Source organism: Cajanus cajan, chromosome 8 (assembly GCF_000230855.2).
Source record: "Cajanus cajan strain Asha chromosome 8, NIPB_CcT2T_4, whole genome shotgun sequence".
Taxonomy (NCBI): domain Eukaryota; kingdom Viridiplantae; phylum Streptophyta; class Magnoliopsida; order Fabales; family Fabaceae; genus Cajanus; species Cajanus cajan.
In genome coordinates, this window is record NC_138524.1 from 55,336,538 (window position 1) to 55,480,716 (window position 144,179).

General features: G+C 33.0%; 5 protein-coding genes and 1 non-coding gene across 8 annotated transcripts; 3 read left to right on the plus strand and 3 right to left on the minus strand.

Moving 5' to 3' along the window:
* Positions 1–2,401: 2,401 nt before the first annotated feature.
* Positions 2,402–3,697, plus strand: LOC145950568 (uncharacterized). Its single transcript, XM_083061668.1, has one exon. The coding sequence runs from the start codon at positions 2,402–2,404 to the stop codon at positions 3,695–3,697; it is 1,296 nt and encodes a 431-aa protein (XP_082917794.1).
* Positions 3,698–28,643: 24,946 nt separating this feature from the next.
* On the plus strand, positions 28,644–35,904 carry LOC109798388 (protein CHROMATIN REMODELING 35). Of its 3 annotated transcripts, XM_020358636.3 has the most exons (8): positions 28,645–28,886; positions 29,016–29,070; positions 29,665–30,320; positions 31,794–31,997; positions 32,635–32,823; positions 33,317–35,046; positions 35,127–35,153; positions 35,341–35,904. In XM_020358636.3, the coding sequence occupies exons 2-7, from the start codon at positions 29,022–29,024 to the stop codon at positions 35,128–35,130; spliced, it is 2,832 nt and encodes a 943-aa protein (XP_020214225.2). In that variant the 5' UTR covers positions 28,645–28,886; positions 29,016–29,021; the 3' UTR covers positions 35,131–35,153; positions 35,341–35,904. The 3 variants fall into 3 exon arrangements, with proteins under 3 accessions (XP_020214226.2, XP_020214225.2, XP_020214224.2); XM_020358637.3 differs by lacking the exon at positions 35,127–35,153 and having other exon boundaries at positions 28,644–28,886; XM_020358635.3 differs by having other exon boundaries at positions 28,647–28,886; positions 35,127–35,897.
* A 3,417-nt stretch (positions 35,905–39,321) lies between these two features.
* On the minus strand, positions 39,322–46,643 carry LOC109799068 (Transducin/WD40 repeat-like superfamily protein). Its single transcript, XM_020359558.3, has 12 exons — positions 46,306–46,643; positions 45,476–45,591; positions 44,771–44,840; positions 43,690–43,837; positions 43,447–43,587; positions 42,859–42,998; positions 41,692–41,739; positions 40,730–40,840; positions 40,459–40,640; positions 40,244–40,365; positions 39,833–39,909; positions 39,322–39,760 (listed from the first exon to the last, which is right to left on the minus strand). Exons 1-12 carry the CDS (start codon positions 46,525–46,527, stop codon positions 39,644–39,646), a joined length of 1,494 nt encoding a protein of 497 aa, XP_020215147.2. The 5' UTR covers positions 46,528–46,643; the 3' UTR covers positions 39,322–39,643.
* A 17,390-nt stretch (positions 46,644–64,033) lies between these two features.
* On the minus strand, positions 64,034–66,250 carry LOC109799092 (uncharacterized). Its single transcript, XR_014428719.1, has 2 exons — positions 66,186–66,250; positions 64,034–64,893 (listed from the first exon to the last, which is right to left on the minus strand). It is a non-coding gene; the product is annotated as an uncharacterized LOC109799092 (transcript).
* Positions 66,251–70,704: 4,454 nt separating this feature from the next.
* LOC109798927 (structural maintenance of chromosomes protein 2-1) lies at positions 70,705–82,295 on the minus strand. Its single transcript, XM_020359363.3, has 20 exons — positions 81,783–82,295; positions 80,459–81,139; positions 80,181–80,324; positions 79,780–80,070; positions 79,502–79,687; positions 79,257–79,421; positions 79,107–79,166; positions 78,870–78,932; positions 78,398–78,489; positions 78,047–78,143; positions 76,322–76,438; positions 75,975–76,193; positions 75,166–75,306; positions 74,923–75,090; positions 74,664–74,848; positions 74,479–74,572; positions 74,317–74,405; positions 73,260–73,485; positions 71,627–71,701; positions 70,705–71,067 (listed from the first exon to the last, which is right to left on the minus strand). Exons 1-20 carry the CDS (start codon positions 82,098–82,100, stop codon positions 70,945–70,947), a joined length of 3,534 nt encoding a protein of 1,177 aa, XP_020214952.2. The 5' UTR covers positions 82,101–82,295; the 3' UTR covers positions 70,705–70,944.
* Positions 82,296–94,530: 12,235 nt separating this feature from the next.
* LOC109798370 (carotenoid 9,10(9',10')-cleavage dioxygenase 1) lies at positions 94,531–106,920 on the plus strand. The gene is made up of 14 exons (XM_083062906.1): positions 94,531–94,823; positions 94,985–95,055; positions 95,279–95,293; positions 100,559–100,670; positions 100,781–100,880; positions 101,275–101,337; positions 101,539–101,649; positions 101,726–101,910; positions 102,110–102,248; positions 105,316–105,433; positions 105,521–105,622; positions 105,760–106,011; positions 106,191–106,302; positions 106,737–106,920. The coding sequence occupies exons 1-14, from the start codon at positions 94,602–94,604 to the stop codon at positions 106,764–106,766; spliced, it is 1,632 nt and encodes a 543-aa protein (XP_082919032.1). The 5' UTR covers positions 94,531–94,601; the 3' UTR covers positions 106,767–106,920.
* Positions 106,921–144,179: the final 37,259 nt, after the last annotated feature.

Sequence of the window (144,179 nt, forward strand, 5' to 3'; positions counted from 1 at the left end):
TTCTCCAAGCTCACGACATGAGATTGACCCAAATAGAGAGAGAAAAGCAAAACAAGATTTTCACAAAACCACCACACCCCTCCCTAAATGTCCACCCTTAAATTATATACTATTATTTCCCCTTGTTCATTTGCAATTTTCACGTTTTGGGCTTTTCACGTGTGTTGCGCCTCAACATGCCAAATTCTGTTATTGCATCCATGTTATCATAGATTCATATGTCGTGTGTCCCTTCTCAATATCATATTTTGTTGTGCTTTTTGATCCTGTATCAATGCCCCCTCCATTAAGATTAACCTTGACCCCAAGGTCAAAAGATGGAAAGTGTTGTTGCTTAAAAGATGCAGACTTCCAAGTGCTGTCAGAACGAGGTAAATGCGCCTAGTGAACCAGAACTTGATCAACCCAATGACCTTATTGCTTAATTCTCCTCGAGTTGATAATGCGACATGGAATTGGTTGGGAATCCTCAACAACTGTGTTTAACGACAGTGGAAAATACTACCAAGAAGAAATACCCATGCATTTCTTAAGCAAGGAAACATGAAAAACAAGATGAATACGAGCAGTAGGTGATAACAACAATCGATAAGCTACTAGACCAGCCCGTTCCACCATCAGAAAAGGACCAAAGTAACGAAGACCCAACTTTTGATGACCATGTGAATGCAAAGTGGATTGCCTATATGGTTGCAGCTTGACAAAAATCATATCCCCGATTTGAAGTTCCACATTTACACGTTTATGATCAACTATTTGTATCATTCGGTTCTAAGCCCTTGCCAGATTGAGCTTGAGAGTAGCTAATACATCATCCTTTTGTGCCAATAACTGAGCAACATCAACAGGTAAATGCTTAGATGGACTCCTGATCAAGTTAGGAGGAGGGCACCCATACATCACTTGATATGGAGTCATAACAGCAATTATTTGATACGATGAATTATACTGATATTCAGCCCAAGGAAGGATCTGAACCAATTGCGAGGATGATGATATACGAAACAACATAGATACATCTCAATACAACAATTTAAAACTTTTGATTGGCCATCGGTTTATGGGTGATAGATAGTGCTCATACCCAATGTAGTACCTTAAGATTTAAACAAATGCTGCCAAAAATTACGGGTAAAAGTCTTGTCCCAATTTGACACAATTGATTTAGGTACACTATGCAGTTTCACTACATGTTGAATAAATTGGTTTGCCACAATAGCACTACTAAAAGCAGTTTTAAGCAGAATTAAATGAGCATATTTAGATAACTTGTCAATAATGACCATAATAACCGTATAACCATGTACCGGAGGGAGGCTTGTTATAAAATCCATAGCAATATCCTCCCAAATTTGTTGAGGAATTGGTAATAGAGTGAGCAGTCCCAAAGGCAAGGATTGCAAAGTTTTAGCTTGCTGACAAATCTGGCAACGGTTAACATAATCTTTAACTTGCAGCTTAATAAGACCATGCCAAAAGAATTGAGACATCAACCTTTTATCTGTCCGTAAGAACCCAGTATGTCCCCCAATCGGAGTATCATGAAACTCCTTCACCAATTGCAAAGTCAGTAGAGAATGAGATGGAATAACCAGACGATCATTCTTACACAGCAAACCATCATGAATACGAAAAGAAGGCATGGAATTGCTCTTGTCACAATTTGCCAAAATGGTACTGTACTCAGGGTTGTCATTCAATTCTTTACGAAGGGTAGGTAAAAAATCACAAGTAAATGTGGATAAGGAGAAACAACTCACCCTTGATAAGGCATCAACACCTATGTTGTGTTTGTCTAGTTTGTATTCAATCACAAAGTCATACCCCATTAGTTTATGCATCCATTGTTGTTGCTCCAGTGTTTGTAGAACCTCATCCACTAAAGGTTGTAAACTCTGATGGTCAATACGGATAATGAAATGATGCCCAAGCAAATAATGATGAAATTTAACTACCGTCTCTGTCACTGCATACATCTCGTGCACATACGCAGATTTGGCCTGCAATCGAGGGGACAATTTCTTTGAAAAGAATGTAATTGGATGGCCTCGTTGGCTTAGTATAGCACCCACTCCAAGATCGGATGCATCTGTTTCCAATTCAAAGGGCATAGTTGTTGGAATATAAATTGATTTTGTATGTTGGGCTTAAAAGATAAAAGTCCAATATTAGCAAAGGCCCAAATAGAATTCTAGAAAATTCTATCTAAAAGATTCTAGAATGATGTACAAAATATCTATAGATGTTTATCCATAAAATGTTTCTAGATAAGTTTAGAAAAGTTTATAATTGTAGGAATGTTTTAGAAAGTTCTAGAGAATGAATTATAGCCCTTAGATGAATGTTGTGGTGGCAAGATCCTAACCATTGGTTAAGGAGGTGCCACTAGTATAAATAGGGGATGGTTGTATCATTTGGATGTAAGCCAAAAAGTTTAGAAGCATTCAATACAACAAGCCTTTCTTTCTCTCAAAATCTTCCAATCTCTCCCAATCTTAAACACTTCCTTCTAGCCTTTAAAGTTTCTTCCCAACAAAGTGGTATCAAGAGCCATAAGATCTTCAGAGAAATGGCAAATACTGGAGTTCCTTTTCAAGTCCCGATGCTCACCAAGAGCAACTATGACAATTGGAGCTTAAGGATGGTAGCTCTCCTTGGTGCACATGATGTCTGGGAGGTGGTCGAGAAGGGCCACACCGAACCAGAGAATGTAGAGAGTCTTTCTCAAGCTCAAAAGGATAGCTTGAGAGACTCAAGGAAGAGAGACAAGAAAGCTCTCTGTCTAATCTATCAAGGATTAGATGAAGATACTTTTGAGAAGATTTCCGGAGTCAAGACAGCCAAGGAAGCATGGGAGAAGCTCAAGATCTCTTACAAGGGAGCAAATAAAGTAAAAAAGGTACGTCTTCAAACTTTGAGAGGAGAGTTTGAAGCTTTACATATGAAGGAAGGTGAACTAGTCTCCGATTACTTTTCGAGAGTTTTAACAGTTACTAATAACCTAAAAAGAAATGGTGAGAAGTTAGATGATGTAAGAATTATGGAGAAAATTCTTAGATCATTGGATCCAAAGTTCGAACATATTGTCACCATTACCGAAGAAACAAAAGACTTGGAGGCCATGTCAATAGAGCAACTTCTTGGTTCGTTGCAAGCTTATGAAGAAAAGAAAAAGAAGAAGGAAGAGATCGTGGAGCAAGTCTTCAAGGCACATGTTGATTCAAGAAAAGAAGAAAATGCACACAACCAATCAAGGCAAAGTTATAGTCAAGAACAAGGACGAGGGCGTGCATATGGACATGGACAAGGACGAAGGCCTAACAATAATAACCAGAGAGGAGAAAGCTCTAACAGAGGTCGTGGGAGAGGAAATCCGAATTCAAGGTATGACAAGTCACGAATCAAGTGTTACAATTGTAATAAGTTTGGACATTATGCTTCTGAATGTAGAGCCCCTAACAAAAATAAAGTCGAAGAGAAAGCCAATTATGCTGAAGAAAGGTGTCAAGAAGATGGTACCTTGCTATTGGCTTACAAGGGCCAAGATAAAGGCGAGGATAATCAGTGGTACCTTGACAGTGGAGCAAGTAACCATATGTGTGGGAAAAGAAGCATGTTCTTAGAGCTTGACGAATCAGTAAAGGGAAACGTGGCTTTTGGAGATGAATCAAAGGTGGCGGTGGAAAGGAAAAGGTAATGTCCTCATCCGACTAAAGAATGGAGAACATCAATTTATTTCCAACGTATATTATGTGCCAAGCATGAAGAGCAACATCTTGAGCTTAGGACAACTCTTAGAGAAAGGTTATGATATTCAACTTAAGAATAATAACCTTTCTATAAGAGATAACACAAGTAGATTCATTGCAAAGGTGCCAATGACGAGAAATAGAATGTTCGTGCTCAACATTCAAAGTGATGGCCCACAATGTCTCAAGATGTGCTACAAAGACCAATCGTGGCTTTGGCATCTTTGATTTGGCCATCTTAATTTTAAAGGATTAGAGTTGCTCTCCAAGAAGGCAATGGTGAGAGGGCTGCCTTGTATTACTCACCCCAACCAAGTCTGTGAAGGATGTCTACTTGGAAAACAATTTCGATTGAGTTTTCCAAAGGAGTCAGACTCAAGAGCTCAAAAGCCATTAGAACTCATACACACAGATGTGTGCGGACCAATCAAGCCAAGATCACTTGGTAAGAGTAATTATTTCCTTTTCTTCATTGATGATTTTTCAAGAAAAACATGGGTATATTTCTTAAAAGAAAAATCAGAAGTATTCGAGAACTTCAAGAAGTTTAAAGCCCATGTTGAGAAGGAAAGTGGCCTTCTGATCAAAGCTTTGAGATCCGATCGTGGAGGAGAGTTCACATCAAAAGAGTTTCAGAAGTATTGTGAAGACAATGGAATTAGACGACAATTGAAAGTGCCAAGATCGCCTCAACAAAACGGAGTGGCTGAAAGGAAGAATAGAACAATCTTGGAGATGGCAAGAAGCATGCTTAAAAGTAAAAAACTTCCAAAGGAGTTTTGGGCTGAAGCTGTTGCATGTGCAATCTATCTAACCAACCGCTCTCCAACAAGAAGCGTTAGTGGAAAAACACCACAAGAAGCATGGAGTGGTAGAAAACCAAGTATTTCTCATCTTAGAGTCTTTGGAAGCATAGCTCATGTGCATGTGCCAGATGAGAAACGAAGTAAACTTGATGACAAAAGTGAAAAATACATCTTCATTGGTTACGATGCCAACTCCAAAGGGTACAAACTCTACAATCCTGATTCAAGGAAAACAATCATCAGTCGGAATGTAGTGTTTGATGAAGAAGGAGAATGGGATTGGTCGACAAATTGTGAGGATCATACCTTCTTCCCGTGCGTTGAAGAAGATGATGTGGAACAACAACAACAACCGCAAGAGACACCTACTACTCCACCCACTTCACCAAATACAACCCTTCAAGATTATGAAAGCTCAAGTGAAAAAATGCCACGTTTTCGAAGTCTCCAAGAAATATATGAGGCAACCGAAAATCTAGACAATGTTACCTTATTCTGTCTATTTGCAGACTGTGAGCCCATGAACTTCCAAGAAGCAATTGGAAAGAAGAGTTGGAGAAATGCAATGGATGAAGAGATCGAGGCAATAAAGAAGAATGATACTTGGGAGCTAGTCTCGCTTCCAAAAGAACACAAAGCAACTGGTGTCAAGTGGGTCTACAAAGCATAGAAGGACTCCAAAGGAGAAGTTCAGAGATACAAAGCAAGATTGGTAGCAAAGGGCTACAGTCAAAGGGCTGGCATCGACTATGACGAGGTATTTGCTCCTGTTGCTCGACTAGAAACTGTTAGACTTATTATATCATTAGCAGCTCAGAATAATTGGAAGATACATCAAATGGATGTCAAATCTGCCTTCTTAAATGGAGTTCTTGAAGAAGAAGTCTACATTGAGCAACCACAAGGATATGAAGTTAAAGGAGAAGAAGATAAAGTCTTGAGATTAAAGAAAGCTCTTTATGGATTGAAACAAGCTCTGAGAGCTTGGAATGTTCGGATTGACAAGTACTTCAAAGAAGCGAATTTCATCAAGTGTCCATATGAGCATGCACTCTATATCAAAGCTCAAGGTAAAGATATTTTGATTGTATGCTTGTATGTCGATGACTTGATCTTTACAGGGGACAATCCAAGCATGTTTGAGGAATTCAAGAAGGATATGACCAAGGAGTTTGAAATGACCGACATGGGGCTTATGGCATATTATCTCGGAATTGAAGTAAAGCAAGGAAACAAAGGAATTTTTATTACTCAAGAAAGCTATGCTAAAGACCTCCTCAAGAAGTTCAAGTTGGATGATGCTAATCCAGTTGGCACTCCTATGGAATGCGGCATCAAGTTGAGTAAGGATGAAGAGGGAGAAAAGGTGGATCCAACCCTCTATAAAAGTCTTGTTGGAAGTTTGCGCTATTTAACTTGTACAAGACCAGACATTCTCTATGCCGTTGGAGTCGTGAGTCGGTACATGGAAGCTCCAACAACTACTCACCTCAAGACTACGAAGAGGATTCTTCGATATATCAAAGGTACGACAAGCTTTGGCCTATACTACTCAAATTCTAACGATTACAAGCTTGTTGGATATAGTGATAGCGATTGGAGTGGAGATATGGATGACCGAAAGAGCACAAGTGGATTTGTGTTCTACATGGGAGACACAGCCTTTACTTGGATGTCCAAGAAGCAGCCTATTGTCACTTTGTCTACATGTGAAGCAGAGTATGTAGCTGCAACTTCATGCGTTTGCCATGCTATTTGGCTACGCAACCTATTGAAGGAGTTAAGCTTTCCACAAGTGGAGCCAACAAAGATTTACGTGGACAACAAGTCGGCAATAGCATTAGCAAAAAACCCAGTCTTCCATGATCGAAGTAAGCACATCCACACCCGTTACCATTACATTAGAGAATGCATCAACAACAAGGATTTACAAATGGAATATGTGAAGACGGATGATCAGGTAGCAGATATCTTCACCAAACCGCTGAAGAAAGAAGTCTTTATGAAGTTGAGAAGTTTGCTTGGAGTACAAAATCAAGTTTAAGAGGGGGTGTTGGAATATAAATTGATTTTGTATGTTGGGCTTAAAAGATAAAAGCCCAATATTAGGAAAGGCCCAAATAGAATTCTAGAAAATCCTATCTAAAAGATTCTAGAATGATGTACAAAATATCTATAGATGTTTATCCATAAGATGTTTCTAGATAAGTTTAGAAAAGTTTAGAATTGTAGGAATGTTTTAGAAAGTTCTAGAGAATGAATTATAGCCCTTAGATGAATGTCGTGGTGGCAAGATCCTAACCATTGGTTAAGGAGGTGCCACTAGTATAAATAGGGGATGGTTGTATCATTTGGATGTAAGCCAAAAAGTTTAGAAGCATTCAATACAACAAGCCTTTCTTTCTCTCAAAATCTTCCAACCTCTCCCAATCTTAAACACTTCCTTCTAGCCTTTAAAGTTTCTTCCCAACAATAGTGAAATTAGGTAAGGATAGAACGAGAGCTTGATTAATGGCCTGTTTGAGCTTCTCGAAAGCCATTTGAGTGGTGGTATTCCAACAAAAAACATCCTTTTGAAGCAAATAATGTAAAAGAGCTTCTAATGATGCATAACCGCGAATAAAACGACGGTAATAGCTAGTTAGGCCTAAGAAACCACAAAGTTGTTTAAGTGTATGAGGTGGGGGCCAATCAATTACAGTAGAAACCTTGTCCGGATCCATGAATACCCCACTAGAAGAAACAACATGGCTTAAATAAGCAATTTGACTGGTACCAAAAGCACATTTAGCCAATTTCACATGTAACTGGTGCTACTACATAAGTTCTAATATGGTCTTCAAGTGCCCAATATGATCAGACCAAGTATTGTTGTAAATGAGAATGTCATAAAAAAATGAGTACAAATTGACGCAAAAATGGCTGAAATATATGATTCATAAGAGCTTGAAAAGATGCAGGGGCATTTGTTAGGACGAAAGGCATGACCAACCACTCATAATGCCCTTGATGTGTACGAAATGTAGTCTTATGACGATCTTCAAGTCAGACCAACAACTGAAGATAACTGGAACGTAAATCCAGTTTAGAGAGGTATTTGGCACCATGTAACTCGTCTAGTAACTCATCAACTGTGGGCATGGGAAAACAATCTTTCACTGTAACTGCATTTAGTGTGCGATAGTTTGTACAAAATCGCCATGCACCATCTTTTTTTTAACCAATATAACCAGAGAAGAGAAAGGGTTGGTACTATGTTGTATCAATCCTTCTTGAAGAAGTTCTTGCACAATCTTTTCAATTTTAGCTTTATAGTTAAAGGGATAACGATACAAATAGACCTTAACTGGCGTTGTGTCTGGAAGCAACGGAATCGAATGATCATGAGTGCGCACCAAAGTTAAGCTGTGTGGTATAGAAAACACTTAATGGAATTGATGTAAAATGGTCATGATATCTGGATAAGGTGAGGGCTCCAAAGTGAGAAATGGATCCACCCTGGATGCCATAAGTTGGTGATGAAGTGTAAAAACCTCTAAAATAGCGTGTGTATGGTGTAAATGAAATAAGTGATGATATTGGGCCTAAGAAGCCGAGGTAGCAGGACGAGACTCACCTCGAAGAATGACAAAAGTGGAGCCATCATAAAACTTAATAGTAAGATTACCATAATCTGCCACATGTGGCCCAAGCGTGGCTAGCCATGATGCTCCTAAAATCACCTCTGCACCAGTAACAAGAAGCAAGAAAGCGGAGAGGTTGATAGTGTGATCCTGGATTTGAAGAGGTATCTATTGTGTCTTCCCTTCTGATGGAAGCTTGGAGGAGTGATTGATGTTCTGTTCCAAGCTCCATCTTCAACATACAGTCTTCTCTTGAGGAATTCCAATGACTTCCACGGATTGAGATTCAAGCTCCAAAAGCTTGAATAGAGAGCAACAATGGCACGATCTTCTTCTTGGAGGATAAGAAGAGATGAAGAACCAAGGCACAAAAGAAGGATTCCTTTGTGAAGGTTCTTAAGGAGAAGGATTTCTCCACGGATTAGGACTCTTGAGAGAGAGATAATTTTCTGAATTCTAATCTCATATATGTCAAAAGTGATTACAAAGGTAGAAGAAAAACTTATATAGAGTAGGGAAACTTGTGGTGCAAGCTAGGCTAACTATGGTTCAAGAGAACCATGGTTAGCCTAACTTGACCGGCCTAGTTGGTTTAGGAGGCTTATGGAGTAAGCTTCTAACTTAGAAGCTTAGGAAGCAAGTTAAGTTAGAAGCTTGTAGCACAAGCTTCCCAAGTGTGCAAGGCAAGGCAAGCAATTCGGCCAAGGGAACAAGGCTAGGTGGCTAAGGCTTGAATTCCATATTTAATCCAATCCAAAAATTTGCAATTGGTTTAGTTAGGTTCACCAAATGGTGGTGAGGCCTAGCTAAATCAATTCCTTGGAAAATATGGAGAAAAACAAGCCTAATATGTAAAATTTGGCCTAGGCTCAATTCTGGCTCAATTACTAGTTGCACCTACACACCTTACTAATTGTCACCCCACTTCTACTACTGAAAAAATGAAAATGAATGACCCTTAATACAAAGTCAAATGGAACAAAAGTCTCCAAGTAACATACCCTAAAATCTAAAAGTAATATCCTATAAGAAAAGAAAGAAAGTGTCTCACAAATACAAAGACAAAATGAATCTATACAAAGAACTATTGTATACAATCATATGAAAAGTCTTCAAAATTAACCTATTTCGCTTGGGTCCTTCAATGTATCAGCTCTTGGTTTTATTGGCCTTGGCATGATTCCATCACCTTCACAAGTTAAAAATTGACCGTTACCTACAACGACCTTGAAATCCGGTGAAAGTTCCACTAGTAGTCCCAAGAACTTGGCAAGGTGAGGCTGAATAAAATTATTTAAGGACCCACTATCCAAAAGAACCTGAACAAAATGCCCCATAATAGATCCTTGAAATCATAGAGTGCCTAGCCTCGACAAACCATGGAATGCATAATGGGAGAGATGATGCAACTCTCTGTTAGTCTCGTCAGAAACAGGAATCTCATAATTAGTGCCTCCAAGACTAGATGAATCTGGGTGAGGGTCGTCATCATATTGTAAGAGTAGGAGTTGACGGTTTGGGCAACGATGAAAAGACGTGAATTTCTCATCGCATGTGTAACAGAGTCCACGTTCACGACAGAGCTACATCTCTGCTGGGGACATGTGTTTGACTTCAGCCTTAGGATGTGAATTAGTTAATTTCAGAGTTGAGGGTGTTGGTAACAATCCCAGAAGGGATGTCTTTGGTTGGTGTTGGGCCGAAGTTTGAAAACGGTTCTTGGAATTATTTTGCATGGTATAGAAAACTTTGCCTCATATAACTTTGCAAGGGCCACTACTCTAACTAAGGACGATGGTGCTTGGACGATCACCTCACGCTTAATGTCAGGTTTAAGCCCTCCAATGAAATAGTCTAAAAGAGTTGCCTTTGAAAGGTCTTCCACGCGATGAGCAAGAATAGAAAAATGATTATAATATTGGTGAAAAGATTCAGTCTGAACTAATTTTAGTAGAACTGCACAAGGTGAATCAAAAGGAGATGGTACAAAGTGAGTTTTGACGGCTTGGGTGAGAGCTTGCTAATCTAGAATAAGATTAGAACGTTGAAGCATTTGAAACCATGGTCCAATGTCTCCTCCCATATGAATGGCCACAATCAATAAACGCTCCGGTTCCAGAGTTTGATATAGAGCAATGAATTTTTTCGCACGAAATAACTAATTCAACGGTTCAGTATCATCAATTTAGGAAAATTCAGTTTCATTGAATGAAGGGCAGAAGCAGTACCCACACCATGCAATGGAGGATCGTGGCGAACAACTCTTTCCAAATTACGAGAAATCGCATCCATCGGACGAGTGAGGGTATCCAGGGCCGACTCCAAACGATCCATATGGTAAGGATCATGCAATTTCATGAAAGTGTCAAGCTATTTTTCTAATTGAGAAATGCATTCTGCTCCTTGAGTTTCTTGGGATGCCACAACATCTTGAAGTTTGCAAAGATCTACAACCAACTCCTTTAAACGGGACTTCTTAGCCATTGAGTCTCTCAATAAAAGCACCAAATGATATGATTCTTTACAAGGTGACAATGACAAGTATTAATTGATTTAAATTTACTTCCTCTGAATATTAATATGATCTGTGACACCCTTACTATCCCAACACATATTGTAACTTTACAAATAAATGTCTTAAATTTCGGTAAAAAGGTTCACATGAAAAACTTTAAAAATCGTTCTTCAATGACCACAATAATAAGGATTTAGAAAATGAAACACAAGAGTTTATAAATTATTTTCAAAATGATATTTACAAATTCCAAATCCATATAAAAATTCTGTCCTAAAAGTCCTCTGCCCCGATGTCACAATATCAGAGCATACCCCTAATTTAACTGTTGGCATTCCAGATGCCACTCGCAGCCGGATCTTCTCACCTAAAACGTCCAAAAATCGCACGGTGAGAAAAGAAAACATCTATATATATAGCACATAAGAAAACACAACATATTATCTCATTATAACTAATATTCATAAATATTTCAACATATCTTATTTCAATCAATCATGCATCGTCATCACGTTATAATTCTCAATGACACCATTCATCACAAATCTTGTACTTCAGACTATGCCAAGGTCACGCTACCCAATTAACAACCCAAGGCCGTGCTCACCCCTGATATAACACTGTGCCAAGGTCACGTTACCCCTAACCTAGGGCCGTGCTCACCCCTGACATGTTAACCAAGGTCACGATACCCACATAACAATCCAGAGCCATGCTCACCCCTGATATAACACTGTGCCAAGGTCACGTTACCCCTAACCTAGGGCCGTCCTCACCCCTGACATGTTAACCAAGGTCACGATACTCATATAACAATCTCGGGTCGTGCTCACCCTTGGTCATAGGTGTGAAGAACCACAATCACATCTCATTCACATCAATCCATCACAATCCACATAAATCTTACAATTAACACTATGTCAAGACCACGCCACAACTGACATAAGTGATACGGGTTAATTGCCTCACTCATCCCACACCATGCCAGGGTCATGCCCTCCCTGTAGCATCACTTACCCAGGGGCCGTGCCATCCCTAGTCATTAATGTGAGGAACCACAATCACATCACAATCCACACAATCTCTTACAATTAACCCTATGCCAGGGCTGCCATATTTGACATTAGTGAGACGTGTTAACTGTCTCACTCATCCCACACCATGTCAGGGTCACGCCCTCCCTGTAGCATCACTTACCGAGGGGCCGTGCCATCCCTGGTCATTGATGTGAGGTACCACAGTCAAAATCATAATCATATCCACACAACATCTCATAGTTCAATTCCATACACATATAAGATAAGTCCAAAATAATGGGTTTACACACCCCTCAAGCAATTCACATCTAGATCATCAATTCATAACAATAAAATTCATAAATTAATAAAATAATCAATAGAATTATCAATTTAATATGAATTCAACATAAACAGCAAAACCCCTAATTGTTCCAAAACCTAGCTCACAGGCACTTTTCTACAATTTCGTTCTCTCTCCCTGATCATCATTCTTATAAATTATTAGCATATTTATAATCTTAAATTCATACAGAATCACATAAGACCAATAATTCTCCAAACAGAAATAATTATAAAATTACTCAAAATCTTAAGAGTTCTTCTCTACCCAATTCCCTCATACAACTCTACATATAAATAATTCCCTTTTTTCCCCGTACCTGGATAAACAGCAGTTGAACTAAAACAGGGATCTCTTGGTCTCCTCCTCTAAATGCCCCTTGGTCTTCAGAGAGAAGAAGAGGGAAAGAAGAGAGAACATAAGATAATAGGAAGAGAGAATGAGAGATGTGTGAAAATGAGAGGTGAGGGCGCTATTTATAGGATTTCAGGCTCACTTACCAGAACGGCCCGTTCCAAAAGTGGAACGGCCGTTCTGGGCCCTTCGAAACTACGCAAAATTCTCACCTGGAACGGCCCGTTCCAAAACCAGAACAGCCCGTTCTCAAAACCAGCAGAACGACCCGTTCTCCTACCAGAACGACCCGTTCTCCAAACCAGAACGGACCGTTCTACTTCTCCAATTTTGGGCATTTTTCTTGTTTCAGAACGGCCCGTTTCACATTTGAAACGGCCCATTCCGGGCAATCAATTGGGCCTCTGGCCCAGCGATTTTGGGCTGTTACAATACTCCCTCCTTTAAGAAATTTTGTCCCCGAAATTTTTGCAATGGTAGACTCCTCGATTCTTACTTTCTAATTCTTATGCAACCTCACTATCTTATTGATGTACAACTCTATCAATTTCACCAAAGGATATCTAAGGGTAAGACAAGTAAACTTGGCGAGTCTATCCACTAAAACTCAAATAGAATCGATCTCTTAAGCGTCTCAGACAAACCTACAATTAAGGTCTATCCACTCACCATTACAGTTCCAAAACGGCCCGTTCCGGGAAATCAATTGGGCCTCTGGCCCAGCGATTTTCGGCTGTTACATGATCGATTATATATATGGATAAAAAGTGTACTCACAAGTAGTAGGAAAATAGAAGGGAAAAAAGGTTCTCCCAGCTCATGATATGACATTGACCCAAATAGAGAGAGAAAAACAAAAGAATATTTTCAGAAAAACTACCACACCCCTCCTTAAATGTCCACCCTCAAATTATATGTTATTATTTCCCCTCAACATTCATTTGCAATTTCCACGTTTTGTGCTTTTCACGTGTGTTGTGACTCAGCTTGCTAAATTCTGTTATTGCATCCATATTATCATATGCCACATGTCCATTCTCAATATCATATATTCTGTTGTGCTTTTTGATCCCATATCACATTCCATGGGAACCATGCATGGAGAATAAGAGTCATGGGGACTGCTTAATAGTCACAAGAAAGAAACCAAAACTGCCCATTGGAAAATAGAAATGGAATGTTGGAAGAAACTACAAAATGGCATCTTCATGATAACCACACAAGGGACCAACTCAGCGAATCCTTAGATGAGGAGATAGACTTTGATATTAAGGTTTTGTTAGTTAATTCTCCCTAAGGCACGTGATGACACTGATCTTGAAGGTTTATCCGCGGGATACGCAAAAGCCCTCCATAGTGTGGTCTCTGAAAATTAAGGGATAAACCTTATCCCATAAATCGGTTGGATAGGCTTTAGAGATTTTTAAGAACCGCATCAACTCTTAATTTGAAACATAAAAAATGGTTATTCTCGGATAAGGTTTTGCCTCAACTAATGACCCATTTTTATGATCTAATACCATTTTAGAATATTGAATTTGAGCCTAATTCAACCTTACAAAACTGACTTGTAAGGTGAAGGTTGTTTTTCACTTATATACTATTTAATTGCCTAATCTCTAGTCGATGCGAGACAAATATTTTTCCCGATAAATATAATAGCTTGGAATATTAGAGTTACTACTAATGCTAAAGGTCACCGACGAGTCAAATGAAATGATTGATTCATGCCAGTTACTTGACTTGGGTAGCAAATGGTACAAATTCACTTGGTTGTGATGCAGTAAAACAAGAATTGCTAAATGCTTAGATAGAGCGCTAGGTGATAGCTTCTAGAAAACTCTATTTCCTGAAGCTTTTGTGGAGAATTTATGTCAAGTTTATTCTGATCATTGCCCCATCCTTATTTATACAGAGTGGTGGTGTTAGAGATAAATTGCATGCTAGATCCTTCAGACTTAAACCTTTGTCTCAAACAGGTAAAGGAGGACTTTATTGTATTTAATAATAACGTGTTTGGTAATATTCTTAGAAAGAGTCATGGCAAGACTACTAAAGGGTTTACAATTGGCTCTTGAGGATAGGGAGTCTGAGAATTTAATTTGTCTTGGAAGAACTCTTCAGTACAATGAGATTCTCCTACAAGAAGAATTCCTATGGTACCAGAAATTGCATGAGAATTGCTTTGCTGCAGATTTTGAACAATACTTTCCCTACAAACAGTAAGAGATATGCTTGTCACATGTCTTCATTTGCAGCCTGCCAACATTGCTTAGTTGCTTCAGAAAGCACGTTGCATGTGCTTAGAGATTGCCCATATTCTAAAGAGTTGTGGAGTAGGATTGGTATCTGTTATGGCCATCACTTAACACCACTGAATCTCATTCACTGTATTAACTTAATACTGGGTCATGTAGAACACTTGAAGGTCATCATGGTCATGTGGTGGACTTGGAGATGGAGGAACAACACAATTTTTGAAACAGAAAGATGGAGTGTTCAACAGGTTAATCATAAGTTTTTTTTTCCTCTAGCACAACTATTCCCCATTTGAGAAAAACCTTGCTACAGGAGACAAACCCCTCTTCTTGGAAACTGCCAGAATGAGGCAACTATTTTTCACCATAAATATAATATTATCCTAAGAGAGATACATGATCTTCTTGGGAGATTCTAGGTCACTTGCATAACCCACATTAGCAGAGAAGCAAATTCGGGGGCAAATAGGCTAATTGGAACATGGAAGATACAGCTTGGAAGATGTATTGGCTTAATCCACCTGAGAAGATTTTGGAGTTGTTAGTTTTAGACAGCATGGCTTAGTCATGGAAGATACAGCTTGGAACATGGAAGATACAGCTTGGAAGATTTTGGCTTAGTCATGTAGTCTGCATGTTGCTTGTCTTTGTTGCTACTTTTTGTTTTCTGTTCCTTTGCTTTTTTAAGTTTACCCCTCTACAAAAAAGAAAATGAATTAGTGCATGAAAAAAATTGGTCAATAGACTATGATAAATTTTTAATCATTAATTTATTATTTTTATAAAAAAAATTGGTCAATGGACTAGTCCTAGTCCAAAAGGCTTTACAAGTTTTTTTTTTAGTTTTGTAATTAATAAGTTGGCCTTTTGGAAATTTTGTACTGAAATATTATTTTTTTAAAAAAAATTTACCCAAAAAGCATCTGTTCTAATTTATTTACACAACTAGCATTCTTTACTGTTCACGCTCAGAATTCGTAAAACTGGATTTAAAACGGGTCATTCTACTATCAGAACGGGTCGTTCTAGATGATAAACTAACACATGACAAATGGATCAGAACGGGCCATTCTCGCCCGTTCTAGATTCAAAATTAACACATGACCAGTGAAACCAGAACGAGCCGTTCTGAATCTGGAACAAGCCGTTCTGAATCTGGAACAAGCCGTTCTGGCCACTTCTGATGTCTATAAATAGCAGACTCAGACATTGTTTTTTGGTTCGATTTTCACTTATCAAATACCAAAACTCATACATTATTTTTTGGTTCCTATTGTCACACCCCTGGTCACACTATGAAGACATGTCCAAATATTGGTCATGAATTTAGTTCTCGCCACCATTGATCTTTATTGTTGTAATGAGTTTTAATAAATTTATTTAGTTATATTTATAATGTTAATATTCAATAAATTTAATTACTTGATGTTAGTCTTTGAGACTATGTTGTGTTTGTGTTGAAAAGGTAGATTGTGTTTGTTGCAATGCTAAGTTTGAAACTAGATTTAAAGGAGACACCTTTGAAGTATGAAGCTACAGTGTCTTAAACTTGAAAGCACGAGATGATAATAATGGGACCTTGTGCATTAAAAGTAAAAATGCATAACATTAATATTCATATTACATTGATAAAGAGACATAGTGCATTAAAAGTAAAAAAATGATAACATTAAGATAGAGTGAATTATATAAGTTTTTTTAATCTCCATAATGGTATCCAGTTCCACAACGAGGGCAACGTCTGTTACGGCCTGGATTACACCGTGGAGGTTGTTGCTCAAAAGGATTTGGTTTATTATCAAGCATTGGTTGTTGAAATGCTGCTAAAGAACTACCAGGTTGATTAGCGAATTCTGGTTGGTAAAGAGATTGCATGTATGATTGTGCTGAAGATGGAGTTCTAAAATCTACTCCAAATAAATTTTTAAAAAAATCCTCTAAAGTTGTTGCAAACGAATGCCTTCTGTCAATTATGTTTTCTTGTGGGTCATGTTGTGTGGAGGATTTGATACATGCTAATGAGTCTCTTTATACGATCGCATGGAAGTTGCACCAGTTTCAAATGTTGTGGAAGTCCTTCATTGTTGATGGGTCCTTAGATCTTGTAGTAGTCGTGGCACAGATAAGAAATAGATGGAATTGGCCATGTACCATTTCATGTATTCTCGTGTGTGAAACAATGGGCCTTGCATTGAATGACCCATCAATGTGTGTTCACGTCTATTGTTCCATATGTTGATCAATTGAGCATGTCTTGTAACCCAATTTTCATCTTGTCTTCCCTTCATGTCAATTTTGTGCAGGTTATCCAAATTATTAGGTGGAGAAGGGACATCCTGGAAAAGGCGAAATTGCAATTTCACTCTATCGGATTGGTTCCATTCAACAATTGCAAAACAAATAATGGGGGTACATGATGTCCATATTTGAGGTATTTGATAAGTGAAAATCGAACCAAAAAGCAATGTCCGAGTCTGTTATTTATAGACATCAGAAGTGGCCAGAACGACTCATTTCGGATTTAGAACGGCCCGTTCTGGTTCCACTGGTCATGTGTTAATTTTGAATCTGAAACGGTCTGTTCTTAACGAGAACGGCCCGTTATGATCCATTTGTCATGTGTTATTTTTATCATCTGGAACGGTTCGTTCTAAATCCAGTTTTACGAATTCTGAGCGTGAACAGTAAAGGGTGTTAGTTGTGTAAATAAATTGGAACAGATGCTTTTTGAGTAAATTTTTTTTTAAAAAAATATTTCAATAAGAAATTCGCCTTGGTCTTGTGGACTTTTTTGAGCCCAATCCATGTTGGTTAAAACTTTGAAGGGTGGGTTAGGTCACATACTTAAATGTATTTTTTTTTTGTTTTCTTTTTCTTTTAAGAGTTTAATTTTATGAATTATTAGTATAAAAATATATTATTAACAAACTTATTATATTATATTAGAATGGTGTATGGTTGATGACAATAAAAACTCTCAACTATTACTAATATATTTTTTTTTTTGTCGAATAAGAAAGTAAATTATCAAGAAATAATTTGAATATAGTATCTTCCTAAATAATATTCAACACTAATAAGTTCTTAACAATTTTTTTAGTAACTATTTCTAATGTGCTAATTTATGTTCTGGGAAACATTATATTAGTTATTGTTTCTAATGTTCTAAATTATCAAGAAATAATTTGAATATAGTATCTTCCTAAATAATATTCAACACTAATAAGTCCTTAACAATTTTTTAGTTACTATTTTTAATGTGCTAATTTATGTTATGGAAAACATTATATTAGTTATTGTTTCTAATGTTCTAAATTATGTGTTTTTTTCTTTACCAAGTTATGTTTTTTTTCTTCTTCTTTTTATTTTAACGTGTGCATGCGTGTGTGTATGTTTATTTGTGTGCAAGTACATATGTATGTGTCTTTTTCTTAATTATTGATATACACATGATTGTTATGCATCACAAATCATCTTACGATCTTGCTACCACTTCATTATTTCTAAAAAGTGTGTGCATGTGTGTGTGCGTGTGTGAGTGTGTGTTTTTGTGTATGTGTGTTTCTTAATTTATTGATATACCCACGGTTGCTATTCATCACAAATCATCTTACGATCTTACTACTACTTCACTATTTCTAGAAAGTATTGTTTTTGATCGACACTATTCAACTTCCCATTCTAGTGTCTCTTTTTTTCTCCACATTAGTTCTAGTAGAAAATCCTTGATTTATAAAATATAATGAAGATTGATGTCAATAGCATGAATATGTGAAACTGATGTTGAATTTTTAAGTAATTATTGGTATAATATAATAGTTTTAGGCTTTAATTGTTGTTTTCATTGATTGGAGTGAGTTAGAAGTATCAATTTTGTGTGATTTTCACACTTGTTATAGGATTTCAATGTCGCATCATGTGCATATGATGGTCCATATTCCCTTTATGTTGAGCACCAAATAGGCCTCGCCAAGTTCTCTTTGATGTTGTTTATGCGTAAGATTCTTGTAGGGCGTGACTAAGCCCATGCGGAGTGTAAAGCTTGAAGAAATTCCTGTTCTCTCTACATTGGGTGCAAAAAATGTCTTGTTGGGCGTGATAAATTTAGAATTTGATTTTGTAATCTCCATAAGAGTTGTAGTCTTAGATGTTAGCTTTTTAATGACATTAGAATCACAATAAAAAAAATGGCCTATAACTCAAGTTATGATCAAGTAAGTTATCAGAGGTCAAGTTGTCAAATTTAGGATTTAGGATTTAGGGTTTAAGGTCTTGTGTGTCGAGCATGTGATGGTTACATGATGAAAAGTCCAAGTCGAGGCTTAGTAGTGATACGTTTGGATGTGATTGCCTAATAGAGATATATATACCAATGATATATAAATGATGTGACTAGTGGTGAATACATGTGATATAAACTATGTATTGGTCTTGTGTGACATGCATCATATGTATAAAGTATTTTATGTGAAGAGTACGACATGAAATACAATGCCAAAGAAGGTCCCTTTTATGTAAGCTTAGGGATTCATAACCTTTAGGACAACTGGGTTTGGGAGCCCCAATTCTACTCATTTATGTGCATGGGGTGAAACTTGATGATATCACTATTTCGACATGCCCTAATGTATCTCCTACTAGTGTAAAGTATTGAGATGGTTAGACTTGACATATTCTCTTAGGCTATTCCATGCATGCCTTTGGGCAAGTATAAAGTGTTTTTGTTGGCGTCACAAACATGTAGACTAGTGAAGTATGTGTCCATAACATTTGTGAATTGTGCATTTATTGACATACATCGAGTTATTTCATGATGTAAATGTTGTTAAGATTATTTAATGATATATGTTATGTTGTTGTTGTGTGGTTATCCAACTACATTTCACACTGGTAATTAGAGTGAGATGTCTCTTACTTTCTTTAATTTGTTTGTTCTTATGTCCTTATGTGTTTTTCAGGTGAGGATCATCATGACAATGATGTTGGAGATGACACTTAGGCTTATGTTATGTTGATGGGATGAACTATGATAGAATGTGACAATGGAACTTTTAGTTAAGATTATGTGTTTTCCTAAACATTGTTGTCTAGAATTTATGTTAGTTTCTTTGACTTGTAATGGATTTGCCAGTCGCTTGTTCTCATATTTTGTTAGTTTTGGTTCATGTTTTACGGATGTGATTTCCTCTATCCAAGAGGCTTTGCGAACTAATTTTTATTTTTTGAAGTTAATTTAGACTTTTTTATTATCTCTCTTATTATATATAAATATGTTATTATGTGGGGTAAAGAGTGTCATACATGTGGTTAGAAATTCATTTACAATTTGTGAAATTTTACAAAATATTTTTATATAACTATTAGATTATTATTTTACATCATCAACCATATGCAACAAGAATATTTTGTGAAATTTCATAAATTGTAAACAAATTTCTAGCTCATGAAACTCAATTTAAAAAATAAAAATATGAAGGACCTAATTATCATTTTTTAGTTTATAGACCTAATTGAAAATTTCTAAAAAGTTTAGGGGACCAAATGATATATTAAACTTTTTAAATGTCCTTAATTAATTAACAGTTTTTCGAAAAAAATTAAATGCTAAAAATTAATGAGATAATCTTTCTTTCTCCCTCTCTTTCTTATTAAGAATAAAGAAGACGCATAAACATACTTTTCAAACATCAATTAATTAGGTAAGAAAAAATTATGTGAAAAGAGAGATAATTAATTTTAAAAAAATGTTAAGGGTAATTTTGATAAAAAAAAAATTCAAACTACTAAAAAAATTAATGCTACTATCTAAATTAACTAACTTTTTATCAATATTGGTTGACACTTGATAAGAAAGTAATAACTTGTGTCCTTAATCAAACTATTCAAAATTCAAATCCTAACCTATGTATAAAATAAACTAAGTTAAAAAGAAATACTCACTTCAGAGAATAAATACTTCCTACCTATACTATGGTATAAAAATAAAAAAACTTACTTAAAAGGTGTAAATTAATTGAAATGATAAAATTAAAAAAATTAATTGAAATGGTCTTTTATATATATATATATATATAACAGAGGTGGTATAATTTTTACGTTTCATATTTTACTTTATTATATAATTTGTATATTTTCATAAAAAAAATAAGTTTCAACGAAAAAAATTATAGAAGAATAAATACATCACTTTATTTAATCTAATTCGTTTAAAAAAATTATAAGAATTGAATCATTTAATATATTTTAAATCATTTTTAACTATTAAATTAATTAAGTTAAACATTATATTCAATTTAAATAAAATTATAATATATTTTTTTTATGATTATATTAAATGATTATGCATTTAAAACTCAATACAAACTAAATGAAAACAATAAATGTCAGTTTTAAACATCACGAAACCACACTAAAGTCACTAGTGGGGAGCGTTTTCGAGTAATCGCAATGTTATAAGTTTTAATATTTTTATTTATGTGTATAAAAAAAATAGTTAATCACCTATAAATTGATAGTGTAAAATTTTTTTACACTGGCAACCAATTATATCTTTTATTTGTGTCATGTCACTGTAAACACATTTATTTTTAACAGTGACATAGTACAATTAAAAGATATAATTGATTGTCAGTGTAAAAAAACTTTACACTGACAGTATATAGGTGATTAACTCATAAAAAAAAATCAAGAAAAGAAGAATTTTAAAATATTAAACTTAATTAAACTTTTATTTTAGATGTTATATTTCGATCCTTAATTTAGAAAATGTAAATTTTGCCTTCATGTATTTAAACTACTACAATTAAGATAATTTTGTAGCAATTATTTCTTTAAACAACAATAATAAAGAATATTTTATAGGACCGATCTAAGGCTAAGATAGCTAAAACTTAAACTTTAAGACCATTAACAAAAATTATTTGTTATTAATTTTTATAAAGTAAAAAGTCGTGTTTGCTTAAAAACAAATCTAACATATACCTTTTTTATTTTTAATTTTTTTTCTTAAAAATTGTTTTAAACTTCACTTATAATTAAGTTAGTTGAGAGCGAAATTTGCATACTGAAGAAAAAAATTGAAAAGTTGTATTTTTTTAATCAAAAAACAAAAATTATGACATCAATAACAATTCAAAATTTAGTACATACTATCTCAACTCTTTTTCCCAACATGGTCAACTTTAACGATACCTTATAAAGATTCGCAAAATTATATAACTTTGAGAATAAAAATGTAATTAAGCTAGTATATTATTGTTAAATCAAAAGATAATCTCTTAATTGAGAGTTTTAATTCTAACAAATAAAATATTTTTTTATATAAAAGAAATATTTGTGAAAACATATTTGAAAGCTTATATGATGAATCGTAAGATCCAGATCGTCTGTAAGATGATTCTTAATCAAATAAAACATACAATTTGTCTTATATACATTAAATATTTATTATTTATTGAGACTAATAACAAAATTTGTTTTGAATGTTTAATTTCATAACAGATTGAATCAAAAGACCGTTATGGAACTTACAAATCTATTAAAGAGAAGAACCGTGCTTTTTTCCAAAACCAAATTCCTAAAATCATGAAGAAAAGTAGATAAAGTCACTACCATGACTATTTTGCTTTGATATTGTTTTTGCAAGCTCCGTTGGTTATAAAAAGTTGATAAGTAGTCTCATTGATAAGATAAGAGATACTATTTGATGAAATGCATTTAATACTTGCATTAAATGTGTCAAACAGTTATCTAGTATCACAAGGGAAGACGATGAAGATAGATGAAGTAAACTTGTAAGTTGGACTCAAAGTATTGCAATGGTCATCTTCTTCGAGATACTCTATAAGAAGATTCAAAACTCAAGAAAGATAGAAGATACAATTTACAAGGAGACAAATTTACAAAAGAGACAATTTTACAAGAGAAACACTAATTGTAGTTGATACATATACATATGTACAAAAACACTCTCTGAAAATCTATTTTTTCTTGTATACATTCATTACTCTATAATTGAATGTATAATGTCTAAGTGAGATGAACACAACATTTGAGTAACCTTTATAACCATTGTTATAAGGTTGAGCCTAGAAAGGCTTGTCAGTAAAGGAATACCTGTTTTGACATTGGAAAGACTTGTTTATGTAAGAATACTTGGCTATTGAGCTTGGAGAGACTTGTCTATATAAGAATACTTGGTTGTAAGCTTAGAGAAACTTGTTGTTAAAAGAATACTTGGGTAATTGCTTGAAAAGACAAGTCAAAGAATACTTAGGGTTGAACTATAAGTGACTTGTTAAAAGAATACTTGTATCTTTGTTAAATGATAGTGAAACTCAATTTGGTTGGATTGAGAATTGGACGTAGTCTTGATGATTGAGAAAAATCAGTATAAAAATACTCAGTGTTCCATCTAACTACTCTTTTTACTTCATCTGACTAGCGTTACTATTTCACTGTAAAAAAAAGTGAGTTTTTGATATACATTATTCAAATCCCCTTCTAATGTTTATATTTTCTCCACAATTACATTCACATCATACTTTTTTTTTAAAATAAAATATCATAAGAATTGAAAAGTAATGAAAATTAAATTGAATTGCCCTTATAGTATAAAATATTTTTATGCATCCTCCAATTATAGTTTGACATATTTAGCAAACTTGTTTACTTTCTTTATAATAACTAGCGTACAAAAGGGAGATAATGATTGCATGTATTATATTTACATAATAATTAAAGTTAAATATAAGAGAATGATTTACAATGTATGTGAGCGGTTTTGGGTAGTTAATTAGATGATATAATAAAAACAATAAAAAAGTACTTTAAAAATTGTAAAGGTAAAATGATCAATAAAAAATGTACACCAAAAAAACATATTACCTTTATTAATAGTATAGATTTTAAAAGTTACATTTAAAATATTTTAATTAATCAATAATGTATTTTTTAAAATAGCAAAGTATAACAATTGAACTTAAATAATGGTTAAAAAGATCAATGTGGCATCCTTCTACCTCTAATCGTTTAAATGTAATAATATTAAGAAAATAATGTTCTTTTCAAAATTAAATAAATCTCTTTTGCATGTAAGGTAAAATGATTCACATGTCTAAATTTTATTGTATAAAACTACATTCACTTTAATAATAGAAAGGTTCTAAAAAGAAGTAAAAGGGTACCACAACCTTTACAAATCTTCAAAGAAAAATGAAACACAGTAAGGTAAACTCTAAGTCTAAAAACATGGTTCTTAGAAAATAATATAAATAAACCATAAATTATCCACTAGCTTTGATGTCTCATTAATCAGAACAAGACCCATAAAAGCAAAATCAAAGCCTAAGTTTCGTCTCCCTTAGCTCGAACTCATCTACCTAATCAACTCCTACATTTGACATTCAACCTAGACAAAACAACACAATAAGCAAGATGAGTGAGAATATATCTCAACATAGACAAGTATAGGAATATGAATAGTACTTAACACACCATATAACTACAACTCAAGTTAATTCAAAGCATTCAAGTCTCAATCCTCATAAAAATTCATCCAACTCATTAATCTCAAAATCATACACCTTCATTTCTCAAAGGCTCTTACAGACTCATACTTTTAATTTTATATGCATGTAGAGCCAATTTCAAATCACAGAAGGCGCTCAAAGTCGAAGGCACTCAAAGTCGAAGTAGCATAAAAGCACATAGACAAAAGTGCAAGGCCACCACACAATGGACACATATTTCAACACAATCCACTTTTATTAGAAGGAAATCCATCATAAGTAAATTGAGGTATCACAGTTGGTCATCGTCACCTCCAACCCAGTGTTAGAGATTCCCCACTATAGCACTCTTGAAGCTAAGGTAGAAAACTATAAAGACCTACTACATAGAAACATATCTGCTTCCAAACAAAGTATGCATGTATTCATGAACTCCCAAATACATCACATCAAACACAAACAAATGGGAATTCATAGTGTCATCTCATCTTCATCACTTTACTAGACTTTTGTGTCTAGACTTCTCAAATGACTAAGCATTGCCTAGATTTTCTCCCCATCAAGTCTTTGCTTGGACTTTCTCATGTCAACATCAATATTATCTCGTAACACGTCAAATATACTAAATGTTGCACATAAGGATCTCTAATCAAAAAACATGTTCTATATGATATGTCTCATAATTGTCAAACACAATATCTCACAATGCATCACAAATAGAGAAATAACATAAATATCGAGGTATGCTCATATAAAAATTTTTAGATAACAAAATAATATTTTCACCATCAAATAAATTACTAACAGCTATTAATAAAATAGGTTTTCAATCAACTTTTAAGACATTTTAAATGAAAGAAGAAGAACAAGATAAGCTTCCCTCACATATTTAAACACATAACATCCAAATCATACAAAACTCGTAATTTATCATACAACTTTAATCCTTAATTAATTATCCAACACATAACAAGGTTCAATTCATCATCTCAAATCCACAAAAATGACGTTAGCTATTATTATACCACAACATCAATCTCATAATATCAGTTAATTCATCAAACACATACCATTACAAATCTTTATCCTAAGAAGACTTAGGGATTGCCTCACTATCCATACTTCTCATACATGCCCACAAGGTAAGACATTTTCACTCTCCCTCTTTCCTTAGATGATGATCTCCAAGGTAATGGGCACGATCTCTGTAGTCTGAAGCTATTCCACGCACTCTTCGTGATTCTTCTCTAAAGTTTTCTTTATAGACATTCTTAAGTTTTTAGAATAATTAATATAACCTAACCCTTCATCCTTCTCTTATTAACAAGATGTTGGGCTAAAAAGTCCAAATCCAAAGGCTATCCACAAACTCATAATATATCTCTATTTTATTTTAATTATTAAAAACATCTTATATCTTTTTTTGGCTTAAATGCGTTTATGATCCCTTAAGTATAACAATTAGAAATTTTAGTTTATCAAGTATCGAATTATGTAAACTTTTACTTATTTAAGTTACATATATTAGTAATTTTAGTAATAATAATCATTTAATATGAATGAAAATTATAATATATGTAACTTAAATAGGTCAAAAATTGTACAATTACAATACTTGAAAGACTAAAATTGTTTAATTCAATTTTAGGAGACCAAAATCACACAATTGCTATATTTTGGTGATTTAAATTTCTCCATTAGAACTTTAGGGACCAAAATCACACAATTATAATACTAGAGGAATCAAAAATGCAATTAAACCTATCTTTTATCATAAAACCAATTAACAAATTAATTAAGTAAAAAATATAGATATTATTTAAATATTTTATCTTATTTAATTAATTTTAAAAAAGAGTATGTTACAAACAACATCAACCCTTATGTATTAAACACAAATCTCTATTTTACACGAGAGTGTTTTTAGGGTCTTTTCTTCGATATAAGAGTTTTTAGAGATTTTTGTAACTTCATATCTTATTTATTACAATTATTTATGAAATAAATTTTAATATTTTGAAATAAATTATCAAAAAATAAAAAAAATGTGATACTATATAAAATTATCTATTTATACAAGTTTTAAATATAATTTATATATTTAAACATAATATTTATTTGTATATATAATTTATTACAAAAATTTTAGTTACATATAATACAATAAATATTTAACTTGTATGATACACATTAAAAATACTAATTTTACTGATTTTAGAATACCAATAAAATATACTCTTATGCTATACAATCTTTTTAACTTGAATTTAATATTCTATAGTTGTTTTTCATGGTATTATTAAATGAATAAAAAAGTATAATTTAGTTGATTTATTAACTCATCGATTCTTATATATTATATATGAATTTCTATTTTACACGAGGATATGTTTAAAAGTTTTTCTTTTACAAAAGGACTTTTAGATTTTTTTTAATTTCTTATTTAATTTGGTTTTATTTATCATGATTGTTTATGAATTATTTAAGATTTTAAAAATAAATTATTAATAAGTAAAAATAATATTGTGTGATATTATTAATTATTTATGATAAATTTTAAATATAATTTATAATTAGTTATAAAAAATATAATTTATATGTTTAAAAATGTTTATAAAAATTTTAAATGACTTATATATTCAAACATAATATTTATTAGTATATGAAGCTTATTATAAATTTTAGTTATATATAATAAATATTTATCCTGTGTATTGCACCAGATAAAATACTAGTGTATATGAAATATGAATCTTTATCTTGTAAGAAAGTGTTTTTAAAGGTTTTTCTTCAATGAGAGGGTTTGCAGGAATTTTTTAACTTCTTATCTAATTTGATTTTTATTTAGCATAATTATTTATGAATTAAATATTAAAATTTTAAAGTATATTATCAATAACTATTTTTTTTGTTACAATACAACTTATTTATCACAAATTTAAAATATAATTTATATGTTTAAAAATATTTATGCATACTAATTTTAGATAAATTTATATATTTAAATATATTATTTGTTTATATAATTAATTATAAATTATAATTATATTATATATAATAAAAATGTATGTGCATTACATAGGCTAAAATATTAGTTAATTATTTAAGTGCCTTAGATAAAATATACTCGTATGTATAGGGGTGAAGTGGGTGAAATTGGGTCGAGTTTGGATGAATTTGTTACTCGGCCCGATCAAAATTCAATAGGTAGGGTTGGGTTGGGTTTGTACACTTTCTTTTGTGAAATCCAACCCAACCCAACCTAATCATGAAGAATTGAATTAGATTGGGTCAATCAGGTCAAACATAATTAAATTTATTTATTTATTGTAAAATTTAAATATTTTATAATAGATGTAAACTATTTGATATCTTATTGCAAATGCAATGTTATCATCTCATAAAGTAAATAATGATACAAATTAAATTCGAAACTAAATTTGTTGATTTGTTACATTGTTATCGGTTCAAGCAACTAGCATTAATACAAAATAAAATTTTAAAAAAATATGTTGTATTTTTATAATACTATCAACTCGAAAACACAAAATTCGTTACTGCCAAGGGGTGATAGAGAGTATTATCTCGAACAAATGATTATCCAAACACTAATTTATTATTATTGTATTATATATATATATATATATATATATATATATATATATATATATATATATATATATATATATATATATGATCGAGTTAGGTTTGATCATGGGTCAAAAAATGCAAAACTCATTATCCATCTTGTACAGTGTTAAATTTTGATTAGATTGGGTTAGGTTTGATCCAAACACTAAAAAAATTCAATTTAAACTCACTAAATTAATTTGAGTGAGTTTAAATTTGTGAGCTACCTATACCCACTTACAACCCTACATATATATAAATGGAAGTGGTTACAATGTAAATGACTTGATATTGAGTTTAATTCACCCTTATATATTAGAAAATGACTATATAAAGAATATTTTTTAGGAGTTTATCTTTAACAAAAGCATTTTCAATTATTTTTATTGAGCGGACGCGTTGTTATTTTTTATTTTTTTATTTCTTATCTATTTTAATTCTTATTTATTATTTTTAATAAATTAAGTTTTACTATTTTTAAAATAAATTATTAATAATTAAAAATAATCTTATATTACAATGTTAAATTTTTTTTTTAATTTATAATATAATTTATATTTTAAATATTTATATATATGAATTTTAAAGATAATTATATATATAAATATAATATTTATTTTTATAAATAATTCATCATAAATTTTAGTTATATTATATATAATAAATATTTATTCTACATTACACAAATTAAAAGTACTAATGTCTTCAAATAATTAAGAAAAATGGAAAATTTTGTTCATCCACAAACACTTTGTGAGTTGAAAATAGACTGAACCCACGTAAATGAAATTGCATGATCTAAATCAAACGGCTCATATTTGTTTGTCAAAGTTAGAAGAAGTACCCTAACAAACACGGTAACTAACAATTACATCACACACACCACACCACACCACGCACTCCAATTGCACCCGCACTGCATGAACGCTACAGCCGCGACACAGGGAATCTCTGCCCCAAATGAAAACTAAAGAGTCACGCACGCACACAGTCACTTTCACTACACATTCTATACTACTCATCCAATTCTTCAATGCTTTCACTCTGCACTCTCAAAGCCATTCCCTCTCTTCACTCGCATAGGTAATAACTCTCACTCTCTTCTTTTCTAAGCACAACTCTTGTTTTCGATCGTTTTATGCAATACGTATAATTTTATTTCTGTTGATATTAATTTTGCCTCAATTTTTCGTTTCTTCATTTCATTGATAGTTATCGATGGAGTTTTCTGTTGACGTGTTAGCAGCTAAACGCCCCCGTCCAGACGGTAAATTTGTTCCTCATTTCCTTATCAAATTTGTTCTTCTGTTTTTTTTATTTATATTTAATTTGTAATAAATGTTGATCACTACGCATGATGTTTGCATTTCCAATATTATTTTCACTTTTATCTTTCACTTTTTAGGTGGATTGTTTGCACTTTTAATTTTAGGATTTAACGCCAATAGCCAGTGTTATATGTTGTTGTTGTTGTTGTGTGTGAGATTGTGTTACTTTATGTGTAGTTTATGAGGTTCTATGCTGAAAAAATAAAATAAAATTGGTGACTCCAAGCGTTTTATTTTATTTTATGAATTTAAATGGTTTGATTTGATTAGTTGCTAGCTGGAGTTGAAACTGCATTTGTTTGTGATTCTGTGTAGCATCGCACTAGAGTCAAGTTGAAGTCTATAAGCCTTTGCTTTTGGCCTGTGACTCTGCATTGGTTTGATTTTTGGTTTAGCTATTGTACTTTTATTATGTTTTCTCAGGATGCATACACCTAGTGGATCATGTTCATGTGGCTTTGCTCAGTATTGAATTTATAATGCTTGATGGAATATCTGGTTTCTCTGAGTGTAGTTTCATTTTCTGTAATCAGGATTTTCCCCTGGCCCTGACAGAGACAAAAGACAGAAGTTATCACATGTTGTTGAGTACGGGAATCCCCGAACAATTACTCATGTTCTGGGTCGTATAGAGCACGAAAAATTTGGAAGTGTCACAAAGGACATAGAGGCCCTTGTTACCCGAAAAATGCAGATATTGGGACGTTACTTTGCGAAATATCCCAGACTTGTTAATCAAATGTTGAAAGTGGAAATGGACCACAATGAAGAAGCTTTTAAGTTTGAAAATAAAAAAGTTGCTGGTTTGATACATCAAAATGTCGAGACTGAAAAGGGTGTTGATGCAGCACCATATCCTATTGTGATTATTGATTCAGATGAGGAAGATGATAGAGATGAAAAATCTATTATTCCATTTCATGAAGTTTTACATGAGAAAGATGATAGAGATAAAAATGCTGTTGTTCCATTTATTGAAGTTTTGGACGAGAAAGATGGTAGAGATGAAAAATCTGTTGTACCATTTATTGAAGTTTTAGATGCGAAAGATGATAGAGATAAAAAATTTATTGTTCCATTTCATGAAGTTTTAGAAGAGGAAGATGATAGAGATAAAAAATCTATTGTTCCATTTCATGAAGTTGTGTTGCCGAGATTAGTTGCATCGTCTCATGCGTTGAAGAGGATTGTAAGTTTTTCCTTATTTTCGTAACTAATTAAATATACAAATTTAATATACGAAATATGAATTTTGAAAGAGTAATGAATGATACATGTATAATATTTTTTATAATACTAATTTTTATGTTTGTCTCTCTGTCATTAAGAGAGATAATCACTAAAATGATGTACATATTTTTACTAGTGTTATTTCCTATTGAAATAATGCATGGTTACTAATATGCATGTGATTTTATTTGAAATGTATTAGTTATATGCTTCGTCTAGGGACGATTTGACAAAATTGTTGCATTTATTTTCAACATTTGAATTGTGGCATAAATTTTTGTAAATATATCTTTGACTCTTATTTGAATTATTCTTTTTTCCTGAATTCTGTTCCTTTCAAGAACAAAGTGCCTTACCTTTCGAATATTTACAAAGCAGATTCTTCTGGAGTGAAGAGGCCATAGCTATAACTTAGTCTGACATACATTTGTGAGATTAGTTTATATTGTTTTAATGTTAATTGTATAATTTATATATTTATCATCCATATATGATCCATTGTATATGTCTTGCGTTTTGGCATATTATGTTCGTGTGTCATACATAATATAACTCATCATTTCACATCTTTTATGTTATTCTGTAGAAAATACAGATATATTAGCTTAAGTGTTGCATTTCTCTTAGCTGTTGGTGAAGATTTTTTTTTTCTCCATTGGACCATCTACATTTTTTAAACTATTTTTCTTAACAGTATTTATAATTATAACAAGTTGATTACTGATATATTGAATTCTCAAAGTTGGCTGCTTTTCTTTTAGCATATTAGTGTTCCTTCTTTGTGCAAAGGCTCAGATGAATTACAACATTAGCATTAATGAATGTATTGAAGACTCTGAAGTGAAATTTTGAAGCATGAAGTATATATTGTGAAAAATTCTCAGTCCCTTACTTTCTTAACACTGCATAATTCTAAACAACAACCACTTAATTTCTAGTACTTTGGCCCAGTTGCACTGAAATCTGACTTTGTTGCCTCGGGGTTTTAGTTATGTAATCGTTGGATTGGTTGTCTTGCTAAACTTGAATGTTCTGATGCAATATGAAATTTCCTGTACTTTTGATCATTTATAGTATGCTTGGCCACTGGACAAGTGACGGGGTTGAAAGTGAAAACAATGGATGTATCTGGAAGTCTGGATTATATTTTCTCTAGATGTCGTGTTGTTTCTATCTATTTTTTTTCTTTACTCCTGCTACGCACACAATAATGTTGAAAGGTGAATAGTGCATTATGGTATGAGTTATACCATTTATTTTTCAGAGCACATTTTGTAAATATAATTCATTTGAATCACTACACTACATTGGGATTAAATTTGTAGCTACTTTTCAGGAGAAGATGCAGGGTCTTCTATTTCTTGGTCATCATTTTAATGCAAGTTGGTTCACTGATGTACTTTACTATTTTGTGTTCGATAATGCATTTTAGGGGTACCACACTCCCATTCCATACCACGGGGAAAGTGAAGATCTAAAAACTGAGCCAAGTATGGCTGGTAAAGGTAACTCTAGGGGCGATAAAGGTGTTTATATTGGTGTACAAGAGCAAGAGGATCATCATGTTGATACTGAAGATGATGATGATCTACAAGATATTTGGAAGGAGATGTCAATGGCAATAGAATGTTCCAAAGTATCATACTTTAATTTGCTTTTACTTTTTTATTATAATAATTGTCTTTGTCACGTAGTTTATCTTCTACTCATTTGGGTGGTTTTGTGCATGTCTTTTAATTTTTAATGCTTCATTAATATCTGTGTTAGGTTAATTGTTCCTTCTTTGAGTGGGGTTGTTGTTGTTAACTAGATTATTCATTGATTTATGTAAACGGCAGTAAATAATTTTGTAGATGTACACCGAAAATGGTCTGCCGATTTCTGTCAGCCAAGCTCAGTATCAGTTATTTATGTGTATTATTGCATATGCTAGAAGTACAGAAGTTCAAAAAGTGCATATTGAATGTAACCTAATGTTTTGAATTGTTTAAACCTCGTGTGTTTTGGCATAAAATGATCCTTATTGGCCTCCAGTAATTTGCTTTCTCATTTCTCATTTATTCTGTGTTACCTGTTGTATGCATATAACATGTAAAGCTCTCGTCACATGTAAATATTACATATGCTTTTATTTTCTGCTCTGAAAAATTACTTATGCCTACGTCATAATAACTTAACTTCTAAGAACATTGTTTATCACTTTGAATTCTACATGCAAATTGCAATTTTCAGAGTTCCTTTGGCTTTGACTTAGTTTAATTGTACTCTACTAGGAAGTTTCCGTGAATCCTCCGCCAGATAAAGAAGTAAAAGAAGATGAGGACCCTCTGCCGGATGAAGAAGTAAATAAATATGAGGACTGTGATCATTCTTATGTTTTAAAAGACGATCTTGGTTATGTTTGTCGCGTTTGTGGCATTATTGACCGAGGAATTGAAACCATATTCGAGTTCCAGTACAAGGTTAGACTCTTGTTTCCGCATTAATGCTTTTTTGGTTACAAGTCTTGATTATAAAAACTTAAAGAATGTGTGAAATTTTTGTTTTTAAGTATGGGGATTGAATATTGATACACTGCATAGATCGAATGTTTGAGCAGGGCAGGGCATAATCATAACAACATGACAAGTGAAATAGTTAGAAACTTAATTGTATAAAAGAAACTCTTCTGATAATTTACTGTTTCTCATACTTCTTGTGAGAAAATGTTTATTTTGTTTGATTCAACACAATTTTATTAAGGACTCAGAAACGTCCGTACTAAACCAAAATAATATAATATCAAGTAGACCATTCATATCATGTGAGCTTAATTACTCCATACAAAGAATGCCTAGTTTTTAATTCTTATGATACGTATTGTGAACTAAGATCTAAGAGTACTTATGGCTGGACGCCTGGAACAGGAATTGTTCAAAACGGATTTTTTTTATTATTATCTCACTTTTATTGAAGGTTAAACGGAGCACAAGAACTTATGCGTCTGATTCACGGAATACTAAAGAAAAAGGAGATGTATTTGGAATAAATGTTGCTGAAGATGAGCTTATAGTAACTGAAATATCAGCGCATCCTAGACACATGAAACAGATGAAACCCCATCAAGTTGAAGGATTCAATTTTCTTGTTAGAAATCTTGCGGGTGACCATCCTGGGGGCTGCATCTTGGCCCATGCTCCAGGATCTGGGAAAACATTTATGATAATCAGTTTCATGCAAAGTTTTCTAGGCAAGTATCCTAACGCAAGACCCTTAGTGGTGCTTCCTAAGGGAATATTGTCAACATGGAAAAAGGAGTTTCAAACATGGCAAGTGGAGGACATACCTCTTTATGACCTTTACTCAGTGAAGGCTGATAGTAGAAGTCAACAACTAGTAGTGTTGAAGAAATGGATGGAGCAGAAGAGTATCCTTTTCTTAGGATACAAACAGTTCTCCTCTATTGTCTGTGATAATGGGACCAACAGTTCATCATCATCTTGCCAAGAGATTTTACTCAAGGTTCCTTCAATTCTTATTTTAGACGAGGGACACAATCCAAGGAATGAAAACACAGATATGGTACAGTCCCTTGCAAAAGTTCAAACGCCCAGAAAAGTTGTACTATCAGGAACCCTTTATCAAAATCATGTCAGGGAGGTGTTTAACATTTTAAATCTTGTTCGGCCAAAATTTTTGAAGATGGAATCATCTAGGCCTATCGTGAGGCGCATTCAAAGTAGAGTTCATGTACAGGGTGTGAGAAGCTTCTATGATTTAGTTGAAAACACTTTGCAGAAGGACACAGATTTTAAAAGGAAAGTAGCTGTTATACAAGATTTGCGCGAGATGACGAGCAAGGTACTTCACTACTATAAAGGAGATTTTCTTGAAGAGCTTCCTGGTCTTGTTGATTTTACTGTGGTGCTCACTCTTAGCCCTAGACAGAAGTCTGAAATTGAGAAATTAAAAAAGTTATGTAGAAAGTTCAAGTTAAGTTCTATAGGCAGTGCTGTCTATCTGCATCCTAAACTGAAATCACTTGCAGAAAAATGTAGTGAAAATTCTATATCTGAAAACATAATTGATGATCTCATTGAGACGTTGGCTTTGAGAGATGGTGTGAAGTCCAAATTCTTTTGGAACATGGTAAATTTGTGTGAATCAGCTGGCGAGAAACTTCTAGTATTTAGTCAATACTTGTTACCTTTGAAATATTTAGAAAGGTTAATCATGAAATGGAAAGGTTGGAGTCTAGGAAGAGAAATATTTGTAATCTCAGGAGAATCAAGCCCTGAGCACCGAGAATGGTCCATGGAAAAATTTAACAATTCTCCTGATGCCAAAGTCTTCTTTGGCTCGATCAAGGCTTGTGGAGAGGGCATATCATTGGTCGGGGCATCCCGCATTATTATTGTGGACGTTCATCTCAATCCTTCGGTTACTCGCCAAGCTATTGGTCGTGCATTCAGACCGGGTCAGAAGAAGAAAGTCTTCGTGTATCGATTGGTATCTGCTGATTCCCCTGAAGAGGAAGATCACACTACTTGTTTCAAGAAGGATTTAATTTCAAAAATGTGGTTTGAATGGAACCAGTACTGTGGTGATCGAGCTTTTGAAGTTGAAGTAGTTGGTGTGAAAGAATGTGGCGATCTCTTTTTTGAAAGTCCATTGTTAGGTGAAGATGTCAAGGCTCTGTATAAAAGGTCAGTGACCATTCGTGCCTTTTTGCATATCATTTGCAAATCACAGTTCTTTCCTAATATTTGTTTTTTGTATATGTCAGGTAGAATTTCTCTTTCAATGGATGTGGGTAAGCTATTAGTTTTCACTTTCATTTGATTGCCCAGTTTTAGCATTGTATCTTGTGATTTAGAACAAACTAGAGAGTTGTCGAATTGAACCAGAGATACAGAGTATATTAAATTTTCTGAATTCTTTTGTGTATCATTCGCCAATCACACAGTTATTTACTAATATGTGTTTTATTTATATGCCAGGTAGAATGTAGCTTTCAGTGGACAATGAGTAGGCAATTATTTTTTTCTTTTATGTGGTTTTCAGTTTTAGCATTGTATCTTGGTTCAGAACAGTGTAGAGTTACTGAACTGAATAAGATTTTAGTCTTTACCCTTTGTGAAGTTAATTGTGATCCATCTCATCTCGCACTCTGTTGTAGGGTGGTGGGAGATGTATAGTATATTAAAATTTCTAAATTTGTTTGAATTGCAGCAATCCTGTTAATCATGTATTTGAGTATTTCCATTGAATCGGCTGATAATAAAAATATTTCAAGTCCTTTATGTTTGGTTATGATGCTAAGCATGCTTTGCCTCGAAAATAGCAGCAGAGCATTAAAGCAAACAAATGATAGTTGTTGGAGTCTAGAAGTCAGAGCCCCCCTTTATTCAAAATCAAATCTTGGGTCACAAAATTGATATTACTGTTTTATCTATTCATTCTATCATTCAAATCTTTTGATTAACTTTAATCATAATGTCACAATTTCCCTATGTAGTGGCAAGTAATTTCTTCAATTATATATCATTTTGTATTTACGGATATAGATCAACGATCTGCTACTGGTACAAGGCCACAAGTTTAAGATCAAAATATATTTTTTTTTTTTACTTTCAATAGTCTCATTCACTTTACTTTTGACTTTTTAATTGTTTAAAACAGATATTTATATTTATCTTTTTTATTTTTTTGTAGTCTCTCTAGATTAAGATTTTTTGTCTTTATATTTAAATTTTTTAATTCTTTTGTCTCTATTTTTAATTTTTTTTTATAAATTTTATCTATTTTATGTTGACGTATTAAAAGTCTTTAATTTTGTGAAAGCAAAAAAAAAAAAAAATGTCTTAACAACGAGTGTTGTATATTAAAGTACAAAAGAGGCATATCAAACGGTTTTAGAGTAATTTTAGTAAAATAAATACAATATCAAATACATAAAGTTAAATTATACTTCTATTATGTCAACATGAAAGAACGTAAAAGAGATAATGCTATAAACAATTAATTATAAGGACTAAAATGATTAAAATACTGTAAATATAAAGACTAAAAAAATTTATCTATAAAAACTAAAATTAATTGAAAATATAAGTACAAAAACTACAAAAGCCAATTTTAAATTATAAGAACTAAAAAATAAAATAAAAAAATATTTTAACCTAATTTTAATTTCAATTCAATACGAACCATATTTTTCCATGATACTACAATGGTTCTCAAGTTGCTCACACTATTGGATCACATTTGTGCTTATAATTTAATAAATAACAGAGGGCTTTCGTTTATACAAAATAAATTATTATGCAAAAATTTGTACTTTTAGCTGAGAAAAGATGTTAAGTATTTTGAGTTACAAAAATATGTCTTAAATATATTTTTAATTTTTAAAATTTAAGATAAATTTATTTTACTCCTTTAAATTTAAAATTGATATTTTTAGTTCTATAATTTTTAAAAGTCTTGTTTTAGTTCTTATACTCAAATTTTGTTTAAACATTTGTTAAATATTGTCACATAAAATTTACCTACAAATATCCATGTTAGTAAAAACATCCAGTTAAATTTAATTGATATTGCATAACTGTTTTAATTTATCACTTTTAGATGTTATCAATAATCTGAAAGACTAAAATAATTTTTTTTAAAAATTATAGAAACTAAAAAAACTTTAAATTTAAGAGATTAGAAAAAATTTATTTTAAATTTGAAGACTAAAAATAGTTATATATTTTTTTTAATTGTTTTACTTCGTGCTATTGGGAACGTTTTAAAAGGTTTAATTTTGGACTTGACCCATTTAGGTTTTTCTATTTTTATTTTTTTCAAGTTTATTAAGTAAGTTTGCTTTTTTTAAACTCTTGACCCATTTTGGGCTCTTTGCACCATGTGGCTTCTATATTTTCATTTTATTTTTCCTTTGTTTTTAGGATTTTGAATGAATGAGTACGCATTGGTGGTAGTGGGGATAATGATGGTAGTAACAGTATGATAATAACTTTAATGATAGAGAAGGGTTCAAACGACACTGGTGTAACTTTTACTAAGTGTTACACCGTTCAATAACTTTATATTAAACGTGAATTTTGAAAATCCAACCGTTAGATTGAAAGTTCATATCTCTTAGATCATATATATCAAATTTTACATTAATCTAAGATGATTTGATACTTCATTCTTATAAAATAAAATTAACGTAATATATACATTTCAAAATATACTAAAATATGAACACTTTGATTACCTTCAAGTTGTTCAATTTTAACAAAATTTGACATATATGATCTAAGAGATATGAATTTTCAATCTAACGGTTGGATTTTCAAAATTTACATTTAATATAAAGTTATTGAGCGGTGTAACACTTAGTAAAAGTTACACCGGTGTCGTTTGAACCCTCCTCTTAATGATAATTATGACAAAAATAATTATGTTGGTGGTGGATGATTATAATCCGAGTTATCTATTTTAAAATCTAATGATTATTAATTATTATCAATAATTCTCATTTTCATTATGTGTTTTGTGTGCCTGTTTTGTTCTAATAATAATTATATCTAAACTTACTTCATTCAATAATTCATATTGTACATCAAATTTAAATGATTCGACCGTTGAATTAAAATTTTTTAATACATATATTATGTTTGCAAATTTCTAAAATAAAATTTATTTGATATTCTGTTTCATTACATCAAATTAACGGATAATTATAAAAATATTTTATACATTAATTTGAATTAATGAAACAAGAATATCAAATAATTTTTAAATTTCTTAATAATTTACAAACTTGATTTATACATTAAATTTTTTTAATTTAACTATTAGATCATTGAAATTTAATGTAAAATATCAATTATTAAGTGAATCCCTTACTTTTTTTCCCATCAAAATCTTAATAATCCCTTACTTTTTTTTTCCATCAAAATCAAGATGTGGTTGAACGGATATTCTTATATGTATTGTACATGGAATAATAGTGATGAAGATGTACAAGAATTCTTGTTCATTCATCTAAAATCTAATTGAGAATATATTTTAATATTTTAGTAAATATTATTGGAATGAATAAATATTTGTTATGTAAAAATATAATTTATGATAAATTATACACATAATTAAATATTATATATTTCAATCTATAAATTATATTAATTAAAAATTTATATACAAAAAATAAATATCTTTAAATGTATAAATTACTTTTATACTTATAAAAAAGAATTTATATTGTGACTCAAAATTATTTTTAATTATTAATTTATTTTAAAATTATTAATTTTAATTTAAAAATGTATGATAAATATAAATTAAAATAGATAAGAAGTTCAAAACTCTCATAAAGATTCTCTCATTAAAAAAATTCTAAAAACATTTTATATAAGAAAAAGTCTTTAAAAATGTTCTCACATAAAATAATTATTCATATCTAATATATAAGAAACATTATAAATTTATTTATTCATAATTGTCCAGTAATACATATGTACTTATACTTTTGTTATTTAAAATTTGTTTGTAAAGTTTATAAAAAAATGCATTTAAAAATGTTTTATTGAAAAAAAATTAAATCAAATGTAATTTCAATATTTTTATTTTTAGAAATAGAAAACAAAAATCAATTCAAACATGTTTTCTAAATCTGGAAAATTAAAAATAAAAAATATTTTCAAAAAATAAAAGTAGAAAACCACACAGTCCCTAAAATTGCTCAAATTTTAAGAACATAGATTGGGATCCCTGTAGAACCATGAAAATTAAGGTGGACTCAGATTAATCGAACCATTATTTGGTGTGCTACTTCTAAGAAATAAATTGGAAGTTCTGTTGCTGGGACTCGGATGAACAGTGAGCACCGAGTTCATGAACAGTTAGCATAATTACTTTGTAAATTCAATCAACAAATGCTAATTCAGACAAAAAATCCTTATTCTGTGATTTTATAAAATTACAGAGTGGAGAATGTCAAAACAGAATATCTATATATTCCTCATAATTCGTATACAAAATCCCTAATCGTGTCTAAAGAACACATTTTCTTCCTCACAAAACAATACACTTTTTGAATATAATTTCTTCCGTTTCCTGTGAGGCTGTGGATGATTAATTGATTGACTTCATGGATACAAAGTACATTGTAACAAAAATTAAAAAATTAAAAAATAATAGCACAAAAAATACAAAAGGAATATGGTAAAAGGGAAAGAGAAAGGAAAACAGTGTAAAGAAAGCTATCTTTACAAGTCCTCAACTATACGCATTAAACCTCTATTGTTATGTATTTTACTTTTGATTTGATCTTTCTCTCTTCCACACAATTACTACGCCATAAAAATCAGATGAAGCCAATAAGTTTTCTCCATGGTTCCATGAAATACCCATCACAGGAAACCGATGACCCTGCATCATATAAATTTTCTTCATTTTGAGCTTCATTATAAAATTAATACCTTCAATGGAAGACAGACTAACCTGAAGCTTGTTCACACATGTATGTTTTGGCCGCGTTAAATCATAGAAATAGACATTTGAGTCCTCATTTCCAGTAACTTTACATGACAACAGAGGATAATGTTAGAAAGTAAGCAACTGCAACGTTGCCTCAGTCAAATATATTTCAGAAAACAGTTACTAGCATATTGGTCTCCACGGCTTTTCAGGTCTTAAAGAAAGCATTATTTAGTAATAAACAAATACTTTTTGTCGACAAATGCAGACAGTACATAATCCTTGACTTATGACTGTATGTGAATTATTTTCCGGTTTGGCACGGCAAGAGTTTAGGTTTTAATTAATAAAAGCAGCATTATTATTTTAAAGCTTCTCGAGAGACGGAGGAGAGAAAAGAAGATAAAGAAGTATGCAAGAATGATATCAACATACCTATGAATTCTCCTTTTTCAAGGGAAAGAAGAGGACAGAAAGAAGCTTGAATTTTGTGTATTCGCGGAGCTAATTTGAGCGAGCATCGAATGGTTAAATAACCTTTTATCTCCAAAGCCACACTATAATACACTAACATTAGTGCTCCAAAGAAAAATAACAGTTCAACGAAGACAACTGAATACACTTGGGATTAAATGCAAATTATTTTGAACCTGAAGAAAGACAGGTTTCCATCCTGAGTACATGTCAACAACACCGGTCCCCGAGCCAGTAGAGAGAAGCTCCGGTACTGCACTGTTGTGACAGGAGATTTGTATCTGCTACTACTTCGATAACGATGAGAGCGAGATAATACACCGGTGTGGGTGTTCATATTTACTGAGTATATACATCCCTGCACATAAAACCCAGTACCTAAAGAAAGTGAGATAAGCATAACAATTGGGATATACATAATATATGTGCATATATAGAGCAGCTCACCTGTGCATCTCCACAAAATATGAGATGTCCTGTATGGTCATGGTCCATAGCGGTAACTTCACTGTCAAATAGTGATTTATTAATTATCCTTCCAGTACTAAAATTGAACACCTGTTACATCATATAATTTTTGAGAAAAATAATAAATCACCATAATGCAAGTAAAAAATGACAACATAATAGCATAGGATTTTATGGAGGAAAGGAATAGAGGTAGTGACATAGTAACTAAGCCAGAAACAGTTAAGAGTGGGACTATTTATCATATCATAAATGGAAATACGTGTTGAATGAATTCAACTGACTGTTATTGTCTTCCTCTTGTTCCCGTGTCTGAACAAACAAACAAACAAACATTCTTCCTATCAATTGACCGAATCATATGATCTACAAGTGTGTTTGAATGTGGAGAGTGGAAAGGAAATGATGGGAAGGGAATAATTCTCCATATTTAGGAGTTTGACATTTCCCATTTAAACTATCTTTTTCCCTCCTAAATGAGGAGTACTGAGATGTTACTTTAATTTTCAAAACTTGGCATTTACAAATTTACCTTCATAAATTGTGTAGCTTAAAATAAAAGGGTTATATTTAACTTTTACAGTGCATCACTTATAAACCACAAAACCTTCCCATTTCCTCCCCCATTATTAATATCTAAACACAGGACGTAACTCTCTTACATTCCCTATTCATTTCACCCATTCTCTCTGAAACTTCTGAGCATATCCATAGGACCAAATAAAAAATAATAATCTGTTCTCATTACTTTGCAAACAAAAGACACAATGCTACTTCAATGACATGTAAGGTCTGAATGATGCTGCATTTTACATTTTTGGCTTACTATTCAAGAAAGGAAATGACTAAGAGCAATACATTCTAATAGAAAGGCTTCAGCTAAGCTGTCAAATGTTACTTCCTTTTCTATAAAACAAAATGAAAACAATTAACATATTTACATTGATTTCTTTGTTTGCATTGCCAACTGAAAGGAAGTTGTTATTTACCTGCACGAAATACAGAAAAAATACTGTTGTCAGTAGCAACCAAGGATGAATGCAAAAGAATAAATTATTTTACCTACATGAAATATCAAAATCCACATATATAATGATAAAACCTATAGGAAAGAAACTATAGCTTTGGAAATATCAAACAAGTTGCAAAAGAATATTTAAGTCATCCTAGATGAGACAGAAAATATGCTGCAAATTGTTGTCATCCCACCCCCACCCCACCTTTCCCAGCTGACAAATTCCCCTCCTCCTGCACTCACTCTATCTGTTAGAGAATAATATTTCAGTTAGATGTGACAAAGAAGGAAAAATTCTACATATTGGTATTTGTTGCAGCCTCAAACACACGCAACCCAAAACTAACCCAATGTGAAGAGAGGAGCCTTATTATTTAACATGGACCACAGTCCACAGTGAAAAGTACCAAGTTTTCCCCATCATTTGCTCTTAAAAGGCAAGTTCAACCAATGATAAAAGAGATGAGTGAGAACTGAGAACAAAATAAATACAAGTAAATCTAAATTCAAGATCATATCGAATGTCTATGTCCTTCTGCATACTATTTATTTTTGTTAACCATAATATTAGTATGAAGTATCCACCATCAAAAGTAGTAATTAATCTCCGCCTGAGATCATGAGCACAACAAGGTGGGTATTTCCCTCCTAGTATAGTATTTTCACTATGTCCTTCTCCATACTATGTGAGAGATTCAACTCTAAATCTAGCCATCTTCCAAGTCTAGGAAAGTAAATTTTATAACTTCTCTAACTTGGTGTAGAGAATGGCTATTAGAAATTTTGGAGAAAGATAGACAGCTTAAGTGAGAATCTAGTAAATTAAAATAAACACAAGGCTAAAGATAAAAGGCAGAATTAACAGAAAATATAAGATGAAATCATAAGATGAAAAATTTATCAAAAACATTTACCAGAATTAACGGAATATATAAATTTTTCAAATCTAAGGCAAGAGGGTATTTTGTCAAACTATGAAAGGAGAGTAGAAGACAATGCTATCCTCTGAAAAGGTGAGAAGGCTAGCATTCCTCATGCATGAAAACACACACCCTTGTACATAAATACACACATGCACACCATTTATACTTACAGGGTGAAAACGGATACACAATTGTGAAGAGACTCCATATATCACCCGTATGCAAACACCTTTCGCTATCTCCCACACTCTCACAGTTTTATCCAATGAAGACGATGCAATGTATTGATTGTTTGATGTAAAATCAAAATCTGGAAGATAAAAAAAGCACACAAATCATGCAATGAATTTAGAGCATTATAATTTAGGAAATCATCGAAAAACATAATCTCAATTTAGGAATAGGTAACAAATTCAGCAAGAATATTTGGTCAACGACTGAACATTTTTTTTCTGAAATCTGGTTAATTTGATCTCCAATTGGAAATATGAAGACCAAGATTTATTGATCCGTAATCCCCCATTAAAAATAATACATTTGATGATATTGCATTAGTGCACTTGACCATATATGTCATGCAGGATTAAATATAGACCACTGAACTAAGGAAGTCTAACTCAACGGTTGAGCAGTGTGCTTTTGTAAACTATCTAATACAAAAGTTCAATTCCTCCCTTTGAGTATATATATACACACACACACACACATAAATTATGTGTGTAGAAAGAGATCAAAGAAACAAAGACAGTCTATCCAACCTGTGACATCTTTGGAATGCCCATCTAATTGTTTGATGACTGAAGATTTCTCATCAGATATACTGCATACAGTCAAGGTTCCATCCGATGCCCCATAAGCAAGTAGATCAGAACTCATGTGCCCAAACTTCAATACCGTAACTACACATGAAAATTTTCAGATTCCACCATGAAAACCAAGTAGAACAGAGTCTAGTACTAAAATAATGGAAAGACGAATCTAGATTGGACTCTAGATACTACCAGAAGCTTTGCACTGATCAAAAATGCAATGCATTCCAACAAAAGAATAGGCAGCCTCAACCCCACGGTGCCTAGGACGATCAGAATCACTTGCACTTGAAGCAAAACTCGTTCTATGATTATATACTGGATTTGCATTTTGTAGATCCTATGATGAAAAAAAAAATACACAATTTAGAAAAATGACACCAAAAAATTAAATGATGATGAAAATTAAACTAATACTTTGCAGCATAGAAGCTAACTGTACAGACCTTCTCCAATTTCAAAACAATTAAACAAAGCTCCAAATTATCATGGCATAACCCACATCCCTTAACAGTATAAACACACTAAGTATACTTGTAACTATCTTATAGTCATTCTATTGCATTAGTGTAGCCTTATGTAATATCTAAACAACTAAGGGAGTTCCATGCAAATTTCCCCCAATCCAGTAAAGTTAGGTGTATTTACTTTGCAATTGTAATTTCAGCAAGAGAAGCATTGAGCATGACTTACATATATTAAAAAAATTGACAGCCAAATCTCCCCAGAAAATATAGGGTTAATTCAAATCTAATAATTAGTGAAGAATATATAGTATCATCGAAAGGCCAATTGCAACACAACAGTTTTAAGTTTAAAACAAATTTATCTAGCATTTTTCCTATGGGTCTATCTAATTTTGTTTCTGAATACTTTGTTAGCTCTTCTTCAAACCTTCACTTCCTAAAAGAAGGGAAAAAAACAAAAAAGTAACTAAATAAGCCTAAGCATCTCACATGTCCAGGTGCCCTGCCAAAGCATAACCAGCACTTCCTTGATGACATCATACTCACACAGAGGCAAAACACTTATAGCTTAGTGTCTAAGTTACTCTCAGTTGAAATGAATGGATGGCCATCCCATTTTATTGTATACTTTGATAGACCTATGTGCTTGAATTAAAAAGTATATATCCCACTAACAGAATATGTCAATCTATTAATAATTTTAATGGATATGATATCTCTCTGTTCATGTTGTTATGAGTCAAATGCAGCAATAGGTATGTGCAATACAAGTATATTACAAAAATTATCTACATGGAATAACTTACTCGCCCAGAACCCCAGCTGTCCACCTCAGACCAACGGGAGTGTGGACCTGGAGATGGAAACCATCGGCCACTGATGCATCAACCAGTAAATTATCCTGATGTCAGAATTGTATGGAAACATAAATTTAAACTAGTACCATGAATGAGAAAGCTGCATTGACATAAAATGTGGTTATAATTACAAACAGAAACTGAAATTGAAAAATTAACCACAAAGAAGTACATGAAATTCACATTGAAATACAAATGATCTTGATATTAGAAGATTTTACCCTAAAAAACAAAGTAGAAATGTTGGAAAATACAACATCCTCCTAAATTAACTTAAAACATAACAGAAAAAACATTAGTGGAGAAAATTACATCAGCTAAAAAGGTCTCTGATCTCAGCAAAAAGGTCAAAGAAAATCACTAGTCATAAATCATATTCATGTTGTAAAATATGTTTGAGATAGAATGGTCATAATTTTCCTACATATGTGAAGGAAAAAATGCATTTAAATGAATATGCACATCTGTCTTCCAAAATTTTCCACATTCCCTACAGATTAATTTACTGTCCACCTAAACATTCAGATCACTTAAAGGCTCCATGTCCGATTATGGGCATCTTTATTTTAATCCCTTTCAACAACCATCACGAAATCATGTGATGCAAAATTAAGCATATCTGTGCTCATCACTTCAAGTAAAAAATTCAGCAACCTGTTTCCTGGAGTACTCTGGAGACTTGGGGCACGTGAACTTTCCCTATCCCAGTTCGTAGGCCTAGATATGTAATTCCGGTATGCCACATAAGTTTTACCATTGCATCTCCAATCCTTCAACACAATCACAGGAATGTCAAAAAGTGTACAACTTCACTCCAAAAGTCAACATGTAGCAACACAGCCACAGCCCACAGGAGACTATACTATCACAAATAATAACAACAAAATAATGGAGGATTGCTGGCAACACACTCTCAAACTTACTGTTTTTAACACACTATCTGTTTTTGCTGGAAGTTATTGGAAATTATAAAATTATAATTTAGAAGTAAGACTTAATAAATAGAATGTAGGACTCGCAGAAATTAATAATGTCCAATGAATTTCGGCCGATAGCAGAAAGTGTTCTGCTAGCATTTTCCATAATATTAGTAATAAATTCAGCGCTCAACATAATTAAATATTGTTTATGACGATTGATCTGCAAAAGACACCACTGAATCAAAAGTAGGAGTACATTTAGGAACAGAATTTAGCTACGAGCATTGTAAGAACACGCGAGTCAACGAGCTTATTATAATCGAAAAGTCAAAATGTAACAACACAGATGCAAAAGTCACAACAATGAAAGGAAAATTAAAAAATAAATTAATTCAAATCCATCACGATTGATCTGGAAAAGAAGAAGAAAAAAAAAGAGCGAGATCGACACGGTAATAAGAAAGAGAATTAAGCTAGAAGCACTATAAGAATCTAAATTTTCAGATTCTGATGATAAAATTCTCAGAGGTATAGATAACAATGAGTGTTGTAGAGGGAGCGTACTCTGCGGCGGAGAACTCCGGCCTCCGCCTTCCGATAAAGGAGGAGGCGGCGAATGCCGACGTACTCGGGATCGCCGTCGGCGATGGCTGGCTGCAGCAAACAGCAGAACAGCTCTGGATCTGAACTCTTCTCGTCGTCGTCGTTGTGGTTGTGGAGATTGTGTTCGTTCTGTTGCGGTTCTGGTTCGCCGTCGTTGACGGCGGTGCTGCTGTGCTCCGCCATGGTGTCCTATCGAGCGGTCATCGGAGAGCGGTGGCCGAGCCCGATTCTCCGGCGAACTTCGCAACGGTTAATGCGTCAAGGTTGGATTCGAATGAGAGAAATAGGCGAAGAGAGAGAGCGTTCGAACATAAATGACGACCTAGCCAACCGGTGATCGGTGGAGAAATTGGGGAAAATTAACAATAAATTTTTTTACAAAGGATAATTATAAATTGGGAAAAAGAAAATTAGTCTGCAATTATATTTATAACAATTAAGTGTAAAAATTATTTTTTTGAAAGAGAGATCACATGTGATGTGACACAATATTTCTTATTTATTGTTTAAGGAGGACTAAGAAGTATAAAAAGAACTCGAAGACATATGAGATTTAATATTTATTTTGTGTTGTTTCATCGATAATATTTGTTAATTTTTTTAATTTTAAAATAAAAATATTTAATCTTTAATATTAAGATAAAAAAAAAACTTATCATATTTTCAATATAATTTTGATCCGTAATCTGTTATCAAATAAGTGATACGTCATTAAATGATGTAATGACTCGTCATGACTGCAAAACAATAACTAAACAATTGATATATATATATATATATATATATATATACTAAAATAATATAATACAAATATATAAACATATATACAACACAAGCATAGGTGACACAACATGCCACAAATATATATATTTACAACTAACTACAAAATATTCTATCTCTAAAGATATTCTACAAAATACAAATATTTCCAACTCCTGCCACTAGGTGGCCTTCATCTTCAACATGCTAGCCTATCTCTGCCCTACTCTCATACAATATATGATTATCGTAATCCAAACCACATTGAAACATGCAAGGGTAAATTAGGTAAAATAAACAACACATAATATATATACAACATAGCAACTTATGGTTTATTATTATCACATTCGACGCAAACAACAAACAACTCTTATATTACTCACATTTTTTACAACTTACAACACATTATCATCACATCAACACATATTCAACTCATCAACACATATGTGTCATCATGCATTACAACTTGGAGATCTCCTACAACATGTGTGCCTCGACCTTGCCCACACACGGGATCAACTAAGTCCTAGAGGAGAACAACACATCATCCACTCGAAGAAACAATTTTCTGACGAGAGTTTTTCAACAAATTGGGCTCTCAAAGCACCACAACTATTTCAATCCATACAATAGGATGAGCAACTTCGAAAACATCTCCCCTAGTCCTAGTGATCAACATCTCATCATCACAACTCAATCAACACATAACTCAACAGTACAGTTCAGCTCAACAACTCAGAATAACAACATAATAGCTCATTATATTTTCAACACAACAACATAGTTATCATCTCATCAGCTCAACTATCATCTCATTTTAACTTTAAACAACACAGTCAACTCAACAGCTCAACAACAAAACTCACAACTTACAACTCAACCATCAGAAAGTAACATCTTTTCAACACATAGTACAACAAACAACTTTATAACAACATACAGCTCTCATCTAACAACTTAGCAACATTATCACCATGTACTTCACAACTCTCAATTAGATCATCTCATCATGTTTCACAATATATACATAGTCAACACACAACATATAACAACTTTAACAACTTAATTTCAGCATGCTTCAACAATATCATTTTTTAACATATAATTGATCAACACGCAACTTGTCAACAACATACAAAATATAAACAACTCCAACAACAAGCAACGTGTTCAACACATAATGTTCCTCATCATACCACATCCCTACAACTTATTCAACATCATTTAACCATAATACAACTCAAACAACAAGCTTTCAACATACACCTCATCCATCATGTAAGCAACCAACTTAATTAGAAAAGAAATTTATTAAATTAAGTCCTCACGCTCAATGCAGAAACTCACGCTCAGTCTTAGCCTTCTAGAGGCACAACTCAGCTCTCACACTAAGTGTAGAATCCTCCCCACAGTTGTAGATTTCACAAATTTACCAACATTACCGTTCAATCCATTTATTAGCCCAACATTTTCAACCCCAAACCCTAAAATCCCAGCTTCCTTTACCTTGAAGGAAGAAGAATTTGGCTCCGAGCTAAAGAGAAGGGAGAAGAAAAAGTGTCCACATGACTCCAGAGTTGAGTAATGACTACGGAACTTCAACCACGACTTTGAGACTTCCTTGCACTCCTAAGGTTCAGAAACTTGCAAATGTGCCCAACAATGTATCAACTTTAGCTAAAGGGTGAAGAGTGAAGGAAAGGGGTCAACAAGGAAGAAGGTTAGAGGTTAGGGAGAAAATAAGAGTGAAGGGGTTCACGGGTCTTACAAGTGAAATAATATTTAGAGATAAAAAATTAAGAAAATAAATAAATAAATCAGATTTAATAAACAAATAAATATCAATCACTTATTAAAATAAAAAAAAAAAAAAGATCTTTTGTATTTTTTTAAAATTTATCTTTAAATATCACGTCATCAAATATTACATCATTTAAGTGGTGGTAAGACATGAATCAATGCTAAAATTTAACTATCAATGGATGTCAAATTAATATTAAATTCTATATTTTTATAAGTAAGTGACTAAACATTTTTATTTTAAAATAAGAGACTAAAATTACAAACTAACAAGAATAAGGAGATTAAAGCCCAAGTTAGCCTTATTATACATATATTATCTTTCTCATAGTTGATTTGTTACTAAAATTACTATAAATGACAAAAAAAAAAACACTTGTACATGTGAGTAAAAATAAGGCGTATTTTCCATTGAATACGAAAATAATTTCTCTTCAGAATTTGACAGGTATCAAATAAGTAGACATTTCCTATTAGCTCGGTTTTCTATATTCGTAAGAGGCGAAATGTGATCTCTAACCACTCAATTAAGCAACGTGAGTTCCTCTTCACTCATGTTAACCCATGTTGGTATATGTATTCTCACTTTGAAAATACTAAAAAATATTTTTAATTATATGTATATAGTAATTTGGTCTAATTTATTTTTGCTACTTCTTTCATTTAAAAAAAAAAATAGTGGATGGTTAATTGATAAGTGTGGCTAAGTTTTAAAAAATGATAAAAGAAAAGATATAATAAAAGTAATTATAAGAATAAAACCAATTATAAAACATGTATATCAAAAAGGTTTATCATCTTTATTAGACTTAATTATGTTTTTTATACTTTTAGTATTATAATTGTGCAATTTTGATTTCTAAGGTTTTAATTGAAAATTTTTAATTTCTCAAGTTTTGTAATTATACGATTCTGGTCTCCCAAATTTTAATTAAGTAATTTTAGTCTCTCAAATATTGTAATTGCATGATTCTAGTTCCTCAAGTATCACATTATACAAATTTTTTTTACCTATTTAAGTTATATATATTATAATTTTTATTCATGTATTAAATGATTATATTTATTATTAGTAAAATTCCTAATTATATAACTTAAATAGGTAAAAAAATTTGTATAATTGCGATACTTGAAAGACTAAAATATATGATTGCAATACTTGAGAAATTAAAATTATTCAATTAAAAATTTAAAAGACAAAAATTATACAATTGCGATACTTAAAAGACTAAAATTGCTCAATTAAAATTTGAGAAACTAAAACCACGTGATTGTTATACTTTAGGAACCAAAAACACATTCAAGTCATTTATAATTGTTATAAATTATAAATATAGGTCATAATTATTTATTTTTAGTAAAAAATATATGCTACAAATTTATTTTTAATATAAATATATATTTCAAACTTATTTATTTTAGTTCTTATCTTTTTATTTAAAATTTTACATTTTAACAAATATCCATAAATACCATTAGTATTCGTGGATATACATAAAATTCATGGATACCTGTTAACTAAATAGAGAGAGTGGTAAGGGCCTACTACATGTACCTACCTAGCTCCACTGTCATTTCTAACTATTAATGTGAAGATATTTTTAGGTAGCAAGGAAATTTTTTGTCATGCTTTTCTTTCAAGAGTTCTACCTCTTCTTAAACTTGGGATTATCAACGCTCATATGCATATTTTTGTTACATTCAAAGTAAATAATATCATTACTTGTATTAGTAGGGGTGTGCATAGTTTGGTTTTTTAAAAAAACCGCACCAAACTACACCATACCATTTTAATAAAATAAACTAGTTTATAAATTATGTAAACCACTTTAACAAATCAGTTTAAAACTGAATTACTTTAATAAACAAGTTTATAATCGGTTTAAAACTAGTTTCATAATAAAACCAGTTTTATTAATAAACCAAACCTTAAATATAGTTTCGTGTCAACTAATTTTTCTTTAGGTAAAAGTATCACAGGGTACAACTTAACTTTCCCATCCTTAGCAACACAAATAGGATCTGCACCTTGTGTGATAAGGGTAATCCTTTCGTGTGTTCCTGATGCCTTTGGCTACTGGGAAATCTTTAAAGCTATTTCCTCGACATTATCAATCTAGTCAATAGGAAAAGAGTCAAAATAGATAACAAATTAAAACTTGAAACCAAAACTGCAACCCTACAGATCTGTTATGCAAAGATTCCCTCCCAGCCATGAACTTTAGAAAATGTTCTTGCTTCAATCTCATTTTCGAAAACGTAGTCCATATGTCTGAATCCTGGAATGGATATCGGTAAGATCAACATGTAAATTTTTCCTTATTTGAATTTAACAGAAAAGGATTCTTACGGCAAAAATTTCTCCTGTTCATACTTGATGAACTCACAAATAAAGGGAGCAGAAAGGTTCATCATGAAAAACTGCATACAGGAATAAAATACTTGATCTCCAAAACTGCTAGTAAAATGGGAATGCCAAGTTCCCCAAATTTGTCCTTTCCTATGCAACCTATGTAACTTGTGGCACCAGGTACTTGAAGCATCCACTGTTATGAGAAAAAATTTTCATTGCATCAAAGTGACTGAGTGTGAGTCCGAGCAACAGAGTGAGTGTGAGAGTGAATGGCTGAATGTGAGTGTCTAGTGAGCATCTGGAAATCCAAACATATTAATAAACCAAACTTTTAAAAAAAATAGGTTTAGTTTTTTTGTTTTATTTTAAAAAATTAAATCTAATTCAATTTTATTATAATTGGTTCTAATTTTTTAAAAATGGTTCGGTCTAGTTTTAAATTCAATTCAGTTTTTTTAATTTTTTTGAACACCCCTATGTATTAGTAACTTATCTTTTCTTGATGAAGAATGCTTGAATCTCCCCTTCTTTTGAAGCGTTTTTTTTTTTACTTCTTAATCATGAGAGAGAATTTATTGTTAGGCAATTTGCTATAGCTATGATTTGAGCTCTCTAATTCATTAAGCTTAACCTTGAGAGTTTTTTTTTTTTTTTTTTCTGATCTTCCCTTCAACCTTCTCAACTTTAATTGGGTTGGATTCTTCATATTTGATAGTTAAAATACCATTACTTTTTATTCTCTCTTTTGAAGATGTGACACCCTCTACCCCGATATAATATACAATAATTGTAAGATAAAATTAGAATGAATAAAAACTTTCTCAATTAGATAAGTCTCAATTAACAAAGAGGTAAATGATTCTCATTCACATATATAATCATAATCCACTTGCAGAAATAAAGTTAAAGGTTTTCCAAAAATAAAAGAAAAAAATTAAAGTCCTAAACTAGTCCTAACTATGCCCAATGTCACATCCTATCAGAGTATGCACAACTGAAGCCTAAGTCTCATCACCAACATCATCATGTTGATGATCACTTACAACACAATTTAAACACATACAAAGAGTAATAAGGGAGTGAGCAAACATCTCACTTAGGTTCAGGTGTAGAAATAAATGTTAAGCAGCACACACACAACAAACATAATACAAGTCACAAGTACAAATCACATATAAACAATACACATACACAATCAATATCACATGCACATTCATTTATCATGCAATGATGTCATGGACTCAACTCATAAATGCATGCATGTGACGTCATTCACATGTCTCATAAACATATATCACTTGGTATGTTGCCGAAGCAACATACCTTGAGTAATCTAAGAGTAGATGCCAGCTCAATCACGCACTCTCAACTAGAAGGATATACTATTAGGGTCTCATCAAGATAGCAAAGTCGCGCAAGATACGTCCCATGCATACAAATGGGCAGAACTGGGCCTTCCAAATCACGTTATCCCCTAGGATTCCTCCAAGATGTTTCACACTTATAGGGTCTTCCCTAACAGTGTACTCCATATCGTATCCCATCACATAAATGCATATGATGCATGTCACACATTCACAAACTCATGGACTCAACATTTCACTTATCATATCACATGAGGTCTCATCTCACTTGTTCACATTTCACATTTCTCATACTCATAGTCACAAGGTCACATATAAGAGATTCCCATCATCATCATGCTCATAGAAACACGTCACTTGCATTAACAAAATAATAAGGCAATTCTCACACCATTAGCACCTTCAAACATGGCTTAAAACTTATCTGTTTTTGAAATTAAACACATATTCACACTCAACAAACATCAAGGAACACAACAGAAAACTCAAACATCAAAACAGAAAACATTCATATTTTGCCTGTTTTTTATAGGGTTTCCCGTAGGAACCCATAGAGCACTCTAATCCCTATCAAAACATATTCATACTCAAAATTAAATATATATTCATGCTCAGTAATCATCAGGGAGCACCACAGAAAAATCATAAGCCAAAATAGAAAACATTCAAAAATTTCTGTTTCTCATAGGGTTTCCTATAAGAACTCATAGAGCACTCTAATTCATATCAAAACATATTCAAACTCAAAATTGAACATACATTCATGCTCAGTAATCATTAGGGAACACAATAGAAAAATCAAAAGCCAAAACAAAAAACATTCAAAATTACAGGTTTCATGTAACCCATATAGCACTTTAATTCATATCAAAACTTATCTATTCTTGAAATTGAACATATATTAACACTCAGAATCACGAGAAATGTAATAGAACAAACAGAAAGAAAAACATAAAAAATTCATAATTTGTCTGTTCCTAAAGCATGCATCAGGTAAGGAATTGGGGGCCAATCCGGCTACCCAATAATTATTCCCACACCCCGAGCAAGATTTCTTACTCCCCCCTTACCTTGATGAACAAAAGATGAAACACGAGCAGAATCGGGTTGGTTCTCTTCTCCAAGGTCTCCTTGTAACTTCTAATAACTTCCTTAACCCCTTTTTTTCCCAATTAATAAAATAAATAATAATAATAATAATAATAATAATAATAATTAATCATTTACAAACACATCCTTCCTTCCCTTTCCCATAAAATAATTAATAATATATATAATATATATATATATGTAGAATTAAACATATTTTTTTTCTTTAATCAAATAACCTGAACATAATAATAAAATACATTTTATAAAATGTCTCTTGCTTCACTAATTAAAAATGATAATAAAAAAATCATGTTTCATAAGAGCTCATATAATTAATTAAATAATATCAAAATTCTAAAATAAATACATTTAAATATCAAAATAATTTCTAAAATACCTTTAATTTATTTTATAAAAATCGGGGTGTTATAGAAGAGATACACTTCATGGATTATTTGAGCTCTAAGAAATTTACCTATAATCAAAGTTTTTATAACTCCAACTTTAATGATGACAATGTCTTTTGGTTCCTACAATTTGGGAAGACTATCCTGGATCTTGAGGTTGTTTTCAGCATTTGTGAATTCAACCTCAAGACTTTGTGATACATTTATGATCATTTGGAATCTTCCAAATAGGTGATAATATACTTTGCTTTAACATTTTGCTGGAGCATGTTCTAGTTTTCTCGGTTGTATATGTGTTTTGGATTTGTGATGATTAAATTACCATGGGTGATTATTTTCTAGATATTATATTTAAATGATTAGATGTACATCTTATCCTATCCTGTCAATAAGCATGATATATTCTCCATTGAAGGATGAAAATCTTGATAAAGAAACTCCTTTTAGAATATGCTATTATTTGAGATTTGCCTTGGGTATTTTCATGTAACACTTGAAAACGGGCACAACCCTTAAAGGCTGAACTCTAATACTAAACTATAAGACATAGGAAAATACAAAAAAGGAAGATTGAATTATGTATTAAAACATTTTTCCAAATCTTTTTTTGAAAGACGAAGTTTCATTTAAATAATAAGACAGTGTATGGTGTTTTGTCAAAACACTTTTAACTTTAGACAATTGATAAAATATCTTTTATATCTTGAGCAACACTTTAAACATATGTCTTTAAAATACAATTATGGTTAGAAGAGATAAGAGATGAAAATTGAAATAACACATAAATTTTATTCTAGTTAATCTCAATATTGAAACTATGTTTAGTTCTTGGCACACCACCAAGTTTTAGTCTAACTTTACCAAATTACAAGAATTCTTTTGACAAATCTCTTTAGACTTAACCTAAGTATTATTTCACTTGTATTTCCAAACAAAAATCCAACTATTATTTTATGTTTCAAACCCAAGTATTTTTTGCAATAAAATATCTTCAAGTTTCAACCAAATTCTATGTAGAAATTGGTAAGGGTAACACTAACAATGATTTATTGTCTTAAACAAATATACGATGAAGTGCAGTCTTAGGAACACACATTTTTGTATACAAAACTTTACAAGATATGAGAATGAAAAAATTTGTATAGAGAATTTATTTTTCTCATAATTACTTGAAATTAATGTGGTATGGTCTCCATTCCATCTTGAAAGTCTTGTTTAATTTATAGTCTTTCTTCAAAAGTAGATGTTGTGACTTGAAGTTTTGTGTTTTTGTATGTCTATCATCTTCCATGTTAAGTTGGGATAAATGATTTTCAATGCATTTTATATTGTATTTATTTTCACCAACTAGTCATTTTTATAAGATAAAACATTATGCTTGTCTTCATTTTTTATACTCAAAATATTCTTATAAGAAGCGTGTTTGCCTTTTCTGTTAGGAAATATAAGTTGATTTCTCTCTTTCCTACATAAGCATGTCTTTTGATGGAGTAGGTAACTAACTTTCCTTTTTGATTAACTTTGTGAATCTCAAAGTTTTTTATGCTTTGATGTTTTCTTCCTATTACATAGACAAACCAAATAACACACACAAGTCCATTGTGACATCCTTTACCCAACATATGTATATAAATTATAATTCAAAACAAAAGATATAAAAATACCAAATCCATGCATAAATAATAAAAATGTAGTCTTCAAAATGTGGCAAAGAGTCTCACATAACAACCTCTAAAAAAAATATCCTTAATAAAGCTGAAATACATATCTAAACATAAGTTTTATCATAAGAATAACAAGAACAATCCTAGTCTAAACTCTGATGTCACATATCCTATTAGAGAACTTCTAGAACAAGTTCTAAGTCTCGTCACCAATATCATCAATATCTTGATGAGTTTCACCTACAACAATATACATAACAACAATATAGAAACAATGAGAGTGAGAAACATCTCATTCTAGCTCATGGCATGAAACAAAAGATGGATAGCCACACACACTCAACATATCCTTCATAACAATACCATCAATATTAAGCACATAATTAAAATTATCAAACCACAATAGCTCATTCACAAAACATCATATCATTAATATTAAGAGACAAATATAGTCATATGAAAATATGAGATGCAATAGACATGAACTTCGATTTGCATACATGTGATACCAATCACAAATATGTGTAGTGCATGTATAATCACAACAATTACACAACATTATCTGATACACCTCAAGATAGGATCATTATGAAGTCATATAATCATATGTTAATATAGCAAGCATAGCCACTAAGCGATCAATGTCACTAGGTATTTAAATTAATAGTTTAATTAATCTAATAACCTTATCAATATCACACATCAAGTCTTTAGACATCGCTATCACTAAAACACCTCAAGTTATTAACAATCAACTTACACCATAACTTATTAACTATTATTTTTTTATCATGATTTCTCCTTTCTCCACATTAATATAGGTACTTCAAACTATTTGCAACATCCAACACTTAAAGGGTAAAGTTATTCATCATTACCATTGACAAACTACATTTCTTTAACTTAATCTTCTAAGATATCATGTAGTTCAAACACTTTATGCAGAGCTATATATGTGATATCAAGTTGATATTAATTTTTTTAGGAAGCTACAACAATTATTTACAACTTCTATGTTGACCTCAAGAGTTAAATTTACCATATACTATTTTTTAAAAATACATAACCACAACGTTTCAACGTAAATCTAATAATTTGACCCTTGATCACTATTTCAATCATAACTTGAGTTCTAGACCTCCTTTTTAGGTGATTCCAATGGAATTTGAAGCTAACATCTAGGGCTACAACTTTCATGAAGATTACAAAACCTAATTCTGCCATTTAAGCCTACTCGAAAAGCTTACAACATACAAATGTTACATTTCACGCACAGAACATGAGGTTCATCTTTTAACTCACATAACTTGACCATTCCTTAACATTTTTATGAGGTTTTGAGTCTAAATTATAGCTCCAAATGTCTACTTTCTAACCCAACATCGAAACTCAATTTCATTAATCATACACAGAGAAATCACATAAATACAAGGTATATTATTACTAGAATTTTCAGAATAAGACAATTCACACCCAAACTCTCTTCTTCCAATCCAATCGGTAAAAACATATATTAAAGTCTAATATTACTCTATTATACTAGTAATTACCCAAATCCAACCTCAAACAAGACAAAGATCAACTTGATAATATATGTGTAACTCACATAACTTGACCATTCCTTAACATTTTTATGAGGTTTTGAGTCTAAATTATAGCTCCAAATGTCTACTTTCTAACCCAACATCGAAACTCAATTTCATTAATCATACACAGAGAAATCACATAAATACAAGGTATATTATTACTAGAATTTTCAGAATAAGACAATTCACACCCAAACTCTCTTCTTCCAATCCAATCGGTAAAAACATATATTAAAGTCTAATATTACTCTATTATACTAGTAATTACCCAAATCCAACCTCAAACAAGACAAAGATCAACTTGATAATATATGTGTAACTCTAGATAATGTGTTTAGACTACACTAAGTTATAGAAGCTTAAAATAAGAAAAAATAGTTTGTGAATTGTACGAGTGAGTTGTTTATCCTTTAAGTGGTTAATCTTAGGGATGGTTTCAAATACTTACATCAATAGTTAAGAAAGATAAAGTGTGGGAGAAATAACCTTTGTGAATGTATTATAAAAAGGTTACAACGAATGTGTGAAATAGTGCTTGTGTGATCTTATGCACGAGACTTTGTGTTGTGAGTTATATGTGTGATGTGAGTAAGTCTAAGCTATGACTTAGCAGGGTAAAATCCAAGATTGTGCTCAATCACATGTGAAGTCTAGACAATGGTCTAGCCGAATGAAAGTCTAGGCTTGTCTAACAGTGCAATATGGGTGATAAGTGTGACATATTGTGTTAGGTATTATGAGGGAGTTCATGCATTCATGCATAATTTTTTTATAGGTGGATGCAAGTCCATATGGGAGGGTCTCTATGGTCTTTCGCCTTGGCCCAAAGGGTGCTATGGTGGGAATTTCCTAGATGAGGGGCAATCATGCGCAACTCTGGTATCTTGACTGACTCTTGATAAATTTCATTCTAGTGAAAGTTTGTGTTGAATACTAATAATGTGAAAATCATTATCTTGTCCATATGGCCTAGAGTACTTCATATATGTGCACTTTATGCAAAGTGAAATGGTACCGCATGCATTTAGAAATAAGAGCATACGAGTCCATGAGTTTTACATTCTAAATTATGAATGGGATTGCATTTGATATGAGATATGAGTATTGTTTAGATATTGCCTTCTTTTCTTTATATGTGTTTTATACATGCATGAGATATATTATCACTCTTTTGTGTTATGTTTTGTTTTCTTGGTTGGATTGAATGTCACTTTCATGAATTGAACTAAATTTTAATTTATCTTTATAATTTATTTTTGAACTTGTAAAAGGTTATTTTGATGTGTAACATCATTTTTATTTTATAACTTATTTCGGTATTTAATGATGGAGTTTTATACAGGAAAATATTTAATGTGAATCCATATCCATAAGATTGAACTTTACTAATTATTATTTATCTTATTTCATTATTAAGTTGTATAAAAATATTTAGAGGTAGAAGGATATGACACTAAACATACAAATGTTTATGTTACATTATATAGACTAGGAATGTCTCAACTAGTATTACATAATGGCCAAATTCAACTGATGAGTGATGCCCCAAATCCAGTATTGAACCTCTGCTCCATGTTATAAAATCTTCTTCAAGAAACTAAGATGGTTATGGTGAACACAACGATTACTCCAACAAATCCAAGCAAAGAAAGAAACATAGGTAAACTTCCCATATAAGGAAAGGTATATGGACACAAAAATAGGGCATCTATGTAAGTAAGCATAAGAAATGGGAGAGTAACACCTATGTCTATTGATAAGATCCCAATGGTGACTTCGTTCTTTAAAGCGACACCACTCACAAGTAAGAGAGTAACATTAAGCGATGCAATGAAAACAATAGTGTCGTACATTATGAAACTCGTAGTTATTTCTGGAAAAGGTGTCATAAAAAATGTTGGTGGGCTCATATGACCACCTGGTGGGTTCATCACAACATTAAAGGTCATGCTTAAAATCATTGTAGCTACCAAACTCAGCATGCCTCTCATTTCTTCCAACCTACCACTCTTATGTTGTAAAAACTTATTCATACCCTTTAAAAACTTTCTCCAACACTTTGCATTTGGATCAGCTACTGTCATTGGTGGAACAACAATTATGGTTGTTAATGGTGTGTGGTCTACTTGGTTATTATGTTAATTGTTCTTGATGATGCCATAATCCATCAACATGAGTTGCATTTGAAGACTTTTAAAGTCTCTTGTACCGTGCTCTTGTTGGGATGCAGGCAAAGTCCCACATCGTTCAAACAAGAGGATGGACATGAGTTTATATACACACAGTTATCTCCATTGATTGAGAGGCCTTTTGGGTGATGTCCAAAAGCAAATCCGTGAGAGCTTGGGCCCAAAGCGGACAATATCTCACCAATGTGGAGACATGTGTATATGTGTGGATTTCCCCCTGTGCACAACAGCTCTAACATATCCAAAGCAGTATAATCCATCTTGTTCTTGATGTTCCCTTCTTTTATTTTGAGTATCGAAAGTAAGTACCGTATGGTCTAAATTGAAAACAACCATACATTAGTAATGTTTATTGAATAACATTAAATAGTGATAAAGCCAAGTCAATAACAAGTAGCCACAGCATTCGGAGGATATGGGAAACCTTTGTCACTACATAGAGCATATACATGTGGCTATTGAGGCCCGATTCGACCAGTGTGGCCAACGCTTGGATCTCTTAAGCGAGCAGGTGGACCGTCACTTTGATACCTTGGAGCGTCGATTTGATGCAGCAGATCGCCATTAAGATCCAACAGCAACATGAGCTGATGTTATAGTGGATGAGGTGCCACTTCCCATCACACTGGCCGATGACTAGGCTTTAGCTTTGTTTTCTTGTAGTTTTGTTCTTGTTGAACTTTTCGCTTTTTGTACGCAACCACGTTTGTTAAAAAAATGCTAGATTCTTCCAATTTTTGTCTTCATTCTATTTCTAGCAAAGAAAAAGCCAAAAGTAAATTAGTAAAGAAAAAGGCAAAAATACGAAGTAAAAGGCTAACCTTCATCATGTAGAAAAAGCCAAAGCTTAGTAAAATAATAAAATTTTCAAGTTCCCCAATGAAGTCACACAAGACTAATAGCCGATCAGGCTATCAGATAAAAAAATCCAAAGACTAGGAACATAGACTACCCTCATTTCATAAGAAAACAAAGACATATCAGCCAAGAAGGCTATTGGACAGAGAGGTCCACCTCTCATAGAAAATTGGCTAAAACATAGCCTTCTTAGTGGCATAGTGCCAGAAGAATCTCCCCGGAGGATTAAGCGAGCTCAAAGCATGATAATCCCCAGACGGGTAATAGCCTAGCAAGAGGCTGGTACAACAAGCACTTGGGGCATACAAATCCCCCTGTTGACGTTGTTCGTCAAGCATTCAACATTGATTGTCATGTAATATGAGTTTAGTTCCCTAGTGACATTGTTTGTCAAAAATCCAAAATGGGTTATCATCTCCTCAAAGATTTATACCAAGCCTAAAGAGGCTTTAGACAAATAATACTCAAGTGCCAAAAGCATCCCTAGTGGGAATCAAGCCTGAAGAGCCTTTGTCAATAATACTTGATAAATAGAGCTATGCAAGGATTAACAGCCATATAGGCTACCAGATATTTGAGATTCGAACTAGGGGCAGGGGTTGCCACAAACAGAGGTGCCCAATCAAGTTAGATTGATAACTGGGTAACTTGCCATAAGCAAAGATACCTAATCAAATCAGAATGACAACTGGGTAACCAAGGTTCACGCAAGCAATTTTGGCTAAAGAGTAGCCTCTTCCCCAACTGCGCATACCAAGCCTGGAAAGGCTTCAGATAAATAATACTTCAGCTGAACTTATCCCCGTTAGAGCAGCCATAATTTTGCCTTGCAAAGAGGCAACTTGCAGAACATCGTCCTTGTTGCATCACCCTCCTAAGGTAAAAAGACATCTCCACTCAGTTCAACAAAACTCATATAGAGATCCGAATTCCCCTAGTGGAAAGAAATCAAGCTTGGAGAGACTTTAGTGAAAGAATACTTAAAATTAGAACAATACAATCCCTAGTGGATAATCGCATAAGAGAAAAAATAATTCAGGTTAAGGAAACCTTCTAAGAGCCAGAAGTGGCTTAGAAAGAATACTCAAGAGTTAGGAGTGGCTTAGAAAGAATACTCAAAATCTAAAAGTGGTTTAGAAAGGAATACTCAAAATTCAGGAGTGGCTTAAAAAGAAATACTCAAAAGCCAAGAATGGCTTAGAAAGGAATACTCACAAGTTAGGAGTGCCTTAGAAACTCATAAGCCAAGAGTGGCTTAGAAAGGAATACACAACAGTCGGCAAGAACCGCTAATTCTTGTTTATCCTAGAGAGGTTGACTTCAAATAGTACTCAAAATCCCCAGTAGGCCTGTAGGGGCCACATAGAATACTCAACATCTACATCCATCACTAAAGATGGTTGTATAGAACACTTAAGCTTTAGAGAATCTGCTTGCATCAGAGATCTAAAGGCCTAGATAGACACGTATCTATGTCTTTACTTGCCTTTGAATTAGAAAGTTTTATTCAAAGGACAAGTAAAGAGGGGCAGCTATAGACACCATTTTTTGTCCGGAATGAGAATTTGAAGATGAAAAGCTTTTGAAGTGAGAGAAGTGACCCTTAGAGAACCTTGAAGACTCTGGGATACTTCAAAAGAAAGCAAGGGATCCCTAGAAGGCATCCTAAGTAGAGCTGTCAAAACGGGTAACCCGGCCCGGCCCGGCCCGGCCCACCACGGGTTGAGCCTTTGGTGGGCCAACCCAACCCGGCTCGTTTATTGGTGAGCTAGAAAAAATTGAGCCCGGCCCGGCCCACCACGGGTTGGTGGGCTAAACGGGTTGGCTCACCTAATTTGAAAAAATCACCTAATTTAAAAAAATGTAATCAAATTTAATGCCTAATCCTGCAAAAATAGTATGCACATAAGCTTTTCTAGAGAAAAGTAAATAAATTCCTACACTAATTACATAATTTTAAGAAAAAATACATAAAATTGAGAACCTATGATGGTCTATGAAGTTTTATTTGGCCCAACCCAATAGCAGAAGTTTTTTTTTTTTTTTATGGGCTGGTGGGTCAGCCCGGCTCACCACGGGTTGAACCCGGGTGAGCCGGGTTTAAAATTGGCCCACACTGAAATTTGCAAAAATTTTTAGCCCAACCCGGCTCGAACCCGTGGTGGGCCGGGTTGGCTCACCGGGCTAAGCCCATTTTGACAGCTCTAATCCTAAGGAGCCAAATAACCAAGGAATCAAGCTTGGGGCCCATGAAAACGAGCATACTCTCCATGAGAACGGGTATACTCATGGTTTCTGAGAACGGTCGTTCTCATGAGGAGTATGGCCATTCCAAATACAAAAACAAATGCATGCAAAATTAGGTTGAAAATGGCCATTCCAAAGGGAGAACGGTCATTCCAACCTCCTGAGCCCTATTTAAGGAGGTCAATCCCCCTCCATGTGGACATACTCCAATTTCTTGAAAATTGGGACTTTCTCTCTTTTGACTCTCTTCAGGTTACTCCGAGTAAAGTAAACTCGGTTGTAGTTCCTGATTAAGAAATCCTTGGATCATTGCTGGGGATTTCGGAGTTTCTTGCTTAAAATTTGTCTAGAGGAAGTGAGGTTATTGTAGAGTGAGGAGGCTATCACAAAACACCTTCATTTTCTTTCTATAAAGCTTGCTTCGGAGGTTCCAATCTTTCTTCTTCTTTTTATTTATTGCTTTAAACAATATGATTTAGAATAGATATCATGTAGTTAGATCATCATTACATGCTTAATAAATGGGTGAAAACAATAATTTTTGCTTTGTCTGGGTAATGAATACGTCATAAGGTACTAATATTAGGCGTTGTGGGGTGCCTGATACCCTCCTCACATGTAATCAACCCACGTACCCAACTCTGTTTTTGAAAACCATTTCTTTTTTTAATGTTTTAAGCAAAATATCGATGGCGACTCCATGAACCTTTTCAAAACCATTGATAGAGGTCTCGTTCGGTAATCGAGCATTCCGATGTCGATGAGAATTTTAATAATGGAAGTCAAAGAGCCATTTATTCTTGACTGGCTCTTAATAAATTTCATTTTAGTGAAAGTTTGTGTTGATTACTAATAGTGTGAAAATCATTTTCTTGTCCATATGCGCCTAGAGTACTTCATATATGTGCACTTTATGCGAAGTGAAATGGTATCGCATGCATTTAGAAATAAAAGCATACGAGTCCATGAGTTTTACATTTTGAATTGCAAATGGGATTGCATTTGATATGAGATATGCGTATTGTTTACATATTGCCTCCTTTTCTTCATAAGTATTTTATACATGCATGAGATATATTATCACTCCTCTGTGTTATGTTTTGTTTTCTTTGTTAAAATGAATGTCACTTTCATGAACTGAACTGGGTTTTAATTTATCTTTATAGTTTGTTTTTAAACTTGTAAAAGGTTATTTTGATGCATAACATCATTTTTATTTTATAACTTATTTTGGTACTTGATGATGGAGTTTTATACAAGAAAACATTTAATGTGAATTCTTTTATCCATAAGAATGAACTTTATTAATTATTATTTATCTTATTTCATTATTAAGTTGTATAAAAGTATTTAGAGATAGAAGGGTATCACACTAATCATAAGTGTTTATGTTACATTAGATAGACTAGGAATGTCTCAACAAGTATTACATAATGGCCAAATTCAACCGATGAGTGATTCCCCAAATCCAGTATTGAACCTCTACTCCGTGTTATAAAATCTTCTTCACTAACCAAGAAACTAAGCGGGTTATGGTGAATACAACGATTACTCCAACAAGTCCAAGCCAAGAAAAAAACATGGATAAACTTCCCGTATAAGGAAAGGTATATGGGCACAAAAACAGGGCATATATGTAAGTAAGCATAAGAAATGTGAGAGTGACACCTGTTACTATTGATAAGATCCCCATGGTGACTTCGTTCTTTAAGGGGACACCACTCACAAGTAAGAGAGTAACACTAAGCGATGCAATGAAAGCAATAGTGTTGTACGTTATGAAACTCGTAGTTCTTTCTGGAAAAGGTGTCATAGAAAATGTTGTTGGGCTCATATGACCACTTGGTGGATTCATCACAACATTAAAGGTCATGCTTGAGATCATTGTAGCTACCAAACTCAACATGCCTCTCATTTCTTCCAACCTACCACTCTTATGTTGTAAGAACTTATTCATACCCTTCAAAAACTTGCTCCAACACTTTGCATTTGGATCAACTATTGTCATTGGTGGAACAACAGTTATGGTTGTTGATGGTGTGTGGTCTACCTGGTTATTATGTTCATTGTTCTTGATGATGTCAACGTCCATCAACATGAGTTGCATTTGAAGACTTTTAAAGTCTCTTGTACCGTGCTCTAGCATGTCCAAAGCAGTATAACCCATATTATTCTTAATATTCCCTTCTTCTCTTATTTTGGGTATCGAAAGTAAGTACCTTACGGTCTAAAATCAACCATACATTAGCAACATTTATTGAATAACATAGTCAAGTCAATAATAAACACCATACATTAGTAACATTTATTGAATAACATAGTCAAGTCAATAATAAACAGTGTGATAAAATTAAATCAATCGATTTCATTATTATTGAAACAATTTCTAACTTACATTTCTTGTTTGCCATTTTGTTTGAATAACATATTAAACAGTGATCAAGTCAAGTCAATCATAAACAATGTGTGATAAAGTCAAGTCAATCAGTTTCATTATTATCGAAACAATTTCTAACTTTCATTTCTTGTTTGCCATTTAATTTGTTTCAATGGCCTTCTTTAGTAATATGTCGATGCAAATTCTTCATTATTAGTTTAATTATACTGTTATTGGTCAATCCCAAATCCAAATCCATTAGTATTAAGAATTGTGTCGACAACAATGAAATTAATCAACTTAAGAGTATGTTTATGCGTGTTTAATAGCAGTGGTGTCTTTTAGTATAACTATCGCAAAAAATTAGGTTTCACATATAAAAGTAATATGAGAGGAAAATAAAGTATATAAGTTAAGTTTTTAATAATTAGATGTAAGAGAATGAATCGTACCTTTTAGTTATTTTTAACATATGTAATTTATAAAATCAACTTTTTAAAATTAAAATTATATTCTACTTAAATATTTTATCTTATTCTTATATCTAGATAATATAAGACTACTAGCTAGTTACGGAAAAATATTTTTCTTTATTTACATTATTATTATTATTCATAATATTTATAAAAAAAAAATTGAAATAAATTTCTCATAAATTAAAATTAATTTTTTTTATTATCAAGAAATATTCTCTACCAAATACAAAGATGATTTCTTTTAATAGTTTAATAGACATCAAACAGATAAATATCTTTTTTAACTTAAATGTTTTATAATTGTAAAAGATGAAATTTGAACCTCAAGTTCTTAATTAAATGAGGTGCATGAGTCATGCACTACAAGAAATATTACATGTATTGACATACAAAAAGTGTCATTATAGGTACAATATATGTAGATATATGTCTATTTGACATATAGTTACACACAATTTTAGTATTAATTTTGAATGAGATTTAACAACATATTTTATGTGTCACTATAGTCTATACCCACATTTTATTGTATGACAATTTTATTGTAGTGACAGACTCCAATTAATAATTAAAATTAGTTTGTATATATTTTAATTTATAAAAAATAAAATTAATTATGAAAAAAAGAATTATAATAGTAAAAATGGAGAAAAGGGAATATAATACCTGAATTTGCTTGAACATAACAGCCGGATGGAGGAGGGTATTCCCACGATTGAAGTCTCCAAAGACATCGCCCTCTTGCACTAATGTTTTGAGGGTGTCCAAGTGATTATGTTCAACACAAAGGTGCAACGTGGTTTTTCCCGAGCCATCAAGCACCATCACTGACTCAGGCTTGGCTCGAATCAAGTCTCTTGCCACCTCTCTTGGTCCTCTCATGGCTGCATAGTGGAGAGGGATTCTCCCATCTTGGTCACTCATCAAGCACGCGTGTTCACCTTCACATGCTTGCAACAGCACGTGCACAATCTCTGCATGGCCCTCAGCTGAAGCCAGATGAAGAGGTCCAACTCAAGGGCCAGTTGAGGTTTGTGAGAGAGAAGACACTTGGTGAAGTCAAAGTGACCAAGTAAAGCTGAGACGTGTAAGGGAGTTTCGGTGAAGCTTCTCAACGAAAGCTTGTGTAAGATAAGAGGGTCTCGCACTATTAGAACCTCATAAAGACCACTCACTCTATCATTTTCTTCACCATAATAACTCATTTTCTAAAACTCATAATATTTTAACCTTCCTTCATATGTTTAGAAACTCTCGTCCAAAGAGTTTATTTATAGATTCGCCATGTACAACACTTGTCCAGAAGTTTCCTAAGAAAACTCTACTCTTGACTACCTTTACTATCATTGTTTCGTGGAAGCATCGTTGTATAAAGAGTAAATTTAAGTAAAATTTTCATAAATACTTGTAAAATAAGAATAAAATTTTAAAAAAAATTTAACTTCAAATTAGGTTTTGTATAATTGTATAAGCTAATTTATTGAAAATATTTTATATTAAATTATTTAAAATATAACTTTTAATTAATTTATAAATCAATTTTAAATATTTTTTTCTTCTAAATATATTTATAAAAAAGTTTATCTAAAAAATGTAGAGTACGTCTTCTATTCCAAACATGAACGTTACCAATCATGATTATTTATAAAAATATAATTTAAATTATATACATACATCTATATCTATACGTACTATATAAATAATATTGTTTTTTCTACTTTTTTTAAGATCTATTTATTTTTTAACTTATTTTTCTATATTTATTTAAAATATTTTTAATTCTATTTTCACTTTCCATTTTAAATCAATAATATCTTTTAATAACTGCACATTATTTTTTTCAATAACAACAACTGTTTAATAATTATTTATTTTATTAAATAAAATTATCATCACTATCTTTTTAGTAACCTCTATTATTTTTTAAATAAATATCTAAAGATACAGTGTTTCTTTCACTCTTCTCACTTTTTTTTAGACTATCATATATTTCCTATAGTTATTTAACTCATTATTATGAAATATTTACGCATTGTATAAACTATTTATCTCTTCTATATTGCTATAGGTACGTGTATTAAATTGAGTCTACTTTTTATTTTATTTAAATAAAATACATAGAAACTATTTTTTTATGCATTATATTTTATAAGTATAACCTTTTAAATAAAAAATAATTAATAAAAGTTACGAAACTCTTTTCTTAAAATTGTTATTTAACGCAATTATTTCGGAGACACTGAAAGTGAATGTGGCGTTTCCCATAATAAGACTCGGTCAAGGTCATCGAATGATCATTAATAATCCACACGGTGCCCAGAACAGTGGTCCCCTCCCCAACATTGTTTTTCGAAGAAAATTTCTTTAATATATTTAAAATTATGTTAAAAAAAATGTGTAAAAATTTATGAGTGTATTTTTTTTAATTTCAATTGAATTTAACTCAATTAATTTTCAAAACTCTTTAGTTTAGCCTAGTAGTTAGGTGAGGACGGGTTGGGATAATTAGAAACATGAAGACCTAGATTTAATCTTTACTGCAACCATCTTTATAATATTTCCTATCTTTTTTAAAAAAAAAATAAACTCTAAATGATCATTAATATTATTTGAGGACACTAAATTTTTCTTTCACACTTTTATAAGAAAAGGAAAAGAGTGGCACGTTTTCTTATGAAAAATATCATTTTTAAAAATTGGAGATATATACGTACCCAACTACTACGCGTATTACATGAATTAATACTACATATTAATAATAAGCACATTCAATTGTGAAAGTGACTACTTAAGAAATTGTCTCAAAATTTTATGCTGGCAATAACATGTTTTTTTTTTGTATGTCATGTCACCAAAATTTGTTTACAATTGCCGACTTTTAAAATTCTAATTTGGCATCACTATTGTAGCATTCAATTTTTTAAAAATTAATAAAATATTTCCAAAAATAATTTAGAGATTTTTAAATAATGTGGGTGTTTATTTTCAAAAAATATAAAATAATATGAGTATTTTATTATATGATTTTAATGTAAATTATTTTATTTATAATTATTATAATTAAATGTAAGGGAAAGAAAGTGTGGTCGTGGTTAATCTTTTGAGCAATGGAGTTAAGCTTGGATTAGAGGAAGTTTTGAAGGTTTAGTCATCAGTTGCTCAATTTAATTTACACATTTTCTTTCTCTCTAAAACAAAAGGCACTATTGAGGAGAACACAAAGGTTGTTGGAGTACATGATGGAAATACTCATCCTTTGTATAATGTTCATCGAAATAAAAGGAAGTGAATAATCTCACTCTAGGATATGGGTATTTGTTGGATAGTGGAATTGGATTGTGAGGGGATATTGGGAACCCTAGACTTTTACTTGTACTTTGAGTGATTGCTTGTTTGTATGATTTTTTTGTGCTCTATAATTGATAATTGTGTTATATTTGTTGTAAATTATGGATAAATTACTATAAATTGTGAATCTATGAAAAAATCTTAGTGCCTATAGAAAACTCAACTCATAAAGCAAGTTGAAGATTGACATTAATTATTTGAATCATGTATGTAAAATTAATGTCTTCATGATTTTACCAAGAGGTTTGAGGTTTTGGCGTTCGACTTCTGTGCTTTTGTATTTTTTTACATGTGTCATGAAGCTAATACCACATCAGGCGTAGTATAGTGCCATCAAGAGCTCCAAGGGCTCCCAATAGTTTTTTCACTGGTTTTGAACTAGGTCACACCAAGTGCAAGACATCCAAAGAGCAACATGTGCTCTCTGTGGGTTTGGTACCGACATAGGGTGTCCCTTGTGGATGCCTTCTTGCTTGTGAGTAAGGGATTTTAATTGATGTTTGAGATATTTTGGTGGTATATTAATACTTAGAAATGTGATTTTAAACATCGATAGTGATATAGTAGGGGTTAAGTAATGAATTAAATAATCTGACTACTTTTTAAAACTTTTACAAATATTAATTTTAAATTCTTTGAAAACTTTTCATTAAATAAGAAATATCATTTCAAAGCATTTGAGGTTCTTTAAACATAATTATTCCATTTAAATTTTTTATCTAAGTACACTCTATCGACCTCATCATTACCCTATTATTTTTTATTAAACTTGGGCATAAATATGACTTTGTTAAGGTATAATATGATATTAAATATTTAAAATTAACTACGGAAATTTGGTGCAATTGTTTATTTCTTTGCCCATTTACTAGTATCTTTTCTCTGGTTTGACGTTATTCCAATAAATCAATCAAAATGTATGATGGAACTACTCTACAAAAGTTTAGATTGCCTTGAAATTTCAATGTTTCGGAATTTAATGGCTTCCATGATAAAGATGTTTTTCTAGTTGAAATAGTAGAGGCATGTGGGTTGAAATTCTGGCCGAAGGTCGATTGTTTTGCATGTCACTCTACTTGGAAATAATAATATACATAAAATGAATTAACAATTAAACATCAAACTCCAAAGTAAAATTCTGACAACTCATTCCTCCCTCTTCTCTTAATTCATATACAAAACAAAATCATCGTGATTCAAACACATCCATATTAACCCATCCTTGTTAGTTGTTAATCGTATATTATAAATTAATAGAGGAACTAAAATATTTCATATATCTAATAATTATATAAATATATATTAAAAGATTGTGGATAATTATTAAAAAAATATATAAAACTTTTTTACATCTTAAAAATAAAATAATCTACTAAAAAATAAAGACTAAAAATAGTTAATATCTCTCTTATAATAAATATAGATAATAAACCAATCTCAAAACTATTCACTTATCCAATCTTGTCCATTAATAATTTAGAAAAAAATTTAAATCAGAACCAATATAAATTTTACAACAAATTCAATGTTTCAAATCATTTCAACCCGTGTTACATTCTTTTAAAAAGTATATCTTTAAAACAATTATGTATTAATAATAAATAAAATATATATATATATATACCTTAAATTTATAATGACATTTATTTAAAAATATATATATATATATAGAAAAATATACCTTAAATTAAATTTATATCTTTATTTTATGATTTATCTATAATGTTAATATTGATATATTATGTTAGTTTTGTCTCATTTCAAATCTTAATCAGACCACATTTGGGTTAGGTAAATAATCCAGCCAAATTTTCAAACCGAATAAGAACAAAGATAATTTCTATCACAACCCATCCTTTACTCACTTCTAATTAACTACATAAGTAACAATGCCATTAGTTACATTAGTGCTAAATTATTATTTTTAAATTACTTTATAGAAACAATACTATCACGTATGGGGCCCTACACTGATGTTCAAATTACATATGCATTTCAATTACAGACATTACCTTCATTTCTACTTTCTCTGAAGATGAACATATTTGTAAGACTTGAAACAGATGAAACAAACACATTACTTGCTTTGTTTAGCTGTTGCTACAGTTCGCTGAACAGTTGAAACACCATCCACAAATTTTGTCCGGAAAAGAACATTTGCGTTATTGAACATGCCTTCCTTCAGTGAAACCACAATAAACTACAAACCAAGAGAAATGAGGTTATTCAACTATTGGGTGTTGGACTTTCACTAGCATGAACTTTGAAAATAAGCTTAGAAAAAATGATATTAATGGTAGCAATTAGCATTCATGGTTTCGTGGATAAAACTGGGAAGGAAAAAAAGGTAAAGAACTCAAAATAGAAGTTTATCAAAAAATGAAGATATCTAACATGATTTATATATAGAGTAAGCAAACAACTGACTGATAACTATTTACTAACAAACACTTAACTAACTCCTAAAAAATAACATCTAGCAAACCAAAAAGAGAAGTAAACAACAAACGAGTTTTTCCCTATTTGGTAGGTTCAACTACATGGATTGAAAGACACTATAATGTTCTATTGTGAAAACCAAAAAGAAAATTATAGTAGCCGAAAATTCACACGCTCAAACAAGTCAAAAGGACAAAAGTTTGTTTTTCTTTTACTATTTTTTATAACCTGCAATGAGAGGTTTTGTGGCTATTATTTTTTCAGAAATGGAAAGACAAGATTAAAAGAAATTATAGGAAAATACCAACAATTATCTCTACCTGAGAGTGTGGAAAGTGAGCCTTTATCATCCTCCCTATGTTTTGCGTGTGACTCAAATCAAGAGCAGCATCAACCTGCGAGAATTAAACAATTAACATTTGACCCAATTACAATCATTGCTTGAAATGTATAATAGACAATACCTGGTGTAAAATGATAGTGAAACAAAACTACACCTATTAATTAATAAAACATGAATTTATGGAGCATGTTTAATACATCAACCCTATCAAATAAAAAGCGTAAATTTATCAACTAAAACTAACAATCGATCGATCCCTAAATAGAAGGTAGCAAAACTTGTATTACAATCCAGTTCATCATCCATTTTGACTTGTTTCATTTTACCATATTCTATTTGGGACTTGTTTATCTCAAATTTTTTAATAAATAAAAACGACTATTCTGTGTCAGCATACACTCCTTTAATTCTCATCAACATTTACAAATAGGTGATAAGGAATAGGGTAAATTACATTCCCTCCTTCCTTGAGTGATGTCCAAATTCCACTGATTTTCCAGCTGTCTCCCCTTGGAGATGAAAATGTCTTGCTCACTCTTTAATCTTTTTACATGTAAACAAACGTTTCAAGAGCAATTTTCTTCTATCTGCTACTTAGTTACTTGCAACTGATTTTGTAAACCTAGGCCTACAATTGATTTTGAAACTGAGATTAGAGACATCCATACCCCACAACCTCAGCTTCATGTGTCTTGCCTGCAACTTTCCCATTGATAGTCACAGAATCATCTAGTTCCCTCAGTTCTACAGTCTCTATAAAAAATAATAATATAATTGACAATCTCATTTTTTTCTATAATGGGTTTGTGTAACAAGCTTAAATTAGGAATCAAAGAATTTGGTTCAATTGGTTGAGCAAAGTGCATAAGTTGTTGTAAACCCCTAAGTATCAAGTTCAATTCCAATGGATCAAAAAGCTTAATGTTAGGGAAGGTTTAGCTTGAGAAGGAGTGTTAGAATATATAGAAATATCCATCAAAAATTTATCAAATCTTAGATTATTTTCTAAGATTAGCTTCCCAATTTCCTCGTTATCTCTCGAGATTAATTTCAATATTTTCTGATCTTATTACAATTTATTTTCCTAATAGGATTATGATTAGTACAAATTGGCTAGTGATCTAGGTTTTATCTTAATATATCAACACATTGCAACACATCTCAGATAATATCAATTTAGTGTTTCAATATCATTTATCTCTCTTCCTCCCTTAATACCTAAAACCCTATTATTCCAACATAATTCAAAACTTGATTTCATCTTCTAAAGTTTCAAAGTCGACAAGTGGATGTCCAACACCAGTTATTTATGAGAGCAAAAAAATATCCCAGAGAGGCTTGTTCAAAATTGGTAACAGCCACTAGGCACGAAGAGGTTCGTTCACATTAAAATGAATAAAGCATAAGAATGTCATGCATTTGCAAATCAGATTTTATGGTTTCTTTGACAACATTCCACTTGCGCACATAGACTTTAGAGGAAAACTTAGATGATTTCAGTATTTCACTGTCATGAATTCAATGTAGTCTCTTCTAATTAGTGTAATAATAAGTTAAGTGGATTCTACAACAAAAAATAAAAAGTTACAGAGAAACTTGTTAAAACATACCTCATCAAGAATGTATAGTGGAGCAGGTTTGAACAGAAGCAGCGCCAGAATCAGAGAAAGTGCGAGCAATGATCGCTGACCTCCACTTAATTCAGACAATGACTGCTTCCACACACTTCCAAATGCAACACGAACCTCAAGACCATCAAGGAAGCTGCATCCTTCTGGAGGTTCTAACTTGGCCATTGTTCCCGGCAGTAGCGTAGAAAAGATGGATCCAAAGTCACTGGATGTACACAATAAAAACATGATATTCAACCATTGTCAAATGAAAAAGAATAATAAAAAATATACTCAGTAAATTGCTGTTAAAAACTAATTTGGCCAAAAGCTTAAGCGATTGCTCATGAATGATGTTATATCTAGTATATTAACTCCCATTTACCCATGCATCCTTCTAACTTGAGGTATGGACAAGGCACAAGTTCCATCACAATTTATACTGATTTGGAAAATCAGCCATAATCGACTGTTCCTGTTTTTATTTTTGTATAATATTTTGGCTAAGTTGTAAATGTAATTATGTATTTGCCTGTCTTAAAGGGATCATTTGTGTATAAAATCCTTTCTATTTTAGCAGATTAGATTTTTTTCCCTTGATAGGGAGAGGGCTTTCTTTTTACTGATTCACAAATTTGTACACAGCTTCCTTTATTTATTATCTGACCTATTATCCTATTACCCATCGAGAGGATTGAAAATACCACTTTCCACAGAATTTTATATACTGAAATTCAACTTTTAACTTAGATGGATTACAAGGAAAGGATCAACCTCTTGCTTGTTCGATCACAAATAATTTCAATATCATGAGTCTATTTGAATACAAGCTTAAAAGTGTTTTGAGAACTTCTCTACTAAAAATAAAGAGTATTTTTCAATAGAGAAGCATTACTAACATGTATCCAAACAAGTCTCATGTAACCAACTCAACTATCAAAAAGTCAAAGTTATTAAATGAAGGCTTGCAAATGGTTTTATATCCAACAAACATAAATTAAGTGGATAAAATTACATTAAAACAAATAATAAATAAATAAATAAATAAATAACTCACTTATTCACTTTGACCCAGGTAACATTTAGTGTCTCCTTCTTCTTCTCATCTAGCTCTTCAATCACCTTCTTGATTTTAGACTTGTCATTCTGGGCCAAAAAAGAAATATATTAAGGACTCATCCAAGAAAGTTAGAAAATGTGAAAATAGGACAGTAACCACCTCAATTATGTTTTTTTTGGACATCAAATCATTGTACTCGTCTTCTGCCTTCTCAAACATTGCCATTACTTTCTTATTCACCCTTTTCTCAAGCCTTATGGGTGCAAAATAATAAAAACAGAAGTGTCAGTCAGTAATTGCACATGAACTGATAATAGTAAAGTTAGATTTTCTAAGAAACACACCCAGATTGTTCAGCCTGAAGTTTCTCAAGTTCTTCCCTTGCTTTACTAGGATCACGGGAAGAAAAATCATAATCAGTGCCACTTCTGCCAAACAACTGTTTTTCAGAAGCAATCCATGCATGCTTCTCTATTAATTTATCTACTCGCACAGAACAGTCTTTCTGTTCCATCTCCATCCGTTTTACCTGGAATAATAGAATGAAGAGATCATTCTTCTGCACACAAATCCAAGCATACAGACAAGCTGTTAAAATATTACCTCATTTTCCATCCTCTTCCTTTCAAGATTACTCTCACTAATCTTATGTTCAAGCTTTTGCTGCTCTTTAATAATAGCACTGATTTCCTTATCACATTCCTTCATTTTCTGGCGAACTGATTTCAGCTGTGACTGAACTTGATCAAGATTATTTCTTGCAGCAACAACCTATACATCAGAGGTTTGAGAACACAATCTTGCTCTACAGAAAGTGATCTAAACAAAATAGTTATGAATGCTTACTGTGGTTTGTTGTTCTTCTACTTCAGAGGCAAGATTACTAATTAGTGTTCCCAATGATGCTAATTGATTCTCCAACGATGCTTGCTCCTGGACAACAGCTTCCATTTCCATTACAAGCCTCTCCTTTTCACTATCATGTCCCTACAAGCCAGCAAAGAACTGATTAATTATCACATTCTAGTGATAATTTAATTACTTGGTTACACTATTTAGTTTAGGTTATTAGTAATTTTGACTGCTAAAATATCTTGAAGTTATATCACTATGTTTTTTTCTTCAACAACAACCTGTAAACCACACTCCCCGGTTTTGACTTAAGATCAGGACTCTGAATTTTTCACAATCTACATCAGCAATGCCCAATATGCTAGTTTAATCACTTAAAATTGTCTCAAACAGATGGCCAGACTGGACAGGAAAGAATAGCATAGAAGTTCTATAAATTCAATTAAACAAGCTAATTTTGACAATTGCAGGCAGCATTGACAAATATTGTATTAAAGACACAAGCCTATCGACAGTATCCTCTAGCAATTGAGGACATAATAATGAAAGTTATTTTCAACAATTGTCAAATATACGCTCATCAAAAGCTCCATTGCACCTTGGGCCACAATGGAAATGTCCAATAGGTCTTCACAGGAAACCCAGCCTTTCGCCCCAGCATGATTGTGGCACATACTTACAAACTGGAGTTCTACAAGTACATCTAACTACTTAACCATCACCATATGGTTGGCAAGTATCCAATTGTTATAAATTAGTTTAACAAATCATGATATGATTTAAAATTAATAAATTTCAAGTACCTTCAGATCTTTTAAAGATGACTGCATTTGAGATTTGATTGACTTTATCTTTTTCTCCAAGCCCTTTAGCCTACTCTCTCTGTTATTGTCATGTTCTTTGATTGATTTCTCGAGAGATGAAACAGTTTTAACGCAGTCCTCATATAAAAGTTGCTTGTCCTTGTTTGTAGATTTTGCTTCATTAAGCTCTTGCTCAATCTTCTTCACTAATTCTCCAAGCTGCACAAAAAAATGAGATGGGGATTTGGGTTAAAAGGAGCAGAAAAAGAGAACTGCATAATAAATGGAACTAAGCTAGAATTGCGGAGTTCATAATTAATTTTAGACAAAACAAAAGGAATCAAAACCTTATGATGCTCATTTTGCTCAGCTCTGCTCTGAAACAATGAAAGGTCATATGACTTCAGTTCCAATTGTGCTTTGAGATCAACAAATTTTTTCTGAAGTGGAAGGAGCTTTGAGATCTGGATTTCAAGATACAAAGACAAAACAATGATTTACAAGACTATATTAAGAAAAGGAAAAAAAAGATTTTTATAATATTACAATTATATTATTATGTTGAAAGTTGGAAATTGTGAGCCAATATTCATAAAAAAATAATATAAAAAAATGGGCATAGAAATATACGCTTCAAGATTTTCAGATATAATAAATGCTAAAATGAATGTGTATCAAAAACTCCCAAGTCAAAAGGAAATCATAATGAGTTCAGTCCATACGTAAAAGTACACTTCTTTTGTATGGCTTTGTAAAATGTATCTAGACCAGAAGAAGTGTGTAGAAATATGGTAAAAATACTCCTTATTAAGACTTGGGCAACCTTACCCCCGTGATGTAACTTTCAGGATAATGTTGGGCCTAATTTATAAATCCATTTCTATCAAATGCTATAACGAAACAATGTTAAACCATTTAGGATATACTTCTTATCCCTGCCATTATCTTATATCATCTCAAACCACCATTCCATGTGAACAATGCAGCTTTCAATCTTTAAAATTCTTCCATTTCTTGGAATTTTCTTTATGTTGAAACTTTACAGATTGAGAAACTTTAGAATTGAAGCTCTAAAGGGTAATTTACTCTTTTCTATAGTATTAACTTTAATTCCACTGAAAATTATTAGATTGGCCTATTTTCAAGTCAACACCAAGTCTCCAAATTGTGATTTTTAGCTGATCTATTTTAGAATTCCAAGTTCCCCAACAACATGAAATCTTTTAGTTGGACTACTGTACATAACAAATCAAGACTAAAATAGTCTTTAGCAAGTACTCTCAACAGTACACAACTTTGTTTTGATGCTTGTGTTTTGTGCTCTTTTGTTTGTGAAACAAGTAATAATTTATTTATAGTTTCAACAGAAGCAAGATACTTTTGGAACACAGATATTTATGATATTTTGAGGAAAACTGGATCTTTCATCTTTGAAGAGAGCAATTTATCATATGCATTTGTTATTTTGAGACAAGTAAAAGATACTATGTCCTTTGGCCATGTGCCACAAAAGCAGGGATTTGGTGGCTTTACCTGAAGTGAAATGCCATAATTTTTAAGCAAAATTCCTAGCATTACCCTTTCTTTTGAATATAACAGTTTGTTAGTTAATTGGAGGTCCTCACCTAGTACTAGTAGCCATTTTAGAAGAGGTTTTAATTTAATAGAAAAATGGTGAATTCAATTGATATTTTTTTTTCCTAATTTTGTTTCTATAGGACTATTTGCTTGTCCTCTGCTCCTTTAATTCTATATTTCTCCACTCTAATGAATTACTTTTCTTATAAAAAATTAAAAAAAGATAATGCAAACTAACATTATATAGAAACTTCCCTGGTGATTTTCAATGCAACACATGACAAACCAACCTGGAATCTTAACTTCAAGCGATTGACACCAAATACAAGTTAGTTAGGATTACCATCATTCAATCGTATCTTTTAACTTATAGATGGAGTGACAGACAAATAAAACAAAATATCAATAATTTTGTTTAACATAGTAAAATTCATATATTAATATATTTTCTAAGCTTCCATGTCATTCTGGAAAACAAGGTGTTTAGAGCCTACCTTTTCCTCGATCTCTGACAACCTTTTTTGATGCACTGAAAGTTTTGACTCAGCCTCAGCCAAAGCGTGAAGTTGCCCCAAAAGATCGCCACTTCCTCTGTTACAACAAACCCATCACAACATATCCAAAAGTATATATGATTACTTAAAATATCATCAGATACAAGCATTCAATAAGTGACTACATCACTTAATAGAGAACAGTACCCTGTTAAGGCAAAATATATAAATTCTGTTAACTTGTCAACAACTCAATATTCTATGTTTTTTATCAGTGTATTGGACAGAGAATAAGAGATATATGTGCATTCCAGTGAGACTTGTAATGGTAAAAACAAGATAGCACCATACTTCCGGCTTCCACCAGTCAGAAGACCACTTGGCTGAAATATATCTCCTTCAAGAGTTACACTTGTGGTGTGAATCTCCCGATTAAATGCTACCTATTAGAAATACAACAAAAATGCAAGAAAGTTAGAGCAAGATGATCATGGCTAGATTAGGCAAGTATAATTTTTAGAACAAAAATCAATGAAGTATCATATAGTGGTAACAGATAGGACTGAACTAGCTAAATACATTGTTTATCAGAATTTAAAATGCATTTCTATTTTACATTACGCAAGTGTACAGTAAGAAATGTATAATATGCTAAAGAAAATCATCAAAGTTATGCATGATTATTAAAGAAATGCATACAAAAAACACAATGCGGATCTAAAGCAGTTCTATGTAGAACACATAATATCAATGAAAGATTTATGCCACATCATAAAATTAATGTTTTGTATAACTCAGCAGAAAAAGGGAAATCACCCATTACCTCCTTCGCAGCATCAATGGTTTTGCAAACAAAGGTTGAACCAAACACATATTCCATTGCACTCTAGGAACAAATATTAGAAGAGTGTTAGTTTAACATAAAATGAAAACTATGATCTAATAACCATAATTTTCAGACAGCTGGTCAAGACTTTCAATTGGCATGGAAAATGCTTTCAATAACCACATGCATTAGATACTATTGCATTATTATACATTGAATTTCAAGGAAACAAACCTTCAATTCTTCTTCATAACCAACCAAAGAGAGAGCTACTTCAGCATTGCCCTTGCCCACCTGAAATAAAAGCAACAAAAATGTTCAGCTACTTGTGATAGCAAAATATATGTAGATAATTTAAATAAATAAAAAATTGCAGTGACCAACCAATCTGACAGCAGCTTGTTGAACTCTGGAGGGAACAGTATAGGATTGTATTTTGTTCAATGGTATAATTGTCACTCTTCTTCTAAGATTGCCATTCTGTAGTAGTTGCTTTCCAGTACTTTCTGTGTCAACAACAACATTATACAACTTTCCACCAGCTGTAACCTGAAAATAATAATATACCAGGGCTTTAACATAAGAATCTTCATTAATAAATTTATTTACAAGTTATCATGTTGTCCAACCTCTAGGGCAGTCATTGTGGACCTATCCTTTACTTTGATGAGTTTTGCAACAACACCTTTCACCTTTGACCTATCAAAGTTCTTGACAGGATCACGGTATGTAAATTCAACATTTGCCAAGTATGCTGAAATGTTGCGTATTTCATCCTTCAACTTTTGCACACAATCCATCTCAATCATACGCTCCTACAAATTATTTTACAGTAGAATTTATTTAAATGACACTTATAGACCTCTTTACATTGGAAAGAAACTAGCAGAATAGAAACCGATCTAACCTTTTGTAAAGCTTCCATCTCACCCTCTTTATAAGAAAGAGACTCCAGCTCCATTCTAACATTCTCCACATCTTTTTGTCTACTGTTGAGCTCATTTTCCACAGCATTAGCTTCTTCACGTTTTGACCTTAATTGTTTTGTTTTCTCCTTCAGTTCCTTTTCACAATGGCTAATCTTGGCTTTCAGCTGTTTCAGTTCAGTTTCAGCACTTCCAACTGCTACCTTTGCATCCCTTAGTTGATCCTCTAAGCATTTCTCCTCATTACCACTGCTCTTGCCAGCTAAAACACCCTGTCAAAAAATTCAAGCAATTGGATAGAATAAAACCTCAATCTAACAGAAATCCAACTAATAGACATCATAGAGCCAGACAAATTTAAGCCAGTGCATGCTTCTTTTACCTGGTATTCTTTTTCATGCTCCTCTAGATTCTTTGTGAGCTCATCAACTTTATTTTTCAGATCTGCTGCCCCATCTTCAGCCTTTTTAACAGCAGAGGCCTTCTCTTTTACAGATTGCTTCAATTCTTCAACATTTTTAATAATCTTAAAACACAAAGGTTCAAAACCCAAATATCAGCTTTGCAAAATAAAAATATTTCAAAACATTAGTAGCACAAGAATTTAGTGCATAATATTGGAATTGAGCTAGCAATGAATCCAAAACATGACCGACATACATTTGCTTTGTTGGCTTCTTCGCTCCTCAAAGTGTCTTCCTTATTATTTAGTACAGAGGTTTCCTTCACAAGATTCTGGGAAAGTGCATCTGCCTTCTCTGACAGAGATTTCATTTCTCCACCCATGTTTGCTTCTTTTTCTGCAGTCAACTGAGCTATTTTGGTCTCCATTTCCTTTATTTCCACCTGATTTGTATTAGCAATGTCATCAATCTCAGCTATCTTGGCTTTCACCTGTTCCACCTCGGAAGCAGCATTGTCTTTAATCCTCTCAGCTTGAACATACTCATAAGCAATACAAAATCTTCTCAGCCTGTCTAACTCGGCATTGCCATTTGCCCATTGCATGTACTGTGTCTTTTCTTTCCTTAACTTCTCCAGAGCAGGCAATATCTCCTGGTCAAGAAGCTTGTTAATCTCATCGACCTTGCTCTGCTTCTTCTCAAGTGTTTTTAAAGCACCCTCTTTCTTTGTCTCATACATTCTCGTCCCTGCAGCTTCCTCAAGCATAGACAATATCTCCGGTGGCTTCATATTCAAAACCTTAGTGATGCGCCCTTGCATTATAAGGAAATGCGGATTATTAACATTTAGCTGCACTGAATGAAAAAGGTTCTGAACTTGACTTGGCTGTGCAAGCTTCCCATTAATATTATATCTGTTCCTTCCGCCAACCACAATCTGCATTGTGCACCCCAGCACATAACATAAAACAAAATGAGAACTTTCACAGTTGATCATCAATAACTAAATTTTCATTTTAAAATGCAATAGTAACTCAACCCATGATTACGACAAAATTACCATTTAAAATTTTAAAAGGTAGAGACAGTAAACCAGTCCAAGCAACTTCTAAACTTAAAACCCAAAATGCTTACTTTTTACCACGGAATGTAATTTAATAAGCTATTAGTATAAATATTTTTACGTTGTCAACCAATTAAAGATCAATCTAACTATGAATCTCAAAGTATTTATAACAAAAATCAACAATCTTACTATATGTAACAATTTATGATTGGATGACAATGTAAAAATCACAACGCATGTATATTCTAATTCTAATTAATAGATGACAATCTACAACTGGATGACATTGTAAAAAACATTTACCCAATCAGTATGTTCTAATTAAACTCTTTGCTTCAAATAATAATTTAATTCTTAAAGTAAATTATTAAACAAAAACAATAAATTGTACTTCACAAAAAAATTGCAAAGTTGACCCACAACTATTCCCAAAAAAATTCAATTCAGTTTCAGGCAACTAGTAAACCCAACCTGCTGCAAGCTTAGAAAAAGTAAAGAATTAAAAAAGTAGAACCTGTCTTGTGACTGTGATTTCGGAATGGGATTCGTATCCGAGAGGGCTTCTGGAGCTATCGGAATTGTCGAAGACGATGGAGACGGTGGCTTTGGTGATTCCGGCTTGGCCCTGCTTGTAGACGAGCTCCTGGAGGTTGGAAGCCCTAACCTGCTGCAAGTTGGTGATGCCGAGGACGAAGCAGATGGAGTCGAGGATGTTGGACTTGCCGGAACCGTTCAAGCCGGTGATGGCGTTGAAGAAGGGGTCGAACCCCGGAACCACGGTGCGGCTCGCGTACGACTTGAACCCTTCCAAGCATATCTCCTTGATGTACATCGTGCCCGAGGGAAAGGGTTTCGGAGATCGCAGCCCCAAACGCCGCCGTTTCGCTGGTCCAGGGGGGAACAAACAGAGAGTGCAGATTTTAATTTTAATTTGAATTCGAATTCGGAACCACAATCGGTGTTTGCTGCGTATATCTGGATGCTCTGCCAGCAAAGGCGGGAAATTTTCGCCTAATTTCAAAATGACGCTTCTAAATGTTTTTGCATATATTTACCGAGCTTTGAAGTTTGTCGACTCATTTTATTATGTGTGAAAACACAGAGAAAATGATTTTTTTTATGATAATTTTTTAGTTTTTCTTTAATGAGATAATTTGATTAATATATTATTATAATTATTTATTAATTAAATATTGATATTTTCATATATATTATATATAAATAGAAAATATTTTGTTATAATTAAAATTATTTATCTTAAACTTCAAATATAATTTATACATTTGAAAATATTTATGTATATTTATTTTAAATATAACATATATATTTAAATATATATTTTTTATATATAATTTACTCTAAATTTTAATTATATTATATATAATAAATATGTATGTGTTTTGTACTTATATATTAAATATGAACTTATATCTTATATCTTATGTGAGAATAGTTTAAAAAACTTTTTTTATAAGAGAATTTTTAGAAATGTTTAATTTATTATTTAATTCAAATTTTATTTATCATAAGTATTTATAAATTAAATTTTAATATTTTAAAATAAATTATTAATAAAAAATATTATATTATGATTTAAATTATTTATCATAAATATAAAACATAATTTATATATTTAAAAGTATTTGTTTATACAAATTTAAACTATGATTTATATATTCAAATCTAATATTTATTGGTATATATAATTTATTATAAATTTATGTTATATATGGTAAATATTTAGCATGTGTAATACACACACTAAAATAATAATTAACGATAAAATAAGTAAAGAAATATGTGGACACCAAATGAAACAATCTTCTTTATTATTAGTATTATTAGTATAAGAAATTGTGGATACCAAATGAGATAATTTATGGTAGATAGATGTCTACCATAAACTAGTGTTTAAATGGTTCACATGTGTTTAAATTGTTTACCAATACATTGGAAAAAATGGTTTCGCCCATATACCTACACACACAAAGAGAGAAATATATCCAATATCCAAAACACTTTAATCTACACAACACCAACACATTCATTACCATTAAACTTCCATATAAAATTAAATATTTGTGCGATGCATTATCTTAATTCTACATGCATGCAATACTAATTTCATCATCATTGATACAAGGTAAACTTGGAGTCATGGACCAGATCACCACACACTAAGTGACCCTCTCAATTCACTCTCAATTAGGGGATATCAATTGAAGCATTACAATCGGTTGTGGTTACCTCTAATTCCAATTAGAGGCTTCCTACCAAAACACCCCTAAGGTCTAGTTAGATGTCTATCAAGTCCCTCCTACATAGATTCATGCTACCTCACCAAAGAAAGTATGCAATGCATGGACTTCATACAAAAACCAGCACCACACAACAATCAATGCAATGATTATCTCAATGACTTTGTCATACCACAACCCTAGACTTTTCCACAATATATCAAGCCCTACTTGAATTTCATTATTGCCAAATCACATCTTGGACTTCTCCACAAAATACCAAACACTATTTGGATTCATCATTGCCAAACCGCAACATGGACTTACACATCTCATCATATCATCACCAATACATAATCATCATTCATCACTCATAAATATACCAAACCATGGGTTTTTCCATAATATACCAAGCCTTACTTCGATTTCATCATTGCAAAACCACATCCTGGACTTCTCCACAATATACCAAGCCTTACTTGGATTTTTTCATTACCAAACTGCAACCTAACTTGGATTTCATCATTGGCAAACTATAGTTTGGACTTACATGTCTCATCATATCATCACCAATACATCATCATCATTCATCAATGTCTCAAGTATTAAACACATCATTCTCAAGTCAAATATCAACATTTCATATCAGATCACACACAACCATCTCATATCACATATAGGCACACAGTCTTATAAACATAATTTCACATCTTCATCATAACTCACTCCTTACTCATCTTAAATTATCTCCTCTCACACTCTCTCCTTCTTAATTATTGGTATTAGTATTCCAAACCATTCTCAAGATTCAACACTTAAAAGAAAAAATAACTAACCATTACAACTCTTAAACTATTTATTCTTATTTAAACTTTTTATGACACTGTGTGCTCAAAATACGATATCTGGAGTTGTACCTATGTTATCAAGTTAATCTTAATTTTATTATAAAGTTATTATAATCATGTAAAAACTTTTATGTTGTCCTTAAGAATTGATTTTATTATTTAGTATTTTTAAAAATTACAAAAACACAAATATTTAAACCTAAATCTAATAGGTTGACCTTCTATTGGCAACCCTCCTTACATGGATTGAGTTAGGAGCATCAAAGAGGGAAGACCGGACTCCTTGGATCATGGAACTCAAGGTTTCTAGCCTTGGTGATGGAGATGGGCGAGTGGTGTTTATGGAGGCTAGGTGTTTGATGAAATGCTAAGGTGGTACTCTAGGGTTTTGGCTCACTTCATTGATGGATGAAGGCCACTCCTAAAGGTGAGAACACTCATGGTGAATATGAGAAGGATAGGTGGCGAAAATGACCAAGGGGACTAAGGAAATAATATTAAGGCTCAAAGACTCTCTTAATATCATAAATTCCAAAGTATTTACAAGGAGGCTAGCCTAGGGTATTTATAGAAGGGAGGATGCATTTAAGGTTACATTTGAGAGTGCATGGCCAAGTAATGCAATCCAAATGCACTTCAAATAAAACCTAAATTAACCCTAGATGCTACTTGGTGGCCAAGGATGGAATTTTTTGGTTTGGTTAAGCTACATCTAGGTGCATGATAAGACCATGCAACCTAGGTGCTCTCCACTTGGACCTAAGTCTTTCCAAGTCCAAAAATAAATCCAATGCCACCAAAACATGTCTAGGCCTAGTTTACAACCTTAATAAAATACCCTAGCTATAAAATAAAATCTTGTAATCTAAGACACCCCATAATACAAGGGTAAAATGGGAAATACAAGTAAAAAATAAATCCTATGACTAAGACACCCCAAAATACAAGGGTAAAATAGGAAATACAAGAAAAATAAATCTTATGTCTAAGGTACCCAAAATACAAGGGTAAAATAGGAAATTAAAGACAAGGGCAAAAATAGAAATAAATCCTATACTAATAAAAACTTAGGAGCTAAGGCCCAAAAGTAGTCTCACTCCTCTTATGGTTTTCAAAACTAACTCATTCCTCTTGCCTCCTTCAATATATCACCTCTTGGTCTTCTTAGCCTTAGTGTAATTCCATCACCTTCACTCACTATTTGATCACAATTTGAGTTATAAACCTCCTTTTGAGTTATTTGAGTGTCATCGAAAAAATAACATCCAAGGCTACAACTTTCATGAATACCATAAAACTTAATTCAATCATTTAAGGGTACTTGCAAGGTTTACAAGTTACAAACATTCTTTTTGACGCATAGAACGCGAGGCTCATTTTGTGACTCACATAACTCAGTTATTTCTTAACATTTTTTATGGAATCATGTCCATGGGTCAAGTCTAAAAATAACCAAGAGAAGTGAGTTAGTCTTAAAGGAAGAAGACTCAATCTCATATTGAGCTTTGAGTTACTTTTGTAGTTTATTTCTTGTTCTTTATAAATATCTTTCTCTTAAATATTTTCCTAATGTTGACCTTGTATTTCGGGTGAAGTAGTTTAGGATTTTATTTCCTTGTATTTTTTTTCTTCTTAGGGTGTACTTAGTATTTTAGGGATGTAACTAGTATGTGAAGTAAATGTTAACCAACAAAAAAATGGAATTGAATTATGTTTTTTAAAATTCAAGTCTTTATAAAATTTTGATATTTAAAAGCAGGTACTTCTGAAAGTTTTTCAAACTTGGTTTTACCAAGGTCTTCCTCTAAATGATTTTCTATAAAAAAAACAGTTCTTTAGAAGTTAATGTTTTTGATTCTATAAACTTGGTTTTTTCTTTAATTTATTTTAATAGATTTTAACACAACAATCGAATATGCAGCATGGATATAATTTATAATAAATAGTTAAAGCAAGTAAAAGAGATAGGGTAAGATAGATTGCAAACAAAGATTTATATTGGTTCTCCAAACCTTGGGCTACGTCTAATCCTCACTCATACTGTGAGATTTTTCATTATATTAGCAATAACTATTTTGATTACACCACCAACCACCTATTGGATTCATAACCACTTGTTGTCCGTGTTCCACACTAAGTCACATGTTAAGTTTCCTTCCTCAACAACCTGTTGAGACCACGACCCTCACAATCACCTACTATGAGTTTACCAACTAACTTGTTGAAACTTTTTACACCTTTTAACACCTCTGAACACCAGATTTAGGTAGGAAAGGTCTTTTACAAATTTAGGTTTTTTTTTATCCTAACAACTACTAAGATTACAACAATCTCTCCTTGATTAGGAGCTTCCACTAAGGAAGTTTCATTTTTTTTCTATTACAAGACTATTTACAAAATGTAGAAGTGGAGATATCTTAACACATAATATGAAGCAAGGATTACAACTATGAAAGCTTGTACTTTGAAGACTTTCTTTTATCGTGCTTGCTTCAAATAGTTCCCTTGGTTTTCTTTTTATAGACTCCAAAATAGGTCCATTGGAGTTGAATTAACTTTTAAGTAGTGCTGACATTATCTTGTACTTTTATTATGGTGTTGTCATCATATCCTTCAAAAGCAGTTTGCTTCTGAAAGCTTCCTTTTAAGTAACCTTGTAAATAGGATCTTCAGTACCAGTCTTATGAGAAACTAAGTTTATGTTAAGTCAGACGAAGCACATTCGCAACTCCCACCAAGGTTTTGAATATGACAAATATAATACATATTGTTATTCCTAACATGTGCATTAATGTTTCAGATGAATAACAATAAGTTAAGGCAAAAATGAAGGACAAAGTATGATCAAGCATAATTGAATTGAACAGGACATCAAACGATAGCAAAGCTAGTATCAAGACGAAGGTTGATCTAGGCCTAAATCAAATACAAGATAAGACGAACCTATCAGCTGAAGCCTGAGGGATCAGATGTAAGACCAAAACAGGAATCATATGAGACTAAGTCAAGAATGGGACAAAAGTTGGCTAAACATCAACATGGATTTGCAAAATCATCAGATAGAGCCTAACGAACAAGTAGACGAAGTCATCACTACCAGACATAAAAGGTAGTCAAGACCAGACAAAGAATCAAAACTAAAATGTGTATCCAGACGCAGTCGAAAAATAATGGAGCGCGTCTGAAGTCCACTAATCACATTAAGTGAAATCATACAAGAAACACAAAGGACATCAAACCTGAATAAAGAAGAAAAATAGGCAAGCGTGGATTCACAAGTCAAAGTTACGTGTGTCAGAAAAAAGACACCTACTTTTCAGAAAAAGACAGTACCTCAGAAGCTAAACTGATGAGAAAAGTACAAATATGTCCAGATCATGATTGAAGTTAGACATTGAAATAATCAACTACATAGAAGGACTTCACGTATACAAGCAAACATTTAATGCAAGATCAAATGCATTAAATGAAAATATTTACATAGCCATGAACAAGCCTCCATCTGCAACGACATGAAGCTCCGCTCCAATAGAAAAATTTGAATTCAAACAACGACAGATTTATCAACAGGCTATAAGTATCAAGGAAAAGAAGAGAGAACTGAGAAATAGAGAAAACATGCAATAAGCAAAAGAAAGAGAAAAAGCATAAGCTACATTTCTTCTCAAAGCATTTCCTGTATATCTGTGTGAAAACTAAGATAGCTTATCTTAGTGAGTGTTGCTAATAGTCTATCCTCTCTACGAGAGTAAACAAAACACTCAGACACTTATTCTTGTAAAACTAAGGTTACACACTTTAGTGAGTGTAGAAATTATCTTATCCTCTCTATGAGAGTTGCAAACACAGTCAACACCTTCGTTTGCTGTAAAGCCTGAAGAGGCTGGTTGAAAGAATACTTGTGAACCAAAAGTGGTTTGAGAATACTAGCGCTAGTGACTGAAGCTAGCGGGCCAGAAGTGGTCAAGAATACTTGGAGAACTAGAAATAGTTAAGAATACTAGCGTCGACAAGTGAGGTTGACGAGCCAGAAGTGGTTGAGAATACTTGTAATCCTCTGTGATTAGTGGAACCTTTCAGTTGAAGGAGACTAGACGTAGCTCAGCTTAAGTGGACCAGTATAAAAATATGTGCATACCTTTTTCTATTTCTCAAACACTGCTTGTTTAAAAAACTTCGTCTTTCATCTACTTTCATTTCAACAAACTGTTAGACGAAAACACACTTATCCATTATTTTTGAAGAAATAATATTTTTGGACGATAAATCCTTTCAGACAGAAAACATATTTACTCAATTTGTTTCTTGAAGCAGACGATCAGTTTTATTGGACGCAAAGAGCTTTCTAGTTAGACAAGCCTGTACAAGTTTTCAACAGTGCTTGAATATTCTTTTTATTGAAAAAAAAGGGAGTATCTTTACAAAACAATTTTGAAAAATCTTCCTTCGAACACACACACAGATTCAACCCCCATTCTGTGTGTATTTTCGCTAAGTTCAGTTTAAACTAAGACTTGTTGCTTGGGAGGCTTTACCAAAGAGACTAATGTACATGACCTTTTAAGGTATCTTCCTTAAGAGAAAATGTCCAACTTGAATCTCCTTGAAACATTAGATTTGTTCACACATAGATAGCCATGAACAAGGCGTTTTCCAATCAACTCAACTCAATAACATGATTGTGCTTCTAAGAGTTCTTTTAAGCTAAAACACTTATAATACTTCTGAGTACATAGCAAGTTAAATATGAAACACTCAAGCATAATTGTTTGAAAAAAAATTTCTCTTACGGAAACAACACATCAAGCCAGTCATCAAAGGCCATTTGCTTCATAAATTTCTTGTAAATCCATAAATTTTTCTATGATTTCTTACCAAAGAAGATTGTGATGCCACGAATGTTAATCCTCTCTATCTTCAATGGGAACAACAAGATTCTCTTCTCTTGTCGCAACAAAAATCTTCAATTATGACATGATCCTCTCTCACCTCATTGGATGCATTCATTCTTAATGGCTCTGTGACAAGCCACACAACCATTTCAATGCGCATACACGTGCACGTGCAAGAATGCTTTGCACAAAACTAAGGAACACGAAGAAAAAGGACAAGTCGATTTCTAAATACATTCTTCATATCAAAGCGATAGTTAATGCACTTTGCTCTATTGGTGATTTGGTCTCATCTAAATAATAATTAGATATTATTGTTGAAGTTTTTCTTGAGGAGTACGATTCTCTCATCAATCTTGTTATTAGTCGGTTTGAACCGTTTGATTTGAATGAACTTGAGGCTTTTCTTTTGGCTCAAAAAGTACGTTTGGAACGATATCATCATAATACTATTACTTTTGCCACTATTTTTTTTTGCATAGTCTAGTTCGAAGAATAATGATGAAAACCTAACAAATCAACCTTAGGCAAATGTTACAAACAATTCATAACTATATTCTACAAACCCTAACACGCAATATGATGGTCGTTATGGTAAAGGCCAAGGTTCCGGTTGCAGTCATGGTCGTCGAGGATAAGAATCAATACAATGTTAAGTTTGTTATAAGTTTAGACACTCACGTATCAGTATGTTATCATTTCTTTAACCCTAATTATGCTTCCTCCACCACCAACAACTACAACTAGGGTTTTAGTTCCAATCAGTATTAGAGTTTTTCTACTAATAACCATAACTAACAATATTTTTTCAACTATGGTTCCTCTCAACAATAAAACAATAATCCTCACTACATCAACAATTTTTAGGCTACCTTTAAGGTGTTTCTCTCCAACAACAATGCAAACATGTCATTAAGATGGTATCCTGACTCATGAGCCTCACATCATGTGACTCTTGAATAGTTCAACATTCAACAATCCTCACCCTATGAAAGACTATATATTACTTGTTGGTAATGAACAAAAACTACCTCTAACCTCTTTAGGTTCAACTTGGTTTCACTCTAACTTTAACCCTAAAATTCAACTTGTCTTTCATAATTTGTTACATGTTCCTAACATCACTAAAAATCTTGTTAGTGTCAGTCAATCAATTTGCTAAAGATAATAACATTTTCTTTGAATTTCAACCTAAATTTTGTCTTGTAAAATGCCAAGGCACCAATGAAATCTTTTTTATTATTATTTTTGTGTTGATCTTGGTCATAATGGACTTTATAAATTCACAAATCTTCAAATTCCAAATGTTCACAACAAATAATATAGTTTTCCTATTGTTAATACTGTTTCAAATGTTGTAAGCCCTAGTAATACTTGGCATAACAAATTAAGACATCCTAATAGAGATACTCTTCAAATTGTATTGCAAAATTATCATGTATCCAATTTTAATAAAAATGAGTTAGACTTGTGTTCCTCTTATTGTCTTGATAAATCATATCGTTTACCTTCAAATATCTCTTTAACTGAATATACTTCTCCTCTATGGTTGGTATATAGTGATATTTGGGACTTGCCCCATTTATATCCTTTGGTGGTTATAATTACCATATAACTTTTGTAGATGCATTTTCAAGGTACACTTGGTTGTTCCCTCTCGAAACCAAATTTGAAGCACTATTTTTTTTTTTCAATTTAAAACCATGACTAAATTACATTTTAATTACAAAAATAAAGGCCTTACAAACAGATTAGGGAGGAGAGTTTAGACCTTTTCTAACATGCTTTAATAGTTTAGTATTTTGCACAAGATTATATGCCCACATACACACCAACAAAAGGGGTTATAGAGAGAAAACATAGGCACATTATGGAACTAAGACTCACTCTCCTAGCTCATGCTTCCCTCCTTAAATTTGGGATCATGCCTTTTCTATTGCAACTTGTGTCATTAATATTTTACTACCGTCTCTCTAAATTTTGACATGCCATATGTCAAATTGTTTAATACCAAACCAAATTATAATTTCCTCAAAATATTTGGTTGTGCTTGTTTTCCCTTGTGAGGCCATACAACCAATATAAAAATGGAATATAGATCTCAAGAATGTGTGTTTCTTTGGATATGCATCATCTCACAAATGATATACATGCTCAACTTCTTTGGGAAAAATAATAATTTCAAAGGATGCTTGACATATTTAACAAGATCAAATTTCCTTATACTATGTTGTTTACCACCCAAACATATTTACCACAATTTTCCATTTCAGTTCCTCCTATTACTATCTTGCTTTCTTTATAGACACCATTAGCAAATTCCAATCCTTCCACTCCATTGTTTCAACACTCCAATTAATTTTATTATTTTCATTATTAATTAATTAATCATTCTTTATTATCTTATTAATTATCAAAACTAATAAACACACACGATAATTAATTATGAAAAAAATAATTGTTATTTATATTAATTTTTTTTATGAATAAAAAATGGTAGGTAGGGGATGACATCCCATAACTATCAAGTAGGAAGTTAATGACATGTTGGAGATCCTCAGGCCAAATACTACTGTTCACTTAGCAATTAACCAAAATTTAGTAGTGTCAATTTGATCCATGATTTTACTTATCGAACTAAAGACTAGTAGAGATTCATCAAAAGATCTTTAATACTAAGTGATCACCTTGAGTAGGTAAGCTCACCAAAATAGAATTTTTGGACGCTACTCGCACCATAGAGAATATCAAAATTAATTGTCAATACATAACTAATTTTATCTTATTAATTAATAATTTATTACATTATAATAATATTCGTATTACAAAAGTTTTGTTTTATTATAAACAAATAACAAAATTGTTAATATATTATTTTATGCATAAAAAAATTATTCCTCTTCTAATTCATTGATGCATCATATATTCTAGTGATTTCTAAAAACACACTTATACAAATTAATCAGTTTAATTTATATATAGAAAGTGTTTTTTTTAAATAATTGCTAGAAAAGATTAAAGTAATGCTATATTTTTTTAATAATTTATTTTTTATTTTTGAAAATATTATTAAAGTAAAAATAAATATATCTTAAAAGTATAAAAGATTATTTTATTTCTATTACAAGAGTACTTGAAATTATTTCGAAGTAAATTTATATTTTATAAAGAATTCATTTTTAATATCCCGTCAATTAAAATTATTCTAAATATAAAATTAAAACAATAAAATAATTCTGTTTTAATCATATAAAATTTGTAACTAAATCACAAATTATTCTATATCTATCATAAATAAACATCTCCTTCTAAAATAAGTAAAGTGATGAAAAAAGATAAATACAATAGTAAAATTATAATTTTTATTGTAAAAAAGTTTAGTGTACGAAAATTATTTGTTAAATTGATTTTTTGTTTTTTTTTGTCCCACTCTTATTAAAAATTCTCGTGTTTTGCTCTAATCTTTTTTTTTTTTTTTTGACATTTTCCTTTACTTTAAGGAATTAGTTTCCAATACTCTGATCAAAGGTGGGTATATGGACAACACCAAAAAAAGGTGGGTATATGGATTCAATGTCCCGTGAAGTCTTATGCCCTCACAATTAACGGACCTATTTTTTAAATTTTGCATAATTATAAGACAAGTCAACAAATTTCACAGACTTAATCTACAAATCCTATGAGCCAATCCATTTAAGAGAATTATTATTATTTTTCTATTTTTTTTTGAAGAATTTTAATAATGAATGATTTAATATTTTATCAATAAATAAGTATAAGTAATAAATATTAAATTTATTATATTTTATATATAAAATATATTACATTTTTACTATCTGAATATATTTTAGATTTTTTTTATATATAAATATGTTTTAAATTAAAGGCTTAAATATATTTTTAGTCCCTCAAATTTAAGTTAATTCTGTTTTTAGTCCTTCAAATTTAAAATTGTTGTTTTTAGTCCTATAATTTCAAAAAATCTTATTTTAGTCCTTATATTCAAATTTCGTTAAGAAATTTATCAAATATTATTGTATAAAATCTATCTATTGGTATCCCTATTAGTAAAAATATCACATTAAATCTGGTTGATATTGCATAACTGTCTTAGTTAGTCATTTTCAAATATGTTATTGGTGATCTAAGGGACTAAAACAAGACTTTTAAAAATTACAAAAACTAAAAATAACAGTTTTAAATTTGAGAGACCAAAAACAAATTTTTCTTAAATTTGAAGAACTAAAAACATATTTAAGCCTAAATTAAATGTACAAATTTGATATAATAATATTTTAATTTAAATGTGTAAACTTGTCCAGACTTTTGTATTTTTTTTATTTTACATTATTTGATATTTATATTTTTTTATGATATTTTTTTATATATTTCTCTCTTATATATTATTTAAATAAAAAAGAGAAGGAAAAATATTTATAATTTTTTTTTATTAAGTCTGCACGCTTGTCCATTTAATTGCGGACTTCCCAAAATGGATACGATTCTTGAAAAAAACATCATTTATTTGATGGATAGAACTTTTTCTACTCATTAAAAATGCGAATTTTCGAACTCAACATTAAACGAGCTATCTCGTATACTCACTCCAAACTCTTATCCAATGGTCGTAGGGGATTAAGGTTGTATTTATATGATTAGGTGCGAATTCCCATACCTAATTAGGATGGATAAAAAAATTAGCTAAAACCTCAATTTAATGTGTTATAATATTTTAAAATTTCAATTTAATCTTACTTTAATTTTTGGGTTCAATTTAGTTTCACTTATTAAAAATGTTAATAATGTATTTTTTGTCTAAATATCTTTAACATTATTTTGAAATGTCTATGTGATTATTTTCACTGTTCTTATTTAACAGATTTTTTTATATATGATTTACACTATGATATTCACAGACGTAATTGAGGATACGAATATATTCTTATAGCTCTTAATTGATATTTAAGAAATTTAGACAGAAAAATATCGTTAATATTTTTGACAAGTAAGATTAAATTAAATTCAATAATTAAAATGAAACTTAAAAATATTATAAATGATCAAAATTAAGGTTTTAGTCCAAAAAAAATTCTAATACTCCACCTGGTATACATGTTTTGCAAAAGATGCCAAGAAATGTAAGATGAGATCTTTCATACACACATTTTAGAATCTTCAATTGCGACAAAACGTGGCAATCGCTGAGCCAAGGGAGCCATTAGTGAAATTGAACCATTGGATGATCAGCCACCGCATAGACACATAATAATATTATTATATAGTCCCACCCTTTCACCATTTTCCCCACCCATTTGGGTAATCTCAAAGCTTTGTGGCAGTTTCAGCATTGAGACACATGGGGGATAACGAGAAGAAGACGAATGGAGAAGGGGAGATAGTGAAGGTTGAGCCAAAACCCAGCAATGGTTTCACCTCAAAAGTGATCGATTTGTTGGAGAAGCTTGTGGTGAAGTTCATGTATGATTCTTCACTGCCCCATCACTACCTCACTGGAAATTTCGCTCCTGTTCCTGAGACCCCTCCCACTAAGGACCTTCATGTAAAAGGGTACCTACCGGTTAGTACTGTTGTCTCTTTTCTATGTTGATTTACAGTGTAAAATGTTTTATTCTGTTATCCAATCATATATAGATTATTATCATGTAAGGCATTGCAGTAAGATGATTGACTTGTAATACAATGTGCTATTCATTGCCTACCATTTGAAATATGTTGCAGGATTGCTTGAATGGGGAGTTTGTCAGAGTCGGACCTAATCCCAAGTTTACTCCTGTAGCTGGATATCACTGGTAATTTTTTGTTTTTTTCTTTGTTTTTGTATATTTTGAACCCTATATTACGAGAGATTGAACAAATCCTGGTTAAAAATGCATTTCATGGCGATCCTTGTAGCTTATCAGTATATTTTCTTTTTCCTATATTTACTTTTATGGGATAATTTGGCTGTTTATCTGTGTTAAAAAATGTGTTCTTAAAGTGGAGTTTGATGCTTATACCTCACTGGTTTTGCAGGTTTGATGGAGATGGGTATGTGTTTCTCTTCCTATATGCAAAACTTATGATTTCCCTCATTGTTGTTGACTGTTGAGCATCAAACTTCAATAGCATCTCCATAATTCTTTTTGGCAGAATCCCTTTTTGGCATTTTTTGATTGCCCATTTTCATTGACTTGTAAAATTTGCAAGCACTAATTTAGCGTAGTGTCAATTTATAATCCAAGTTCTGATGAAATTCCACAGCTAGATTCTCTAGGATGAAATTTTTTGCTTTCTTTTGAATTCCCCATCTGTTTTCCTCTCGTCTTAATTTTTTATTTTGTTTATGTATACCTCTTTTTTTTTTTTTTTTTTTTCCTTGTTTCATTACTGTTAAAGATACATTGTTAATTTGCATCTTTGATTAATAATAACTCAAGCTTTTGGAGTGTTGGTTCATGGCAATTGCATTCAAGGTACTCATTGAATTGGTATAACTACTTTTCATCTAATGGGAGGTAACTATGACAATGATTGATGAGCAGATTTATAGTTAGAAAATGAAGGTCTACACTCAGATAATCACCACCTAGTAATTCAATAAAGCATTTGTCATATATGTATCATGCTTGGTCATCAAATATAAGATAAATGTATCTTTTGACATGCTGTGAGTATATATATGACATTTCAAATTATCAAACTGATTGTGGCTACCCTTTCCAAATCCGATTTCATGCAAGCATGCCTAATTTGAAATTTAATTTACTTATGATACAGTCTTCTGAAGTGAATTTGTCAGGGCTTGTTATATTGAATGATTGTTTAGGAAATGGGGCATTGTGGAAGATCATGTGAGTAGTAGCAAGAGAGGATTGCAAATTCAGCATGGATAGAAGTGTATCCTTCTGCCCACTTGGAATGATGGGGGGAGGAAATCCATAAGGGAATTGGTTTGATGGTTAGGTGGGAAAGGGTGGAAGAAAAAGAGGGAAGAGGTGAATCTGAGAATCCGGAAAGAAATGAGTTAGGAAGATGGGAGAGAATCGGGTCTCAAATTGCTTGGGTTCAGAGAGAGTTCATTCACTCTTCATCCAAATCATTTGTTAAATAGTGACATGTCAAATATTTATTATAAACAGGAATGGACAAAAAAATTCAACATGATATGTTTCAATTTCATGACGTACTTTGGAGGGAGGTTTACCATAAGGACAACATTGGATGTTGTTGTGACTTAGGAATTGTGTGTAAATCTTCAGCACACATAACTCATTTATAATAAAAGGTAAGGATTGATATCACATGATATGATATGATATGATATGATAAGATATGATTAGCCCTAATAAATCTCCACAATATCTTAATACTCCCCCTCAAGCTGGAGTATATATATGATATGCACCAAGCTTGTTACAAATGTAATCAACTTGAGGCCCTTTAAGCGATTTTATGAACACATATGCTAACCGGTCACTGGAGTGGACGAACTCAATTTTGATCTCTCCTGAGACGACTTTTTCTCTTACAAAATGACAGTCTATTTCTATGGCTTAGTTCCTTGAGTGTCTCCAATTTGGAGTTGCTTGAGATGTTGTTGTAGTCATGTAATTTCACTCGCAATTGCTGCCATAGCACGATATTCTGCTTCCGCACTGGATCTAACAATTGTATTTTGCTTCTTGCTTCTCCATGAAATCAAGTTACCTCCAATCAGAACACAATAGCCAAAGGTAGACCTTCTATCAGATGGTGATCCAGCTTAATCAACATTAGAGTAACAAATAATTTTGGAATTGCCTTTGTCCTCATATAGGAGTCCACACCCCGACACCTTCTTGATATATCTGAGGATCCTCATGATTGTAGTCCAATGGCTATCACGAGGATCGTTGATAAATTGACTTACCACACTTACTAGGAATGCGATGTTTGGCCCAATGACAGATAGATAATTGGGTCTGCCAACGAGTCTATGATATATTTCTGGGTCATCTAATGACTCCTCCTGACCCGAAAGAAGCTTGATTTTGGGATCCATCGGAGTGTCACTAGGGCGGCAATCAACAATACTAGACTTGGTGAGAATGTCAAGAGCATATTTTCGTTGGGAAATGGCAATATCGGAAGCAGATTAAGCAACCTCGATCCCCAAAAATTATTTCAAAGGGTCGAGGTCTTTCATCTAAAACTAGCGCTAAAGGTGAGATTTGAGACGACATACCATTAGAGTCATCACCAGTAATGGCAATGTCATCAACATATACCACTAAGTGTAATGACCAGATGAGGAGTGAAGGAAGAAAACACAGTGGTCAGCCTTATATTGAGTCATACTGAACTCAATTAAGGTCGAGTTGAAGTGACCAAACTAGGCACGAGGAGATTGCTTTAGGCCATAAATAGAACGACGGAGGTGACATACAAGGTGAGATTTGTCAGAAGTAGTAAATCGCGGGGTTGGTCCATATAAACCTCTTCATGTAATTCACCATTTTAAAATGCATTTTTAATATCCAACTAGTGCAATGGCCAATGATGAATAGCTGCCATTACAAGAAACAAACAAACAAAAGTTATCTTGGATATAGGAGAGAAAGTATCCCCATAATCAAGGCCATAGATCTGAGTATATCCCTTAGCAACAAACCGTGCTTTAAAGTGATTAATATTGCCATCTGGTGCAACATTCATCGTGTACACCCATCGACAACAAATGTAGATTTTCAGGAGGCAAAGGCACCAACTCCCATGTGCCACTAGTTTGTAAAGCATCCATTTCATCCAACATTGCTTGTCTCCACGTAGAATTAGCCATAGTTTCACTTGTAGACCTAGAAATAGAAACAGAATCCAAAGAGGAAACAAAAGAAAGATAGGAAGGAGACAATCAATGACAAGAAAGAATACATACATATAAAGGGTTAAGATAATGGGTAGATTGAATACCTTTGTGGATAGTAATGGAAAGTTCGGGTAAAGGAGGTTTAAGTGCAGGGAACATTGTTGGATGACTGTTTGGAGCAGGAGATGATGTTGGAGGATGTGTATGTGGAACCACCTGTGAATGTTGTGTCCTTCGTTGATAAAAAAGTAATGGTGGTGGATTAGTGACTACAGTCGAAGTTGGAATATTAGATTCAACATCCAGAGGAGGATGACTGTCAGCATCCAACAAGAAAAAAAGGAGAGGACTTAAAGAAAGAGACGTTAGCTGAAACAAGGTACCGTTTAAGTTGTGGATAGAAGTAACAATATCCTTTCTGGAGATGAGAATACCTAAGAAAGACACACTTAAGGGATCGTGTAGATAGTTTATCTCTTCTTGGGGTGAGATTATGGACAAAACATGTACATCCAAAGACACGAAGTGGGATAAGATAGAGGTCATGTTGTGGATATAAGATGGTGTATGGAATTTGATTGTTGAGGGTAGAGGAGGGCATGCGATTAATCAAGTAGCATGCAATGAGAATCGCATCGCCACAAAAGCGAAGTGAAACTTTATGATGAAGGAAAAGAGTACGAGTTGTCTCAACCAAATGACGATTTTTGTGCTCAACAACATTTTGATGTGGTATATGAGCACAAGAGGTCTGATGAAAAATACCCTATGAGGAGAGAAAAGACTAAAATTTGGAAGACAAATATTCTTTAGCATTATTAGTGCTCAAAATTTTAATTGACGTCCCAAACTGAGTAGCAATTTCAGTGGAAAAACTTTGAAAAATATTAAAAACATTAGAACGGTGTTTTATTAAGAAAATCCAAGTGCAACACGAAAAATCGTCAATAAACATAACAAAATAAGAATAACTTAAAGTTGAACTGATTGGACTAGGTCCCCAAATATCATAGTGAACTAGAGTAAAAGGTGATGCAACACATTTATTGACACTAGATTTATAACTGACATGACTCACATTAGATGGATTTAATCGAAGAAAAACTAGGAACTAAAAGACAATTTTTCCAAGCTGGGGTGACCAAGGAGTTGTTGAGCAAGATCAACAAAAGTGGAGATGCAAGCAACCAGTGGTAAAAGATGATACAATCCCCCAGACTCATGACCTGCTTCAATTGTCTGTTCAGTACGTCGATCTCGAATAAGAACAAAATTATTAACAAACAAGACAGAGAAATTAAGACTGTGAATGAGTTTACTAATGAAAATTAAATTAAAAGGATAACTAAGAACAAACAAGACAAAATTTTAAAGGAGGTTAGGGAGTGGATGTGTTTGACCAATGCCATGAACTTTAATTTGAGAATCATCTGCACAAGTAAAAGATGACAAGGAGGTTGAGAAAGACAAGTGGGAGAAAAAGGATTGGTTACCGATCATATGATTAAAAGTACCAGAGTCAAGAATCCAAGGTCCAAAAGAAGGAGACTGAGAAATAAAAGCTACAAGATTACGAGATTGAGTCACGGTAGTGACAGGCATGATAGATTGTTGGGTTGCCTGAAATTGAAGGAAATCATGATAGTCAGAGGTAAAAATAGTGACATCTGCAGGAGAGACAACAATGGTCACTTGGACAATGTTGGTAAATGTCGTGAACGAAGTGGATGTGAGAACAACCATAGGAGATGAGGCAGAGGGACTGGAACCAAACAGGGTTAATCAGAGGCCAAACAGAGCCAAATAGGGTTGTTGGAGGCAATCAACTACAGCCAAGGGGTTGCCGGAAAACGACGTCACGCCAAAGCACTGTTCACACGGTGTACTGTTCACGCACAGTACTGTTCATGTGGTGGTACTGTGCAATGGTACTGTTTACACGGTGGTACTGTTCACACTTTAAAAAATAATTCTAAGCTTTTCTAAGCTTTGATACCATGTTGTGATTTAGGAATTGTGTGTAAATCTTCAACACACATAACTCTTATTCATAATAAAAAATAAAGATTTACATGATATGATATGATTAACCCTAATAAATCTCTACAATACCTTAATAGATGGAATTGGTAAAATGAGGGATTAAAATGGACAAGATGAAACAATAAGGAATAAAATGAACCTAGTAAAAGTATGGGGTTGAAAATCTTAACTAAATGTCTAATCCGGAACAATATAATATTCTAGATAACAAAGAATCTGCCATACATATTTCGGTTCACTTGTTTTGTGAATTAAACACCAGTTCCAAATATACATTCAATTTTGACTTTTAGCAGCTCATTCATTATAGTGGAAATGATACTGTTTCTGATGTTCTTAAATTTTTTGGCAGTCAATAACACTATAAAATTCATAACTTTGGCATCAGTTCCTCCAATGTTGATCTATATATCAATGAATTGCAGAATGATTCATGGTTTGCGTATCAAAGATGGAAAAGCTACATATGTTTCCCGTTATGTGAGAACTTCTCGTCTTAAACAAGAAGAATACTTTGGAGGCTCCAAATTTATGAAGGTATGAGAAGAGAGTGAAAATATAGAAGCTCAGTGAAAATTTTACTTGTCTGAGAAATGTTTTGTTATAGACTCCCAAGACAAATGTAGTTTCTTATATCTCATTTGCAGATTGGAGATCTCAAGGGTCTATTTGGACTTTTAATGGTTAACATAAATATGCTGAGAACTAAGTGGAAAGTGCTGGATGCTTCTTATGGAACTGGAACAGGTAATTTGTGCTATACTATTGTTTTTAAATTTAAGGTCCCAAGAAACGTATTACATTCTACAAGTTTGTTCAGTGCAATTCAAATAGTATTTTGTAATGTATGTCCATTTCCCGTTTGAAGATTCCCCTATTGTTGCATTATGTATGGGCTTCTTTTCAGTATTAATACTTCACACAAAATGTACTAGAAAACAATGACTAATTTAGCATTCCATTTTTAAAGTAGCCCTCAAATTTTTTTTTCCAAATAATTGTAGATTTCATTACCTGGTACTTTTGCTCATTCTTGTGTTTCGGTGAAATCTTTTGATGGTTTTTGACTGGGAATACCAAGCTCTTGTGTGTGACTGGAAGTGCTGAAACTAAGTTGTGCTCATTCTCTAATTTCTACCAGCCAATACTGCTCTTGTATATCACCATGGGAAACTTCTAGCACTCTCGGAAGCAGATAAACCCTGTAAGTACCATACTTATCTGTTTTAATGTTATGAACGATATAAGCTTGTTGATATCTGAAATGCCATTAATTGTGTAGAACAAAGGGCTGAATAGATCCATCAAGTTATGATCTTAAGTGGCGACAGTTTTTTCCTTTCTCATGGAGAAAGTAACTGCAGTCCAATTAGTGACTATAATAGTTTAATTTTGAATTTCACAGATGCTGTTAAAGTTTTTGAAGATGGTGATTTGCAGACACTTGGCATGCTAGATTATGACAAGAGATTGGGCCACTCCTTCACTGCTCATCCAAAAGTTGACCCATTTACTGGTAAAGCCATCTTCAATTAAGTAATTAAATTGACTGATTTAATGGAATAGTTAACAAATAAATATCCTGTATGCAGGGGAGATGTTTACATTTGGCTATTCACATACACCTCCATATATCACATACAGAGTAATTTCAGAGGATGGTTATATGCATGATCCTGTACCCATAACAGTATCAGATCCCATCATGATGCACGACTTTGCCATCACAGAGAATTATGCAATATTTATGGATCTTCCTTTGATTTTTAGGCCAAAGGTATTACACATGTGTTTCCGTTCTTCTTATATTCTGGCAAAAGCTTATATTGCAGGTTTGGAGTTTTTTTTTTTTTTTTTTTTGTGTGTGGGGAAGGGTTGTGTCAAGAATGGTTTGATGGTATATAGTCTATTGACTTTGTACATCAATTGATGGCAATTAATGAATCTGGCACTGTTGATTGAAATCCATTTTTCAGGAAATGGTGAAGAATAAGACACTGATATTTTCATTTGATTCAACCAAGAAAGCTCGTTTTGGTGTGCTACCTCGATATGCTAAGGATGAAAAACACATAAGATGGTTTGAGCTGCCAAACTGCTTCATATTCCACAATGGTGTGTTTGCTTGTTGTTTCTCCATAATATATTATGTTGATTAATATTCTGCAATGATGATTTAAAAAAAAAATCACTAGTTACATGACTGAAGTGCATGATAAAAAACATTTTAAGTAGTGAATCCAGATATTTTTCCAGCCATCGTTTGAAGTCTGTCTAGTCTGTAAATCATTATAATCATAATGACAGTTTTTAACAATCCTCCAGTAACATGCAAATCACTGCATGAAGATGGTAGGAGTTAGATAAAAGGGATGGGAAAATTAGTTACAGGAAATTAGAATAGTTAATCATTTATATGGGAAATAGTTAGTGTTAATCATTTAGCAAGTGTACCAATTGTCATAAGTAGTAAAATAGACAGAAGTTCAAGTATCGAATCTACATGAACTTGCTTTACGATTGATTAATCTATTTAAGCACTAATTAGGGGAATTTTAAAATTATTTATTTGAAGAATGCATAAAAGTAAAATGTTTTATTCTAGGATTTCAGAAATATGCAACAAATGTAAGAGAAGAATTGAAATTTATTGATAAAGCTGTTGGAGACTGATTTCATTAACCTTCCCTACATAGATCTTCCCAAATTAATCAGTTGATTTAATAGCCCTCAAATTTAGTTAAACCCTAATTTTTTAGGCAAAAAATTGAGTTCTTTAAGAAAAATCCCAATTCTTTGAAAGGGTTTGTTAAGCAACCTATATTAAGGTCAGGGATCTAAAAATTGACTAATAAGGCTTATCCTATTCCTAATAATAAGTGTTATTAACGTTTTTATTTTGATCGTAATTCTAAAAGGGTTTTCCAACCTCAGATAAAATTATAAAGTCATGCGTTTGATGATTAAACCACAACAAATATTTAAGTGAAAAGAAAAAATGATTTACTGAATAAAGCCTTTATTGAATGAGATCAAGGAAAATTTGCCGCAGCTACATCAATTCCTAAAAATGGAAAACTTAGCCACTCATGATTAAGGAATTTGCTTATAGGTACAAAAGAAAATCCTCAAGGGATCTGTAATTACAAGGGTTATCACTCTAACTACCTCTAATCTCTATAAGTAAATACTGAAAAAACAATGTCCATTCCTATTTCCTTGAGCCCTAATTTAATAATATTTGAATGGGCTTTTGACTGCGTATGGTCTCTTAGAGTGACAAGGTGGGCTTGCCTAAGAGGGCTTGATGACATGTCTAGTGTGGGTTTGTAGTGTTCACTTGCTCAAAGAATCTAAATGGATCACTTAAGCTAGTACTTCATGGTGTTCCAGGATTGTCTTCTAAGTTAACTTGTTCAAAGCGCCAAAATGGATTGCTTTGAGCGAGCATGAAGTTGTTCTGAGTGCACTTCCCTCTTGCTCTAAGCAAATGCTCCCAATATTCAATTCCTTTGGTATTAACTTCTTCCTCCTTGAATCACTAAACTAATCAAAAGCCTTCAAAAACACCAAAAACTAAAAGAACACTACTAGTTAACTGGACAAAATAAAATACTAAACATGTGTGATATGCTTGATAATTGCTTAAATTGGATAAAAGATATTGATATATTTGACAATTATCAGTTAGATATAAATAGTCGGAATTAAGATTTTAGGAGATAGAGAGAAGAGAAAATAAGTTAGGGAAGTTAAATTAGTTTTATGAATTAACTATATAAATTTGGGGGAATTAGGAGGAAAGGGTCCATTCTGTCTTTAATCATTTGAGAGTTGAGCTTTGTTATTTGTAAAATGAGAAATCCTTTGTGAAGGGGAAACCTTGAAGGAGACTTGCACAAACAATGGGAGTATTGGAAACACGGAGGAAGGGATCAAGATTGCACTTGATTGGTTACTACAAAAACAAGGTTTGACAGAGGGGGATGGAACCAGTGACAAGGTTCTTGGAGGGATCAAGACAATGGGAGGCATAAGTAAGGAATTATTCTAACTGAGACCCATGCTGCACAAGATTTTGAATATGGAGGCAGATCCCCATTCAACTGATTAGGACAAGAATAGCATGGAAAGAAGTGGGTCAAAATGTGATGAAGCAGAGGCTATCAAAAATGATAAAGTAAAATTAGCAAGAGAATTAAAGATTGAAATAGTTATGATGGAGGAAGTTGATCCATAGATTAAATGGGAGAAACACAAGGCAAACAGAATGAATAATGTGTGCTCCGAGCGAATACCATTTTTTAGATAACCTAGTAGTTAAGTTGAGCAAGAAGATCGAATACAAGTTTTCTAGAAAGAAATCCTAAATCATCTTCTTCTGATCCAAGTCATTGCCTTTATCATTTTCAATACTATTACAGCTGTAGATTTTGTTTTTTTTTTTTGGAATCAATACACAGCACTGCTATGAATGCTTTTCATACCACTATTTGGTATGCTATGGCTGCTACACTAGAAAATTGGAAATCTTTCTAGCCAAGCTTATTCTCTGACCTAATTAGCAGAGCCCAAATCTATGGGGAAAAAAGGCCAGATTTGATCTTCAAGCATATTGGTGCTTTTTCTTTCAGCTTAAACTCCTAGAAAAGGCTGCATTCACTATGCAATACGATGTGTGAGTGGATGTATCCCTAGTTCATTTCCAGCTTCTGTCATTTGAACCTTGAGGACAATGTTGATTTTTAATGTTAGGAGCTCGATTGAAGGGAAGGGAAAATTAGTTACATTACAGGCACTTAGAGTAGTTAACTAGTCAGTTATTGGTTTTTAATTAAGACATAAATTGCATGAATTAAGAGGAAAAGATCATTGTATCATTTGCAAATTAAGCTTTGCTTTTTTTTTTAAAAGGATAAATCCTTTGTGAAGGGAAAACCCTTTGAGGAGAGTTATGTCTCCTATTTTCTGTTCTTTTGCAATTAAGAAATACAATCTTTCATTTCTTTCTTCTGCATTCTAATCTAGGTTCCTAACAGAATTTGTCCATTGTTAATATGTTTAAAACTCATAATTCAATGGTGTCAAAAAAAAAAAAAAAAACTCAAAATACAAAACCAAGTTCAATCTGTGATTTGAATTCTTTATTTCTGATAGGCTTGTCTGTTGTAACTTTTTTCAGCCAATGCTTGGGAGGAGGAAGATGAAGTTGTTTTGATCACATGCCGCCTTCAGAATCCAAATTTGGACAACGTCAGCGGGGCTGTCAAAGAAAAGCTCGAAAATTTCTCAAATGAGCTGTAAAAGACACATTCTTACATGTTAATTTTGAAAAGAAGTTTACTGGGTTCTTGTTCTTTATATATGGATATTGAACTATTTTCCAGGTATGAAATGAGATTTAACATGAAAACTGGTGAAGCTTCTCAAAAGAAACTATCAGCATCTGCTGTAGATTTTCCTAGGGTGAATGAAAGCTACACTGGCAGGTAGGCTCATTCTCCCCATGTTGACAAAATTTAGAGAAGTCAAAGTACTCAACAACTTGTGAAGTAGTCTATCATAATCATCTGTCAATTTGATAATTGAATTTTTTATGGTCACATTTACTCTTTCATTTCATCAGGAAGCAGCGATATGTATATGGAACCACATTAGACAGCATTGCGAAAGTTACTGGGATTATAAAATTTGATTTGCATGCCGAACCAGATCATGAAAAAACAAAGCTTGAAGTTGGAGGAAATGTTCAGGGTCTCTACGACTTGGGACCGGGGAAGTTTGGCTCAGAAGCTGTTTATGTCCCACGTGTACCTGGCACCGATTCTGAAGAAGATGATGGATACTTGATTTTGTTTGTACATGATGAAAATACCGGGTATCACTTTTGTCTTCATACTTGCAGCAACGACTTCTATGAAATTATTTTTGTATGCATGAATTGTAATCATATATATGGCTTATATGGTCATTATGACATATGACTTATTTTTAGTTTTTCTTATTTTCTTTTGAGTGGAACAAAAGCTAACATGAATTCAAATTACAAAACTGCAGAAAATCATTTGTGCATGTCATTGATGCAAAAACAATGTCATCAGATCCTGTTGCGGTTGTAGAATTGCCACAAAGAGTTCCATATGGTTTCCATGCCTTCTTTGTGACAGAGGTTTGTCTTATAACTACATATATTTCTTCATTGCATTTCTTCCTCTCTTTGCTCCATATTACTTGCAATGCTTATTCAGTAGCTGGTAATGCCATTCAAGTGTGCGTGGAGGTTTTATAAGAGTAGTTTGAGTTCGTAGTTTCATCTCTTATGAACTAATTTCTAGCAAGATAAAACTATTTTTCTAGAAAGAAAAATAAAAGGAAGAATTCAATTGTTTCTTATTGATTGATTACCTCTTCTATTTTAGTGGTGGAGAGAGAGGATTAAAATAGATAAATGAAAATTTAGATTCAATCTTAATTGTCATCATTATAATTTTTCCTACTGATAAGATAAAATACTACTACTCATTGCTTACACTTATTTTTCTTTCACTTTTGTTTAAGAACATGATACTAATTGTTGTTATTATTATTATTCTCTTTGAACAGGAACAACTGCAAGAGCAGGCGAAACTGTGATGGTATTTCAGCCCTTAATGAACCGTTCTACCTCAGTCTGTGTATACAAATAATTGATTGTACTATATACAAAGTATCACTGCAAACCAATGCTTATGTTAAATTATATTGGTCATTGAGTAAGACACCGGTTAAAGAAGGTTCAATTCTCTAATCGTATTTCAATCGATAATATTTAAAAATTATTTTAATTTTTTATATATAATATATTAATGATATTAAAAATAATATAATATTTATAACTTTATAATATTAAAAATTAGTCTTCTCATTTTATATAATTTTTGGGTGAGGATCTTAACCTCAGGTAAAAATTAAATAAAAAATAAAAATTAACCTATTGTTTGGAAATAGTTAAAAGATGTTTTATATTAAATAATAAGAATATTGAACCAGGTATTGTATGGTTTACTACATGGTTTGTTTGTTTTTGACCAGGTTCATCTGATTTTATGTTGATTTTTTTTTTAAATTCTTGTGTTTAGGATTAAATAAATTGATTTGATGTTCTATTCAACACAATTTATTTATCTATGCATGTATAATATACGAATTTAAATTGCAAACTCCAGCGTTAACACATAAGAACACTAGACATGCAATTTGGCCACATCATGGTTTAGCTTCCTTGTCACTAATTTTCTTTTTAAAGACATTTTTTTTATGTACTTTTCTCCCATAACATATCCATATCAACTTAATTTTAACAAGCGATCGGAAATAAATGAACTACTTAAATCGGCGATAATTAAAAGATATGTTGAAATATATTATTTTATTAATTCATACGGTAATTTTATGTGATTTCTTTATAATATGAAATGCTAGCTTAGCAAATTTCTTGGTCCTCACGTATGATCTCATTGTATGTGATTTATCATTGGTAAATACTTCTTTTTTATAGAAATTTTATATTTTTTTGGTAAAGTCTTGCTTGTACATGTCTTTCGTTTTAAATATTTTAAAACATGAATGTATCTTAAAATCATTATTTTTGTTCTTTTTTGTTTTTCTCATTAATTATTTTTTTTTTGGTAAAATATATAAGGAGATAACTTAAGAGGCGTTTAGTACACAGAAGAGTTTTACTTTTTTGAGAATCTTAAATTGGGAATTTTGATTTTTCATCTTTAGTAGCTATTTGAATTTTTCTTCTTCTAAAAATATAATTTTCTCAAAACTATTTGTATGCTACTTTTTCACAAAAATATTTTTATGAGAGGATGAGAATTCAATTTTTTCGAGTTAGGAAATTTTTTATATATATAAAATAATTAGAATATCCCTTTTTAAAAGAGAATATCCCTTTTTATATATTATCCATACCCACACATCACAGGCCAACCATGATACTCTCCTAAGAGATACATGATCCCCTCATGAATCATGATAGATTGCATAGTGGTATCAGAATTTGTACAAGTTGGCGTTGTTGATCCTCATACTGTCATACATAAGACGCGATCCAGTCCAATGGAACTCCCACACTCATCGTCATCCCTTAAACCTTTTTTCTCACATATATATATATATATATATATATATATATATATATATATATATATATATATATATATATATATAGAGAGAGAGAGAGAGAGAGAGAGAGAGAGAGAGAGAGAGAGAGAGAGAGAGAGAGAGAGAGAGAGAGAGAGAGAGAGAGAGAGAGAGAGAGAGAGAGAGAGAGAGAGAGAGAGAGAGAGAGAGAGAGAGAGAGATCCGTTCATTTCATAAGTAAGTTTACCTATACTTATTATATTCAATAACTCATATTGTATATCAAATTTTAATGATCCAATCGTTAAATTTAAAGTTTTTAATTTATAGATCAAGTCTGTAAATTTTTAAAAAATTTGAAAACCATTTAATACTTCATTTCATTAATTCTAATTGATGGATAATCATAAAATTATTTTATATATTGATTTGAATTAATAAAATGAAGTATCAAATGATTTTTAATTTTTTTTAAATTTACAGATTTGATCAATGCAATAAGAACTTTAAATTCAACAATTAGATCGTTGAAATTTAATTTAAAAAATGTGTTATAGAACGAAATAAGTTTAAATAGATTTATTTCTGAAGTAAATGAATTCCTCCTTATATATAATGCTAAAAGTGTATTAGCATATAACATGACATTCCTAAGCTATATTTGGAGGGTCATAACTTTCTCAACCGGAGGTATTTTCTAGATTAGTAAGAAAACATATGAAAGTATAGATTGAGCTCTTTAAATTCATAACAAGATCTTTGGAAGTGATTATCTAACTTGTTTAAACAAAATGTTTCAAAAATGAAAAAAGAATATTTTATAATTTTTCCGACAAATTTGTTACATGGATACTATAAAGCAAGTTATGAACCCCTTTTTTCTTTCCTTTATAAACCACTTATTCAAGAACATCACAAGACCAGAAAAAACGTTGAAATCCTATTAAACATGGATTTAATAACTTCATGCACAAAATAAATATGAGCATTTTTCTATATATATATATATACGGTAAACAAACAAGAGCATAATTATCGTGGAGCTAAGACATATACAAGAATGGGGGGTTAAATTGTGTAACAGCACTCGGATCTAATTACACACATACCCCATTGAATTTCTGCCTTAATTTCATATAATTGTGATCCTTGCTCCCAAGTTAATTACCTTCCTCGAGTAGGCATTTTAGCAAACTTTTCTAAATACTCCAATCAAGATTCCATCTTTCCCACACATCAAATCCAGCAACTTAGTGTTGATTTGTTTTCATTGTGTACCTGCACGAGGGTACTCCGGTAATTTTGCTACTCATGCTGGGTCTTCGTCTTCCATGATATATCTTAGGGAAAGAGAGGGGTACTTGCAAAAGACACTCCAATGCTTAAGTCAGTCCTTGGTCTCAGAGATATCAATACTAATCGAATTGGTGATTATGAAAACGTACATTTATCAGTCGTTGATTACACTTATTTATACTAACCTTAATGGATTTGGGCCCACAACCAAGCCCATTAGGATCCAATAATCTTGACATATGTGGAGTGATTTAAGCTCTTGTAAACTGGCTAAACACTCCTTAAAATATCTATGTTGAGGATTCTCCGATTTTTTCTTATGGTACTTTGATCTTATCTATATCCGATATACATGCCCCCAGGCTTTCAAGATTATTAATAATTATTTGTTATTATTAATAACCGAAGAAAGCTTAAAATACGAATAAGATATATATATATATATATATATATATATATATATATATATATATATATATATATATATATATATATATATATATATATATATATACGTGTGTCTACTCATTCACGTTAGGCTAGAATCCATTTTGCTAATCACCTGGATATGTGGTGTTAGTACCATGGATATATAAGATTCACTAATATTTCTTACGTGCACCAATTTTGTCATATTTCCGCTGCTTTATCCAAAAAGGTGGCTGACATTACTAGTGAATGCTTCCACAACCTTTTTAATGTTTTTTGTCATCGGGGGTAAACAACAAAAACGTCAGGATTTCCCTTCATTTAGCTATAAGAACTTCTTATTTGTATGTACGAAAACAACAAAAACGTCTCTTCGTATTAAGTCTTGCGTGTTAGTAACGTTTGTGCCTGCGATCAAATGTTTCTTCGGCCTTGAAATTGCTTAAAAGTGTCATGATTTCCTAAAAAATGAGGCCTCTTAAATGATGTTTTTTTTTTTCACGGAGAGGTTTTTTCACCTCGCAGCTATAAATACTCGTTTATTTTTACCATGCTATTTGCTTTGATGTTGAAAATTTGGCTAGGTCGAACACTCTCTTCCTAGTTGCTCTTGGTTTTTTATGCTTTATCTTACCTTAAGTCTTCTTTGCTTTTCTAGGTAATGAATTCTTTTTCTACTTCCGGTTTTTCTTCTCTTTTTTCTAATTTGTCTTCATTTGAGAATAATGATTCTCTTCGTCACTCGTGTATGGGTTCTTCATCTCCATCCGAAAGCTTAAATCATGTTGAAGGTGTCCTCTCTATCGAGGACGAGGATGGAGATATAGATCCTCTTTATTACAGTAAGTCTAAAGTGGTACTGGGGTTTGAATGGGTTCATCCTAAGGTAGCTACATACAATTCTAGGTTTTGTGACCCTAGACTTTTAGAAAACTTCATAGGCATTGTAGAAATATCCTCCTTCCTTTCCAAGGATGAACCATACCCTATTTATGCTAGGACTTGTAAAATCGATGCCTCCTCTACTCCAGATTATATATTTGCTTGTCAACCGTATACCAAACCGAGACAATTTTTTTACATGTATGATTGTCTTTTTCGTGACCTCGGAATTGTTCTTCCTTTCCATCCTTTCTTCACCAGTATTCTCCGAATCCTAATGTAGCACCTACTCAATTGCATCCAAATAGTTGGGCATCCATGCAAGCCTTTTGGAGTCTCTGCAAGTTTACCCATGTAAAAGCCACATCTAGTTTGTTTCTTTTTCATTATTATTGTCGTCCGACCGAGCAGGTTAAGTGGGTCTCTTTAGCTCGAGTCCCTTTTCGGAGACTCTTGAAACCTTTCACCTCTTCTTATAAAGTTCAAAGTGGGGTTTTTCAAGGTGTGTATACATCCAAGTGGTCAATCTTACTTTTTTGATAATCATAATACTCCTTTGTTTCCTTTTTATTGGACTCGGACTCCTCTCCGATATGATACTCTTCCTCATTCCTTCCTTACACCGGAGGAATTTTCTGATTTCTCCTTTTTGGAAAGTCTTCCTCGTGACCTCCCATGCCGTCGACTCATAGATTTGCTTAAGTCTCCCAATCCCATTCGGGACCTTGAAGGTATATATTATTCTTTTTGCTCATGTTTCGTGATCGTGAATTTGATTTTAACTTATCTTTTTCATAGGTATTATGGCTTCTTCTGGTGCCCATGTCCCTTCCTTCCGCCAAGTCCGAAAAGAACGTGCCAAGGCCGAGGCCGCTGCTACTACTGCTACTCCTACAGTTGGGGTTCGCCTTGCTAAGCCTTTGGTGGAGGTGGTCCCTCCTCGGGATGAGAAGAAGAATCCTTCAAAAGACAAGGGTAAGGGCCCTAAGCGTAGAACCACCGAACGCATGGAAACCGAGGCCGAGGCTGGAATGAGAGCTAAGAAACAAAAGCACTTGACCCCTTCCTTCATCGGTCCATGTACCTTGCCCCCTGCATTGACTTCGAGTAGTTTTCTGAATCCGACAATCAACACACGTGAAATCTTTGGCCAAGGGTTTATTTCCCCGGAAGGTCGTAACTTCTTATCTCAAGAGAACTCGTTGACAAAGTGGTCTCTCTTATGTGAGTTGATGGGTCGTTTTATGGCAATAGCTCAAACCCTATTCATGGAACCGATCACTGAGACGGATAAGCTTCGTGCCAACTTGAAGAATTCGGAAGTTGCCCTTGCTTCGGCTCTTTGCAAAAATGAAGAGCTTGCTGCCGAACTTGATAAGCTTAAGGCCGAGCGCACGAAACTGCATGGCTTGGTAAGCAATTTTCAAGAGAAGTTAGGTGAGGTCAAGGCATCGAAGGCCAAAGTGGTGGAAGAGTTCGGGGGACAACTTGAAGAGGTGACTGCTCAAAGAGACAAAGCTATCTCCGATTATGCGACCTACAAAAATGTTGCCGAGGAGAGGATTTACAATGAGCATGAGGAGGGCTTTAATCATGCCATTCGGCAGGCCATTCATTTCCTTGATGTTCTCTCGGACTTTCAATTTGACCTTGGAAAGGATTTTTACAAGGAAAACTTCATGGATTTGAACGATACTCCTGATGAAGCCACCACAGAAGATGCTAACACCCCTCCTCTTTTGCCTCAAGGTGCTGAAGACAATGCTGCTCTAACTGATGCAAATCTTCAGGCTTAGGCTTTTACTCTTTGTTTCATGATTGTTATTTACTCTTCATGGTTTGTACTTCATCCATGTTATGAATGTTAAGTCTTGATGTTTTCCGTTTCTTTTACCGGTTATTCTTAACTTAAATCCGAAGCCATGATCAAGTATTGTTGAAAAGAATTCAAGGTAACGAGGCAATATAATTAATCTATCGAAAATACTCTTCGGTTAAGTCTTTGATATCGTGCATATGGCTAAGTGTGCCTTTAGCTGGAACTTTCTTTATTGAAAAATTTAATCAATAAGCTTTTGGTCGAGAAGTCATGATTATCATAAGAGAACTTGATTGGCCGAGGGGTTATAAAGATTTAACCTTGGCAATTTTTTGGTCCTGGACCATTTAATATATAAGATTTAGCTTTCAAGTTTCCGTGGACCATTTGATACATAAGCTTTCGTAATCATTGTTTTTAATAAGGTTTTATGCCGTGGACTTTAAAAGTTTCGTGGCCGAAAGGGTCTTTACTATATTCAAAAGGTTTTGTCCAAAGGTTTTTAACCGAGATGTCATAATATTATAACCTTGAAAGTTTTGATTAAAGGCCGAGGGGTCTTAAAAACAAATAGGCCGAGGAGTTTTAACAACAAATAGGCCGAAGGGTCTTTAAAAACTAAAATGTTTAATAGGTCGAGGTGTTTTAAAAACAAATAGACCGAGGGGTCTTTAAAAATAATAAGTTTTTCAATTAATAGTTTTAGGTCGAGGAGTCTTAAATGTTTGATTTTGTATTTATCCGACTGTATTTTTAGTTAAGGTATTTTGATTTGTTTGAAGTTCTTCATGATCGAGTTCGTTGCTTTGCGTTTTCAACCGAGAGTTTGATATTGTTTTACACGCTTGATCGAGGGTGTCTTTGGCCAAAGGTTTTGAGTTATTTTATACATTCGACCAAGTGTATCCTCAGTCGTGTGTCTTGAGTTGTTTTACGCGCTCGACCGAGTGTGTTCTCAACCGAGGGTCTTTAGTTGTTTTATCCGTCCGGTCAAGTGTGTCCTCGGTCGAGGGTCTTGGGTTATTTATCAAGCTTGACCGAGTGTATCCTCGACTGAGGGTCTTGGATTATTTCTCAAGCTTGACCGAGTGTATCCTCGACCGAGGGTCTTGAGTTGTTTCTCAAGCTCGACCGAGTGTGTCCTCGGTCTTGAGTTGTTTTTCAAGCTCGACCGAGTAGGTTCTCGACCGAGGTCTTGAGTTGTTTTTCAAGCTCGACCGAGTATAGGTTCTCAACCGAGGTCTTGAGTTGTTTTTCACGCTCGACCGAGTAGGTTCTCGGCCGAGGTCTTGAGTTGTTTGGTACGCTCGACCGAGTAGGTTTTTGGCTGAGGTCTTGAGTTGTTTTTTCATGCTCGACCGAGTAGGTTCTCGACCGAGGTCTTGAGTTGTTTTTCACACTCGTTAAACCTGAAAATATTTCTTGTATTGTTATTCACTAGGGTGCCTCGTTAAAAACCTTGCTTAGCAAAAACCCTTTCACGTTCTTTTAGGGATAAAAAGCTAAGCAAGGAAAAGAGTACACCGAAATACAATGTTTTTCAACTGTAATACATTTTCAAATGTGTTGTATTTCATGTTCTTGGGATTAACTTTCCATTTAATTCTTCTAACTTGTATGCTCCATTTTGCAGGTTTTGATTAATTCTGTATGGTCCATCCCAATTGGCCGAGAGCTTTCCTTCCCTTGGATTCTTCCTTGCTTCCCTTGTGCTTCTCCAAACTAAATTGCCTTTGTTGAAATTCTCGAGGTCTCACCCCCGAGTTAAATCTTCTCATCATCCTTCTTTTGCATGCTTCCGTGTTGATAAGGGCTCTTTCCCTCCCCTCTTCTAGTAAGCCAAGTTCTGTTTTTAAATCTTCTGAATTATCCTTTTCTTGAAAATACACTCGTTTGTACGAGGGTTCTCCTATTTCTACCGGAATCATTGCATCATTTTCGAAGGTGAGTCTAAAAGGTGTTTCTTTCATTAAAGATTAAGGAGTGCATCTATATGTCCATAGAATTTCAGGTAGTTGTTCGACCCATGCTCCTTTTGCCAATCCCACTCTTTTTTCCAATTCTGATAATATGACTTTGTTAGCCGATTTTGCTTGTCCATTTGACTGGGGGTGTTCTACCGAGGTGGTTTTGTGCTTGATGTGTAAGTTCATTAGGAATTCATTAAATCTTTTGTCTGTAAACTGAAGCCCATTTTCAGTGATTATAGCGTAGGGTATTCCGAATCGTGTTATGATATTTTTCCATGTGAACTTCTGGATGTTTGATGTCGATATGGTTGCTAGTAGTTCTGCTTCTATCCATTTTGTGAATAAATTGACAACAACTATGAGGAATTTAAGTTGTCCTTTGACCATAGGGAATGGGCCGAGAATGTCCATTCCCCATGTAGCGAATGGCCATGGGGAGCTTATATTGTGTAGCTCTTCAACAGGTTTTCTGATGATGTTGCCATGTTGTTGACATGGTTTGCATTTTTTTAACAAAGTCTTCACAATCCTTTTTTAATGTCAGCCAAAAATATCCTGCCCTTATAATTTTTGTTGCAGTCGTTCTCGCTCCTGAGTGAAAACCACATATGCCTTCATGTACTTCTTTCAACACATAACTAGACTGTTTAGTCGTCAAGCATTTGAGCAGTGGTAATGAAAATCCTCGTCTGTATAATTCTCCTGCAATGAGTACGTAGCGGGCCACATTTGTTCTCAATTTTTAGCTTGCAATGAATCTTGTGGTAATATGCCTTTGTTCATATGGTTCAAAATATCCTCCATCCATCCTTTTTCTGAGGTCTCGACTTGATAGCATTCCCTTATTTCTATACTCGAAATTTGTAATTCTTGTTGAATCAAAGTGTTCAAATGCCCGGGTTTTCGACTACTGGCCAATCTGGATAACCTGTCTGCTCTCTCGTTGTCATTCCGAGGTATGTGTTGGACCTGTACTTATTCAAATTCACCTTTCATTTTTTGAAAAAGATGAAAGTAGCTTAGTAGGTGTGGTTTTTTTACTTGGAATGTTCCATTAATTTGTTCTACTACTACTTTTGAGTCAGTGTGACATTTAATCTTCTGTACATCCATTTCTTTGGCCAACCGAAGACCAGCTATCAAAACATTTGTTCAGTCCTTCTAATATGATACCAGCCCCACTTCCTTGATTATTCGAGGATCCATCTGTATGAAGGCTCCACCACACCAATTCAACTGTCTTTTTTGGATTTAATTCATTTACAAAATCAGCTAACACCTGTGCCCTAATTGGACCTCGCGGTTCGTAGCGAATGGTAAATTATGATAGTTCTATTGCCCATGCCATCATTCTTCTTGCTAACTCAGGCTTTTTTAGGATTTTCGCAATAGGGCAATCTGTTTTGACAACAATATTATGACTCTAAAAATATTGACGTAGCCTCCTTCCAGCATAGACCAAGCTTAACATCGCCTTTTCAATCAATTGATAATGGGTTTTGGCATCGTGTAAGGTTCGACTTACAAAGTATATTAGTTTTTGTTTACCCTCTTCTTCTTGAACTAGAGCTGCACTTACGGCTTCGTCAGATACTGATAAGTACACAATGAGATCTTTGTTTGTATCTGGTTTTGTTAATATTGGAGGGGATGCTAAGGTTTCCTTAAGAGCTTGAAATGTTTCCTCACACTCCTTGGTCCACTGGAATTCCTTGATTTTTTTGAGCAATTTCAATATTGGTTTGGTTCTTTCTAATAACCTGGGAATAAACCGGGACAACGATGTGAGTATCCCGATCAATTGTTGTACCTCCTTTATATTCTTTGGGTTTCTCATATCTATTATTGTTTGGCACTTGTCCGGGTTTGCTTGTATACCTCTGACCGATAACATAAACCCAAGGAATTTTCCTCCTTGAACACCAAAAGCCCATTTCTCAGGGTTGAGCCTCATCTTGTATTTTCTAATTTCATTGAATACTTCTTTTAAGTCTTTGATATGTTCCTCTACACTGTTTGATTTCACCACCATATCATCTACATAGACCTCAATGTTTCTGTCGATCTATTTGTGGAATATTTTGTCCATCATCCTCTGATAAGTTGCTCCCGTGCTCTTTAAACTGAAGGGCATTACCTTGTAACAATAGTTTACTGATTCTGTTATAAATGCTATTTTTGATTCATCTCCTGGGTACATTCTAATTTGGTTATATCCCGAATATGCGTCTAGAAAACTGAAGATTTGATGACCTACCACGTCGTCGACAAGTCGGTCGATATTAGGCAGAGGGTAAGCATCCTTAGGACATGCTTTGTTCAAGTCGGTGTAATCTACGTACATTCTCCATTTCCCGTTGGCTTTTTTCACCATTACCACATTTGCTAGCCAAGTTGTGTACTGTACCCCTCGTATGAATCGTGCATTTACCAATTTTTGAACTTCTATTTTTACTGCTCTCCTTCTTTCTTCTCCCATTTTTCTTTTGCGCTGAGCTACCAGTCTTGCTTCTTTGCATATTGCTAACCGATGACAATGAAATACGGGATCAATGCCAGGCATATCTTCTGCCCCCCATGCAAATAACTCCTTATTCTTTCTTACTGCCTTTTGTATCATTTCTTTATCCTCGTTCTCAAGTCTAGATCCGATATATGTATCCTGTCCTTTTTTATCTCCCAATCGGAAAGGTAACGTTTCTTCATTTGGTTCCACCCTGGGGTCTTCATTTCCCAACCGAGGATCCAAGTTCGTGGTGTCTAACATTTTTCCAGTTTCTGGTGATACCATATGTACGTTCTTCTCTTCTTTTTCTTCCACTATCGGTCGTATTTTCAAAATGGCCATATAACATTCTCTCGCAATAATCTGATCGGTATGAATTGTAATTACCTTTTGTGATTCTCCGGGAAATTTCATAGCTAGGTGTGGTGTTGAGACGATGGCTCCTAATGCTTTGATCGACGATCTTCCTAGCAAAATATTATAAGAAGTATTTGCATTCACCACAATGTATCTTATCTTTATAGTTTTTGAGATATCTTGATTGTAACCGAAGCAAGTGTAAAGGTCGATACACCCTTTTATTGTCACTCGTTCTCTAGAAAAACCTATGAGTGGTTCATCATAATGTTTCAGTTCTTCGTCCGGGATTCCCATTTGCTTGAATGTTTTCCAATATAATATGTCAGTTGAGCTTCCTTGATCTACTAGGGTTTTCTTGATGATACAATTGTTGATTTCCACACTAATAACCATAGGATCGTCTTGATCAGGGTCAACTCCTTTGAAATCTTTATTTGTAAAAATTATAGTGGGCATTTTCTTTTTCCTTTTTTCTACAAAATTTACTGTTTTAATCACTCTCAAGTGTCTTTTTCGAGCGGAGGAGGTTGCTCCTCCACCTGCGAATCCTCCCGAGATGGTGTTAATGACCCTCTTTTCTTGATTTCTAAAGTTTGTTTCTCTTTTTCTTTCTCTTGACTGACTCCTTTCCCTTCCTCTTGTACGTTCTTCCTTTCCTGTCTTTCTTCCTCTTTGCGTGTAACTGTTTTTCTCATTATCATACCTTCGATTTTGATTTTCGACATACTTTTTCAACTGTCCTTTTTTTATCAACTCCTCCACTTTATCTTTTAAAGAAGCACATTCCTCTGTTGAATGACCATGGTTCTGATGATACAAACATGATTTTGATAGGTCTGCCCTCGGGGGTGTATGGGCTCTTCTTGGGATGCTTAAAATTTTTGATGCCAGTGCTTGTTCTAATATCCTTGCTTTACTTGTATTTAGTGGGGTGTAGTCGGTGTAACGAGGTCTTTTTACTTGATAGTTTCTTCCGGTATCTTCTCTTTTAATCTTTTGGTAATTTTCCTTTTTGTTTTCTCTTCTACTTGGCATAGCCTTGGCTCTAGCCTGGTTTCTTGATTCAGTTAGTTCCTCCATTTTCATGTATTTCTCAACTCTTCTCCTCAAGTCATTCATATCCAACGGTTTTTTTTTTTTGCATAAACTATTTACAAAAGGTCCTGGTTTTAACGCTGTGTTCAACCTATCCATTGCAACAACTAGGTTTAGGTTTTTTATTTCCATCGCCATTTTGTTAAAACGATCCATAAACGACCTTAAGGATTATTTCTTTTCCTGTCGGATGTTGGCCAATGCCAATGATGTTAGTTGGTAAGGTCTTCTTGTAGCAAATTGCACCGTAAAGAAAGATGCCAATTCTTCAAACGAATTTATAGAGCTGGGGGAAGCTTAATGAACCAACTCAATGCTCGTCCTTTTAGTGAAGTGGGGAAGAGGCGACATAAGGCAGCATCTTCTGTTGTCAGCAATGTAACCTGTGTGAGGTATGATTTCAAATGGTCATCGTTGTCCGAGGATCCATCGTACTTCTCTAGAGGAAGATTTCTCTAGCTATCAGATATGGTTGTCTCCATAATGCTTTGAGTGAAAGGGTGCTTGTATGAGCCGTGTGTTGTCACTATCCGTGGGGGAGGTTGCCCAGGAATGGTTGATTCCTGCATGGGAGGAACGTGTATTTGTGGAGTTGTCGATACATGATACAAGGAGGCCTCATTGTTGGGATGTTCAGTAGGGTTCCAAGTTCTATTCAAGCTTCTTAACTCGACATTCTCTCTTCTGAGTGCTTCAAGCTCCTGAGTGTCTTTTTCGCGAGCTTGCTTGACAGCTGCTATTTCTTCACGGAGCATATTCACAACATTTGAGAGATCAGTTTGATCTTTCATAGCAATCGGCCCCGAGTCTTGTTCGGGTTGAACCAAGTGGTTGTTCTTCCTGGTAGTGACCATCTTCTATAAACTCTTATTCCTGCAAAACAAAGAAACAATGCGGGCCTTCAAAATCAGGCCCCACGGTGGGCGCCAAAATGTACCTACACGAGGGTACTCCGGTAATTTTGCTACTCCTGCTGGGTCTTCGTCTTCCATGATGTATCCTAGGGAAAGAGAGGGGTACCTGCAAAAGGAACTCCAATGCTTAAGTCAATCCTCGGTCTCAGAGATATCAATGCCAATCGAACTGGTAATTATGAAAACGTACCTTTATCAATCACTGATTACATTTATTTATACTAACCTTAATGGATTTAGGCCCACAACCAAGCCCATTAGGGTCCAATAATCTTGGTATATGTGGAATGATTTAGGCTCTTGTAAACTGGCTAAGCACTCCTTAAAATATCTATGTTGAGGATTCTCCGATTTTCTCTTATGGTACTTTGGTCTTATCTATATTCGGTATACGTTGCATTATTTTTTGTAGGATATATTTTTCAAGTGGGTTGTTTTTTACTTGTTTATTGGTTGGGTTTTGTTAGGTCATTGTTTTTTTGTGGGATATATTTTTCAAGTGGACTATTTTTGTACTTGTTTGTTGGGATATATTTATTGAGATGAACATTATATTTTTGTTGTATATTGGATATTCACACACGTATGCACATTGATATGATATTGTCAATTTTAGGCTTAAATTCTAATGAATTTGCTTTAGCTTATCCCTCAAAAAACTTTAAATCAATGAAATATGTGTGTACTTTATAAACCCTAGTCTCTCTTCTTATTCTAACAATGTAAGACATTGTTTGTATCCAACAAGTAGTTAGGACCAATTTTTTAGAAACCCAAATTAGAAGTTAAAAGAAAGAAAAAATGGTATTTCTTGGTTGCAAAAGAACAAAAAATTGGAGAGATAAATCTCTTTTAAGGGTTTCTCCTTCACAAAGAATTTCTCCTTCTATAAAGAGCAAAGCTCAACTCTTATATTAGTGAATAGATCCTTCCCTCTCAAATTGCAAGGATTGTTAAAAGTTGCCATTACAATGATTTGAGACTATAGTCATCCTTCATAGGATGGTTGCAAAAAAAAAAAAAAAACTGGACTCCTACATAAATTTCTTTTTATTGGAGGTGACCGTACAAACCTACCCAAGAATTGAGTGAATGGAGTTTTTCTTGAGAAAAATAAGGAAAACCAATAGTAGAAATAGTTACATAAAAATAGAAAAATAGATGAATGACAAAAGAACTTTACATACACTTATTAATATAACTTTTCTACTTCTTCCTTAATATTCCAACAATGAGAAAGAGAGAAAGAAAAGAATAGTTGAGTGTGAGAAAATAATATTTTTATCGGTGTATTTGGATTATGAGTTGAGTGTTTGCAAATACTATTTATATTTCTTTTAATCATTTTTCAATAATATATATGTAGCAGCTTGAAGAGTTAGGCATAATTAGTTGAACTCTATTATCAATTTTTGTGTGTTATTTTTCTGCGTTTATTTTATTTCTCATAAATTTGATTATAAGAAATTGTGTAATTTATAAATAATTGGTATTAAGAGCTTTGGTATTAATTTCTATCAGTTTTCAAAATTTTTATAAATGATTCAGAATGAGTGGGAGAAATGGCTACAAATGAAGGAAAGGTAAAAATTGAGATGTTTATAGTGTAGACTTTAACTCTTGGAAGATGCAGATGGAATATTATTTGTATAAGAAAAAGTTGTATCAACCTTTCTCTAGAAACAAACCAAAGGGCATGAAGGATGAAGATTAGGCTCTTCTACACAGACAATCTCTTAAAGTTATCCGATTGATGTTATCCCACAACATTGCATTCAACATTGAAAAATAAAAGACCACGACGAGTCGTATGATGGTTCTTTCTAGTATGTATAAAAAGTTGTCAGTCTCAAACAAAGTTCATTTGATGATACAATCATGTAATTTGTGGAGGATGGAAGTTTTATTGGTAGCACAACATCTCAATGAACTCAATATAGTCATAGTCTAATTGAGTTTAGTTGGAATCGAATTTGATGGAGAAGTATAAGCGTTGATGCTTTTGTTTTCTCTACCAGAAAATTGGAACACTACTATCACAATTTTGAGTAGCGCATGACATTTAATGATGTTCGTGGTCTGGTTCTTAGTGAAGATATTCGATGGAGAGACTTGGGTGTTAGACTTTATAGCATCCTACAATGCCACTTCACAAAAAAGAAACTTCTAGAATTATGTCCTTGGAAACCTCGATAAAGTTTACCTTGGAAATGAGAAAACTTATGAGATTATGAGTAAAGGTGATGGACCATGGGCCAAGGGCCCAATTACCAGAGCTATGGACAGGAGCATACAGGAGGGACTGGATAGCTTTAAAATTAATGGGCTTTCTAATCTCGAGGTAATCTTCATGTGGACCACCTTATCATGAAGAGAAGGCCTAGTTCTTTTGTACATAGTTTTCTTTGTATAGGTTTCTTTTTGCCTTTGTATTTGTGAGACACTTTGTTTCCTTTTTATAGATCATTGTATAGTGAATTTAGAGTAGGTTCTTTGGAGACTTTTACTCCATTTGACCTTGTATTAAAGGTCACCCATTTTACATTTTTCAGTAGTAGAAGTGGGGTGGAAAATAGCAAGGCATAAGGGTGTGATTAACAATTGGGCCAAAATTGGGCCTAGGCCAAATTTTACATATTGAAATTGTTTTGCTCCATATTTTTCAAGGAATTGATTTAGCTAGGTCTCACCATCATTGGGTGAACCTAACTAAACCAAATCCAAAATCATTGAAACGGATTAAGTGAGCAAAACAAGCCCAAGGCCGCCTAGCTTTCTCCTTTGGCCAAATTGCTTCTTGAACCTTGGTGCCTTAGAAAGCTTGTGCTACAAACTTCTAACTTAGCTTGCTTCCCAAGCAAGATAAGATAGAATCTTGCTCCACAAGCCTCCTAAACTAGAGTGGACGGTCAAGCTAAGCCAACCATGGTTCACTTGAACCATGGTTAAGCTTAGCTTGCTCCACACGCTACCTACTTCTATAAATTTCTAAATCTCTCATTTGTAATCACTTTTGGATGTTATGAATCAGAATTTTCTCTCAAAATTCTCTCTTCCAAGAGCCTAGAAATCATGGAGAAACTCTCTCCCTTAGGAACCTTCTCAAAGGACTTTCTCCTTTGTGCCTTGGTTTCTCACTTCTTCTTCTTCTTCTTCTTCTTCAAGAAGAATCGAACCACAAGAGTGGCTTCTAAACAAGCTTTGGAGCTTGTCTTGCTTCCACCATTTCACCATTGAAGAACCTCTAAGAGCTAGATTGGACGTATGGATGGAGCTTGAGGAAGAACAACAATCACTTCACCAAGTCTATTCCACGAAAATGTGTAGTGAAGATTAAGATAAATGGGTTTGTATGAAAATTGAAAAATGTTAAGACATATTCCCTACTTGACAAAAAACTTAATCTTAGTAGGCTAGTTGGCCAGTGATGGCTACACAACAGTTTTCCATGGGGATCATTGGAAGATTTCAAAGGATGTAATGATAATTGCTCGTAGTAAAATGGGTGGTACTCTTTATAACACAACAAGAGCATTTGATTGTAGTTGCAACAAATGAAAATCTTAATCCATGGCACTAGAGATTAGGCCATATGAATGAAAAGGGAACGAAGATCATGCACTCAAAGAACAAACTACCAGGTATTTGGTTAGTAGAAATTGACATTTGTGAAAAATGTATACTTGGAAACCAGAAACAATTTAGCTTCCAAATAAGTCATAGAACCCCAAAAAAGGAGAGACTTGAGCCACTTTGATATTCAGGGTCCAAGGACCATCCCATCCATTGGTAAGAAGCAATACTTTGTGACTTTTATTGATGAACACTCTGGGAAGGTGTGAAGTATCTGATGCTTTCAAGATTTGGAAAACCATAGTTGAAAATGAGACAGAGTTGAAGATTAAAAAGGTTATAAGTGAAAATGGTGCGATGAATATGAAGATACCATATTTAAGAAGTTTTACAATAACCATAAGATCAAAATGGAGAGGATTTTGGTGGGTACGCCTCAACACAATGGTATGGTTAAGTGAATGAATAAAATTTTGATCGAAAGAGCTTTCATTTTGCAGTTAGGCTTTTCAAAGAAGTTTTGGGCAAAAGTATTCAACACAACTTAATCAATCGATGTCCATTGGTACCATTATAACACAAAATACCAGAAGAAGTATGGATTGAAAAAGATGTAAGTTTTACAATAACCATAAGATCAAAATGGAGAGGATTTTGGTGGGTACGCCTCAACACAATGGTATGGTTAAGTGAATGAATAAAATTTTGATCGAAAGAGCTTTCATTTTGCAGTTAGGCTTTTCAAAGAAGTTTTGGGCAAAAGTATTCAACACAACTTAATCAATCGATGTCCATTGGTACCATTATAACACAAAATACCAGAAGAAGTATGGATTGAAAAAGATGTAAAACTTTCACATCTTATTTTGGTTATGTAGCATATGTGCACATCAATAATCAATGTAAGAATAAACTTGATCTCAAATTGAAAAAAAATGCAATTTCATCAGTTATGTTGAGAATAAGTTTAACTTTGCCTATGGGATAATGAAAACAAAAGGATGATCCATAACAAATACGTGATCTTTAATGAAAAAGTGATGTACAAAGACAGGGGCAATACATACACTAGCAACTAAGAGCAAAGTAGGCTAATGTATGTAAAGGTGAATGATGTCCTAGATACTTCTAGAATTGAGACATTTTAGCTAGTGAAATCAATTTAAAATAACAATAAGCAACAACTTGACACACCAGAGAGCCTTCTACTTCAACTCATGTTTGAAAATGTCTTCTTATCCTCATGTGCCTATAAGGAAATACCTAAATTATATATTGTTGAAAAATGATGGGGAGCTTGGAAACTATGAGGAAGCATGTCAAATCATAGATGCTACCAAGTGGGAGGTTGCCATGAAAGATAAGGTGAAGTCTTTAGTATTCAATCATACATGGGAACTAATAGAGTTACCTATTGGGAAAATAAATTTTAATACTATAAGGTTTATCTTAAGTATGGTTACCAATGAATGACTCTACCTTAAGCAATTAGACGTGAAAATTGCATTTCTTCATGGATACTTAGATGAGGAGATTTACATGCATCAACTTGGAGGTTTCTTAAAAATAGGGAAAAAGAATATGGTGTGCAAATTAAGGAAGAACTTGTGTGGCTTAAGACAAGCACCATGATAGTGGTACAAGAAGTTTGAAAGTTTTATGCACAAAGGTTTCTTGATGGAAACCTTCTAGAGAAAATCGGTTGACACTTCTCAAGCATCTTTGAGGCTTCTAATAGAGGTAGAAGCCCCTGAGTTCACCTTGGAAGGTGAAGAACACTCTTCAAGAGATGCCACTCTTTGGAAGAAGATGAGCCACTTCAATCCTCACCACACTCTTCAGGAAGAGGATAAGAGAATTAGATCTAAATCAAAGAGTTTGAAGACTTTTGGGAGAGAGAAATTTGAAATAATAACTTGAAAATTCCTCTATTATGAATCAAAAGTGTCCACAAACTAAAGGAAAGACCTTATATAGAGAATAGGTATCTTATGGTGTAAGCTAGTCTAACCGCAGTTCAAATATAACCATAGTTAGTCTTCTTACACTTAAGTTAACTATCCCTAGTTACCTTCCTAGAAGCTTGTGGAGCAAGCCATGCTAACCTTAGTTTAAAATTGACTTAGGTTCGCTTAACTTAACTCCAATTAACTATCCTAATGATTACTTCTAGTAGTTAGTTGAGATGTCACTTTCAAGGCCATGTGAAAGCTTCTTCTACAAGTTTGGACATTGGATGGCTTCCTCACCAAGCTTGGACGTCCAAACCACTTTCTTAGGCAAGTGGACGTCTAACCTTGGTGTATTTTTAGAAAACCATTTGGGCAATCTAAGCCTAAACAATCCCGTGGTCTTTTTAGTTACACCTTTCCTAAACTACTAATTACACCAAAATACAAGGAACAAAATCCTACATTACTTGACCCAAAATACAAGGTAAAAAAAAAATCCTATACAATATGTACAATGTATTTACAATGAAGACTAAGAAACTAATAAGAGGAATCATACTCAATGCTTAAGTAAAACATATGTCTAAAATGCAGCTCCTCTATATAAGCTTCTTCTAGCCTCCTAACCATGAACTTAGTTAAAGGCACAATGGTCTTCATGTGTGAGCTCTCCTATGAATCAACCTTCACCCTTCTTGGTCTTACCTCTTCCAAAAAGGTCCTTGGGGATTAGTTTTCCATCATTTCTAAAATTTGAATGTCGACCACTATCATTTCTTCAAGAGATATAAGTCAAGTTATATCATTTTGCTACTTTATGTCGATGATATGTTAGTAGTTAGTTCAACTATCGACGAGATCAGAACCTTGAAGCAACAGTTATCAAAAGAATTTGATGTGAAGGACTTGGGTCCAACAAAATGGATCCTTGGAATGCAAATCACAAGAAATAAGAAAAAAGGTATTTTGTAGTTATCTTAGGCAGAATACATCAATCTTGCTTTACAAAGATTCAACATAGGTCATGCCAAGCTAGTTAGCAAAACTTTGGCCAATCATTTTTGCCTATCTAAGGATTAAAAAAAATCCCCTTATAAATAAAAGGAAAAAAATTCATGGCTAAGATTCTGTATGCTTTAGCCATTAAAAGTTTAATGTATGCATGGTTTGTAAAAGGTTAGATATTGGGCATGTAATGGGAGTTGTGTTGGAGAAAAAAATACACACTAGAAAGGGAGGGTTCATTAATGTATATCAAAAACTCGCGTTTTTGCAATTAAGTAGTAATTAGACAAAATGTTGAAAAATGATCAGACGAAGTAGTGGAAAACAACAGACGAGAAGGCACAAGTACTTTTATGCTTATTCATCTCAATCATAGAGACTATGTCCAGTTCTTAATCCAACTAGATTGAGTTCCACTATCTTTTACAAGATATAAGTATTTTTTACAATCCATTTCTAGCTCAAACACCATGTATTCTTTCAATAAGCCTTTCTAGGCTCAAACTCAAGTATTCTTTCAACAAGCCTCTCCAGGTTCAAACCCAAGTATTCTTTCCACAAGCCTTTTCACGTTTAACACTAAGTATTCTTTTGCACAAGTCTCTTTAGGCTTAACCCTCACAAATAAATTTGACAAGAGTTACAAGAATAGCTTCGTCTCTTCTAGACGTGATGCTATGAAAATACAACACAAATAGATTACAAAGAACAATTTACAAGAACTTCAATGAAGATCTTATTTGTAGTGCTTCAACTTTGTATATCTCACTGCGTGAGTTTGCTCTATAAGTATATTTCTCTTTATTTACAACATTTTTCTTTTCTTTTGCTTCGCACCTTTCACTCTTCTTTTTAATACTTCATTGTGCATCCACACACCCTTTTTATGTTGTTTAAAGGCTTAACGCTTATATAGTAGCTTTAGAGAAGATGACCGTTATAACAACGTTGGATTTTAATGTTCAAATTTCTTCATAAGTTGCTTCATCTATTTTCCTTGTTGATTCTAAAGATTATCGTTGACGCATTTAATGCTAGCATTAAACACTTATCAGAATACATGTACCTCTTATCTGATCCAGGTGTCTACATATCATCATTTCCTTCTATTTTGAGTGTGACAATGTAGAGTCAGAGAAGAACAATCTTTGCATTATCTTTTCCATGAAATTCAAGATTTTCTCTTTCTTTCCTGACACAATGATTTGACATTTCCTTTATGCAAATTTTTATTTTCTTCGAGGAAGCTTTCTCATTCGATCTGTTAAGGAATATAGTATTAATGCTTTTTAAAGAATGATTTGACTTTTTAACGAGAAATAAATGTATCATTGATACAGATCATGAACTTCGTCTGGTACTCTTTGTCTTATAGATGAAATATGACATCTATTTCGTTTGAAATAGTTTCTTAAAAAAATTATTTGTTATCATAAAAACTCATAGTTTCTTAAGGGATTCAAGATTGTCTTTTGATTTAACAAATCCCTTTTATAACAAACTCCTCCTTTTGATTTTACAATTTTGTAAAAGCTTTCTCTTTGTTCCATCTTGCTGAAAATTTGATCTTTAAAGAAAAACCATTCTATTTAAAAGAAAATATCTTTTAAGGAAAGAACAATTTATTCATACTTTTCAGATAGAAGACATCGTATACCTAAGACGTGTAAGCAATTTTTTAATAGAAGTCATGATTATCAAATTTATTTTAAAAGACTTTGATATCGAGATAAACTAGACTACATTTCTTTTGTTGAGAAAAGTTTTGTGCTTAATCTGTTAATTTTTTTTAAATGCATAAGACAGATTATGAGTAGCCTATATACAGATGCATAGGGGAATCCCCTGAACACATGCATGCATGAAACTAGCTTAGTCAAAAAAGTGAGAGTCATATATACCTGAAGCAATGAAATTGTCAAAATTTTTCAATCAAGAAACAAAGTATAAATATTCAAAAAAAAAATATAATCAATGCAATTGAAACAAAAAAGTATAAACAATTAGAATTGAGCTCCCTTTTTGTCTAGCAATTTGCTTTGCTCCTTTCAGCCTCTTGTTTGCTATGTCTATTTTCTTCCTGTATTTGTCTTCACATCCTCTTGTTCTCATTCTCTTTTAATTCATTAAAAGAAAAATGCAAATTTTTGATGAACATAATCCTTCAATAAAAAGGAATATCTATCGAAAAAAGAGAATTTCTAATGGATGCAAATCCGTCAGAAAAAAGAGGCATAAAAAAAAAACTATCAAAAATAATTTAACCCGTCAGAAATTTCTGACAGATATATCTGTTGGAAATTGTTTGAAAATCTTTATGTAATTCCAACAGATAAATCCATTAGAAAATTTTTGTTTAATTTTAATAAATTTATTAATGTAACACCCCTCATATTTGACCTCTCAAGGATTCCGTTTCATGACACTTTACTTTTCAGCGTGCTTTGTCCTTACTCGCACAATTTCTGGGAAACTTCCCAGAAAGTCACCCATCCCTATAGTACTCCAAGTCAAGCACGCTTAATTATGAAGTTTTGATGAGATAAGCTACCGAAAAATAGATGGATGTTGTTAGTAAAGGTAGTAAAAATTAATTGATTTAAGTCATCCTCAACTATACAATCTTATACTTATACTATCTTTGAATCCTTCTCATTCCACTGTATCTAGACCGTTATAAAAATATAATAATATATATAATAATTATATTACCAATAATAATAATTGTATTATATTTAATTAATCTTTATTTGTATATATACTTACTTTTATAATTAACAATCTACTTATTTCTATTTAAAATTAATATCACGATACAATTTAAATTATTTATTATAAATTTAAATGTTTAAATAATAATTTATATATTTTTAAATATTATTTTTATAATTTATAATGATAATATAATTTATAAAATTATAAATATTTATTTATTACATACTTATAAATAAAATTTTAACATTTAAATAAATTATTAATTAACTTAATATATTTATTTATCTTAAATCTAAGATATAAAATTTAAAAAATGTATTTATCCTTATTTTATTTTCTAATTATCAAACATTAATAAAATATTAATTTAAAATCTTATCTAATTATATCATAATATTTTCATATCAAATTTAAAATCAGATATTAATTATACAAAAATATCAAGACAATATAGTAAATTGTCAATAACATTCTAGTTAAATTATTTAAAATAAATAATTTTTCAACTATATTGTTAGCAAATAATTTATTTGAAAGCTAATCAATTTTTCTATATTAATTATTAGTAAAATTTAATAACTTTTAATTTAACAATTGGATCGATGAAATTTAACATACACCATGAGATATTGAGCGGAGTAACTTTACCAAGAGTTACTTTGTGAGTCATTTGATTCCTCCTCCTCTCTCTCTCTCTCTCTCTCTCTCTATATATATATATATATATATATATATATATATATATATTAGAATATATATGTAGATATTTAAAACTTTATTGATCTTTTTTAATATATGATTGTCAATTTTAATCATCTTTATAGTTATCGAATGGAATATTAAACATTTTTGATGAAGGCAATTTTCGTAGATTATTAAACATTTTTAACAGATTAAATTTTTGACAAACTATTATCTGTTAGTAATATTTCATCAAAAAATATTGACTTAAGCATCTGTTGAAATTTGTCGGAAATATTTCATTGGTAATATAACTTTTCCTAGGAATTTTTTTCCATCAAAATAGAAACTTTTTGACAGATTTGTTTTCGTCGAAAATTATCCATCGAAAATATAAATTTTCTGACATATTTGTATCCGTAAAAAATTATTCGTCGGTAAAATCCGTCAAAAATATAAATTTTTCAATAGATTTATATCCGTAGAGAATTATCCATCGGTAATATAACTTTTACTACGATTTTTTTTATCGGTAAAATCCGTCGAAAATATAATTTTTTTGACAGATTTGTATCTGTCAATAATTTGCATCTGTCAGTAATTTGCATTTTTCTTGTAGTGACTCTCCCCCTATGTATATCTGTAATTTGCCCCTTTAACTTTTAACTTTCCCCCTTTTGGCATCATTAGAAGTGAAGAGCGTATGCACCTGGAGGTGGCCTCTAATTCAGAAGATGATCTAGCAACATGTTGAATTGTTGCTCATACGTACTCAGCTTGTCGGTTAAGAGACTAGTGCAGGACGTTTACGAGTTTGTTAATCATATAATCTCATTCGTCAAACACAACCGCTTGACGTGAAGTGCTGAGCGAGGGTCTAGTGTCATCAGATGAACACGAAGATGGAGGTGGACACTACAAGAAAAATGCTAATTTCACACGGGCAAAATCCGTAAAAAACAAGTATAATCCGTTGAAAATTGAGGATTTTCGAAGGATATAAATTGGTTGGAAAAAGGGGCATCGGAAAAAAATATCTGTCAAAAATATTTTATTCTGTTGGTAATTTCTGACGGATATATCTGTAGGAACATCCATCGGTAATTTCCAATGGATGTTTATCCATCAGTAATTTTTGACGAACATTTTCGTCAAAATTTTTTGACGAATATGTTCGTAAGAAATTGTTGACGGATATGTTTGTCAGAAATTACCGACAAAAATGTTTGTCAAAAATTACCGACAGATATGTTCATCAGAAATTTCTAATGAATATTTCCATTGAAAATAACAAAATTGATTCTCGATAAAAAATTCCGTAAAAAATATTTGAATTTTATTTTTTTTGTAAATTTATTAATGTAACCAATTGACATTTTTTTCACCTGTTTAAAAATATATATTGATTGATAGAAATTTCATCAAAATAAATTTAAAAGACAACACTAATGTTTATATCATAATAATAATCCAACTCTAACATATGTTAAACAATTCATAATTCAAGATGCTTATATATTTAATTCAAATAGATTTATATTTTTCTAATGCTAATTAATAATCATCAAAATTAAGAGAGTGTTCTTGATTTTTTCCCTTGGTCATCTTGTTGTTGTTATTGATGTTGTTCCCCATTTTGTTGATCTAGGTTGGCATTTTGTTGTTGAGTAATATTTTGAATGGCGATTTGTGCTTTTGCGGGTAAGAACTCAAGACAATTGATTGAAACTGTTGCAACCGTCGAATAACCACATCATTTTCTACAAGTCGTTGTTTCAATGTCTTTTGTGTAATGTGAACTGCTACAAGATGCTTTCCTTTTAAGCTTGAGGCGACTGCTGTGTGTATCTTTAAAATCACGAGCAAGGCCTCCAGCTCCATGTTCCTTGAACCATCTAGGAAAATCAACATGTATACGAACAAAAGCATTTTCTTGAGTTTGCATGAATAAACTGTCCAAATATATCACTTGAAGGGTGAGTTTAAGATCACAATACAAAATAAGTTGTACAATAATGAAAACATGCATTCTCAAATGTTTACTCAAGGTAGGATTTAACTTCAGTGAAGTTGATCAACACATGAACATGGGCTGAATTGTGTTGTTCATCGATTAACCATTTAATAAACTCCTTACCAGAATGGTGACCAACTTGGTTAAAGACTTATAACATCCGTGGAAGATTTTCACTTTCATTTACCATTTCGTTTCTATTACTCGTTGTTGATAACATGAAGTGATTGAAATAATGGGAACAAAAATGAGTTGTCTCCCGATGCAAGTAAGCCGCACAGATTGATCCTTCAACCCTTGCCTTATTTTTCACTAATCGTTTAGAAATGCCCATGAATCTACAAAATTAAATAACTAGGTGAAATCTAAACATTTTAAATCCAAGATATAAAATTAAAAGAATATGTTTATTCTTGTTTTATTTTCTAATTATCAACCATTAATAAAATACTAATTTAAAATCTTATATAATTATATCATATAATATTTTCATATCAAATTGAAAACCAGATATTAGTATGTTATTTTTTATTATCATTAATTTATAGAAAAAATTTAAAATGAAATTTTTTAATAATATTTATTTTTTTACCAAATATTCTTTACATCACTTTGAGCATAAAAAATTTTGCCCTACATGCTGCTAAGGTTATCTACGGAAAATTCGTAAGTGTTTACGGTGGAATTAGATTATGAGTCCTTTTCGTTCGAACTAGCACAAAAGTGTTTCAATTTAGGCATTTAAATTGTACTTAAGAATGGAAATAAACGAGACAAATTAATAAAAATTGGTTTCCAGGTCTTCATGAATTATGATTAAACAATAATTTGCATGCATTTAAATACTTAACCGAACAGTGTAACTAAAACATACATTGGCAATACAAATCATCGTTTAATTTGCATAACGATCAAGTCAAAATTACAATATTAACATTTAAACAACCTACGACTACAGGAAAGCTACGAGATTACAAGAAGAAACTGCACTAATCCTACTCCTAGAAGAAAAAAAGAAATGCGGCCAAGAAATAATCATACCCAGAAGCGGTTCCATGCACGAAAGCCATATGCGCAGGCAGTGAGTGCTTGAGAGAGTTTTAAGTATGATGTTTTCTGACCTTTGTGAAGGTGTATGCTTCTCGTATTTATAGAGTTTAATGAAGAGCAATTAATTTCGCGAGAATCCATCGTGGGTGTCTATAACTGTTGTCCACTACATCACTTACGTGAGCTTAAAATGTAACTTCCTCTAACCGTTCTCCCCACGTGTTTTATTTCCTCGATCTGCGCTTTAATAACTACCTTAGTGCAACCATAAGAACCTCCGATAACTTCTCTATTTCTTCAAGCATATCATTGTTCTACTCGAAACAATTTCTTTTCGATCTCGAGCATTACTAGTAGGTGTCTTGACTTTATATTCTTTTCGAGTAATCTCATGCATGTAGATATTTCGACTCATGTGGTTTTCGAGTAGGCCTAACAAATTCCCCCTAGGAATTCAATCTTGGTGAGCATACTCATACTGCGATGAGAGAGATTTGAATTCCTATCGAGAATCATTTTCCGATTCCTCATCGAATTGCTTAAATAGTGAGACTTTATATTTCTTCGATGAAAACCTACTCTGATCCGTATTTAATTCAAATGACCGTTTGATGGGACATTGATTACCTTGACGGCGCGTGCTCACGCTACTCCATAAACTTGTCTTTGAGAAAACTTTTTTGGCGGCTGTTATGAATATTCAAATTAAAATTTGAATTAATTTGATAAACCCATTTTACCTCAGGCCCATCAATGCACTTAAAACACCCTTTTTACCCTAAAGTAAAACCACTTTCACCATTCTATTCCTTTACGCACAAGTTTCCCTGCTTTCCTTCTTGCTCTGTTTCTTGACCTTCTTCTCCGGCGATCTTTCTCATCTTTCTTCCATTCCTCCATTGATGAGTTCTTTACTTTTTTCCATCAATGGCTTCTTCTGCTGCGTCCACTTCTTCCGCTGTAGCTTCGGTGGTTTCCACCACCATGGCCTCTGCATCATCTCTGACAATGGCCACTGCAACGTCTCCGACAATGGCCACTGCAACCTCTCCGACCATGGCCACTGCAACCTCCACTCAGACTGCTCCTTTATTGATGGCTAATGCCCAAGTTTGTACTGTCAAAGATGGGGATGAAACCTTCGTCCCCATTCCAGGCATGGAGGAAGCAAGTCTGAAGATCTTTCAATCTCAGGTACTTCTCCCTTTCTCTTTAGAGAATGGTTCTGTTCATGCTTTTCTAGGTCCTTTTGCTGGTCAAAATAAGAAAAGGCTTGGTAACACTTTGTTACCTGAGGACTCTTCCACCCTGCCTTTCATACATTCTACGGAAATAGACTTGGCCCTTTTTGGAGATACGACTAAGATTTTTAGGGCATTCCCTCCTATCAAAGATAGACATTTATCTTGGTTGACACGAGTAGAAAATTCGATGCACTCTGAGTGGGTGGAGACTGGTATTTCCGAGTTTATCCAATTAGCTAAGTTCGACCTTCATCTTTTCGACCCTCAAATGCTTCTTTCCGCTATATTTTTCTGGAATAGAGAGACTTGAGCTTTCGAGTTTCCTTGTGGCTTCGTCTGTCCTACCCTGCTCGATATCGCTGCTATTATGGGTTTAGCACCTATTGGGGATAGGTTCTATGCTGATGTGTTTGAAGAGGAGAGTTTGATCAAGGAAACCTCAATATCTTGGGACAAGAAAACCTATTTAGCTTTCATTACTGCTCACATGGGAAAACCCGATACGCCTGTTTCGACCTCGGAACATATTGCCTTTTTAATGTATTGGTTATCTGCGTGTGTTTTCTGCACTCCTTCACTCTAGGTTCCGAAATACTATTATATGCTAGCCCAAGCTCTTCATTTGAAAAAGAAAATTTGTTTAAGTAAACTACTATTGGCCTCTTTATATACTTGTCTCGATGAAGCTTTGGAAAGCCTTTTCCGCGAGTCTGGACCTCAGAATCTCTCTGGGCCACTATGGTTACTTGAATTATGGCTCAGCGCGATCTTCGAGAAGAAGCTTTGTCTAAATTCAACCTTCACTCCAGTGTGTGAACTCGAGGGAGCCCGTTTGACAACCCTCACTCCTCGGAAGAGTTCAATAAATAATTTTGCAAAATATATTAACGCTATTCTCAGCTTCACCGAGTTCACCGAAGATTTAGCCCCTTTCATTCGAGCGACTTTGATGGGTCCGTCTTGGCTTCGACAAAATAACCAAGTTGGAAACATAGCCCCAGATTCGACTGCGATGTGGTTTGGGTTCCTATCTTGGGATGTCATAATTTCGGGAATGAGGCAAAAAGATGTTAGGATTTATCCTTATCAACCTCAAATTTTTGCTAGACAATTTGGTTTGTGCCAGATGAAACCCCTTCCCCTTCGACGTAAAGAGAGCATCGATGCTGACATTTGTGTCGAAGAAGGGAACTATCAGGAAGTTCTAGATTTCATTCTCCGTCCTGACAAAGAACTTAAGCTCACACCATCTACTTTCTCTCCCTCCTTCTTAGTCTCAAAGTGTTATCTTCGATGGTGGTGTGAATATTATGTAGATAAAATTGTCAAATTTGATGGTTTTTTGAAGAAGCTGATTAATTCTCCTCTTTCTTCGCAGGGCCCGAAACAATCAGGTACTTACAAGAATCAAACTATTATTTATCAATTCGAGCAATTTTTTAAAGTTTGTTATTGACCTGACAATATTGGTCGAACCATCTTCGATGCATCCGTCTCTTTATCGAAAATGGTACAAAGGAACATCCGCTCGAAAAAGGTGATTAGTCCTCGAGGAAAAACTAATTTTGAAAAATTTTGTCCTAAAAATATACCTCCTTTTCCAAATGCTCTTTTTGGTTTAGTTAAACATTTATCTCACCCTCCTTGGGTAAAGACACTCGACCCACTTTACTTTGAGCGTAAAGAGGTCCCTGTAAAGGATCGAGTTACCTATGCGAGATGTTCCCTGTACGATTTTCCTCGAAGAAGATGGTGGCCATTGTGTTAGGTCGATAATGTTGAGCTTAGGGGAGCCTGAACTTGATGAGTTCAAGATTGTCTCTGAAGCTTAAAAGAGTTTTGATGATCCCAAAATGTGTGTCAAGGACAACAAACAACAACAACTTAGAAGACAAAAACAAAGTCAAAGAAAGTGCTATGTAATAAGGATTAGTATATAAATTGTTTTGAATGAGTTTATTTGTTGTGTGTGTTGTGTGCATAAGCTAAATCTATATCTAAACTGATTAGAGAGTGTATGATGATGAGTTAAAGGGACTAAAAATTTATTTTGAGACTTAAAACGAAGTTTTGAAAACTAACTCAAAATAATCGATTATCATTAAATATAATCAATTATTCCAGCAACAGGCAAAATGGGATGCCTTGCTGCAATAATCGATTATTTGCAAAATAATCGATTATCCCAGAAATAACTCTCTGGAATAATCGATTATCGAGCAAAATAATCGATTATATTGTTCTTGGTTGGTTTCCAGAAAACCTGAAGAACAAAATAATCGATTATTCTTTAAAATAATCGATTATCTGGGTCTGAAATTTATATAAATAGTTTGAACTTTTTGAAACTTCAGACAAGAGTTAGAATTGAGAATCAAATTTAGAAAAGTGTTTTTGTGGAGTCTTTGTGACCATCTTGGAGAGTTTTCTTTGTGAATCCAAGAAGAAAAACGTTTGTGAAAAACTTTGAGAAAGGATCATCATCATCATCACATTCTTGAAAAGGGAAGCTTAAGATTTGCTTCTGAATTCCAGGTGAATTAGTTCCTTAATTCTTTGTGAATACTTGTAAAATCTTGAGAAGGGTTTCTCAAGTGGTAAGGATTCTTGTAGTGGGTTTCTACAAGGGGTGCTTTCTTGGGGTCAAGAAAGTGGTTATCTTGAGTGTTGAAGTATATGCATGTGTGGTATGCTTGTAAACCTTCTTCATTAAGATAGTGGAACAAATCTTGATCAGGTTTTGATTGAGGACTGGATGTAGGTCACATGTGGAGTGGCTGAACCAGGATAAAAGACTTGTGCAATCTTCTTCTACCTTTATCTTTTACTTTGAGTAATATCTTGATTGTACATTAAAGAAGATGATTCTTGATTAGCATGTGTGTGTGAATATTGGTGGTTTAAACTAAATTAAAGCATTACATTTGAACATCATTATTTTGTAATCAAGAAGGCATATAGAATTCATTCTTCTATAACAAGTCTTTAAAGAAACTTCATTGAAAATTCAGTCTTAGAAAAATTTAAGTGAAATAAAGATCCAAAATACTTTGAAATTTTTAAAGGGTCATAGAATCCAATTCACCCCCCTCTTGGATTGTGCCATTCTTTTCTAACAATTGGTATCTAGAGCAAGGTTCTTGAGAGTTATTCAAGATTTCAAAAATGGCCAATAACAACCTACCCTATGGTGAGGGTGTGTCTATTCATAGACCTCCTGTTATCAATGGTGAAAACTTTGTCTACTGGAAAATTAGGATGAGAATTTTCATTGAAGCTATTGATATTGCTGTATGGGATGCAATAGAAAATGGACCCTATATTCCTATGAAAAAAGATGGTGATGAGATCAAAGAAAAACATTGGAGTGAGTGGAGTGATTAGGAAAAGAAAAGAGCCCAACATGACAAGAGAGCCAAAAACATCATTACATCTGCATTGTCAATTGATGAATTTTTTAGAATATCACAATGCATATCTGCTAAAGAAATGTGGGATACTTTGCAAGTCACTCATGAAGGAACAAGTGATGTTAAGAGATCTAGAAAGCATATTCTCATAAGAGAATATGAGTTGTTTAGAATGCATAATGGTGAATCCATTTATGATTTTAAAAGAGATTTACACACTTGATAAATCACCTTGTTGACCTTGGCAGGAAATTTGAGAAAGAAGAGCTGAATTTGAAAGTGCTGCAATGCTTGGACAGATCATGGCAAGCAAAGGTGACAACCATAGAAGAATCAAAGGACTTGACCTCCTTGACACTTGCTACTCTCTTTGGGAAGCTAAAAGAGCATGAGCAAAAGCTGCACATATTTGAAGAAAATGAACAGCAGGATAAGAAGGGCAAAGAAGTGTCGTTGAAGGCTTTGAAATCTGCCAAAGGAAAAAAGGTGTGTGAAAAATCAAGCTCCGATGATTCCGAAACTGAGAACTTCAATTTGCTGGTGAAGAAGTTCAGAAAATTCATAAGGAGAAAGAAAAATTCCCCCTACAAATTCAATAGAAAGAAAAACAAGAAAGAGGAAGCAAGCACATCCTCCTTCAATTGCCTTGAATGTGGAAAACCGGGACACATGAAAGCTGAGTGTCCAAACCTCTTGAAGAAGCAACAAGAGGAGAAGAAAAGCAAGAGAAATGGAAAAGGGAAGAGAGCCTACATTGCTTGGGAAGATAATGACTCAAGCACAACAAGTGATGAATCCGAATGTGAAGATAACAATTTGTGTTTGATGGCTGGAACTGACCAAGACACAATTGTAAGTGACTCTGACCTTGAATCTAATCCAGACTATGACCAACTCCAAGAAGCTTTCATACAAATTCATAAGGAGGCTGTGAAATTAGATGCCTTGAATTTAAAGCTTAAAAACAAGTTGAAATGGTATGAAAATTCTTTAATTAAAGCTGAACAAGAGCTTGAGGATTTGAAACATGAGCATGAAAATCTTCAAACTATGTTTAACTTTAGTGAAGCTCATTGTGAAAACTCCAACTCCTCAAAACATGTTTGTGAAAATTGCAAGACTTTTGAAAAAGAAAATGCTGATTTAAAATCCACTCTTGCAAAGTTCACAAATGGAAATGCAAATTTAAACATTCTTTTGGGAAAACAATGAAACACTTTTTATAGGAGTGGACTTGGTTTTAATCAAAGCTTGAACATGCCATTTAAGTCAAAGAAAGAGACTTTTAAGAAAAACCAAGATTTCAGAAAATTTAAAAGCAATTTCTCAAGACAAACAACTTGTTTCTATTGTTGTAAAAGAGGTCACACAATAAGGAACTGCTACTCTAGGAAGTATGGAGTTCCAAATGGAGAAATGGTTTGGATTAAAAAAGGTCAAAGGCTGAGAACTAACCTACAAGGACCCTTCACATGGGTACCTAAATTTTTTCTCTGAATCTTTGTTGTAGGAATGCTTGAGGGCCAAGAACTTACTATGGTATCTTGATAGTGGCTGCTCAAGGCATATGACTAGGGATCCTTCAAAATTCTCAAGTCTGAAATTGAAGAATGAAGGGTATGTTACCTATGGTGACAACAACAAAGGGAGAATACTTGGTCATGGCAATGTTAGTAATTCCTCATCTCAAACATTGGTTGAGAATGTATTGCTTGTTGATGGATTGAAACATAATTTGCTGAGTATAAGTCAACTAAGTGACAAAGGTTTTAAAATTGAATTTGATAATACATGTTGCTTGATATGTGATAAAAAGACAAAAGAAATCAGATTCATTGGAAAAAGAATTGACAATATATACATGCTTGACTTAGAACACTCAATAGTAATTTCCAACACTAAGTGTCTAATAACTCAAGAAGACAACATATGGCTTTGGCATAGGAGAGCTGCACATATTCATATGGATCATTTGAATAAACTGAGTAGGAAAGAATTAGTGGTTGGTTTACCTAAACTCAAGTTTAGTAAGGACAAACTATGTGATGCTTGTCAAAAGGGCAAGCAAGTGAAGGCTAGCTTTAAAAGCAAAAATCAGATTTCCACAACTAGACCTTTGCAATTAATTCACATGGATTTGTTTGGTCCTTCAAGAACCATAAGCTTAGGTGGAAACTACTATGGTTTAGTGATTGTTGATGACTACTCAAGATACACATGGGTTATGTTTCTTGCAAATAAAAATGATGCTTTTAATGCCTTTAGAAAATTTGCCAAGCTTGTTCAAAATGAAAAGAGTTCAAACATAACCTCTATAAGAAGTGACCATGGAGGTGAATTTCAAAACATAATGTTTCAAAAATTCTGTGAGGAACATGGTATAAACCATAATTTCTCAGCACCTAGGACACCTCAACAAAATGGGGTTGTTGAGAGGAAAAATAGGTCCTTAGAAGAACTAGCTAGGACAATGTTGAATGAAACAAAATTGCCAAAATATTTTTGGGCTGATGCTATTAACACAGCATGTCATGTGTTAAACAAAGTTCTGATCCAGCCTATATTAAAGAAAACACCCTATGAAATTTACAATGGAAGGAAGCCTAACATTTCATATTTTAGAGTGTTTGGGTGTAAGTGCTTTGTGCTGAACAATGGGAAAGAGCAACTTGGAAAGTTTGATGCTAAGGCTGATGAGGCAATCTTTCTAGGATACTCAACAAATAGCAAAGCCTATAGAATCTATAACAAGAGAACTCTAGTTGTTGAAGAATCTGTCCATGTTGTATTTGATGAGTGTAACAAACAAGAGACAAGGCAAACTGAAATTGAAGACTTGACTGATTTGCTTGATCAACCTCTATTGGATAGTGAAACTAATAATAAGCCTAAAGAGAGTGAATCACATGAAAACACAAAGGAAACATGTGAACAATTGCCTAAGGAATGGAAAACTTCTAGGGACTTATCAATAGATAAAATAATTGGAAATATTGGTAAGGGAGTCTCAACTAGGAGTGCCATCAAGAATATTTGTAATACTATGGCTTTTGTGTCACAAGTGGAACCTAAAAGTATTGATGAAGCACTAAAAGATGAACATTGGTTAATGGCCATGCAAGAGGAACTAAATCAATTTGAAAGAAATGAAGTATGGGATTTAGTGCCATTACCAAAAGACTATCCAATTATAGGAACCAAGTGGGTTTTTAGAAATAAGCTTGATGAATCTGGGATAATTATAAGAAATAAGGCAAGACTAGTGGCTAAGGGGTATAATCAAGAAGAGGGAATTGACTATGATGAGACTTTTGCCCCTGTAGCAAGGATAGAGGCCATTAGATTACTTCTTGCTTATTCCTCTATAATGAATTTCAAGCTTTATCAAATGGATGTGAAAAGTGCTTTCCTCAATGGGTTGATACAAGAGGAAGTGTATGCTGAACAACCACCAGGCTTTGTGGACTTTAAGAATCCTAATCATGTGTACAAACTCAAAAAGGCACTCTATGGCTTGAAACAAGCTCCAAGATCATGGTATGACAGGTTGAGAAATTTTTTGATTGAAAATGACTATGTAAGAGGGAAGGTGGATAATACATTGTTTGTCAAGAAGTTTAAAATTGATACAATGTATGTACAAATCTATGTGGATGATATGGTATTTGGATCTACAAATACCTCTCTATGCAAAGAATTTGCTAAAACCATGCAAGGAGAATTTGAAATGTCAATGATGGGGGAGCTTACATTCTTTTTGGGGTTGCAAATCAAACAAATGAGTGATGAAATTTTCATAAGTCAAAGCAAGTATTGCAATGAACTTCTGAAAAAGTTTGGTATGGAAGGGTGTAAGGAGGCTGCCACACCAATATCAAACAATTGCAATCTTGACTTAGATGAGAAAGGAATAACTGTTGATAGTTTAAAGTATAGAGGTATCATTGGATCACTCTTATATTTGACAACTAGTAGGCCTGATATAATGTTTGCCGTGTGCCTTTGTGCAAGGTTTCAGGCTAATCCAAAAGAATCTCACATGAAGAGTGTAAAGAGAATTCTAAAATATTTGAAAGGTACAACCAATGTAGGTTTGTGGTATCCAAAGGGATTCTCACTAAGTCTGATAGGTTACTCAGATTCAGACTATGCTGGGTGTAGACTAGATAGAAAAAGAACAAGTGGAACTTGTCACCTATTAGGTAGTGCACTTGTCTCATGGCATAGAAAAAAGCAAGCTTGTGTTGCTTTAAGTACAGCTGAGGCTGAGTATATTGCTGCTAGAAGTTGTTGTGCTCAAATTCTTTGGATGAAGCAACAATTATACTTGGTGTAATTTGAAAGGTTAAATTTCTAAGAACCAGAACTTCTCTTGAATAATCGATTATCTTAAAATATAATCGATTATTCTAAGTAAACCCATAATAATAATCGATTATTTGGGTAATAATCGATTATCTGGGAGATGAAGAATTCAAAGAGCCACTGGAATAATCGATTGTTTGGGGAATAATCAATTATTTGGTAAGAAGAATCTAAAGAGTCACTGTTATAATCGATTATCTAGGAAAATAATCGATTATCTGGTATGAAGAATCTCAAGAGACTCTAGAATAATCGATTATGTAGGGAAATAATCGATTATCTGGGCAGAGTGAGGAGAAATAACCCTCTAGAATAATCGATTATTCCAAAAAATAATCGATTATTCATAGCAGATAGTGTTTTCAAAGGGGATTTTACTGATGCAAATAATCGATTATTTGCATAAATAATCGATTATCTGGGCGACGTTTGATATTTCTGAAGTATTTGAACAGTTATATACGCGTCAATCCCTTAAAACCACCCATTACTCTTAAAACCTCTCCCACTCAGAAGGTGCTAGGGCAAAACCTCTCAAAACCTCTCTTTCTCTCATTTTCTCACATTCTCTCAAACCCACAAACCCTAACCCTCTCAACTCTCTCATTCTCTTCTTCTCCACCAAGACCCACTCATGGCATCTTCATCAAAGAGACCCAAGAAGCTTTAAGTGAGGGGGAGCAAGCGCCCTCTACCCTCAGGGCAACTGATTTCAAAATGGTTCCCGAATGAGAAGACTCAAGAGTATTATTTTGAGTGGTATGCGGGGCGGAGAATCATTCCTCCTAAGACCCTTAAGCTAGAGTGGTTTAAAAATGAAGGTTTTAGTTTCCCAACCCTGTTGGAGCACCAAGAACTCGGGAAGTTTTTGGAAATGGAGGGACAATATTACCCTGAGCTGATCAGGTTATTCCTCTACTTTGCTGCAAGCAATGAGGGTATCATGCAATCAGTGGTGAAGGGGAAAATGATTAAGCTAGACGGGCCAACATTGAAGGCAGCTGCGGGACTGAGCGGCACGGGACGTGAAAAACCCCAACCCTTCAATTTTGGGGACTTTGAAGAACTGACGACCTTCTAGGACTGTCAGAGGAATCCGGTGAATACCAATTATGACAAATTTCTGGCAGGAGGTATGAAAAAGAATTCCCGTTTAATTTCCTTCATTATTGCCTGGATGTTGAAACCTCGTTTACATAACCATGCCCAAATGTCAAGAGATGACATTTTACTTATGCATGTGATTAAAAAGAAAATCAAGATTGATTGGGTATCAGTCGTTAATGATTGTATGTGGAAAGAAAGACGGAAGGAAGATGGACCGATTCCGTATGCTTTGTTGCTGTCAAAAATCTTTGAGAATGCAGGGGTGGACTTGACAGGGGAAAGGAAAATAGTTCTCCATGCTTCAAACAAGATTGAAAAATCTTCCTTGCACCACATGGGGATGTTTAAGCAGGAAGATAAATGGGTGTTTAAAGGAGATGTACCCCCAACCCCTGAGCCGACGACGGATGAAGACGGTGTTCCATCACATGATGAGGATCAGCCACCACAAGTGGAAGCTAAACCTGGCAGGGAGCCAGAAGCGGAGCCTAAGCCGTTCTCACCTTTTGAGCAAATCATGATAAATAAACTTGATGCGGTGATGGAAATGTCTCGAAGACATGAATCTTTATTTTCTAGTATTCTTGATAGGTTCGATGATCTTGATCATGAGGTGAAGCTGCTCAAGACTCACCTAGGCATACCTGAAGATGAAGAATGATTTCTGTTCTGTTTTGTTGACTAGTTTAATTAAAATTCTATTTTTGGATTTTAAGTTCAATTTGGTTGTAATATTTTAATTCTAGAACAATTTACTTGCTTTAATCTGTTGAACAATTAAGTTTCTGATGAAATTTGAAGTTTATTTTGCTGATATGTTGATTTGAATGAGGTACCAAGTGCTGATTTGGTTGGCTGGTGTACTAATGCTCTGGTTTTGAGCATGTGTATTAATGCTTTATTTTGAGTATGGATGATTGCTGGTATAATGTCCTGTTTTTGTTGATGTTTTTGGGGTGTGAAATTCTGAGTTGTGATTTGTAACTTGTACTTTTTGACTGATCAAATACTTGTTACTAATCAAATAATTCTGGCTGAGATGTTGTTGTTCACAAAGTTTTGATCTAATACCTATAATGTGTTAAATTTGCTTTGGTATGATTCTAAGCACTTAAGGACTATGCATATGGCTGGTGTGACCAGTTATGGCTTGACTTGTTTTTGATAATGCCAAAGGGGGAGAAAGGTTGTTGTGTGTATATGTTTTTTTTTTTTTGCAGGTATTGTGCTTGTGTGTATGATTTTGCAGGTTTTATATGTTGAAAGTGAAAGCACAATGGTTGAAGCCTAGCTTGGTTTGTTATGTTTTGAGTCATGGTTTCAAAAAGGGGGAGATTGTTCAGCTTAGGGGAGCCTGAACTTGATGAGATCAAGATTGTCTCTGAAGCTTAAAAGAGTTTTGATCACAAAATGTGTGTCAAGGACAACAACAAACAACAACAACTTAAAAGACAAAAACAAAGTCAAAGAAAGTGCTATGTAATAAGGATTAGTATATAAATTGTTTTGAATGAGTTTATTTGTTGTGT

Coding starts and splice junctions, on each gene's coding strand:
- LOC109799068 (XM_020359558.3), bottom strand. CDS start 46,527: ATGGCGGAGCACAGCAGCACCGCCGTCAACGACGGCGAACCAGAACCG. Junction 41,740..42,858: donor TGTGTATCCGTTTTCACCCT/GTAAGTATAAAT, acceptor TATTTCGTGCAG/GTAAATAACAACTTCCTTTC. Junction 40,641..40,729: donor TATTTTGTGGAGATGCACAG/GTGAGCTGCTCT, acceptor TTTTATGTGCAG/GGATGTATATACTCAGTAAA.
- LOC109798388 (XM_020358637.3), top strand. CDS start 29,022: ATGGAGTTTTCTGTTGACGTGTTAGCAGCTAAACGCCCCCGTCCAGAC. Junction 30,321..31,793: donor CTCATGCGTTGAAGAGGATT/GTAAGTTTTTCC, acceptor AATGCATTTTAG/GGGTACCACACTCCCATTCC. Junction 31,998..32,634: donor TGGCAATAGAATGTTCCAAA/GTATCATACTTT, acceptor GTACTCTACTAG/GAAGTTTCCGTGAATCCTCC.
- LOC145950568 (XM_083061668.1), top strand. CDS start 2,402: ATGGTTGTATCATTTGGATGTAAGCCAAAAAGTTTAGAAGCATTCAAT.
- LOC109798370 (XM_083062906.1), top strand. CDS start 94,602: ATGGGGGATAACGAGAAGAAGACGAATGGAGAAGGGGAGATAGTGAAG. Junction 100,881..101,274: donor TTCTTATGGAACTGGAACAG/GTAATTTGTGCT, acceptor AATTTCTACCAG/CCAATACTGCTCTTGTATAT. Junction 101,338..101,538: donor CTCGGAAGCAGATAAACCCT/GTAAGTACCATA, acceptor TGAATTTCACAG/ATGCTGTTAAAGTTTTTGAA.
- LOC109798927 (XM_020359363.3), bottom strand. CDS start 82,100: ATGTACATCAAGGAGATATGCTTGGAAGGGTTCAAGTCGTACGCGAGC. Junction 79,167..79,256: donor AACAAGCTGCTGTCAGATTG/GTTGGTCACTGC, acceptor CTTTTATTTCAG/GTGGGCAAGGGCAATGCTGA. Junction 75,307..75,974: donor CATCTTTAAAAGATCTGAAG/GTACTTGAAATT, acceptor GCTGGCTTGTAG/GGACATGATAGTGAAAAGGA.